The sequence below is a fragment of the Papaver somniferum genome, unplaced genomic scaffold, assembly GCF_003573695.1.
Source record: "Papaver somniferum cultivar HN1 unplaced genomic scaffold, ASM357369v1 unplaced-scaffold_21, whole genome shotgun sequence".
Lineage (NCBI taxonomy): Eukaryota > Viridiplantae > Streptophyta > Magnoliopsida > Ranunculales > Papaveraceae > Papaver > Papaver somniferum.
The window spans coordinates 2,027,650-2,171,828 of NW_020631041.1; the positions used below are offsets into that span (position 1 = coordinate 2,027,650).

A 144,179-nucleotide genomic window follows, 5' to 3' on the forward strand; every position below is an offset into this window, starting at 1 on the left:
CCAGTTCTGCAAGTAATTTAAGAACCAAGAGGAGGCATGATGAGTCAAAGAATTAGATTTTAACAGCACACACGGCCTTATGATTCATCTTTGATCTTAAAACTGTACATAAAATTGGCAGTATACGAATCAAATCTTAAGAAAGCTTAAAAAAGAACCTCAAATACTAATATTATCTGTTCAATCTAACATTTTCAACTGTGAATTCGACATAAAAGTATGCTTAGTTGGTTCTAAAAACCCTTGAGATCCCTAAACTTAATCAATTTAGGACACTATCTCAGTTATCTATTCTACGGATTCTCATAAAAACAAAAAGGAAATTGAAAGAAGAATGTTCCCATAAGTGCAAGCATATAATTCCAAAGCAGACAAGGTATTAGTCCCTAGCATGACAGCACGTGCACAACAGCAGTGAAGGAAATAAATGAAGCATCATACTTCAGTATGACTTACAAAATTGGAAATAAATTGCAGATGGGAGATCAACATGGCATCCATGAGTAACTAGTTCATCACCAAAAATGCATTCGTTCTCAGTTACTACTCTTCCCATGATCAATACCTATTTCTAGTTCAAGCATTTTGCCTAGTCAAAACCAAAGTTACAAAAATCTAATCCAGTGATATTTTATACCAAGAATCTAACAACTTTATCGTAGACCGCTTACGATGAGAAAAGGGATTAGTTTGTAGTCTACACATACCATACCCATAAGACATGTCTATATAATTGTACCATTAAAAACTACTGAGCCAACTGGCATTTGCTACCAGGAAATCTTACTGGGAAAGTAAGAAAAAAGTGTTTCATAGAAAGATAACCCTAATTCACTGAACTCGACATCCGTCCATACCAGTAAACAACATGAAACTGAAAAAATACAAAAAATAAATGACAAAATTCTAATAAACTCCCTAGATTAAAATGAATAACAACGATGTGAAATAACTGATTAACTTGAATATCAACGATGTGAGACACGTAATGTTACACAATGGAATTCAAAGTAAAATTTTCAAAAGACATTTGGCCTGAACAGTCTTGAGTCTTGAACTTGTTAAACCAGTCAAATTCCGCTAGTGATTTATCAAGAACCAAGAAGATACATAATGAAATTAAAAAGAATTGGACATTAACAGCACACACGGCTTTTTCGTTTCGAGATGATTCATTTTTTTTTGTTTATCTTAAAACTTTCAGCAAAAAATTGGCAGTATACTAATCAAAATCTTTAATAGCAATCCCCCCAAATAGGAGTACTAATTTTAGCTATTGATTATTACATTTTGAACTCCGAATTCGACCAACAAGTATGCTTAATTGATCCTAGAAACTCTTGAGATCCCTAAAATTAACCAATGTAGGGCACTAACTCCAGTTCTCTCTTCTACAGATTCTCAAAAAAACTGAAAGGAAATTAAAAGAAGAAATATGGAGATAAAGAGTTGGTTTAGCACATACCTTTTCATGATTGATGAAGACATCCTAATGAAATTACAAACCAAATCTCAAGAGCAGCAGCAGTGGCAATCGTTTTTGAGAGTAGTCTCAAGAGTAAATTAGTTTTCAAGTATTTGGGTTTGGGCTGTACGTGACACAGCAAATTTTTAGGCCCCAACAGCATCTCCAACAGTGGGTAGTAATTTTTAGGCCCCAACATCATCTCCAATCGGATGAACCATTTTTAGTAATGTTTTTCATATTTATTTTGACACCCTTCCTAATTTAAACGACCTAATGTTGGAGATGGATTTAATCTAAACGAGGATCTAAAATCCTATGTGTCAAAAGAAAATAAAACTTTCACTCTCTATTGGAGATGCTCTAAACCGAAGTTACTGAATAGTACATCCTGAATTTGGTTATGAGAACTCTTTCCGTCATTTTTTACTACCTAGCGTCATTATGTGACACGACTCTTCGTTTTTCGTGTTTGTCGTCTTCCTCGGCAATTACTCCAGCTTTTGTGGATTCATTTTTCCTAGTCATCCTTTTATAGAGGAATCAACGATGTTTTTGATTCGGCGATGAACGACAACGACGAATTGAAATTTGAGAACGAGGTAATATTGTTTTTTACTTTCCACATTATGAAGGGAAGAAGAAGAGGAGAAGAAGAGAGCTGAAAAGTAAAGAAAAGGGAATGAAATGAAATAGGTTAGGTTTTGGGTGTTTTTAATCGTCGAATGGGCGTGTCGGCAATTACACGATCGGTAGATATGATATGTTATTAATCTTCCGATTATGGCAGTAGCCCATTGTTAAACAAACTAATAATCGGTAGCCAAGTACTAATTAAATTACCGATTATATAAGGGCACTTAGGTATTCTCCGGAAATTTGGACATCCCATAACCGTGTCTATGGGTTGGGAATAAAAAAGTCGCCTTAATTCTTTCGGGGTCGCCCCTAATGACGCGAGGTTTTATTAGTCTCTTTTTTTTGGCGTTCTTTTTCTTTTTTGAAGGGAAAAGGGGTTAGAAGGCCCCAGACAACCATTATAACAATACCTAATTAAACTTGAGGTTTGAAGAAATACAAACAGTAGGTGACAATGAATCCCACCATTGTGAAACATTCTCATGAAAATCAAACTGACATAAATTATGAGAAACGAAATTTACATTTTTAACGGCATGGATAAATCAACTTCTTCAAATCTGACTCTGATATCTTGATCTTCATAACAAGGGAGTGAATGCTCCATGGAATAAATATTTATCTGATGTCTTCAACATTCAACCCTATATCAGTTTCCATTGGCGCATTGTTACAAACAAATTTTGCCTTTGCCCGTGGACAGTTGAACATAAGATGAGTAATCGACTCCCCATCTTGTATAAATTTTAAAAATGAATCCGATGATATTTGAAAGATGGCTTCTAAATTAAGATCCTGCCATTTTGGTTTATCTTCTCCTTCATTATAATTAAAGTCTCCCAAGAGAGAATAATATGCACAGAACATCGTCATAACGATCACCGCCAACATTCATGGATTTTCAAGAGGATAGAAAATCCCGTCAAGTTGAAGTGAACCGCCCCCAGTAACGGATTTGACACAATTGCAACAAATGAATAAAACTCCCTTGAGACTATAAAATAATCCTTTGAAAGCATATATAGAGTAATCTTGTTTGGATGAATAACTCGCAAGAGTTGTTAGATATACAAAAAGAAAACCAACTGGCATTAGCCCAGTTGGCCAGGGGTTGATCTCTCAACTAATAGGTTACGGGTTCAATTCTCGTGCTGATCGTGTCAAAAAAAGAAGACATACAAAAAGAAAACCTAAAGTAAATCGTTTTATACCACGGTTTGATTTATTGATACTAAACAGTAAAAATATATACATTAAATATTAAATACTGCCCAGATATTTAAGTATGAAGAAGATCTGGGAAGGAAGTCGTGGATTTCACTGAAATTGATCTAAGAATTTATTTTCTCGTACATTTGTTATTAGTCGGGTGTAGGGCAAAAACCTCGTTTAGTTGGGTGCAAAGAAAAAAAAAAATCAATTGGGACCATGACCAATTTATACCCACTCCAAAAATTATAGGAGTGTAAAAAAAATGGTGAAATTACTTTTTACCGTTCATTAATTACTATAACTAAAAATCCTATAAACCATTAACCCTATAGCCCCCAATTCAATTATATTCCTTCGCAAAAAATCAGAATTCTCTCACAACTCTCCTCTGCACTCATCTCCATTACCGATTCCAAGTGAAGAATTTTTTTGGTTCATCGTCTCATCATCGTAATCGACAATTAACTTCTTCTAAGGAAGGCTTTGAAATCCTCGATCGCATGGAAGAAGAGATAATTGTCCTCGTTATTGTGTTTCAAATGAATGGAATTGGCCCCACCTGATAATAGCCAAATATTTTCTCCCTGCTGAGTCTTTTAAGCGCCTGATTAATCCTGGTCCACGTATGTATGCTGAAAAGGATGTTCCAAACGTGATACAGGTGCACACATTACTAGTACCAAAGAAGATCGTGGTATAGTTACAGTAGTTGCAATGAGTAAAACATGTCATATAAAAGTCCTTGGAGAGGTTAAAGACACAAGTAGAGTGCATGTGCGTTGCACGTCAGCAAGCCATGGTTTCCTTTTGACACTTAGCTTCTATTTTTGCAGAAGTACTTTATAGTTTATCCTCCAGCTAATTTAGATTCTATCGATTAAAAGTATACAGAACGTTCCATTACTTCCCAAACAAAATTAATGTTGCACAATATTGCATGCAGGAAAATGTTCTGGTGTCCCAAGAAAAATGGGAACAAAATCTAGCTTTCCTAGTTCCTACAAAAACTGATATTTTGTAATAACTTTCATTTATAATATTATTAATTCATCAAATGAACTATGATTATGAGGCAGCTTCTTGTTGACATTGTGTCAACTATAGAACCTTAAACATCGTTTCATCTGCATCAAAATCATTGCTGGAAGTTTTTCCAAAAGTTTTTCGCAGGTGAAGATTGAATTAGCGCCAGCATGGAAGCGGAGTGCTTGATTGACTTGGATTTGGAGAATCGAGTGCTTGATTGACTTGGAGTTGGAGAATCAAACGCGACCCTCTGACAACCTGAAAATTGCTTTCGGCATCACAATTCAAATAGTAGTGATCACCCAAACCATATCCCATATTAACTGGTTGAAGAAACGAAAAGGTTGCAATGAGATATCGCTTTCTAAAGAGCGCACTTACACATACATATTTGTCTCTATTATTCCATAAACATATTATTGCGATTTATTTAGTTTTGGTTCACTAACCTACATATGCTCTTAAAATTTACTACAAGTTCATGAAATTTGTCATCAAAAGATGCATACCGTCGCAACTAATGGTTTTTACTGAGATGGTCTTCTTATCACATGTTATTATATTATTACATCTCTGTATAGATCAACATCAGTGCATTAGTAAAAGTTAGTGCGTAATTCTAGAAGGAAATACTTACTGTCAGATCCAAGTCGGAAAATGTGTCAACAAAGCGGTTGTGAAGAACTTAAGTCCATCATAACTGTCGGCTATAGCTTTCTCTTTCTACCTGATGGAGCTAAATTGCTTATTGTAGGTCTCGAACCAACTCCCCATATTCGAAAGCTGCTCTCTGCCTCGAGCCATATGTGACATAATCCCACAATCGAGAATTTCTTGGTGCGGTATGTATTGAACTTAAACATGGTAGTATATACTAAAGAGTAAGCACTTGAATTCAAGTTGTCCTTATTATTGTGTTTCAAATGAATTGAAATAGGCCCCACCCGATAATAGCCAAATATTTTCTCCCTGCTGATTCTTTTAAGCGTCTGATTGTTGAAGAATAAACCAAGATACTATGAAGAAGACAAAAGGAATCAACAAGTGTTGTTGATACAGTAGTATGGATCAACTATGAGAGTTGACATAATGTGGTTGGATCAACTGGTACAGTTGACACGATGTGAATGGATCAACAAGTATTGTTGATACGGTGGTCCGGTATTTAGAAGTTTACTTGGGTTGCAAGTATTACTGGTTTTAAGAGTTTGTTTACGTGAGAATTGTCTAGTAGTTTCTTTGTTAGAGTTTGATTATGTTAGGAAAGTCTTTTTGCTTGAGGGTCAAGTTTGTTAGTCATATATATAGGTTTTTGAGCCATGAGTCGAAATACATCAATTAAGAGAAGTTTGTTTGAGTTTAGTTCTGTGTTCTTTTATCAAGTCTTTGATATCAGATTTTCTACATCTGGTATTAGAGCACTGGTATCAGATTCTAGGGCTGTGGGTATGAGTTGTTGAGTTGAAGAAGATGACGAGTTTAAGTTCAATTAAGGTACCTGTGTTTGAAGGTAAAAACTTTGAACACTGGAGGTTGCAGATGGAGAATATTTTCATATACCAAGAGGTATGGGATATCGTGAAAGATGGATATGCAGAACCAGCAGAAAGAGCTGTAGTTGAAGGAGCTGCGGTAACTCTATTAACTGAAAACAGGAAAAAGAATTCTAAAGATACCTATATTCTTCATCAAGGTATTCATGAATCTCTCATGGATAGAGTTATCTACATTAAATATGTGAAAAGAGCATGGGATGGATTGACAAGCTATTACACAGGATCTGACAAGGTCAAGAAGGTTAGATTGCAAACTTTGAAAAGAAAATATGAATTATTGCAGATGGAGACACACTACACCAAATATGGGTTTTAGCAACTCATATTCGCAACAGAAATGTAGCTGTTGCAAATTTTCAGTTGCGAAGTTCTGTTGCTAAAGATTCGTAACATCTAATACCTGTTGCTAATGTCGCAATTGCTTCTTCTCAGTTGCCATTCGCAACTGATTATTTTTCACGCATGCCAGTTACCCGTGTGACAAAAAACACGTGCAAACACTTTTCTCCGGGCATGCGAATTTCACGTGTGCGTACTCCTCTTATCCTTAGAAAATATCCCTCTTCGGCTCAACCACTCGTCCTCTCTCTCACTCTCTCAGACAGGACTCTGAAGAAAAAAATTTCTCCCTCCATTGAAACCAGAGGAATCGGTTTAAATCGAGTGACGATGTTTTTCTGTTAGGGTTTGTAGTTAGGGTTTGGTAGATTAACAGTTTGGGTTTTGTATCTTTTTGATTAAATCGATTAGTGAGCTTTTGGTGTTCAGTTTCTCTTCCTCCCTTCTGCTGATACCTTCTTCCTCTCTTTCTCTCTTCTCGAATTCCATTGATGCTGGTTCTCGAAGAAGAAATCGTACTTGGGAATGAAATCGGAGGATTCACCATCAAATCGAGAGATGAAGATAAGTTTTTCTTCTTTAGTTTTTATTTTATTAAATTTTAATTTAACCTCTCAAAAGAAAAATTATTTAAGAAGAAATGATCTACTTTAATATTTTTTTCTGATTAGTAATTTAAGTTAAGATTTATATAATCTCATATTTATCTCTCTTTTGAACTTAAAATTTCGAAAATATTTCACCAAACATATTCTAGGGTTCGTAACTGAGATGTTATAGATCTCTCGATCCACTTTCTTGATTGAAAATCAATCTTTAGATTAGGAATCAGAGCATCTCAATCTCTATTACCCGTAAAAACTTTTTGAATTTATTTCACTTTCAATTTTCTACTTAATCTGAACCTTTTTTTTTTTTTTTTGTTCAGTGATTGTTATTGCTTCAAATGAAAGATTGCTTCTAGCTGTTCCTGTATTCGCAAAGAAGAATTAAGGTTTTCAACATATGATTTCCTATATCTAATTAAAATTTTCGTTGGCTGTTTCAGAATCAGTTCTATAAGGTTCCTGTAATTTCAAAGAGAAAAGGTTACTGTAATTGCTGGGTTAAACTGTTAAGCATCTCCAATGTTGTCATCAAAGCAAGATCAATATGGAGTTGGATCTGTTAGAATTAAGTTATTAAGAGCGTTGGCATTCTTAGTTATCCATGGCTTGGAGTGTTTGGGTTTTACAACAATAGCATCTGCAGATGAGGCAGAACATGGCTTAAAGATTCAAAGTTGTCCAAGGCTTAGAGCGTTGGCATTCTTCGTAAGTATATTACTTTCTTTTTATTTCTGCTTATCGAAGGTATTTAATTGACTGGTTTCGTTGGGAAAATTATGAACTGTTTTCTTAGTTTGTTTTGCTAGAATGATGACAATGTACTGCTGAATTAAATGCTGGTTATTGTTAAACTATCCTGGAGTTACTGCGAGTATTGCGTAATACTTTTAAGGTTAAATTGACATGATCAGGATTCTGTGTGGTCATCAGGTTTACCACTTACCAGCAAGTCTGTGCATCTTGTCAGTCAATGTCGTTGATTTCATACCATGATCTTGTGGGTGTTGTATACACAAAAGTGGAGACAAAGGCTATGGAAGCAGAGATTGAGGTGGTTTATGGGCCAAATGATTAAGGTGAGATGTTTACCTGCCCAGGGAAGCTTAGCGATCGTATGTATATGAACATGCAGCAGGATTTGCTAATGGAGGAGCATATCCTCCTGATCTTAGCCTCATAACTAAGGTAATAACTTATTTTACTCCCTGCTTTCATTACCTCTAATGTCGCTATTGCTATACACCAGAGTCTTAACTCATCTTACTTTCAGGCTCATTACAATGGTCAGAACTATGTGTTTTCCTTCTTACTGTCCACTGTGATCCTTCTGCTGGTGCTATGCTAATGTTATCCCTTCTTACTGAAGGATACTACTGAAAGATTCTTACTGAACGATACTACTTCTATATTCAACACTGAATATCAAGTATTTTTGAACATGTAGGGGTTCATAAGTTGGATTGCAGGATTATCACGTTAGTGAAGCATGATGTTCAGCACTATTTCTCAGGTGAATGCGTTAATACTTGGATACTGAGCCCTTTATCTCACTTCAGATTTTGGTGAGTGAGGCTGATTCCTTTCCCTCCATGCTGGTTGTTAATTGTTATATCAACTAGCTGCACAAATTTACGCTTAGAAACGAAAAAAGGACTTATCGATCTTGTAGGAGTGTGCCACAGAATTAGCTATAATTATTTTTGCTAGCTGAACTCCTGCCTGTTTGATTTCTTACGTGATAGTTCGGTCCAGGCGATCGAAGCTGTTGATGTTGCTGAGTTAGGGTTAGGTTATTTCAATATACTTTCAATGATAGGATGGAGCTTTAGCATTCTATATACTTTCAATATATTTTCCTTAACAGGTGACTATACTTCTTTAGTACCTCCTCTTATTGAGATTCTACTTGTGTAGAAGACTTTAAGGATCAATTGCGTACTTATATTATATCGTTTTTGTTTTACGTTTATTGCAGGACGTTCTAACAATGGAGACGGGCATCGTACAAAACTCACCACCTAACAAGTCTGTTCCAGAGTCCGGTCCTTGTATTAGTGAGTCAATCTGTATTAAGAAATTTGGTGATTGCATTGATACTGAGCGTATCTGTTTGAATTTCACATGCGTAGAAAATTGTGTAGTTTGTGGGTATCGAGATTTCTGCGAAGTATACTTACTCTCCATCCTTTAGGTGAGTGTACGTTATACTTGTATGCTTCCTGTGTGTTTAGAATATGATATTAGATTGCTGTCTTATGCAATTTAAATGACATGGTTAATTACTTATAATGTTTATTTGATGTTTGGGTTTTGAAAGGGGCGTAGCTTGTAATAGAACAAAGCTTTGGTGCAGCTAAAGTGATTAAAGATGGTGTCACTGTTGCTGAAGCATTGAGTCGAAGGACAGAATAACAACATTGGTGCCAGCCTTGAAAATCAAGTAGCAAATGCTACCAACAATATCGCAAAGGCCCAGGACAAGAAGTCAGTTTGTGATAGTAAAGTTGGAAAGGGAAAAAGTGAGCATGTTGACCGCAACCTTTAATAAGTTAAATTTCAAAGTTATTAGTCCTAACCCGTCTCTCCCTTCCATGACTATCATTAGGCTAAGTCCTATGGGCTAGATATCTAGCTGCTAGATTGGCCATCCACGTCAGCTAGGGCAACCTTCTAAGTCCTATGGGATGGCTAATCTAGCAGCTAGATTAGAAAACCACGTCAGCGGGACCACCATCTAGCGCTAAAAGGTTCAGCGCTGAGCGCTGTTTGGTTCAGCGTTTTAAATCTCAGCCGTTAGATAAGAAAATTTTCTCTCAGTGCTGAATGGTTCAACGTTTTGGTTACTTTTTGAGCGATGAACGGTTCAGCTTTTGAAACTAGCTGCTAGTTGAACTGCGAGCAAATGCTAGGAGAGAAAAGTAGCAGGTACAAGTGTTAACTTTTTTCCCACACTTATTTTTTGATTTGCAACATTTTTGGCCAATCTAGCAGCTCAATCTAGCCCATAGGATTTGCAACACTTTTTGGCCAATCAATCAGCTCAATCGAGGGCTTGGCTACTGCTGAAGGTGTTTCATCATATGATATGTCCAAACGTCAAGTGTAAGTAAGACAAAACACTCCAGTCTAACCTTACATATGCATTGTATATAGGATATAGATTTGAATAAAGGAGAATAAGTCAGGACTGCACTATTTCAATATGCAACCGCAAAGAGTTGAATTCAAATTTTTTGAGCCCCTGAATTCCATCTCATTCTGTTTTTTGGTGGTTTTATGGGACGCAGATTATTGCTAACTCAGAAGTATTCAAGTTGCACCTTCCAAGAATTTAGGATTACTTATGGCTTGCCAAGGATGGCATGAAAATACAGGTAAGGAATAGCTTTTGTTTTTTCGTGCTTTAAGTATACCAATAATTGACCAACTTGCTTATTATTCTGCCATCTCGAGGGAATGTTAAGTTGGCAATTGACACTTCTTCTTCCCATTCTGTAGTTGAGAATTGAGTATTAATTTCTAACTACTACGGTGATGACCACCTACAGGGATATAATAGAACTCAAGCATGGGATACGTCTTTTGTTGTTCAACCATCCTGCAGTACAGACTGGTGAAATATCATCTTCTGCTCCTGAAACACTATTGTAGTGTATCAAAACAGCTACTGATTTGGTAATACTACTCTACCTGCATGTAGTATTTATCTTAATGTTCAAACAAAGATGCTAAAAAGATTTATCTTTCTGTGTATGTACCAATCTTGTTGTTCATGGTGGATCTGATATATTTTTATGATCAACAACATAATGATTCTATTTGTCATCCAACTACAATCACTTGTTGATTATAAGAAATATTATGGTTTTACTTAGTTTGGAGTTTTGTTTGTTTTTTAGTCCCAAGTGTAAATTGAATCGAAATGTGTGTTGAATTAGAATGACGCTACTTCATTTTCTGTTTTCCAAGATTGATTGAATCATAAGAATAACAAGGGAACTGGGGTAATTGCAGGTTAAATAAAAATGGGGAAACAGATTTTGACTAGGTCAATGAAGACCGACCTTTTTTTTTATTGCATAAAATTCGCAACTAACAGTCTTCATTGACCTAGTCAAGATTTAGCAACTAACAGTAAAAATTTCGCAACTGCGACTCGAAATTCGAAATAGCTTAAAACAGTTGCGACTCGAAATTCGCAACAGCTACGTTTTCGTTGCGAAAATTCGAGTCGCCCCTTGTCGCAACAGCTGAGTGCAGTTGCGACCCAGATTCGCAACAGCGTGAGCCAGTTGCAAAACTCCATTTTTGGTGTACGGACAACTGAAACAATATCAGAGTTTTTCTCAAAGACACTGAATCTTGTCAATGAGATGAAAGCTAATGGTGATACTGTAGAGGATTCAGCCATTGTAGAAAAGATATTAAGAAGCTTGACTGAGAAGTTTGAATCAAAGTTACTGCTATAAAAGAATGCAACACAGTTGCAACCATGACTCTTAATGAGTTGTTGGGTTCATTACAAGCTTATGAACAAAGATTGTTAGAGAAAACAACAGCTGCAAAAGAAGTTGAAGAGGCACTTCAGAGTCAAGTTAGTTGGAGAAATAATCAAGGAAAATTTAATGCTGGAGGTTCTCAAGGAGGATACATTAATGGAGGAAGATCAAATAATGAGAGTTTTAGGAAGCCATTTGATAGATCAAAGATACCATGTTATAATTTTGGAGATTTTGGACACATTGCTATTGAGTGTTCAAAACCAAGAAAGACAATTGCTAATAATTATAAAAAGCAAATTTCAAAGCTAATATTGCTGAAAGTCAAGAAGAAGAAGAAAAGAAGAGCAGAAGACTGAAAACATGTTACTAGCATGTCATACAGCAGAAGAACAACCTCAACTTAAGTGGTACTTGGATATAGGTTGCAACAATCATATGTGTGGCAGAAAAGATTTGTTTAAAAGCTTGGATGAGTCTGTAAGATCCACAATGAAGTTTGGAAATAGTTCAACTATTCCAGTTATGGGAAAAGGAAGAATAGGAATTGTTCTCAAAAATGGTTCTAAAGCATACATCATGGATGTATTTTGTGTTCCAGGTTTACATCAAAACTTGTTAAGTATGGGTCAATTGTCTGAAAGAGGATATTCTATGAATATTTACAATGGTTTATGCTTCATCAGAGATAGAAAAAGAATATTAATAGCAAGGGTGAAGATGACTAATAGCAGACTATTTCCTTTGAACATTCAACATCAAAAGGAAAGATGTTACAGTAGCAGTGTTCATAATGATACTTTGTTATGGCACAAGAGAATGAGACATGTGAACTTTAACAATTTGCAAATTTTAGCAAATAAGGAGATGGTGTCAAGATTACCTTTCATTCAAATTCCAGAATCAAGATGTCAGAATTGTATCTTTGGAAAACAGCATAGACATCCAGTTCCAGTTAACAAAGCAAGAAGAGCTGAACAACAGTTGGAGATCATTCATAGTGATTTGTATGGTCCTATAGAAGTTACATCACATGGAGGTAATAACTATTTTATAACTTTCATTGATGACTTTAGTAGGAAAGCATGGGTATATTTGCTTAAACAAAAGAGTGATGCTTTTCATGCTTTTAGAAGTTTCAAAGCATATGATGAGAAACAAATTGGTAAAAACATCATGATATTAAGAACTGATAGAGGAACATAATATATTATTGTTGATAGTTTCATGGAAGAACATGGTATTCTACATCAGTTAACAACAAGATATACACCTCAACATAATGGTGTAGTTGAAAGAAAGAACAAAACCATAATGGAGATGGCAAGAACTATAAGAAGAACAAAAGATTTACCAAAGAATTTCTGGGGTTATGTAGTTGATACAGTAGTGTATTTACTTAACAGATGTCCTACAAATAGTTTGAATAACAAGACACCAGAAGAAGCATGGAGAGGAGTAAGACCAAGTGTAAGACATCTGAGAATTTTTGGGTGCATTGCATATGCACATGTGCCAAAATAATTGAGAAATAAGCTGGATGATAAGAGTGAAAAATGTATTCTTGTTGGTTACAGTTTAGTGATTAAAGGATACAAGCTATATAACCCAGAAACTAGAAAGATAGTTATAAGTAGAGATGTGATATTTGATGAAGATTCACAATGGAATTGGAATAATGGATCAACAACCAATGTTGATCCTCATAAAAATGGATCAACAAGGGATGTTGATCCATATAATATTGGATCAACAAGGAATGTTGATCCACCTGCTGTTGTTAGAACAGTTCCAATTGTAGTTGAGAAAGAAGTGCAAGCTCAAGACAATGTTGAAGAACAACATGAAGAAGCAAGAACTGAAGCAATAACACAACAAGAAAATACAAGACCAAGAAGAAAATATATCATACCTGCTAGGTTGAATGATTATGTTGTATCAAGAGATGATGAAGATAGTGATGATGAAGTAGTGACTTTTGCACTATTTGGAGATTGTGATCCTGTAGCTTATGAAGAAGCTTCTAAAGAACAAGGTTGGATTCAATCCATGAATGAAGAATTAGAGTAAATTGAGAAGAATAATACTTGGGAAATAACAACACTTCCACCAGGTAAGAAGCCTATTGGTGTTAAGTGGGTTTACAAAACAAAATACAAGTCAAATGGTGAAATAGAAAGACTGAAAGCAAGGTTAGTAGCTAAGGGCTATAGACAGAGACAAGGAGTTGATTATTCAGAAATATTTGCACCACTTGCAAGACTTGATACAGTAAGGATGATTATTGCTTTAGCTGCACAAAAGCATTGGAAGATATTTCAGATGGATGTGAAGTCAGCATTCTTGAATGAAGTATTGGAAGAAGAAGTTTATGTATAGCAACCAACTCGCTACATTATGGAGGGGAAGGAGAATGAAGTATACAATCTAAACAAAGATTTGTATGGTTTGAAACAAGCACCAAGAGCTTGGTATACAAGAATAAATTCTTATTTTCTTAAGAAAGGATTTACAAGATGTCCACATGAGCATACTCTATATTTGAAAGCTGGTACTCTTGGCAATCATATTATAGTATGTTTGTATGTGGATGGTCTCATATTTACTGGAAATAGTTCTGAGATGATTAATGAATTCAGGGAGGATATGGTGAAGGAGTTTGAAATGACAGATCTTTGTTTGATGTCATATTTTCTTGGTATTGAAGTACAACGAACTGAAAGAGGAGTTTTTATTAATCAACAAAGGTATGATGAAGGAATTTTGAAGCGTTTCAAGATGGATAATTGTAATCCAATTTTAACACCTGTATAAGAGAGACTGAAGTTGACAAAAGATGGATCAGGAGAGCTTGTGAATTCAACAGACTTTAAAGGTCTTGTTGGATGTTTAAGATATTTGAGTGCTATAAGACCTGATATCATGTATGCAGTTGGGTTGGTTAGTAGGTTTATGGAATCTCCTAGAAAATCACATTTACAAGCTGCAAAACGCATTCTGAAGTACGTAAAAGGAACAACAAGCATGGGAGTCTTTTATACTGTCTCAGAAGATCCAAAGTTGGTTGGTTTCACTAATAGTGATTGGGCTGGAGATACATCAGGTAGAAAAAGTACATCAGGTTATGGTTTTCAGTTGAGAACTGGTTTTTTCTCTTGGTCATCTAAAAAGCAACAAGTTGTTGCATTATCTACAACATAAGCTGAGTATATAGATGCTAGCAACTTTGTTACAAAGGCTGTATGGTTAAGAATGATGATGAAGTCATTGTTTCAAGAACAAACAACACCAACAACAATAGTTTGTGATAGTAAGTCGACAATTTCACTAACTAAGAATCCTGTGCTTCATGGGAGAAGTAAACACATTGATATTAAGTATCATTACATCAGAGAGACTGTCAGTAACAAGGACATAGATGTGGAGTTTGTTGAAAGTGAAGAGCAAGTGGCTGATATTTTCACCAAGTCTTTGAAGTATAATATTTTCATTTACTTGCGTGGAAAGCTTGGAATGATTAGCAAAGAGTATCTTGGTTTAAGGGAGGATGTTGAAGAATAAACCAAGATACTATGAAGAAAACAAAAGGAATCAACAAGTGTTGTTGATACAGTAGTATGGATCAACTATGAGAGTTGACAGAATGTGGTTGGATCAACTGGTACAGTTGACACGATGTGAATGGATCGACAAGTATTGTTGATACGGTGGTACGGTATTTAGAAGTTTACTTGGGTTGCAAGTATTACTGGTTTTAAGAGTTTGTTTACGTGAGAATTGTCTAGTAGTTTCTTTGTTAGAGTTTGATTATGTTACGAAAGTCTTTTTGCTTTAGGGTCAAGTTTGTTAGTCATATATACAGGTTGTTGAGCCATGAGTCGAAATACATCAATTAAGAGAAGTTTATTTGAGTTTAGTTCTGTGTTCTTTTATTAAGTCTTTGATATCAGATTTTCTACACTGATCAATCTTGGTCCACATAGGTATGCTGAAAAGGGATGTTTCAAACGTGATACAAGTGCACGAATTACTAGTACCAAAAAAGATCGTGATATAGTTACAGTAGTTGCAATGAGTAAAACAGGTCATATACAAGTCCTTGGAGAGGTTAAAGATATTAGATATGGATGGGATCGAGGTTGAAGTTGATTATTCAAGATACCATGATGATTTTGTTGCCGCACGAATATTTTTCTTTGACATAGAATCTGATGATTCATTGGCCATTAGGTTATCGCTACTCTGATGGTATGATGACTACTTTGGTGGTTCAGAATCTTAGGATGACTCAAGAGTATGACTTGCACCACACCGAACATTATAATTTTAGGAATATGTCATGGGATATCTGTGGCATTAATTTATAGGATTCTCAGGATTTCGAAATAAATTGATTGGCTATAACAAATAAGGCTGTTTCCATTTGGATTTTTGGATTGGAATCAATTTACAAGGGCTTGCACTTTGGCAGAAGCCTAACTCATATTTGTTGTGGTTTCATCATTTTCTGACTGATAACTTTAATTTCAAGATTGAACTCATATTTTGGTTTGGTTGTAGAATATATTTTAATGACTCAGTGTTATGAGTCAGATTGATTCAGTACTGACTTAGTTCATTTCACTCTAACTTTTAGGGAAAAAAATTATTTCTGTTCAAAATGATGTAAAATTCAACAAAATATAATCCCATAGAGAATATTAAACTAGTTGAATAATTTTTCATTCATCAAATTAAGTTTTTTTTTTTTTTTTTTGATTTCAAATACTTATTATAGCTAATTATGAAGTCATCAAATTAGACCTTCATGGTGATTTTTCTAAACAACAACATAAATCTAGCAGGGTAGTGCCCGGGTTGTAACCTAATGATGTGCAACAACTATTACAATCCTTCGCACTTGGGCATCTGTCTGCTTGGCGGAAGCATGAACCTTTGATTTTGTCTGTTGATATTGTTGGTGTTGCTGCTGCACCATCTTTTTTTTTTTTGATGCAAAGAGAAAGATTTTATTGCTTAATGAAATAGAAGTACTGAGTTTTCCTCTGCTTGTATTACATTAGCAATGAAATTTGGTGGTAAACCCATCCAAGACCTACTAACTTTGAAAATTCTAGAATGCTTTGCCAGGCTATCTGCTGGCTTGTTATTTTTCCTCCTAATGAATTTGCATCTCCATGTTGGATGATGCCAAAGTTTAGACCTAATCTGTAAAACAATGGATTGATTCTCCCAAGCTACCTTTTCCAAGTCTTGAGTCACTGCTTCTACCACAGCTTGCACATCAAGTTCCAAGCATCCATGCTGCAGATGTAACTCTTTTGCCCACTCTATAGCTTTCAGCAGTCCCTCGCATTCAACTTGCTCCGCATTCAGGTGTCTGTCTGCATAGGTGCATTGAGCTTGTTCAAATTGCCCTGCAAAATTTCGGAGGATTAGTCCAATGCCAGAGTGGTTCAAATCAGTTTTTTTAAAAGCTGCATCACAACATATTGAATAGAATGGACTTTCAGGTGGTATCCAATTAGTTTGAACTGGGATATTGCTTATGTCTGTCCTGTTTTCACAGACATTCATCTTTCTCATTTTCCTGCCAGTGGTCGAATTAAGCTGTGAATATTTCTTATCACTGTGATGTGGTTTGGCGTGATATTGTCAAACACATTTCGACATCTTGCCTTCCAAATCTCCTAGACCATATTTGCCATCTTAGTTGTCCAGTCTTTATCTTTTATTCATATCATCCTCAAACCAGCTTTGGATCCAATCAAAAATGGAATTATTAGCTCCTTGTACGCTTCTTCTTGCTCCAGGAATTGATAGCTGTATTTCTCTTGAGAAAGAACACTCCATCAACATATGTGCTGTACTTTCCACACCATCTGCATAACGGCACAAGCATCATTCATGCATTAGCTAATTGTCATTAGTTATATTTTATATATCTTTCACAACATTTCAAAAACACAAAAAATTCACCCTGGTGTATATTACACTTGTTTATGATTAAATTAGAGAAAAACGATATTGATTGTTAGAATATAAGATTCTTAATACCAAGTATATAAACTAACCATTAATCCTTCCTGCTGCTTCACCTGAGAAACCACCAAGAAGCATTAAACATAAGGCCAGAGCCATGACTATCGTCGTCGAGGAACTACCCATTTTCATCTTTTGCATTTTTATTTGATTGATTGATGCATTTATGATGGTTTTTCGGTAATCAAAATTTAATTAGGGTCCATGCGCTCTGGCATTAATTATTAGGATTCTCAAGATTCGAAACACGAATTAATTAGATATCTTTACCTACATGTGGTCCAAAATATGCACCTTTCTTCATGATTTTCCATATTAAACAAGTCTAAGCCTGATATATGTACCCTAAATCTAGTTTAGCTGGGAGCAATAGTTTTACGGGCGGATTCGGATGATACAGACGGATTAGGGCTTGGAACTTGTTAACCACTCCTTACATCCAATTAATATACCTGTATCTTCTTCCTTCTTTCACATCCTGACTAATTAATCTTAAGACTTTCGTAGTAGACACGGAATTAAAAACTGGTCAATATGATATTGATTCATGGAGGATCCCCATGGTTGAGATAAAGAACAAGCTCTTCTCGACTTCTCCACATTAAAAATTTAACTAATAATCAATGTAAATCTAAAACTTCACAAGTGGCTGAAGAAAAACTTACTGAGGGTTTCCCCACCGCATCCACCACCACCAATATCCAACAAATCCGGAAACCACTCAAAATAGCCGCCACCAACATTTGGAGGTGCATCGCCACCATACGGGACAACCAAGTTACGGTCATTGTTAGCATGGAGGTGTTCCTTCTGCCGTCCGTTAAGCAACAAAATCGTCCCGATGATCTAGAACCACAATGTTATTGTTATTGCTTCCATGGTGATGTTTCTTCTTTGCGGATGAACAGGAAAATAACTTACTTACACTGAAGAGCATGACTCGGTATGGTGATCACTGTTTTTGGGGTTTTGTTTTGGAGTTCTTATGGTGTCCTCTCCATGTACTTTTTAGCCATTTCTGATGGCTTTTTCTTGATATGTTTTTCCGATCAAGAAAAAAATGATTGATGCCATCAACTCATGAGTGAAACTATATATACTCTTGAAAATTGAAAAAAACTATATATAGCAGTATAGCATGCAGTTTATTCTTCTTTAATTGAATTAAGAGCAGACAAAGGTAAGTAGGTAACTTTGACGAAGAAACTTCGATATTTTGTCGCAAAGCGTGCGTATCCACTGAAAATGAACCTCTAGTTCACGCAGTAGTTGGAAAATGTCCAAGTCACATAAGGAATTGCAGTGATGACGTCGTCAAATTTCAAGGACGGACCCAAGAAATCTTAATTCTTTTTCCAGCCCGAGCTAATAGCCTTGGTCTCGCATAGCATACTGCTTAGGTCCGTCAGTGTCAAATTTTGTTTTTTCGAAACTCCTGTCCGCGCACGAGAGAAAATCTTTAAAGTGTCCCTTAGCTAACCCCGTGGCTCCCTTTAGGGTGGTGTGGCTGTCAGGGACATTACAGTTTACCACCGTCCGTTTGTTTGTTGAATATAAGACCCTTAAAAACCCTAATTAAAAACATATCAAAACCTCGAAGTCGGAACTTCGAAATTTTCTCATCCAACTCTTTACACAGCACAGCAAGTGCCATCTTTTGCTACGATGGGAAAAAGAGGCGGGGAATCATCGAGTGACGAAGACAAGATCAGTAAGTTACCAAATGAATTGATTCATTTCATACTTTCTTTCATTGACATGATTTATGCTGTTCGAACTTGTGTTTTGTCGAAACGATGGAGGTATGTCTGGATTTCTTTACCAACTTTAAACTTCGATTGTACAAAGGAATTGTATTCTGATCGGAACCCTAATGTTAATCGAAACGCTATGGTTAATGTAGTCAACAAGGTATTAAAACACCGTAATAATGAACTATACGATATTCAACGTTTTCATTTGAATAAAAATACATTTAGTAGGTGGCATGATTACTCAATTCCTCATGATAAATGGATACGTGCTGTTGTCAGTGCTAATGTTGAAGATTTGTTACCTGGGTGGGAGAAAAATGGTTGAACATCTATTTACTTGTGAATCATTGAAAAGGTTGACACTAATGGCGGAACATCGGCTGACATCGAATATTATTCCAGAGTCCAGGGACGGAGCTGTGTATTGAACAGGGGTGGCGGCCGCCTCCCCTAAAATATTGAAAATCTCCCCTAATCATTGTTAAATCCTTTAGTTTTTGGAAAAAAATCCATTGTCAGCCCCCCAAATAAATTGTAAATACTGTAAGGCCTATTTAGAGATACTCTTTTAAGTTTGTTGAGCTTTTTGCGAACACGGGGAATAGACTAGAGCTGGCAAATGGGCGGGCCGGGGCTGGCTTGTGACCAACCCGCGAGTTACGGGTTAATACAAGCCTAAGCTTGCGGGTTGAAATTCTTCACGGGTGGTCATTTCTCCAACCCGTGCCCGTCCCGGGTAAAGCTTGCGGGTTCAAGGGGGCTCACGGGTTAGCTGGTTTTTGTTGAGTCAACTCGCCAGAAATCGATTTCTGGGCTATTTCCGGCCACATTCAGGCCATGTAAAGCTCATTCCCTACAACCTAAGTACTTAACTTAACATTCATCATTTCATCTAATTCATTTGATATTTGAATTCAAAAACTCAAAATTGCAAAACTAAACTAATTTTGCATTTAAAGGATTAAAGGAACACAAATACTAGTCATTAGTAATTTAATATTTTAGTTACAGTACTTCATCAGTTCATGATGATATTTTCAACAAAGAAAAAAAACCTCCGAGACTGTAGTAATACCATTGTTTGTAATTTGTAATTTTGTATCACCAAGTGCGACAATAAAGATATTAACCACTTCCTGCACAAAATATATATTGTGTGGTTAATCAAAAAAAGTGTTAACTGTCCAAAAAAACATCTCCAATATCTTTTCTATGCAATATTTGGAGACACTGGTAAGTGATAAATAACTGTCTGTCCAAAAAACATTCTCATATTCCATGTCTATCTTTGAGTTGCTCCAACTATTCAATATGAATCTGTAATTTCAAGAAAAAATAAACCAAACAAAATAAAAGATTCGAGTCAAAAACATGGAATTTGCATAATTACCCCGCTTTATATTGAAGAAGTACGCATACTAATTAGACGCATAAGAACTTACTTCCTCCACATCCTCCACTGCCCCATCCTCCACTGCATCATGTTCAAATCCTAATACATCTTCTTCAATAATCCCATTGTTCTCATCCATATCTTCTTTTCCTACATGATTAAAAACAACCAATATTATATATAAGATTTAGACATTCAACTAAAAAAAATATTACTGATTTGCTTACCAATTCCATATTCCCAATCACGAGTTGTTACCAACGCCTCAGCATTTTCAGGTAATAAGGAACTGCGAAATCGATCAATTACCCTTCCTCCAATGCTAAATGCAGATTCTGAAGCGACAGTTGAAATAGGAATTGACAAAATATCCCCTGCCATTCTTGAAAGTACTGGAAATCGTTGTTCATGGTTCTTAAAATAGTTTAGGATGTCGAGTGGTGAATTTAGACAACCTCTGTACGACTCGCCAAGATATTCATCTAACTCTGACAAGTCAGTTAGTACATCACCACCACGTTCCTGTGTTGCAACATATTCCTGCATGAAACAACCTGAAGTGAGTGAACTATGAATATATGAGTCTTAAAAGTCTTAGAAACAAGCTAACACCATCACATACTACATCCACAGTTGACAGTAATTCAAAAGACAAACAGTATTCTACTACAAGGTTTTTAAGATGAAAAGCAATAATTCAAAAGACTAAAATCTTCGCAATATAACTGGGCACCACTAAATGAATTAGAGTTAAGTAAGCTTTAAAATTACCTGAAAAAAATCACTCCCTTCTTTGGCAGCAGAATTCCCACCATTTTGAATACCCAAATTTTGAGTTGCACAACTGTTGGAAGCTGTTGAACTTGACAAGGTGTAATACTCATTAAAAAGTGCTGTCATATTACTACGCACTTTATTAACTTCACGTTCTAATTCTCTCACCTCAGGATACAACTTGGAGTAAGTAAATTTCACAAAATTCATTTTCGATCTAAGATCTAACACAACTGCCATAGCCAATATAGGACTCAACTCCTTCCAATAACTATCAAATTTTGCTTGCATTTCTTTTACCATGTTCCTAATGAATTCAATATCATTTCTGCTTTCTTTCTTTAGTAACATCTGAACTTGACAAATTCTTTCAAAATACAGATTGGAAGTAGGATACTTACTACCAGAAAATATCTTTGTGAGATCATGAAACAACTTGAGAAACTTTGTGACTACTTCAATTTGTTCCCATTCTTCATCAGTTGGACAGTCTTCATAGTCTGAATCTACCAACTTCAAATGAGAGAAAACTGGCTTATACAGGATACAACTATCTAACATAAGATAAGTTGAATTCCACCTGTATAAAACAAATATTCAGTGAGTATATAATAAACTTTAATACAATTATCTAACTTTATAAGTTATAACAGAATAGAAGTGGATTAGTGGAATCCCACCTTGTCTTTACGTCTTGATGAATACCCATTTTTATTCCAGACATTCCTAAAGTATCAACAATGTCCAAGAACTTTTGTTTTCTTACTTGGGACTTTTTAAGGGACTTCACTGACAATCTTATCTTAAGCACGGCTGGATCAATCTTCTTAAGTCCTTCTTTACAATAAGAGCTAAGATATGAGCACAACAACGCACATGAAAGAATTTTTCATCGTTCAACAAGATCTTCTTTGCAACAAGTCTACTCTTCATAATTACAGCACATGCTCCGTTATTTGCAGCATTATCCAAGGTGATGTTGGATACCTTGTTTTCATTTCCCCAATCTTCTATCATTGCAAATAACTTAGCAGAAAGGTGTTCATCTGTTTGAGGTAGTAGAAAGGAGAAAAGTTAACAAGAATTTATATTAAAGATAAAGAAATAGAAGTAAGTGCTTTACCTGTATGAGGTGGTGGAAGGGGACAGAAATTCAGAAGCTTCTTTTGCAACACCCAATCTTGATCAAGATAGTGCGCAGTTAAGCTTATATATCCAGTAGTCATTACAGAAGTCCACATGTCTGATGTTAGACATATCCTACCTGTAAGGGTAAGTCATACATATTAGCACATCATATTAATAAATTACTCATACATAAAAGTATTAAACAAAACATATGGGTCATTAGGATTTGAAATTTTGAATCATACCTGGAGCAAGTTTCAATCTATTGCGAATAACTTCTTTTTGTGCTTTATGTTTCTTTACTACAACGGCTTTCCCAGTATTCCTTGATATTGGTTTAGCATCCTCATTTAAATAAGCACATATATCCCTAAATTCTTTCCACTCCACCAAAGCAAATGGAACATTTCTTGCAATGAGTAATGCTGAAAACAGATCCCTTAATTTCATCTGATCAACTTTGCGTACGCGAGTAGACACCTGGCCATTCTTTGCAGATAATATCATTTGCCCTACGTCCTGAGACTGACGGTTAGCTAGGGCACTTATGCCTTTTCATGGCTGAGGTTCCACCTTTTTGGCTTTCATATTTATATCATGCATTACAAGCCTTACACACTCCCTTCTTTGTTCCATCTTTATATTTAACGAGTTTAAAAAATTCCCAAACTTGGGATCTAAGTTTATGTTTCTTTCCAAGTGAAACTGGTGCAGGTGCACAACCAACAGTTGCATCCTCATTCACAGAATCTAGCATCTCAACATCATCATCCTCCTCACCGTCACTACTCATAACATCGTTATAATGGTCCTTTTCTTGTACACTTGACATCCTGGAGTGGATGGAGCCAAAAAGAATAGGTCAAAGAGTCATTCAGAAACGTGAAAAATACATTAACAAAAAGTATAAGCAAAGCAAAACATATCATTTGCAAATTACAAGTAACAAGGTACATCATACATGTAAAGAAATTCCAACAAAACTATTACAGTACATGGATTTGCAAGTAACCCAAAACAATAGCACAAAATTAGAGCTAAACACATCAGAGAGAGTGACTAATTAGAGCTAATTGAAAATCACCAAATACCAATGCTTCTGCACCCCTAATTAGCTAGTATCCAATTCAATCTAAGTGCCAGATTCAAAACTCAACAAGTTTAACATTTATTACAAACCGAAACAAGTATCATTCTTGCAAGTTGCATCTAACAAACAAATCCCCTAAATCTCTGTAAAGCATACTAATGAGTAATGATACAAATATGAAACAACATAAAAAATCCAAGCAAAAAAACCTTTTTTTTTTTTTGCGCGGAAATAACACAAACATCATGAAATTAAGAACACATGTATTCAAGAAGTGTTTTCCAATCTTCACGAATCAAAACAGTCCTAAGAACACTAAAGATTTCTCAGAATTCCTATGTAAAACCCTAGAAGAAGAAAATAAAGAGGAGAATCTGATTACCTGCCTGCCTTTAATCTTTAGATCAAAGTACCTTCCTTAGAACTTTAGATCTAACGCTTTTTCAATCTGTTGTTTTGTCCGTCAGGACTCAGGGAAGTATGAAGAAGAAGAAGAAAAAAAGAGGAAGAAGAAAGAAAAGGAATGCTGCTGCTGCGCTAGGTTTTTTTTCGCTTTTATATGAGAGGGAATTGGGAAGACACGTAACACGTTATAGTGTGTGACACGCGACCTAAATAATATATATGGATGTGGGGAATGGAATTACGGGTTTACGGGTACAACTGCGGGTTTCACAGTACGGGTCGGGTTAACCCGTTCCTTCACAAGCCGCTAATTCTCCAACCCGCGCCCGTCTTGTTTAGGAACCATCCGGGACGGATGCGGGTTTTCACGAGACGGACCGGGCCAACCCGCGGGTTTTTGGATGGTTTTCCAGCTCTAGAATAGACTATTCGTCTGCACTTTTGCGTTTGACTTTTCTTCATGGACACGTAATTGTGCTTGTTACATACGTGTTTCTTTATAGTTTATCTGTCTTATGGGGATGTATTGAATTAGGATTTATATGGATACTTAACAATCCTAAAAACTCGTATTCAATTAGGATATGTAAGGAATCATTAAATATCCATGATATTCAATTATGATTGTTTTAGATTCCACAAATATCCTAGATATTCAATTTATTTAAGATTTCTTAGGATAGTTAACGAACAAGATATATATGGATTCTTATGGATATTTGTAGGAAAAATATGTATGTTATTATCTCATATCAATCTTAACCCAAACCGCAAGAGTTCATGGATTCTTATGGACAATTTGTTTTTTATCAGAACATTCTATGTTTTTCCACCACCATCATTACAAACCACCACCACCACCACACACCACCAACCAACACCAGCACAACCATCATCGTCGACCGCCGCCGCCACCACCAACCATCACTGCCACACACCAACCACCAGCACCCACGCCCACTACCACCACCACCACCACCGACCATCACCGTCACCACTAACCATCACCGCCACCCACCACATCACACACACCAACCACCACCGCCCACCACCACCTGAACTTTTTGATTTTTTTTAAGGGAATCATATGACGATCTTGGTTTCAAATATATATACTAACTGGTAATATACTTCAATTTCTAAAATCTAAATACTTCTAGGAAAATTCATTTTCTTTTTTGATAAGAAAAGGGCTAATTAAATTGAAAAACTAACACTCATCAAAATAATGAATGTTAGGAGGTACAAAAATTTCAGTTGTTGCCAATCACAGCTTCCCAATTACAAATGAGTGTACTCAAAGAGTAGCCTTCAAAAATTTTAGTATGCAAAGACCAATTAAACGGAGTATATTTGACATTCACAATCAACTGATCTAAAGACCGACTTTTGTTGTTAAACAACCTGCAGTTCCGCTCTCTCCAGATTCACAATTCATTATAAACCAGAATCATATATCTATAAAAATCTTAAAGATTCTGTAAGAAATATTATAAATCAACTAGATTCGGGTAAAACTAATATCTAATTTTATCTAGATAAATCCTGATCCAATACACCCCCTAAGTTTATGTTAAACTTCAAACACGTATGCTTAATCCATGAGTTAAGTTTGAAATAAGTCAAACTTATTTTTGGGTCGGTGGAATTTTGGGTTTGAGATAAACCAAAACTTTGGCAGGTGATTTATTTGGTTTATTTATTCCTAAAGACTAGGAACTTAATAGCCAAGTTAAGGAAACTCTATTTTTGTAAGATAAGTTTGTGATTCCTATATAAGGAGGTTTAGGTTATTAGTTTATTCATGGAATTCTCAAAGAAATTCTTATTAGAGATGTAAGAAATTCATCCTACCTTTTGAGGTGGATGTGAGAGACCAATAATGGTGGAAGGAGTACATCATTATGGTGCTTATGGAAGAATCCTATTATTGGGGCTTGAAATCCATAGGATTTTGGGGGATTTATTGGGTCATGAAATAACAAATTCAATAACCCCTTATCCTATTATTTTGTCAATGATTAATATACCCTCAATTGAATTAGTGTTAATTAGGAAAATTACCTAAATTACCTAAATTAATTATGATTAGTATATGAATTAGGATTAATCATTTTACTAATTTTATGAAAATCAAAAAACTCTTTTTCATCAAATTTTTTTTTCTCTTTTCTTTTTTGTTTGATTAGTGGAGGATTCTGAGGATTTTTTTTAACTTTTTTGAAAATCAACCACCTTATATGGTGAAACATATCCTTAAATTACTACGAATAACCCTATATATATGGAGGATTTTGTTGATTCAAATCAGAAAGAATCCATTAAAAATCTGAGTTTTTTGTAGTTTCGGCTGGGAAAACATCAAATCCCAACCGCAACCAAGGTATTCAATATCGTTTGTATCGCCCGATATTATCGGTTTTTATCGCGTATCGGAAAAAACCTTTAAGATATCTTAAATATCATTGATACAATGATTAAACGATGAAAAAGCTCATATCCGCCGATACGAACTGATATATCAGGTTCACCGAGACACTGATTATATCATAAGGATAATTTATTAGAATAAATTATTCAGATCTATTTGAAAACATAAGCCTTTCCCATAATGATCTTCTTCTTTTGTACCCTTGAAAACCGCTTTATTAAAGAAAATTCCAACCATTTCATTTTTCTTAATGAGTTTCTTATCCTTGAAAAACTATGGTTCTTCATTGCTCATTCTCTTTTTTCTAAAAAGATTTATCAAATAAGAATTTATTATCGTTGACGCTTGTATCTTCAGCGTCCTCAATTTAGGTTAGTATCAACGACGTGGTCATCTGAAATATGAGTTGTTCTTGATTCAATGGTGAAAATTAAGGGGGAATTACTGGGAATTGATAGTGTAATGGGATTGAATTTGTATTGTGAAGCTATTGATCATGAGAATTAATCATATGACACCAAATTTTTCAGATTGAAACATTTATAAATATTTAAAATTTTAATTTAATGATGTATCACCGATAAAAACCGATGTAATCTTTTGTATAGGTGTATCGAACCCGGGCGATACGATACCGATACACGATATTAACTACTTTGGCCGCAACCGACACTTACTCGGCTGGGAAATGATGAACTTCCAGCCGAAAATACTGTATACGGCTGGCATAACATTACATCCCAGCCGCAATTCAACAATATACGGTTGGGAAAACCCAGCCGTAAGCAATCTCGTCTAGGAAAACCTTGTCGACCTATATGTTATATATTTTAATTATCAAAACCATTTACGGCTGGGACGTACGAGTCGTAAGTTCAAATGCGGCTGGGAAAATCGAGCCGGTTTTCATCCTCAACATGTGATTTTTTTTCTTCTTATTATCAGAACAAGTTACGGCTAGTTTTTCCTAGCCGTAATTGATAATTTCGACTTGGAGACCCGGACAATTGTACTACAACGGCTGGAAAAACCTAGCCGAAAGCAGACCTCTGTTTTTTTTTCCTGTGATTATCAGAATTACTTACGATGGCTAGGAAATCCTATTCGTAAACAACTAATTACGGTTGGGAAATAACATATTCCCAACTGTATACCTATTCGAAGTCTAGAAATTCTATTTTTCTACCCGTAGTATGAGATTTACGATTGGGAAAATAAGAACTCCCAGCCGTAAACAATTACAGAAACTTAACTTTTTTTACCCGAATTTAATCGAATTAGATTTCTTAGTCATTCACAAGAAAAAATAAATAATTGGTTTCCTTTATTTTTTATTTTTAGGATCATCAGTTTGATCATGATGAAATTATGATCATGATCTTCATCGTGATTTATGAATGAGAAGAGAAAAGGGAGAAGATAACAGTTTTGTGATCATCATTATCATGGTGATATCATGATCATCATATTCATCATGTTTTGTAAACAAGAAGAATGAGAAGATAGTAGTTTTAGTTTATTTGAAATCATGATCATCATTTTCATTACATTTGATGAATGGGAAGAGAAGGAGAAGGAGAAGATAATTAATTTAGTTTTTTTTAATGAATAGTGTGATTTTGATTTATTTATGCATAAGGATAAATTGGACTTTTCGTATGGATGAGGTTCCCCCTATCCATGATTTGGTTTTAACTATCATTTTAAGCACCCAAAATCTCTCTCTCCTACAGCCCCAATAATAGGATTCTTATGGAATGCTTATCAATGTTGAAAGATATGTAGTTATGGAGTATTTATATGGAGATGTTGGTAAGACATCTTGTTGAGGAGAAGATCATCTTGGGGGTGCTGGATTAGATTATTGGTGTTGAGCTGAAGGAGTGCATGGTAATCTATGTCAGGGTGTGCAGGTATGATCGTCTCGTTGTAGTAGGTAATGTTATCATGTATGGGTGAAGACACTACTTTGGATTTTATAGGGTGCTTGTGAGAGTTATTGTGTTCGGTCACGGATGTGGTGAGTCGATGGGTTGATTAGTCAATCAAGATGTGTAACTCTCAATTTTTTCTATAATGGATAAAGAGATCGTAGTCGTTTGGTGGATGTAGACAATATTCACACATTGTGCATATTGTTGAACCACGTTAAATCCGTGAGTACTTTATTTCTTGTTGTTTTGTTTATGGTTTGCATCTGTTTGGTTCTCTTTCTCTTCTTCTTATTCTAGATCGTAGTGAGGTACATGGAGCAATCCGAGAGATCAAGTGTTTCTTGTTGGTTAGTTTTTTTTCTCTAATATTAGCATGTATAGATGGCTATGAACCCCAACAATTGGTATCAGAGATTTAGGTTGGATAAAAGATTTCGAAGAGAGAAGTTTTGGGTTTTCTGGTTGGTAGTTTTGAAGACTAAGGATTTGGTTTCATCAAGTATTCAAGGATTTGGTGTTACATCTTACGAAGATGCAGAGTTTGATGTTTTCAATTATATGTGGGATTTTATTTCATCAGTTTCAGGAACGAAGCAAAGTAAAGAGTACTTCTAAAAGAATGTGATTATATTAGGTGATCTGCATTCTTTATGGTCAAGATGTATTATCTTGATGTTTGTGGTGCTTTACATTGGAAATTTGACATTGATATTTATTGGAGCGTAAACCATATGCATGGCTTCAAGTAAGTTTATTTATTCTCTATACTTCGTACCATATTCTTGTGAACTATTTGAAAAACTACGTAGATTTGTTTTCAATTAATCGGTGTTTGCTTGGCAAGACACAAAAAGGCAAGAATATCGTAGTTGGGATACAAATATTGGTTTGTTTGTTGGTGGAAGTAAAGATGTAATATCATCATGTCAAAGTATCATTATTGTTCCGAACCAAGGGAAACAATAATTTGGTTATCAATCGTCTTCAGTTGGATCATGTTGTTGTTTATCTTTAACCCGAAGTTGAAGAATGTGAAGATGAATTCATACTCGTTCTGCCTTAGTTTTTTATTACAATAAGGATTTTGGGAAATCTCGTAGTACCTTTCGTTTTGGAAGTATTTTCCGTTGGCCAAGGTTTGATATGTTTCAGAAGTGAAGAGTTTGATATTCAGTCTTAGTATCTGAAGCATGTGGCTACAAATAGTTGTAAGACATTGATCGTTGGATGAGATGTGATATTAGTCATGGTGGATCTATGGTTTCTTATTTTTTATATAAGAAGAAGTTTTTCGAGACAGTTTGTAGGCTTTGTTTTTCTGTGTTGAGTATGGCATTGTGCCGGGTAGAACAAATGTTTTCTGGAGTTTCTCTCGTACTGTTTCTGATGGAAAAGCTAGATAGTTTGTGATCTTTTGATTCTTTCCGATGACGTTCAGTCGAAGAGTTGTGTTTGGTTTTACACCATTTGAAGTCGAGCGGTGCTAGTTGAAGTGCAAGACCGTTGGGAGAAATAGGATGGTCTATTTGTGTTGTGGATACGTTCCTACTCTGGTGAAGACCCGTTGCGAGGAATTAAAAAGGTATCGCTTGGACACTTCAAGAGTTTAAAGAATAATGATATAATACTAGCTACAATATATGTGGTGGTGCGGCTACGGAAGCTAGCACATACTACTTATGAGAAAACACGGTGCGTGAATTTGAGAAGGGCTACAATTTGGGCGTGTTTTCCCAACAACCTTTTATTATCCATTGGCTATTTGATTTCCTGATGATCAGTATGAGTCTTTCTGTTGGAGAGATATACATTATAGCAATGATAATATTTAGGGGTTTTCTTGTCTGCTACAGTTATTGAAATTGATTTCAATAGTAACAAAGCCTGTAGAGATGAAGATAAAGATTTTCATTGAGAAATTTTGGTTCACCGTCAAGTTATTTTCTTTACATAGTTTAAGAAGATAAACACAACAATGTCTTGAATTTATTGGAGATTGAGGAAGTTACTAAAGGTTTCAGATTATGGCTGGGTGTGATTGGGTCTTTGTGTGAAGGACAGATTATTAGATTCTGAATATTGGCGTACGTTTTTGGAGCAAGATTGGGAAAGGGATAAGCACAAAGCAGAATGTGTGACTTTATGCATTGTTACGAGGGTAATAGTGAATTTTTCGACGTTAGTCACAGTGTTATCCGAGTCCGGCGTGTGTTGTGGTTTGACTGTCGCGAAGTTGAAGCCACATGCTTGCTATGAAAATGATAATAAACTATCTTCACAATTATATTGAATCCCGTAAAAGGACATTATTGTAAAAGCCCGTTGAGGTTGCTGAAATGGTGAGAAGTTTGGTGTGTCAGCTGTCAAAAGTCTCTGTGAAGATGGACATGTTTTCTGGTATGTATGCAGTGGTCGAAGATATGATAAGCTTTCATGTATGAGTAGAACTCAATTGGTGATATATGGTCGTAGAATCACGATCCAATCTGAGATAGGATTAGTAAAGCAAGATTCATATAAATGAGCTCAAGATTGGCACGCAGTGGAAATGATCCGTGGATTGGTTGTATTTGGTGCGCAGTTAGAGTCATGCCCAATATGCTTTGGTACATACAAGATGATTATTTTCTTGGAAGCTAACATGAAGGTTAGTTTATTATAAACTAACAAAAAGCTTCTCGTTAACTCGTTTTGGAGGACATGCTCGTGGAAAAAAGCAAGTGTGTAATCAGTTGTTTGAAGAAGCAATTGATTTGGATGGAGTTTAGAGACAAAAATGAACATTGTGGTTCTGCTAAGGTAATGCTTAGGCAGACGCTTTGAGGATACTATGGTAGTTTCGTTTGGTAATCGAGTAGTTATGGATGTCAACCATAACGGATGTGGTTCGAAACTTGGAGTTAGTGGCTCAGAATAGCGGAACATTAACTCAGGTGGAGCAAGGCCAGTCAAGATGGAGTTCTGTTCGTAGTATGGAACAAGTTCGAAGGTGGAAAATGCTCAAGGACCATAATGACTATAACTAAGTTTGAAGGTAGCATATGGAAAACAATCATGTATCATTTGATTGAGTTGGCATGCAATACACCTATAATGATGCCAATCAATGTGGAGTTGTGAACATAAAGAAGTAAGGTGTATTTTCTGAGGATGTTGCATAACGGGTGATCATATGATGGTGGCTGGTGAGATGGTCAAGACTTTTCGCCGTGGTGGAGATTTGTACAATCACTGATAGGTTAGATTGTTAAGTTTAAGTCGGTGACATTCAAGTATGGTTTTCTCTCTTCTGGTGGAGGTTCTAAGGAACAATTTAGGTGAACTACATTTCGGTTTGATTACTATTGAGGATATGTAGGCAACCAGTGATGATGCAATTGATGTTCAGAAGATGGAGGGATAACATGTTGATCGTATCATGCATAAATGCATGATCCGAGGTCGAGAATTGTTGGCTGATTTCTGGGACACGTTTGTGGAGAATTTAAGTTTATGTTAAACTCCAAACATGTAGTCTTAATCCATGAGTTAAGTTTGAAATAAGTCAAACATATTTTTGGGTCGGTGGAATTTTAGGTTTGAAACTTTGGCCGGTGATTTATTTGATTTACTTATTTCTAAAGACTAGGAACTTAATAGCCAAGTTAAGGAAACTTTATTCTCGTGGGATAAGTTTGTGACTCCTATATAAGGAGGTTTAGGCTATTAGTTTATTCATGGAATTCTCAAGGAAATTCTCATTAGAGATGTAAGAAATTCATCCCGAATTTTGGGGTGGATGTGAGAGACCAATAATGGTGGAAGGAGTACATCATTATGGTGCTTATGGAGTGCCTATCGATGTTGAAACCTATGTCATTATGGAGTATTTATATGGAGATGTTTGTAAGACATATAGTTGACTAGAATATCATCTTGGTGGTGCTGGATTAGATTATTGGTGTTAAGCTGAAGGCGTCCGTGGTAATCTATGTCCAGGTGTGCAGATAAGATCGTCTCGTTGTAGTAGATAATGTGGTAAACATTATCACGTATGAGTGAAGACACTACTTTGGATTTTATAGGGTTCTTGTGTTCGGTTACAGATGTGGTGAGTCGATGGGTTGATTAGTCAAACACGATGTGTAATTCTCAGTTGATTCTATAATGGATAAAGAGATCGTAGCCGTTTGGTGGATGTAGACAATATTCACACATTGTGTATATTGTTGAACCAAGTTAAATCCGTGAGTACTTTATTTCTTATTGCTTTGTTTATGGCTTGCATCTGTTCGGTTCTCTTTCTCGTCTTCCTATCCTAAATCGTATCGAGGTTCATGGAACAATCCGAGAGATCAAATATTTCTTGCTGGCTAGTTTGTTTTATAGATTATTAGCATGTATTGATGGCTGTGAGCCCAACACATTCTTCACATCCTGGTACAATATTCGTCCAAATTATCTAACTTTCCTTTTACTTAAAATCTCTTATCTACCACCGTTCCCCACAAAAAAGAATCAGTTTGATTAAAATAAACAACATATCTGTAGTGATTTTTGCCTTAGTATTTGTTGTATCCGAGAATCTTTTAATTTTTATTTTTGATGGGTGTTATACAAGGTTTATTCAATTGTAAATTAATCGGTAGTAAATTTTATTCAGTGCATGTAAGTTGTAACGTTGCCCTTGTGGTTTTCACCATTATCAATTTTCACACGTAGAGTGAGAGAGGGAATTCAGATATCCCGGTGATCAATGGCATATAGAGCCTTATCTGAAAGATTAGATTGACAAAGTCAGTTCCGCCAAGCTTCACTAATATAGGGAAGGCCTAGCTAATCAATGCGTTATGGCGCATCTTCGCTTTACTCAATTTCGTGTATGGCATTAAAGTCCGTAAGTAACAAGATCTCTTTTATTTTTTAATGGAATCATTTGCAAGCATTCACTGAGCCTTTACTGCTGACATAAAAAAAAACTCCCGAATAGGGGCTATCCCATTTAGGAAGTTAAAGAGGTTTTCGAATTACACATTAGAGCCTCGAAATCTCAATATTCAGTAAGATCCATCTGTACCATCAATTTCTCTTCTGATTTGTGTGTCAATTCAATATGAAGTGTTTCCGTCTTTTTAAAAAAATATGAATTAATTAATCAATCAACCGACACCCAAAAAGTTTATTTTTACGTGTACGAGGGCTTTGCTATTTACCATAAATAAGTTGGCGGTTCTTTTTTTCATCGTTGAAGACGACAACCATATCAGTTATGGAGAAGTGGGTTTCCTTTATACCACAGAGTATTTGCTCCAATTTTATAAATACACTCACTATAAAGCGACGATTCCATCAGTGTTTAAGGTGATAGCATTATTTTTCTAAACGTCTTAAGTGGATATATATATATATATATACATATAAAAGAAATTAGCACTTATTTAATGTTTAATAATATATTATGCAAGTTCATTGTGTTATTTTCCCACAAATATAATTCATATGGCTGAAACAGAAAAAGGATCGGCCGTATAGACGGTTAGAATCCAAGTGTATAATTACGTACACAATCTTCCAAATTTCTAATGCAAGTAGTTCAACATCAATTGCTTTTCTCTTTTAGAAAATTTTAAGACGTGTGTTCGTTTCTGGCAAACTCTATTAGACGCGTGCAACGAGAAGCAAAGAAGCTTATTCAACATCAAGTACATTGCCTAGAAAGAAAAAAACAAAGGAAAAGAAAACAAAAAAATCAGTAAACAAACTCTATCCAGAAAGGCGGTTGTATATATCCAAACTTCCACACCTGGAAATTCTGAGACAAATGTCTCTCCGCTAATTAGACACTGCATGTACCCATTTTGATAAACCTCATTATAAATGACCAATAGACCCAAACAAACAGAGGAAGGAAAAACCAAGCTCTGATCACTACCATGTAGCAGCTTCTTGGCATCACAACTTTTTCGCTTATTCCCCCCACTACTACTTCTAGTTTTACTTCTTTATACTTCTTCTACTTGTTTATTTTATATCGAGAGTTGATCAAAGCAGACACAACTTTCCTCCTAGCCCACCTAAGCTTCCAATCATTGGTAACTTTGCATCTACTCGGGAAACCGCCTCATCGTGTTCTTCATAAGCTATCTCAAAAATATGGCCCGATAATGCTTTTACAACTCGGTAGTATACCCACACTTGTAATTACGTCCGCTGATGCTGCAAAACAAGTCTTGAAAACTGATTTTTGTACAAGAAGAAGTTAGAAGTTATGTCGGAAATTACAGAGGCAGAGTAGACGCGCAGAAGGATCTTCACCATTTTCAGTATCTAAAGATGGTGGTTAAAGAAACATTAAGGCTACACCCATCAGTTCCATTGTATGGTACACAATAGGATTGATGGATATGACGTGAAACCGAAAACAAGAGTCCTGATAAATGCATGGGCTAGGCATATTGGGAAAAACCAAACGAATTTTATCCAGAGAGGTTCGCAGATAACTCTATGGATATTCGAGGACAACGAAATTTCGAATTCTTAGCTTTTGGTGGAGGACGAAAAGGCTGTCCCGGTATTCATATGGGACTCGTAATGGTTGAACTCGCACTCGCCAATCTACTATACTGTTTTAATTGGGAATTACCTTGTACAAGGAAGATGTAAACATGGAAGAAACCTCTGACATGGCTACTCTTATGAAATATCCTCTTCACCTTGTACCTATCAAAGTTTAACTTAATGAGAAACAGCTTTGCCTTTGTTTGTTTAGATGCAGAAGTCACTGTTGATTTTTTTACATATTTGATGATACTTCGGAGACATACGAGCTCTCCTACAGAGCTCCTAGGAAACTAGAATAGTTGAAGCAAGATTATTTCTCTAGAACTCTCTGCTAATGTCTTGCTCAAGTACAAACTGGGTACATCTTGCCTATTTGTAGGCTTCATTACCGACTCTTATATTCTCTCGAGTTTTTTTATCTACAAAACTCATTACAACCGATTTTGACTAACAACACTACAACCGGCTTTATCTGACAACACTACAGCCCTAGACTACTCTGGACACATCACACTTATCCATTTCTTTTGTATACAGAACTCTCTGGAACTTAGCTCACTCTAGTTAACTCTAGACTATTCTGACCTCAAGACTCAACTTCATTCACATTTGTCCAAGAGTAATTCTCTCACCATTCATTAAGATGCTGCTATGATCACTATTGATAAAGATTAAACGGATGCAACCCTTAAGGGAAGTTGCTGAATGCCCTGTATGTAGTTGGGACCTCTTGTTTAGCTGAATTTGGGTATGGACTGTCATTGTCACCGACAGGGTGATGGATTTGCTAGTGGTGCTCTTTCCGTAGATTTTGTACTAATTTTAAGGGTTTGAAAAAAAAAATTGTGAGATCTTAGCAAAGCAGTTAGCCTACAGTTGATTGCTGCATACTCACAAGCTTCGCCTGACAAAAACCAACAGGGACGAGCCGAGGTGGCCATGACACTCTTATTATCCCTAAGCAAAACAATTATCCCAAACCAGTGGTTTTACTGAATAACATGGGAATGAAATAACTAATTTGGTAACCTTAAATTATGCATCTCAATCATGAGAACAGCAACTTGTCTAGATCTAAAGATACATTTTCAAAGTTTGGCATAACCCAAGTGAAATGAGATCAACTCTGGTGCAAATGTACCTACTAGTTTCTCCTGCAGGAACGAAAATTACCAGCGACAGGATGTTTTCAGCTTGAGCGTGCAAATGTACCTACTACTTTTGCTCATAACAGGAGGAAAAGGACCCTACAACAGAAGGGAGCTGTCAGTAAACCTAGCTCCCTAACTTGAACACCTAAGATAGTTAACAGTAAAGCACAACAAAGCTGAACCAGCCATGATAACATTTAACGAATTCCCAAATAGACATTTGGATATTAAAATTAATTTACAGAAGAAGGCATTCTGTAAAAACGATAGAAGAAAACATCAAACCAAACTACTTAATTTCGCAAGGGAAGTCCTTGTTCACAGTGCATCTGTTGCAAGTATTGCTTGCTGACCGAGTATAACTTCTAATAACTTCTCATCTGTCTAATGTTTGTTGCAGGTTCTAGTAAAAGTTCACAGAACTTCTCACCTAATAACTTCTCACCTACTAAGTTCTAATAAAACACTATTTTGATACTTGATGAAGCTGTAGGAACTGCTCTCAGCTTAACCTTAAATTGCTCAACTTGTCTCACTCTAGATTTATTAGGCAAGTCAACTCTAGAACAAAAGAATATAACAACTTTCTCCAAAACCTTTGCATTTTTCAACAAAAAACTCAGAAGTTTTAGTTCAGCATCACATCCTTCCGCTTCTTCCAACTCGACATACTTGAGGTGAGACAGCATTCCCGGCAATGACAATCCTGTTTCCCAGTCATCTCCAACGCCCGTTAAAGTTGACTATATCCAAACAATCACAACGACGGATAGGTCAATGTTCATAGTTCAAAATAAGAAACACCTCAAATTAAGATGTTACACAAAAATAAACGTCGCCAAATGAGATAGATGAAAAATAACATAGATGTTGCATTCTAACTGTTGGAACGACATTGCAGGCCAAAAAATAAAAAAGAACTTGGTTGGATGTTACCTGCTTGGATTCAAGAAAAAGTCTAGTTATATTAGGAGAAATGCTGAGTAGGTATGCTATAGCCCGCAAGGAACCTCTTGTAAGCCACATTAGCAGCGACAAATCTTGCAAATTATAAAAGCGAAGTTGTTGGCAGCTTAATAAGTCAGGAGCTTGTGAGAGAACCTTGAAAAACAAAAAGAAAAAAATCAATTAGTATAGCCGCTACAATCTCGCTAACTATAGTAAACCAAGATTACTTAAAACAGCACTAATGAAAGTTATACAAACAATCTCATCTAACTAGTTCAGAATATAATACGACTTTTGTTAACCCTCGATATATAGATCTTTCTTCCTTACCCTAAAATGGAGACAGAAACACAGAAAGGAAATATCTTGATAACCAAGAAGCATCAACATCAATATCATAAAATCTAAGGACCTCTTGTAAGTAATGAAAGTTGGGCTGCTTAAAAGCAGCAACAACCTTGCTCTTCTATTACATTTGACTAGCCCGTAAAACATACTTAAACCACTTGTACATATATATTAAGATGCTTGACTAATAGAAGAGAGGAAGCACCCATACCTCAAGGAAACCAGGTGATAATCCCATGTCTCTCACCATCGAAACCGCTCCTAGGTATTTCAACATACGTTTAGCATACACAGCTTTCTCCTTCGAAGGAAGTTTTTCATATGTTTCTGCATTCTCATCTTGTTTTTGTGCATTGAGTCTCACCTGAAAACTTACCCCAGACAGTGGAGAAGAGATTTCTAGAGAATAATTTGGTGTCAAGAAGAAACTGCAAAAGAAGTCTTCCAGATTCGGAGCACATAACTTAATAATGTTTGTCACATTATCATTTTCCGGCAAAAGATGTTTATGCGAACAAGTGTATGAAAACTTCTTAAGGCTGAGAGAATCAACAGTAAAATTCCAATGGTTATCCATTTGTACATCAGAACCGATTGTGTTTAACGTTTCAAGAACCGGACAACTTGAAAAGAATCCTTTAGATAATTCTAGATTGGAGATTGAGAATCCATACATGGTCAGTTCTTTAAGCTGAGGTAAATTAATTGATCTTGGCAGAGTAATATCTACATATCTGGCAGGATGGAACCCTTGTATCTCCAGCTTTCTCAGTGACTCGCGATTAAGAAGACGGTGAGGAATTTCATATGCTGAATTATGCAATTGCTCGATGATTATGCTTATTTCTTGAACACCATATCTGACGGCACTAAGGCTCTATCTATGAACATTCATTATCACCGTATTATCAAATAAAGAGTCGTCCCAATCCACACTAAACTTCTGAATATCGGTTTTATCGCGGAGTGCGAATACCATATAAACAAATTCTATGAACCCCTTAGTATTCTCATTTGAAAACGAACTCCTAATGAATTTTAGAAAAGGTAAAGATTTCCAGATACGAATCCACCTTTTCGACAAAACACTAGTTTGGACTGCATACTTAGTATCAATGAAAGACAGGATGTAATGAATTAGTTCATCTGGTAACCTATTGATTCTATCTTCCCCATCAGAATATGGTGCATTCCTTGTTTCTTCCATTCTTTTAACCTAATCTGAAAATCTAAGAAAACCCCCCAAAATCCCTAAATTTGATGTTCAAAACGCTAATCTGCACTGTGAGTAGAAGAAAAATCCCTAAATTTCAATATCTCAGAGAATTATTCTTTGTAGTTGGAAAACCCAGAAGTAAAAAATGGAAAAGGAAGTACCTTTGAGTGTAGAAATTGTTGATGATGATGAGAATATCTGTTGAAGTCTTGAAACGAAAAACCTCCCCAAATTTCTAATTTTTGCTTACTTTCATAATACTAGAAGATGATGATGATATCTATTCTCTGAGAAATTGAAAACCCTAAACTCCCATGTTGATATGAATCACTATTTCAATATGAGAAAAAAGAATTCCCCCAAATCTCAAGAAATTCATGGAATTGGAATCATTGGAATGTGAAACACTTGAACCTACGGGTGTACAAAATGCACATAAGCCTGCCATGTACCGCCCGGGTCCGAAGAAGTCCATGGACGTCCGACAGCCTGTCATGGGCTTGCCCGGCCTGCCCGATAAATATAATTGGACGGACTCGGATTTTGTTCAAATATTGGAGTCCGGCCTATTAGCCCGTCCGGTAACCTAGTTACCCGGCCTACCTGATTGCCAATAGCCTGGAATAAAGTTTTCTACTAATGTGATGGATTTCTCAAGACTTTAAATTTCAAATTTGGACAATTTATTGAGATTCGAGAAAATTTTGAGTTACATTTCACAATAACGATTATGAATTGCTTGAAGAATCATTTGAACGAGTTACAAATATATCATCTTTTGTCAAGCGAAAAAGACAAACCTATATACTCTTAAATTTTTTGAATAACTTTTTGTGTCGGAGGCCTGCCTGGCCTGGCCTGTATTGTTTCACGGGGTATGGACGGACCAAGGGCATTAAATTTTTGCAATGCCCGGCCCGACATGGCCTGTTAAACTTAATGGGTAGTAAAGACTACAAGCCCGTCCGGCCAGGCATGTGCTATAATAGGGCTTGGGCTGGCCTGCCCGGCCCGATGTACACCCCTACTTGAACCTTAAAAAGATTGATGGTAAAATGGACCAAACTCATTAGTCTTGCCGAAATTTCTCTTGATGGTAACATGGACCAAACTCATTGGGCTCGCCGAAATTTCTCCGAATCCCGAGGTAAATTGGTAAGTTTGTAAGTTTTTGAATCAACCTTGACTTAAAAATTGACACATTGAGTTTAATATAGATGAGTCACGTGATTTCAATGAGATCCAGACGAGTTAGATTAAAGGAGTCAGGAAAAAAAAACCTGACGTGGGAGAGAGAACTTTGAAAAGTTCAATTTAGCATTGAGGAAAATATATGCGACTTAGTATAATTTCCACTCTCAGGTACAGTACATAGAGTTTTTTTTTTCTTTTTAAAGTTAATATATTGAAGCATAAAAATTATAGAAGGCTATTAAGTTTGTTGGCTTCCCTTATCTCAGTTTGAGAAACTGTAATATAAGAAACTTCCAAAAACTATTATCCTGAGATTGTTAATACAATGCATTTGAAACTAAAAAACTGAAATCATAAGCCAAAGTGTAGTGAATGAAAGAAGGCATATGTCTCCAATGTTGCTCGTGGTGCCCCTGATTTCTTGCTTGTTTTGCCAATTCATATGCTAACTTGTTACTACTTTTATGGTTGCTTGTGGTGCCCCTGATGTCAACCCAGAATCGGTAAATGTTCGTGCACTCTCATGGCTATTCCGGGTTGATGCTTTAATTCACGAAGAAAACCGAGAATCGGTGTATAAGACGTAGAGTGATTGTAAACATCTTTTCATAATCTTATTGTGGGTGAAAAAGTAACAGAAACTTTGGACTTTTCACCAGAGCTGAAATCGAGATATATTAATGTCTCACACCCACCGTTTCTGATTGAAAAAGTCCAAATAATTTATCCAGTTTCAAACATGATAAACTACCATGTAGTACTTGACCAACAATGAGCTTCGGAGGTGGCATAAAAAAAGTTCAACTATTACTTAATCATGCAAATCATAACATAATTATCAAAAGTAAAGGATGTATATACATAAACTAATAACTATATAACTAAGAAAATACGTAAGTAAATGATGATGGCATATTTTATTTTATCATTTATGGATTCATAATTTGTGTTTTGCTTTTTGTGGGATTCGGTAGATGTGCAGCCTTTATAACAACCGATTATGACTGTGTTATAACTAGATGAACAACACTGGTCCAGAATCCGTTAATGTTTATGTGTCATGTATACCAATTCTAGTAATGCCCTTTGGAAATGAAGAATATAACCAACATCAGTATACACTATGTATGGACATCGATCGATTTTAGGTATGCCGAGACAACATAGTTTCAAAAGACAAAGACATACAAAAATCACATGCTATATAATAGGTTTACGTCGAAAATCACATAATCCGATTCTAAAATAAGGATATAAAGGAAAACAATTATCTCTTCCAAATCAGAATCTGTTTATGTGGGCATTAACTTCAACTGATTTTGATTATTCTTCGACCAGAAAACACATCCACGGCGGTCAGTTTACGTGTTCATATAATCGACCGAATGTTATAAGAATCGGTAAACATAAACATGAACGCCGATCGATTAGGTTAAACACAATAACCTAAGATCTTTTGTAATTTTCAATCTTAAATGGATAAATCAATGACAACTATAATTAAGAGTATGAGTCGCAATTGTCGATGTTTAGTTTGATTTTTTTAGAAAAATGGATGATGAAATTTACTTTAAATAGATCGATGTTGTTGGAATCGATTGATGAATTTTAATTTTGATTTTAGTTTGTAAGAGGAATCATTTGAATAGGTTTTAGTTTAAAAAATGTTTCAAATTTAGAAGAATAAGCTTTATGATTAAATTTTAAGATAATTGATAGGGGAAAGCCGTTTTTACTAAAGGGAAAGCCGGTTTTGGCGTGGATTTAAAAAAGACTTTCCCTGTCGGTAATCTTTAAAATTCCAACGTATATCATGTACTCCCATTGCTACTCCATGTGAACCAATAACTTCTAATTATATATGAGTTATTCCTTGTTAGGAGTTGGTATATCTGTTTGTAATAGACTCTCTATTACATTTGCTCCAACTTGCGTTCTCACATCTGCAGGAGCTTAATATAACAGGGACTGTAAGTTTAGAATTTTTGAGAACACAGAGGTGAGGTCCTCCCACATTCTGTTCCATATATAATCTGTGATGATAGTGATTCTTATGATATGAAAAACCAAAATCCATGGGAAGCAGGTTTTTTACATCCTAAAGTCGATTTTCCTCCTAGTAAAAATGGTTTCAATCACCACTTTTAATAGTGAAAGTAACTTGATATTTTTTTCCCAACCTAGACACCCCTTAGTACTCAATTAGTTGAGAGAAAATTTTTGATAAACCCGCAATAGATCATATAAGCCCCAAAATAGCCAGGAATATGAACACCTTACCCATGCACCACACTGCTAGCAAGTTGCCGAGCACGGTCATATAAAAAACAATGAACAATGAACACGATTTCAACTTCAAGTACATATATCATGGCTGCTAATGCGATACCAGATTATTCAAAAGGATACCAAAACACATATGGGACAAAAACAAAATTGATATGTCCTATTTGAATTTGAGTACCCTCCCAATGATCCAAGATTACTAATAGAGGTACCAAAATCAAGATAAGACAAAACAGATTTTCATATACACTTCCACCTAACCTGGCACCCGTTAGCAGCCTTGCAATAATCCCTCACCCCATGTTGTACATATATATGCACAATCCTTGTTCTTCCACGACGACTAACACAAAACTTCACCTTTTCGAGCGGATACTGTCATACTGATATACGGTCCATAATATTCCACACACGTCAATTTTCGAGCGGATACTGTGTTCCTCAACCTATATCACATCTCTATACCAAAATTCAGCCATTGAATCGACCTACAACTCCTTCATTTTCTCGATCGAAATCTCTCCTGAACTGTGAACATGTTCCCGCCAATTTTCAGTTTTCAAATTATTGAAGAAGGTGCCCCTTATCCTGGACTGAGGTGCGAATAGCAGATGCCTTGGGGGTGACCCTTAGTAATTAGGTTACCCCTTATCCAAACTTGGGAGTCCGAATAACACGTGTCTTCCGGGTGCCAAAATCAACTTTTCGAGCCGAATTTTCTTACAATATTTATTTCCAAAAAAATACCTACAAATATATAAAATAACAAAATTAGTACAAAATCGAGTGCCAACAATATATAGTATTGAGAACAAATTGGACACAAAAATGTGTCTATCATTCAATCACCACTTTTAATAGTGAAAGTAACTTGATATTTTTTCCCCAACCTAGACACCCCTTAGTACTCAATTAGTTGAGAGAAACTTTTTGATAAACCCGCAATAAATCATATAAGCCCCAAAATAGCCAGGAATATGAACACATTACCCCTGCACCACACTGCTAGCAAGTTGCCGAGCACGGTCATATAAAAAACAATGAACACGATTTCAACTTCAAATACATATATCATGGCTGCTAATGCGATGCCAGATTATTCAAAAGGATACCAAAACACATATAAGACAAAAACAAAATTGATATGTCCTATTTGAATTTGAATACCCTCCCAATGATCCAAGATTACTAACAGAGGTACCAAAATCAAGATAAGATAAAACAGATTTTCATATACACTCCCACCTAACCTGGCACCCCGTTAGCAGCCTTGCAATAATCCCTCACACCATGTTGTACATATATATGCACAATCCTTGTTCTTCCACGACGATTAACACAAAACTTCACCTTTTCGAGCGGATACTGTCATACTGATATACGGTCCATAATATTCCACACACGTGAATTCATTTTCACATGAATTATCACAACAACGAATACTTTTCAAACACCGCCCCAAAATCATCTCATTTTCTTTCTTCCCCTATCAAATTCTACTCATCGTAATCCCAATTATCAGAAAAGACATAAACCCCATACCCCAATTTTCTGACCTAATCCACAAAACTTATCTATTCGCGGCAAATGGAATTCGTGCTAAGAGGATAACAATCTCCTACTCTCATCGGAAAATCTGAAAAATGTCTGCTGCTGCTGCTGCATCTTCTCTGTTAGGTTTACCTGAAATTTCTGTGAATTCGTTTACCAAGAACCCTAAGAAGAAGAATGGAAAGATTGGGGTTGTGAAGGTTAGGTGTTTGAGTAAAAGTACTAGCAGTGATAGTAGTATTGCGAAGAGGAATAGGTATTGTGATGTCTATAATTTGGAATTTTCATCACATTTTTCTGCACCTGTGAAGGAGAAACAGCAAAATGATAAAGATGATGAAGAGAAACAGAATTATTATGTCAATAGTGGGTATGCTATTAGGACATTGAGAGAAGAGTTTCCTCAGATTTTTTATAAAGAGCTTAATTTCGATATCTACAGGTTTGTTTTTACTTATGAATTTTAGATTTTCATTCACTTGATTTGGGATTCCATTGATTTTGTAGATTTGATGAACTAGAGTAATTTTATCATGTTATGTTTGTGTGTCCTTTTGATTGAGTTGATTTAATTGTGTATGTGAGGGTTGAAATAGCCAATGATTTAAGGTAAAACTGTTGATTCTTGGTGTGGGTATGGGTCTTATGTAGCATGTATTCCTGTTGATTTTGTGTGTTCTAAAGATTAGCATATGAAGGTTAAAAGGAATTGGAGAGTGTTGTTTAGGATAAAGTCGAGGTTATAGATGTTTCATGTGAATGAATGCAAGTTATGTATGCGGAGAAGATATAGAGTCAAAATATGGCAGCTCAGAAGTTTATGCACTGAAGTGACTTTTGCATTGTGGTTAGAACGTAACTGTTACTTGTTTGTTTGGGATGGACTGTAAGAGAAGACATGGATAGTGAAAGATTGTAACCGAACTCGTCATAGTAGATATTTCCGTAGCAACGACTTGGTTCTAAGGATTTGGTAGTTTCTTATATAGAAGTATGACTTTGAGACCATTTCTGAATAATTTGTTGGGCTGGATTGGGGACTAATTGGACTCACCTGTCAAAACTGGAGTATATGTTTTCATTAATTTTACGGATGGTTTAACTAGTTGTTTTATCAAATTTCTATATTGTAAACATATGTAGCATGAATTAAGATATTACAAACCCTGATTCATTTCTTAACATATGAAGAATTTTAGATGGGTTGCTTTCCAATATAAATATATGTCCGTGTACTTTGTCATAGTCGGCGTATCTGCCAGATTGTAGCCATCATCATTCGTCACATACACCATCGGAGGCCTTTGCCACATTTCTGAGGTTACACTTCTCATTTTTTTCTATGTTTCTGAAGACTATGCCATTCACCTGTCTACCTGGAGTAAAATATGTAGTTTTGTTCTAGGATGGTGGCTGTTTCTTTTGTGTGCCTTGAGCTCATGCGGTGCTGAAAGTTGGCCATTAACCGATATGAATAACTGGAAGTTAGTGTAAAACATTTTTGGTGAAGCCATGATACTGTTATGGCTCCAAATGATTGTCTGTTTTTCTCTTTCTCCTGCTAGCTGTCAGGTTCAGCTATGCTAACAAAGTCTTGGGTTGTTATTCAGGGATGACATTGTCTTTAGAGACCCTCTCAACACCTTTGTTGGTATCAAGAACTACAAATCAATATTCTGGGCTTTAGGGTTCTATGGCAAGATATTCTTCAAAGGTTTATGGGTTGACATCATCAATGTTTCACAACCTATTGGCATTGATAAGGTCATAATGGTTCGTTGGACTATTCATGGTATACCTCGAGTCCCATGGGAGAGCCATGGCCGATTTGATGGTACTTCAGAGTACAAGCTTGATAAGAATGGAAAGATTTATGAGCATAAAGTGGATAATATCGCCCTGACCTCACCTCCAAAGTTGTTTCGAGTACAAGCAGTGGAGGAATTGATTCAGTCACTTGGTGTCCCTTCTACCCCTAGACCCACTTATTTCGAGGCTTTATCGGCTACAGTTGCAAGTACAACGCCGTTCATTCAGAGATTTACCTGGGTGAGGTACTATTTGGCTTTCAAACTTGCTCTTAGTTGGAGATCTGCATCAGAATCTGGAGCGTGAATGGAATTGGCAGGACCTTGCAAGTATACAAACTTTTCGGTATGTACTGTTATCTGTCTCTGTAAAAACCTATATTCGATTCAACGCTTGGGATCGTTATCATCACAGCTCATCAATGTCTGAGAACTGGGCAGTCGGTATTGGTCAGATTCTCACTCATTTGATTCCAATTTTGAGTGTGAAGAGATAAACTATCTCAACTTGTTGGTAAACCTTACCTGAATAATTATGTATATTTCTGTACAGTATAATCTGAACTACTGTTTAGCATAACTCGTCATTGTTGCTCAACTGATTGTTCTGATCTTGTCTTTAGCTTTAGAATGTGTTGATATTATGGATGAGATTGTACACTGTTGTCGACTCATCCCTTGATTAAGAATACACCTTAGATCATTTCTTCTGGATCCTATGCACCTTGCAATCTGCAGATTTGTCATGTTCAAGTGATCAGGAATCTGACGGGCATCCAGATATTTCATGTTTGCCATCTTTTCCTCTTTGACATTCCAAGACTTTAGATATGAAACATGGGAAATTGGGAACCAATAATTTGTCAAAAACACTTGAACTATGATTTTAGGCATACCAAAAACTTTCAAGGCATACAAAATAGTTTTCCCATCCTAGGTGACCTTATAAGGGGTGTCTATTGGGTAGTTCAATTACTTATATATCCTTAAACCTAAAATCAAAAAATAAACTATCCTAAACATCTCTTCTTCTTCCTCCAGCTAAACCACCTTCCTTTTCTTTCATATTTTTTTTCATCACTGTAATTAGTTATCGATTCGTGAAAAATCGATCATCGGTTAAATTGAACTATATAATGGATCGTACAAAGAAAAAAGCAAACGTCAGGTGTTCTAAATCCTCTTCCAATCCATGAATTAAAGAAGAAGAACCAATTGAAGATGAAGGTGTAAAAACTACAATTGAACCGGAAATTGAATCGGAAATTCAACCATTTGAAGCTCCAAATACTGAAATGAGGATAAGAAGGTATTCCTCACAAACCCAATCTTTTATTTGTTGTTTTTTATGGATTGAATGGGTTAAATTGCTAAAAACTTAGGGTTTTTGATGGTTACAGTAGCGGGTTCGGCTGATAATTGAGTTGAGTTTTGAGCCGAACTGCTCTTGAAATTTCACCCTGAAAATGTCTATGAACAGTTCGGCTAAACCGTAAATGTCAATTTTTAGCCGAACCCCAAAATGTGTATTGAATACGTTCCAGAACAGTGTCAGATTCGGCTAATACCTTGCAAACCTTCTCGGCCGAACCTGAGAAGTGAAATTTACCCCAGGTGGTTGTCAGGTTCGGCTGACTCGATTAGATCACTTTCAAGCCGAACCTCTCTCTGTAAACACTTCGAAAATATTGATTTGCAGGCTCTAGGTTCGGCTAGCTCGTGTTGTTGAGTTATCAGCCGAACCTTCTCTTTGCACACTCAAGTTTTTTGATCTTGTTTTGGCCATAACCTTTTCGTCCGATGTCGGAATGACCTCATTCTTTTTGCGTTGTGTTTGTCTTTTCATTCTCTTGAAGTTGAAGATAAGATATAATTGATTTTAATGAGTTTAATATGGACCTTGGTATTCTCCATCATTAGACTTCACTTTCTTAACACTTTTAGTAATTTCCACTTTTTTTGTTTGGTTCATCCTATGAAAAGGCTGCACAATAGCAAACATATGTAATAAAAAGCCTAACCCCTAAATGTGTATGAATTTAAGTGTTTCATGGAACATCAGTATCATGTTCGCCTGAGGTGATTTTTTGAATATGAGCCGAACTTGGAAAAATATATAGTTCGGCTGATACGATATTTAGAGTGAGAACCGAACCTAACTCTCAGGAATAAGTTCGGCTTGTTATTAGACTTTAATATAAGCCGAGCTAGGATCTTGCAAATAGGTTGGAAGTTGGAAAATGAAGGTTCGGCGTATAATGTTAACAAATTTAGCTAGCCGAGCTGTTCATCAATTTAGTGGGTTCGGCTTTTATTTTTAAGCCGAACATAGTCCTGGTTCGCCGAACCATGATGAAAAATACAATTTTTTGATGATTTCAAGCTACAAAATGAGATTAAACATAAAATAGAAGTGTACGTGTGTGTTAGAAGCATTGGGTTCCTTTTATCTATGTATTCATCATATGGATTTGGCTCATAAAAATCATCATCATGAGTTTGAGTTTGAGTTTGTGTAAAATCATTCTCACAATCTAAGAAATCAGCCATTTCTGGATCATTGTTGTAGTTGATATGTATTTTCCTAGGGTTTTTAGATGAAGAATGACCCTCCTCATCCTCCATTGAATCAAGAAGAAATTTTTTCTCACTTTCTCCTTCTCTCCTTCTCAATAAAAAGTTTGATTTTTTTTTTCCCCAAATTTTTTCATCTAAACAAATCTTTACAATTCTGAAAATTATCTTAATCACTAATCCAGATTACTAACACTAATACGTAAAGGGTAGATTTGCCATTAAAAAGAAATTTGGTTAAGGGGATTTCTGATTTTGTTATTTCACATCCTTTTTTGTCTTTATTCAATATGGCTAATAAGATTTCAATATGCCCAAAATCATAGTCGAAACACTTATCAAAAGCAAATGAATGAGAACCTAACAAGAGCTAGGCCCATTCTGATCTTGACTTTGATTGTGAAATTCATTGGCCTTATACACCCAGAGTGTTTAGATGGATAAGTTGATTAGTGACATTCTTCATTTTATCTCATGTATATCTGACGTGTTTGCAATCAGCCTCAGTTAGGATAATGCAGTGCAGGGGGGCCAAAAGAAAAATAGTTTGTAGTCTGAAATAATGAGATGCCCCAAAATTAGTGGATTTTCAGATAAATAATGAGATGTAGCAAGTTGCAGCGGTGAATTAAAATCATTCGTTAGTCTTCCCAAGAAAACATGGAAGACCGACTGGTATTACAATTAACACCCTCCCAAGTCCCACCCTTGACTTTTCAAACAAGTCGGGACTGTGGAGTGGAAAAAGAGTTTTATAGTTATAGCGTGTTTGGACGTTAGAAGTCAAAAATAAAGATATTTTACTTCACAAAAAGTCAAACTTTTTTGCTTCTAGTTCTGAAATTATATAGCATGTCTGGATGTCAGTACTAAAGTTGTCTTTGATTTCTGGAAGCTGAAAAATAAGAAGTTAGTTTGAGTACACAGTTTCAGAAAGAATTCTGGAAGCAAAAGCGGATATATTACGTTTCTAATTTAGAGACATAAATCAAACTGCTATTACACCCAAACTAACTTCTGGTAAAAAAAAAACTACTTTTGGATGAACCAAAATTAGCAAAATGGAAAGACCATGACAGTAAAAAAAAAAACGTAAAAAAAGAAGACCGTCGCAGATTTCCACTGCATTCTGCAACATGCTTAACTAGTACAGCAAATTTTCAAGGTTTTCATTTGCAAATGGTGGGATTTTGAGATACATAATTGATGTAGCAAGTTGCAGCGGTGAATTTAAATGATTCGTTAGTTTCCCCAAGAAAAGATGGAAGACTGACTGGTATTAACACCCTCCGAACTCCCAAGTCCCTTGACTTTTCAAACAAGTGGGGTGGACCCCACATCCCAACAAGATTCTGAATATCATCATTTCCGAATAAAAAAACAAAAACCAAAACCAATATACTCTTCCACCTACAGCGAGCAATACCAATATACATACAGGAGACATCTCCGATATTTAAGCATCTCAGTTTCAGAATACAATACAATATCCAAGCTGGAAAAGTTTCTTTCACACTGTGCAAGTGCAGTACAGAGAGTCTTTACTCTGGCTGGCCTTGGATGGGGCCGGTCCGGTCCGGTCCGGTCCGAGTACACTTCCATCTAACGAGCAACGCTCCCTTTCCCCAAAAAAACTTTAATGTCTCTCTAAAAACAATTCCTTCTTTAATATCTTTCTTTCTTTCTTTTATTTGTCTTTCCTTTAACAACAATTATTCTTTGGAATTTTGTATTTCTAGGGATTTCTCTCTTTGTCACTGTAAACTATTCATTGTCTCTGCCACAGAGGAATTTTTCATTTTTGCGTTCTTCAAAATGAAGCAGCAGCAGTTTGAATTAGAAGAAGAAGAAGAAGAAGAGGAGGAAGAATTTTATGATGATGAAAATCCCAGCAAGACGTTTGATGAAGTCTCCATGGAAACTAGTAAAAGCTTCGTTAAAGCTCTGCATGTTAGTCTCTCTTTCTATCTTTCAATTTAGATCTGAGAATTGTTTCTTACTTTATCAGTGTATTTGTTATTGAGCTGGATCACACTAGCTTTTACACTTCAGTTATCGGTTAATTGAGATTAAGAAATGTTTTATGTCAACAAATTAGGCTACTAATTGTGATTTTTTTTTTTTTAATTTCATCAACTGTTTGATTATGGAATGGAAATTGTGTGTTGGATTTCATCAATTAGTGATAAATTTATTTGATTCGAGTTAAATTGAAATTTTGGAACCAAATCAGTTTTTATAGTTATTCTGAGTTTGGGAATACATTTATCAATTTGCTCAAGATTTGTGTATGTTGCTGTTTGATTCTTTATCAGGAATTGAAGAATCTAAGGCCTCAGCTGTACTCTGCGGCTGAATATTGCGAAAAGTCGTATCTCAACAGCGAGCAGAAACAGATGTAACAACACTATCCTAGTACTTTCAATCTTATTGGTCCGTGTTTCTTACATTGATTCACAGTTGCACCACCTTCTTGGTGACCTTGCTATGTGCCTGATCCCTAAAACTGTATGGCTGACAAGAAATTTCTAGATTGCTAGAGTCCACATGTCAAACATCTAGGTCTTGAATTTTTGTTATCAGTTTGTTCTGTCTTCTGATAAACCATTCTTCGCGTTTCAGGGTACTTGACAACCTGAAAGATTATGCAGTGCGAGCCCTTGTTAATGCTGTTGATCACCTTGGAACTGTTGCATACAAACTAACCGACCTCTTTGAGCAACAAACGGAAGATATCTCGACAATGGAGCTAAAAGTTTCATGTCTCAATCAAGTAAGACTTTGTTGACTCTGCTTTGAACTGTTAATCAGGAGTACTGACACATAAATCAGCGGCATAACATGGAATGTTTTTACTAGGAACTTCTTACTTGCCAAACTTACATGGACAAAGAGGGTCTAAGGCAGCAGCAGTTGTTAACATCTGTTCCAAGACATCACAAGCATTATATTTTACCAAGTAAGTTCTGGATTTCATCAACTTCTTTAGGAATGATATTGGAATCCAAAGGAGCAATTCTAACTTGTATAAATTGATTCATTCGAATTAGATTCTGTCAATAAGAAGGTGCACTTTAGTCCACAAAATATACAAATGGAAGCAAGACAAAAGCTTATTCATCAAGCAAAACCATGTGTTTATCCTTCAGGTATTACTTTTGTCAATGCATAACTCAAGTCTTTTCTTTCACCACTACTTTTAGCTAGTGTAATCTAGTGGTCTGTTTTAATTGGAACTAGGTATCCCAGCATCACAAACTCTTTCGTGGCATTTATCATCAGAAACGTCTTTCAATGGGAATCAGCAGTTGCCAACAAGGTAAGTATTATGTGTGCGCTTTGTTCAGCTCATCGTTAGCATTGGGTCAAGTATATTTTATTCACTGAATTGATGACTACTTGAACTCTCCAATTTACAAACCTTCTGACTGTTAAGAGTGCCCAGAAAATCACTCGTGGGAGCGATTTACCAACTTTCTCACTGTTTATCTCATCCATATGAATCAATGACTACTTGACTAATATGTGTGCTTTTTCAATAATAGCCTTCATTGTGTAACAAGCCAGTCTCTCTTAATAACATACCAGTCTCTTTATGTAAGCTAAATGTTTTTCAATTAATAATGCAGCAGTGAAGACACAAAAGCCTTGAGAGCAACTGCCACAGCCTTTCAACTGCTAGGTATCTTCCATTAGTATTGCTTATGGAGGTTTCTTTTCTAATTGAACTATTTGAAATGCTTCATGTGATTTATCTAACACGGGTGATAACGTTTCTTATGGTAACCTCTTTTGAATTCTAGAAAGCGTAGATGCTGTATCTGTATCAAGTTCCTCAGCTCATCAAAACCAGTCGCTTGTTGGAGATCCTACTTCGAATGTGGCCCTGCCGTCATTTGGTGTCACCCGAAGGGTAATTTCAAACTTAGCAATAGAAAAGCACTTTAAATACTTTACTCCATCAATTCGACTCTTTTTCTCTGAAAGTTAAAAATCAAAAGGCAAAACTAGCTCTTTGTAATTGGGCTTCGTTCGCCTGACCTCCTCTGTATGCAGCATATGAACTGGTCACGTGGGTTAGAAAACTGTAACCAGATTGTTTCTTAGTTATTTGATAAAGCTGTAATGTTTTGAGAATATCAATAAACCTGACAAGAACTTCCTCTTCTCATGTCTGCAGGATTCTTCAAGACATGCCTCAAAACAAGTAGGCGCACACAGATCCTTTGACAATGCTGGACGGAAGATTATACGTGCTCCAATCCGCAGCAGAAGCTTGCTGTCCGCATTCTTGGCTAAACAAAGAACCAAGGCAGGTTGTATATCGGGATAGTCCGCATAGGAACTATTTATTATTTGAGTAAATAGCTAAGAGTATTATCTTTTTGTAAAGACTGATCCCATCATATGCATGTCCTTCCCACTTAACAACTTTCATCCTGGATATCTAAAAAGTAAATTTTAACAGCAAACAGTCGTGATTGTTCAAAATGGTTTGAAAAGGCTACATATACAGGAAAACATGAAGAAAAAAAGTTTAACGTGAAAAATATTTAAAAAAAAGAAGATAAAATATAAATAATGTCAGATAGCTCACTTATTATTTTTCATTTTTTTTTCTTTTTTGTAAAATACCACGGGATATACCTATAATTTTAATTTTAGGTGCAAGTAGTATCCTTGTAAAATTCTGAACCGTCAGAATAGTCGTAATCAGAGTCATGACGTGGTTCTAAACCATCAAATGGACCTAGTTCTTCAAAATACCGGCTGCAATCGTCGGTCGACCCGGACCAATAGCCTGAGTCAAAGAATTCTCGGGCAGCATCTAAGTCATCATAGTATTTTGAGTAATCAACTTCAACCTCGATTCCATTCATATCTTTAACCGTTCTAAGGACTTGTAAATGACTTGTTTTATTCATTGCAACTACAACTACTGTAATTTTACCATTTTTTTCCCAAGCTAGTAATTCTTGAACCCGTAGCCTCTTCGAAAGTATCCTCACGAGTATCACGTTCGAACCTACGTCTGTGACCATCAATCAGGCGGTCAACATGCTGAACAGGGAGAAAATATTCAGCTACTATCGGGTAAGGCCATAACCAATCATTTGAAACACAATAGCGAGGAACACTTATCTCTTGTTCCATGCGATAGAGGATTTGAAGGCGAGCGTTTAATGCAGGTCGTAAGCAATCGCATATAATGTCTAAAGTAACTCCAGCAACATTTAGATCCAATTGAACTGCAGTAATTCCTTCGCATGAGCCTGCAACTTTCAAGTTCATGTCACCTAGCTGCTCTTCCGAACTTGACAAATCAGTCAAAATCCGGTAACGGTAACCATGCAGAGTACTTCCTTCTCTTAGTAGACCCAATGAAACGTCTGCCACATGTTTCCTTTGCGGGACACCAGCATCCATTAACGCAATACTCACTCCACAAACAGTGGCTGCAGAGGCAGAACCATCATGACATACAACTTGTGAGTTGACACGAACAACGTAAGGGAAAATATCTTCTTTAGGTAAAAGTGCAACCAGCGCATTCTCTACAAAATTGGCATCATCAGCTTCATAAATTTTGTCACTACACTTTTTCCAGTCTCCCTCAATCCTAAAGGGTCGAGTCTTGTACAAGTATCCGGGATAACGAATAGGGTTGTAATAGTTCAGATGGTCCACAAACCCAGATTGAGGTTCAGCTTCATCTGTTCCTGGTCTTGTTTGTGTCACCGTGCATGAAACTTTAGTCACGCCACACGCAGAACATGACGAACCATGTAATCCTGACATTCTAGTTGATTCACATTCTACTCGTCTAACTTCGTCAAAGCGCCTCCCATCAAGTCTTATACCATTCTCAACATTCCATCTCTGGAAAATCTTTTTCCGCAGTTTGTTGACCATATGTGAATATAGCAGCTTCGTTTTCCACTCATCGCATTCCTCTACCTCCAGTAAATTTTTTGCATCTCCACTAATTTTTGCCAAATATTCTTCACCTTTACTCTTCTGATCATACGCAGCAGAATCATGTGCAGCTTCAAATGGTGTTTCTGCCAAGCTCTCAATTTTAAGGACAGTGCTCTCCTTAAAACGCATAGATAATTTATAATCCTTCTTGCATTTCCCAGCTTTGTCAGCCAATTTAATCTGAGGGTCAATATATTTTACAGCTTCTTGATGTGCTAGCCTTAGCGCCACTTCAAGATCTTCCTCTACAACATCATTAGCTTGTACATCTACCATTAGGGTTTTATCTCGAGTACAAGCATAAATCAAGTCGATATCACAACAAGCAAGTTCAGACTTCTGTGGGTTAACCAGAAATTCTCCTTGTATCCTTCCTACTCGCACAACTCCAATCGGGCCTCCCCAAGGAATATCTGACAACATAAGAGCTGCAGATGTTGCATTTGCAGCTAATACATCTATATCTTGCTGCTCGCTGCAACATAGTACTCTTTCCATGACTTGCACATCATGGTAGAAGCCTTTAGGGAAGAGTGGCCGTACAGGTGTACGAATAATCCTAGTACCGCCGCTGCGTGCACCAAAATTATCCCTATTTCCTTGGTAATCAACAATTATGCGTGGGAATGAGTCTAGAATGTTACCACAAGGATTAAGAAGAGATTCAGTAGACAAGACTTTTGATACTTGTTCTTAACATCGATTGAAGCGTATCTCGCATCGTCAGTACAACCCCATCACCACCACCACCACCACCACCACCAGAATCATCAAATTGATTAGGTGGTGTTGTTTCAAAACTTAAACAGCAAGATCCAATCTGAAATTCTTCCTTGTATGTCTGGTATAACCTAATAGCATTTTTAGGTAGGGTTGAGAAGGAATTTGTTGCATTTCTTCTCCGACCTAGGGCAAATGCCATTGCCATTACTGACTGTGAGTGAGAACCCGATTCCCTCAAACCCCAGGATATATTACTTCCTACGCCCACGCTCAGGCCCTAGGACAGGCCCAGACAACTTTCACCCAAAATCTAAATGACAACAACCTTATTTGTCATATTTGTTTTCAAATCTTGAGAATCCTGTAAGTTAGTGCCAGAGATATCACGCATGGACTCTAATTAAATTTTGATTACCGGGAAACCATTATAAATGCATTCCTGAATCGATCATACAACAACGCAAAAGATGAAAATGGGTAGCTCCTCAATGAAGATAGTCATGGCTCTGGCCTTATGCCTGTTGCTTCTCGGTGGTTTCTCAGCTGAAGCAGCAGGAAGGATTAATGGTTAGTATATATACTTGGTATTAAGATTTTTACATTTTAGTTCCTCCCAAATCAATGCCTTTTTTTTTGTCTCTATTTGAATCGTAAACAAGTGTAATATACACCTGGGCGATTTTTTTTTTTTTTTTTGTTCTTGAAATGTTGGGAAAGATATATAATGCATGAATAATGTCTGTGCCGTCATGCAGATGGTGCAGCAGCAGCAACAACAGCAATACAATGTGTCAGCCCAGCTAGTTGCCCAAGTGCGAAGGATTGCAAAAGTTGTTGCATATCATTAGGTTACAACCCAGGCGGGGTAGTGACACATAGATGCTGTTGTCGACGAAAATAGTCATGAAGGTCTAATTAGATAACTTCATAATATGCTAATAAGTATTTGGAGTTGAGAAAGAAATAAAATTTACTTTGATGAATGAAAAATACTTCAACTTTTTTATTCGATCATATTTTGATGAATTTTACTTCATTTTGAAATCCCCCCCCCCCCCCCCCCCCTCCCCCCCCCAAAAGTTAAGAGTGAAATGATCATGATCCCTATAAAATCAGTCCGTGCCGCTTCTTCATTCTTCCATATAACTTAAATTTAATATCCAATTGATTTAAGTATTTATACTTTGATATTGTGATAATCACAGAATTTTACATTTGCAACTCCAGATCATCCGATAATAGAAGTTCATGTTATCCGATTGATTTTATTATTTACATTTCGTGTAGTTTTTTTTACTGTTTGAGAATTGTACTACTTTAACTAAGTTGATCTTGATTGTAAGAATTAATTCATTTTGGGGACGTTGGTTATTAAGCTGGATTAGAATCACGATCACAAATAAGACTTACAAGAATTAAACCTCAATTTCATTAAACTTTTCTGATAAACAATTATTGTTTTTTTCTGCATTATCTCCATCTATTGTATCTTCATTTACCCAGGGAAATAATAAACAGATTGAGAAACCCATCAAAAACTGCATCATCTTCATGTTCATCATTATCAAAATAATTTCATCATTCTGATTCTTCTTTAGTTAAGAGTCTTAAGACAATGAAAGTGGTTTTTTGTTTTTATTTTGAACGGTGACTCGGTAAATAAAGAAAATTGCTTCTCTCCCCCACGTCGGATTCCACCTATGCTTTCGCTGTTATTCAGCTGTCATTTAGCTGGTCATATAGTAGCATTTTCGCAATACAAAAGATGAAAATGGGTACGTATGTAGTTCCTCAATGAGAAGATAGTCATGACTCTCTGCCTAAGTTTATAAACTCTATTGTGGGCTCACTAAAATTCAAAACCGGTCGTGAAATAATAAATGGCGTGATCCCTTATCCTACTATTTTTAATGATAGCTAATTTACTGTTGATTAATTAGTGTTAATTATAATGATTAACTAAACTAATTATGCTTACTGCATGTGTTAAATTAATCAATTGATTAAAAGTTTGAAAATCGAAACTTATTCTTTTGATTTAGAAGAAGAAGAATGATGGTTTTGATGATTTTTTTTTTTGAAAACCTTGGAAAAGAATGACCAGACATATACTTAAATACTCCGTAAAACATCATATTCAATTTCGGATAATAAAATTTATTGATTTTTTTTTTGAGAAAGAATAAAATTTATTGATTCAAATTCGCTAAAATCCAGGAAAAAGTCTAGTGTAGGTTAGGGATGTCGAACGACACTTTTTCGGCTTAAAACTAAAGAACTTCCAGCCAAAAATACTGAATATTTTTGGGAAAACATTACATCCCAACCGAAAATAAAAGTTAGGACGGGAAAACCTAGTCGTTCCCGTTTTTTTTTTCTTTTCTTTCTGTGAACTACATACGGCTACGGAATCCTTACCGTAAACACCTACTTACGGCCAGGTTTTCCTAGTTTCCCAACCGTACCCACGCTTTACGGCTAATAATTCGGCATTTCCCATCGGTAATAAGGAAATAAGGATAGACTCTGAAAATGAGTATATAGTTGAACTCATATTTTAAAACTGATACTATACTCGATCTTAAGTATGAAGTTATACTTTTTATAAAATTGAGTATCAAGTAATACTCATTCTAAAATAGAATATGAGATCATACTCTTCTGAAATCGGGTACGAACATATATTCATTTTTAAATCGAATATAAAGTAATACTCATTTTGAAATCGAGTGAAAGTAATACTTATTGTAAATCTAAGATCGAGTATACATAAACTAGTACTCACTACTCATTCCTAGATGGGGTATAATATAATACTATGAATATTCATTCTCGAATTTTTGGCCAAAAATGAACTATTTATGGCTAGGGAAAGGTAAAATTCTAGGGTTCCAGAAACTAAAACAGAATCATACTTTGATTATCTTAACGTATAATTTAGTGGGTTTGTCGATTGTTTCGTAATAGAACTTATGGATGGAAGATTATCCGATTGTTTAGGTTTCAATTCCTTGGTTTATTAACCTCGTAAGTTTTTGTTTTTTCCTTTTTTGAGTTCATCATCGTCATCTTCATCATGACTGACGAAGGAGTATGGAAGGATAAGAAGTTTCTTTTTCCCTTGATTAAGTTAGATTAGTTGATGGAAGTAATAGGGTAATAAATATAATTCACTGAGGGTATTTTTGAACTTGTGCATATATTGGGTCCCCCATATCCACCTTTTGGCCACTGTAATTCGGTTCAGCCCCAACACCATTTGGTTATCATCCCCAATAATCGGGTTCTATGTTTATTGCTTCTCGGTGGTTTCTCACCTGAAGCGGATTAGTGGCTAGTATATATCCTGCATACTCTGGTTTTAAGAACTTTTCATCAATGGAAGTCCATTGGGTCACTTCAAAAGCTCAAGAGGAGGTAGGCAAGGATGTCAAGTTTCTTCTCTTTTGTTCAATATAACTATGAAAGGGTTTTCAAGGTATATGGATATTGTTAGAGCACTTCTCGGTCGAACTCGCAAGCGTTGCTATCTCAAGCTTGTTTCTCATTTTAGTTTCCAAAACTCTAAGGATTGCTATTCTACTTATACCTACTTCTCGTACTAGGATAAAAAGTGTAGTTGAGCTCTAGACTCCACGGCGATCATCATACAAAGACGAAGAACTACTCAAGGAATGTGGAGACTTGAACTTATCTATCACTCAAAAGTCTATCTACTCTATCTCCTATCTTGAGACAAAAGTCGTATATATTGTTATATACACTTCGATTATACACATTTTCTATTTCGAGCCGAGTTTATCTCGCTTATCTATTTCTCAAAATATGTGTTGGTAATCTTTCGCTTTGGCCAAGTTCATCTTTATAAGTGAAGAAAGTCATGTTGATTATTTTAATATCTTGAAAATCGTTTTGATGAAGAATAGTGTGTGAGTAACCTCTATTTAACATCCTCTAAGACTGTTTCAATGATTGAAATGAGAGTTTAGAATATATAACCTTGAATGGATATAAACATTGTATGTGAACTCATACTTGTGTAAGTCCAAAATCCTTGAACCAAAGTATGCCTACTTTGCTGCTCAGGATACCCATAACAGAAGTGCGCGTACCTGTACGCGTATTGTCGGAAGTTCACGTCCCGTGAATCTCTATTGGAGTTTGTGAACTGAAAACAAACTTAATCCGGGTACTTAAGTATGCGTACCTGTATGCATATTTGAGTGGGTTATTTTCTTAAAATGGTTTATTCGTGAACTTAAACTTATATAAACTAAGGAATGCATATTTGAAAACCGTGGTTATAAAGTTCATGAGTCGATTCGAGTGAATCAAAATCGGTTTTGCTTCGACTGTGTCTTGTATACTTCTATGAGATCTAAACAATTGAACAAATCTATACCTAGTTCTTTTGAGTCATTTGAACTAGTTATGGTGAAGATGAATATGGTTGATATGAAAGTGCTCATATGGATAACCATTTGATTAACTACTGTTGAACCAACTAGGTGTACACGTTTAGGTAAGGTTACACAAACCTAAATGAACGTGCATTTCATTTGTGTAAAACAAGCTAAGTTCGATCTAACGGTTGAAAGATATTATCTTGAATCTAATCAGGTTTTCATCTAACGGTGAATATTGAATGCTTTGTTATCAAGGTAACTTAGATTGCAAACCCTGATTTGGAAGACTATATATAGGAGAACTCTAGCAACTGGGAAATGTAATCCCCACACCTCCTGTGCGATACTAGTTGTATAAGCTAGAGTCGATTCTCCTTTAACCTTAGGTTTCTACCGAGACCCTGTAGGTTAACGACTTGAAGACTTCATTGGGATTATGAAGTCAGACCCAACTATTTGCTACGTAGTTGCGATCTGATCTTGCTGTTTCTATGGTATTGAGTACAATTGAAGTAATTGACTCGAGATTAATTTCTTCGACAGGCAAGATATAAAAGTAGTCACAAACACCTTCGCCTCATCGTTTGTGATTCCACAATATCTTTTTTCGCTAGTCGATTAAGATTATTGTGAGGTGATTGATAATTCTAGGCTGTTCTTCGGGAATATAAGTCAGGGTTATCAATTGGTTCCTATTCACCTTGATTTATCAAAACACGGAACAAAACTTGTAGGTATTTCTGTGGGAGACAGATTTATCTATTCCTGTAGACTTTTCTGTGTGATACAGGTTTGTTTATTAAAGTCTTCGACTTTGGGTTGTAGCAACTCTTAGTTGTAGGTGAGATCATCTAAGGGAATCAAGTGCGTAGTATCTTGCTGGGATCATAGACATAAGGAGTGCAACTTTACCTTGGATCAGTGTGAGATTGATTGGGGTTCAACTACAGTCCAGACCGAAGTTAGTTTGTAGTAGGATAGTGTCTGTAGCGGCTTAATACAGTGTGTGTTCAATTTGGACTAGGTCCCGGGTTTTTCTGCATTTGCGGTTTTCTCGTCAACAAAACTCCTGGTGTCTGTATTATTTCTTTTCCGCATTATATTTTCTTATATAATTGAAATATCTCAGGCTGTGCGTTGAATCAATAAATTGGGAAATCCGACCTTTGGTTGTTCATTGAAATTGATTGATCCTTGAATATTGGTCTTTGGTTCCGCGCAAGTTAATTTATCTTGTATTCAATTAGACTCGCAGATTTCTATTTGCTTGAGTAAGTATTGAATCGAGAAATTGAGATATAACTCTTTGATATACTTTTTTATTAAGATTGAGTCTCATTGTCTAGTTGATTCTCTTAAAAGTATATTGGAGTTAGTCCATACATATTGCTAAGCGAATTATTGGGGTGAGGTTGTTGTACCCCAACTTTTTCAGATATGGTAGCTGATTTAGGCCTTTTCAGTGGCGTCTCTGTTTTTCCTTCAAGCATTGTTATGATCACTTACACTATGCAGATGACACAATCTTTTTCATTGATCACAACGAAGAAGAGCTTCACAACCTTTTTTCAGCTCTACATTGTTTTGAATACATTGCTGGTCTCAAAAATACATCAAAGACAAGACTCATTGCAATTGGAGATGTGCCAGAACTTAATTCATGGGCAACTGAATTTGGGTGCGCTAACGACTCTCTACGTTATTTGTATCTTGGTATGCCACTTGGTGCCAAGGAAAACTCAAAGCACATTTGGGATGTAATCATTGAGAAGTTTGAGGCAAGACTTTCAACTTGGAGGAGATGTAATCTTTCTAAAGGTGGTAAGCTCACTTTGCTCAAATGTATTTTATCCTCCCTTCCAATTTACTACTTCTCTTTATTCAAAGTACTAGTTTTTGTGCTAAAAATCCTGAATAAGAAAATGAGGAATTTTTTTATGGGAGCATGATTCTGGGTCAAAGACATCTCATTTAGTTTTATGGGGTTTGATTTTAGCTCCAATTTCTAGAGGTGGTTTAGGTGTTTGTAATTTAAAAATTATGAATCTTACCATGCTAGCTAAATGGTGTCGGAGGGTTGGTGTTGAAAATATCAGATTATGGCACAAGATCATTACTGACAAGTATGGTTTGAATTATTCAGTTTGGATTCCTGAAAAAGTAAAAACACCTTATGGAGTTTATTGTTGGAGGACAATTGCGGATACCAATGATTTAGTTTCAACTAATTCAAATTTTATTATTCACTCTGGCAAGCAGATATCATTCTGGAATCATCTTTGGATTGGAAATACTTCTTTATCATTCTGGAATGATCTTATGAAGTAACAACATAAGCGTAGAATTTAACATTCACCACACCAATTTATTAACAATCATATGAGTGGTAATACATCTCCAACAATTTCAAAAACAAACAAAAAAAAGAACAACGAATAATAATAGTACTGGTGGTCACTAGACTTTGTTCGCCTGCCTCCTTTATTCGAATCATATGAGCTGTTCATTTAATTTGGATTAAAAAACTGCAACCAGTCTCTTAGTTACCTGTCAATTTCCATTACATACTCTTGAGTCATCGTAAGATTCTGAACCACCAGAACGGTCATTATAGTATCTTGATTAATCAACTTCAACCTCAATCCCATCCATATCTTTAAGCTTTTCAAGAACTATTAAATGACTTGTTTTACTCTCTGCAACTAATGTAATTATACCGCGATCTTCTTCGGAACTAGTAATTCGTGCACCTGTATCCCGTTCGAAACATCCCTTTTCAGAATACCTACCTGGACCAGGATTGATCAGGCGCTTAAAAGACTCAGCAGGGAGAAAATATTTAGCTACTATCGGGTATGGCCAATACCACTCATTTGAAACACAATAACGAGGAAAACTTATCTTCTTTTCCATGCGATCGAGGATTTGAAGGCGAGCCTTTAATGCAGGTCCCAAGCACTCGCATATAATGTCTAAAGGAACTCCAGCAACGTTTAGATCCAATTTAACTGCAGTAATTCCTTCATTTGAGCCTGCAAATTTCAAGTTCATGTTTCCTAGCTGCTCTTCCAAATTTGATATATCTGTCAGAATCCGGTAACCATGGTCAGTAGACTCGGTACTTCCAAAGGTAACTTCCCTTACTAGACCCATTGAAACGCCTGCCACCTGTTTCCCTTACTTGTGAGTTGACACATACAACGTAAGGGAACAAAACTTCTTTAGGTAAAAGTGGAAGCAAAGCATTCTCTACAAAACTACCATCCTCAGCTTCACAGCTATTGTGACCGCACTTTTTCCAGTCTCCAACAATCCTAAATGGCCGAGTCTTGTACAAATATCTGGGGTAACTAATAATCATGTCAAAGTATCTCCCTTTGGAAAAGTGCACATACTTGTCATCCACAAACTCAGCTTGAGGTTCAGCTTCATCCGTTTCTGGTATTGTTTGTGTCACGGTGCACGAAACCTGAGTCGCTCCACACGCAAAAAATGACGAACCTTGTAATCCTGGTGACATTCTACAATCTACTTGTCTAACTTCGCCAAAGCGCCTCCCATCGAGTCTAATACCTTTTTCAACATTCCAACTATGGAAAATCTTTTTCCGCAGTTTGTCGACTATATGTGAACGTAGCAGCTTTATTTTCTCTTCATCCCATTCTTCTGACTCGAGCACTTTTTTTTGCATCTCCAGTAATTTTTTCCAGATATTCTTCACCTTTAGTCTTCTCACATGCAGTAGAATCATGTGCAGCTTCAAATGCTGCTTCTGCCAAGCTTTCAAGTTTATTGACAGTGCTATCCTTAACTAGCATTGACAATCTGTAATCCTTCTTACATTTCCCAGCCTGTTTAGCCAATTTAATTTGAGGGACAATATATTTTACAGCTTCTTTATGTGATAGCTTTAGCGCGGCTTCAAGATCTTTCTCTGTAATCTCCTGAGCTTGTACATCTACCATTAGAGTTTTATCTCGAGTGCATGCATAAATCAAGTCGATATCTGCAAAACCAAGTTCCAAATTTACAGGATTAACAAAAACTTGTCCATTTATCCTTCTTGCTCGCACGACTCCGATTGGACCACCCCAAGGAATATCTGACAACATAAGAGCTGCAGATGTTGCATTTGCAGCTATCACATCTACATCATGTTGTTCGCTGCAACTTAGTACTCTTGCATTTATTTGCACATCATGATAGAAGCCTGAAGGAAATAGAGGCCGTATAGGTGAACGAATAATACGAGTACCGGCATCCCCAGTTCCTGCACCAAAAATATCCTTCAAAGGACGCTGCTTTCCTTGGTAATCAACAATTACCCGTGGAAATGAGTCTAGAATGGCTCCAGAAAGATTAAGAAGAGAAGCAGTAGACAAGACTTTTGATACGTGTTCTCCACTTACGATCGATGGTTGCATTTCTGGCATCGTCATTAAAACCCCAGCATCGCCACCAGCATTTTTAGCACCAGAATCATCAAATTGATTAGGTGGTGTTGTTTCAAAACTAAAACAGCAAGGACCGATCTCAAATTGTTCATTGTATGTCTGGTATAACCTGATAGCATTTTTAGGTAAGGCTGAAAAGTATTGGGGATTCGATCTTCTTCTTCCACCTAGGGCTAATGACATTGCCATGATTGTGAGTTTGGGACTGACCCTTGACTCAAGTCAAAGAAGTGTTGAAAAGTGTTGAACACCTAACCCTAGAATATACGATATTGAGCCTGCGTCCACAGCCAGGCCCAACCCAAGTTAAATTTAAGCTGCTTTGGAGTATATTATAATTTAAGCTGCTTTGGAGTATATATGAAAAATCAAAAGTTGGTGAGAGAAATCTCTCGAAAGAGTTCAATATAAAAGAAGTGATCAGGGAAGTTAAACTTATGGTATAGGTTTAACTTTAAATGATTTTACGGGGGATTGCACAGGTTATGTCTTTGTAGAAGCTCTAGTTAGCTTCAGGTTATGTGTTTTTTTTTTCTTATTAAAAAAAAAAGGGAATTTCTAGATTTAATACTATGAACCTTGAAATTTTACAAAATTGCGTTGTTGGTTAAACTTCAACATAGAAGTCACTAACAAGCTGGTTAAGACAAAGATTAGGAAATTGATGTAATTCTAAGGGAATTAGAAGTCATCTAGTTCTAAGAAAAGAAAGACATGTAATAAGGTAATAGGACTAGGAAAAAGAATTCATAGTTCTCTATATATATGATCAACAAAGTTGTGATTGATCATATGAGAAAGATTAGAGCTTGTGTTTAGTTTTGAGAGATTTTCTAAACATCAATAAAGAGAGTTGTCTTTATATAAGCTAAGTCTTGCAGTTGCCATTAATTAGTATCAGAGCTTGTTTCTGAGCCATGGAAAGCGAAACCACCATTGTGGGTGCAAAACATTTCACGCCACCATCAATACAAGTTCCAATCCTCAACGCCACAAACTACACAGTATGGGCCATGAGAATGAAGGTACTGATGAAAATCTACAAGGTGCGGGATATAATTGAACCAGGAACAGATGATGCAGATAAGAACAACATCTCTATAGGTTTACTCTTTCAAGCAATACCAGAATGTCTTGTTCTACAAGTTGGTGAACAGGAAACTTCAAAGAAAATTTGGGATGCAATAAAGGCACGTAATCTCGGAGCTGATCGAGTTAAAGAAGCCCGTATGCAAACCTTAATGTCTGAATTTGAAAGAGTGAAGATGAAAGACACTGATACTATTGATAGCTTTGCAGGAAAGCTATCAGAGATAGCCTCAAAAGCTGCATCACTTGGACAAACTATTGAAGAGAACAAGCTTGTAAAGAAGTTTCTCAATAGTTTACCAAGATCCAAGTATATTCATATCATAGCTTCTCTCGAACAAGTCTTAGATTTAAAGAAGACTAGCTATGAAGATATAATTGGAATATTGAAAGCATATGAAGAAAGAATCCTTGATTAAGAAAACAATGGAGAAACTCAAGGAAAACTCTTGTACACAAACTCTTACCAACAAAAATCTGCGACAAGAGGAAGAGGTCGTGGAAGAGGTGGTAGAGTAAACAGAGGCCGAGAAAGGGGAGGAAGGTTTAACTCACAAGATAGAACAACAAGTCAAAATGATCAAAACCAAGGGAAAGAAAATAAAGATAGATCAAACATTATTTGTTACAGATGTGATAAACCAGGACACTTCTCCTCTGTATGCCCTGAAAGAATACAAAAGATGGAAGAAACAAACAAGAATGAAACAAGGGAAGCAGATACAGCTCTTTTCATGCACGAAGTTGTATTCTTAAACGAAGGGAAACTAATACCAAAGAACTACGAATCAAAGGATGGAGAAGAAGGAATCTGGTATTTAGATAATGGATCCAGCAATCACATGACTGGTAAGAGACACTACTTTTCTGAACTCAATGAGAAAATCAAAGGACAAGTGAAGTTTGGGGATGAATCTTCTGTAGAAATTGAAGGGAAAGGATCAATTTTATTTCAGAGCAAGACCGGAGAACAGAAGCTTGTCACAAACATCTACTTCATCCCAAACTTACAAAGCAACATTCTAAGTTTAGGACAAGCTACAGAAGTTGGATGTGATGTTAGAATGCGACAAGATTATCTAACAGTTCATGACCCAAGTGGAAGACTTTTAGTTAGAGTCTCACGCTCATAGAATAGACTCTACAAGATAAGTCTCATGATTGGAAGGCCATTGTGTCTGAATATGAGACTGGAAGATCAGACATGGAAGTGGCACACAAGGTTAGGACACATAAGTTTCAGAACCTTAAAAACTATGTCTCAGAACAAGATGGTTCGAGGACTACCACAGATAAATGATGAAGCAAAAATCTGTAAATCATGTTTAGTTGGGAAACAAACTCGTCAAGGTTTTCCAAAAGCAACAACATTCAGAGCCTCAAAGCCATTAGAGCTTCTTCATGCTGATTTATGTGGTCCTATTACACCACAAACCCTTGCAAATAACACATACATATTTGTTATTATAGATGACTTCTCAAGATATATGTGGTCTAGTCTTATGGAAGAAAAGAGCGAAGCATTTGACAGATTCAAAGCTTTCAGAAATCTGATAGAAAAAGAGTTAAAAGAGGAGGTCAAAATGCTTAGAGCTGATAGATGAGGAGAGTTCACTTCCTTAGAGTTCAACAAGTTCTGTGAGTCAAATGGAATCAAAAGGCAACTCACAACACCATATACACCACAACAAAACGGAGTGGTGGAGAGGAGAAAAATGACTCTAATGGAGATGACAAGAAGTTCTTTAAAGGCTATGCAGGTACCTAATTATCTATGGGGAGAAGCTGTACGACACTCCACATACCTAATAAACAGGATACCTACGAAATCTCTGAAAGACATGACTCCATATGAAAGTTTGCGAAAGAGAAAACCAAACATAGATCATTTAAGAGTGTTTGGTTGCAAAGCATACGCAAAAGTTGATTCTGCAACTATTAAGAAACTGGATGATCGACCTCAGACTCTTGTGCATATAGGAATTGAGCCTAGATACAAAGCTTACAGATTATTCAATCCAACAACGAAAAGAGTGATAGTGAGTCGAGATGTGGTATTCGATGAAAAAGCAAACTGGAACTGGAAAGAAACTAATGATGGACCAAGTAGGGATCCAGAAATGTTTCACATGAGATGGGGTCAAGTAATTGATGAAGGCGAAGGACCCATAATCATCAATACCAATGGAAACAATGATGTTAATCAAGAAGAAGAAGAGAATAATGAAAACACTGAGAATAACGAAGAAGTAGAAGAAGAAGAAGAAGAAGAGGAGATCGATGAAATAACTCAACCCATTCCACTACGAAAATCAACAAGACAGACTCAAAAGCCACAGTATCTGGAGGATTATGTTCTTCAAGCTGCAGAAGAATGTGAAATTATGCTACTTTCTGTTAATGATGAACCAAGGAATTTTCAGGAAGGAAATGTCTCGACTAAATGGACACAAGCATGTAGAGAAGAAATTATTTCAATCAACAGAAACAAGACTTGGTTTCTAGTTGATAATCCAGGTGGGGTAAAAGTGATTGGTCTTAAGTGGATCTTCAAAATAAAACGGAATGATGATGGTACTGTCAATAAATACAAAGCAAGGCTTGTAGCTAAAGGATATGTACAAGAATCAGGCATAAATTTTGATGAAGTTTTTGCACCAGTTGCTAGAATTGAAACAATACGCTTATTAATTGCAGAAGCAGCATCAAACTCATGGGAAATTCACCACTTAGACGTTAAGACAGCATTGTTACATGGTGAATTGCGAGAAGATGTGTATGTTGAACAACCAGAAGGTTTTGAAGTAAAAGGACAAGAGCATAAGGTTTATAAGTTATCAAAAGCTCTATATGGTCTAAGACAAGCTCCTCGAGCCTGGAATACAAAGTTAGATCAAATCTTAAGAGAAATCATATTTGTTAAGTGCTCTAAAGAAACATCAGTATACAGAAGAGAAGAAAAGGGAACGCTTCTTGTGATTGCAGTCTATGTAGATGATCTATTTTTGACTGGAAACTCCCTTAAGGTGATCAATGAGTTCAAGAGAGAAATGTCAAGTTTGAGATGTCAGACCTCGGAAAACTCACTTATTACCTTGGCATAGAAGTCCATCAAGGAGTAGATGAGATTCAGATTAAACAAGAAGCTTATGCAAGGAGAATTCTGAAAGAAGCAGGACTTGAAACTTGTAATCCAACTAAGATACCAATGGAGTTTGGACTTAAAATTTCAAAGGCACAAGAAGAAGCTGAGATTGATCCAACGAGTTATAGAAGAAATGTTGGATGCCTTAGATACTTGTTACACACAAGACCAGACTTGGCTTTCTCTGTGGGAGTAGCAAGCCGTTATATGCAGAGTCCACGCAAGTCTCATGGTGATGTAATAAAGCAGATATTGAGATATCTAAGAGGAACAATCAGCTATGGATTGAAGTATGGTAGAGGAGGATCAAAAGGAATTGTTGGGTATAGTGACAGCAGTCATAATATTGACCAAGATGATGAAAAAGGTACAACTGGTCATATATTTTATCTAGGAGAAGCACCTATTACATGGTGCTCACAGAAACAAGACACAGTAGCTCTGTCATCATGCGAAGCTGAGTTCATGGCCGCCACAGAAGCAGCTAAACAATCAATATGGCTTCAAGAATTGTTGGGTGAAATCAAAGGAAGAGAACCTGAAAAAGTTCTCATCAAGATTGATAATAAGTCTGAAATTGCACACACTAAAAATCCAGTGTTTCATGGGAAGACGAAACACATTCAAAAAAGGTATCATTTCATACGAGAATGCATCGAGAAGGAGGTCATTAACATTGAACACATACCAGTAACTGAGCAGAAAGCAGATACATTGACAAAGGCATTAGCTCGGATCAAGTTTGAAGAAATGAGACAATTGATTGAAGTACAAGATATGTCACGGGTAAGGTTGAAGCTTAACGGGGAGAATGTTGGTTAAACTTCAACATAGAAGTCACTAACAAGCTGGTTAGGACAAGATTAGGAAATTGATGTAATCCTAAGGGAATTAGAAGTCATCTAGTTCTAAGAAAAGGAAAGACATGTAATAAGGTAATAGGACTAGGAAAAGGAATTCATAGTTCTATATATATATGATCACCAAAGTTGTGGTTGATCATATGAGCAAGATTAGAGCTTGTGTTTAGTTTTGAGAGATTTTCTAAACATCAACAAAGAGAGTTGTCTTTATATAAGCTAAGTTTCATCTTGAAGTTGCCATTATGCGTATCAAGTGGATGGAGAAGGAAGGGAAATTTGTTTGCATGATAAGACGAAATCAACTGCAAAGTGGTCTAATTTGGCTCATGTTATGGAGGATATCCAGGTTTGTTCGATATTCACTCTCATCTCCAGTGTCTCTTTCTGCTTCAGGTATCATTAATAAGGGTCAGTGATTAGTGTGTTTGAAGCAGTCATGAACTAATTTTGAACCCAAACTATATTAGACTATACACTACAAGAAAACCTGGTTTAAGAGACCAAAATCCCAGCAAGACCCCATAATTTTAGTCACTTTAAGGGTTTAAGCATCCAAAGTTGCAACTGCCATAAAGTTTGGCGGCTACAAACCTGTGTCATCTAATATCTAGCCACGACCGAATGTGTTTGCTCGCTACATCACTCTTTCAAGTCATCTATAGCAGCTTGAAAAGTGCTCAGGTAGCTATTCACTTTGAGGCACCGACTCCTAGCAACTAAAAAATGAATCGGTTGGTACAACCTCTCTGAGCAACCAAGTTTAAGCGGCCACCACAAGTTCAAAAGAGAAGTCAGTTTTGGAAGTAGGCATTTGAAACCGATCATGATCTCATTTTAGTTTCTTATTGGTTAGATTAGCGTCATACATATCGTGGTTGTTATCTTAGTTTACTATTAGGGGTGCACAATGGCCTGTCGGTCCGGTTTTTAGGCAAAACCATTGACCAAACCGTATACACCTCGGTTTTCAATTTCAAAGCTGCCACCGAACTGTTGATGGATCGGTTGCGTTTGAAACCGATTCCAGTCCGCTAGGTCATTTTTCTGGCTACTATTGTTTTAACTGGTTCCAAACGAGGAAAAACAAACAAACAAAAGAAACCAAAAAACTATACTACAACATGAAATGGATCTCGGAGCTTTACCGAAACCTTGAAAATCTAAAATTATATCGATAATTTCTTTTGTCAAAAAATCTGTGGAACTTGGTCAATTATGCCGATTAACGCATCAGTTCTCATCTCGGTGGAAAATAGAAATCAGCTTGGCCAAGGTGAAATTTTTGGTCCCGGATACGTTAAGCGAACTAAATGAATATCTGAGTTGACTTAATAGTCAACCATATAAACCCATGGAATCCAAGAAAAATCGAGTAACTATTGAATAAAATTGATTGATAACGGGTGAAATTCGTTTCAAATTAATAGGCAATAATACAATTATACCCATGGAATCCAAGGAAAATCGCGTGGAGCGAGCGATGTTGGATAAGGTTAATATATAACATGTGAAATTGACTAAACAGTATGGACATGCGGCTAAAATGATCAATAACATGAGAAGACGACGTAATCCAAGAGAAAGTGAGTGAGGTCGACCGACAAAACTGTTGGTATTGAAACCGGCGTTGTATCCATACCCGGTTCATAGTTTGTATCTCGTTAGACTACATTTGAAGTATGAATCGACACTGAGATTCATATTTATCGATTTCGATGATGTATTCTTCTATGTTTGAAGTCAGAACCCCGCCGAAGCTTCTTGGTTCATAGTTTGTATGCCGTTATACCATATTTTAAGTTCGGATAGACACCGAGCTTTATATTTATCGATTTTGATGATATATCATGCTAAGTTTGAAGTCAGAACCCTCCCGAAGCTTCGTGCTTCATAGTTTGTATGCCGTTATACCACATTTGAAGTCAGAATCCTGCCGGAGCTTCTTGGTTCATAGTTTTTATGCTTCTTGAGTCTACCAGTGTGAACTAAAGCTACTTCATGACCTGTTTGACTAGTCAAAATTACTTCATGACCTATGTGACTAATCGAAATTCAAACCGGAAGCACAAAGAGAAAGCACAAAAGCACAAAGAGAAAGCACAAAGAAAACACACTTTCTTATTTTTTCTATTTCATTCCCATATATGTTTGGAATTTTTTTTATAATTGAAGGTCGATAATAATATCTTAAATTTATTGATATATTTTTTGGATTTTTTTCATATGGAAAGTTGATAATAAAACCGAATACACGAGTTTGAACTAGCACAAAGAGAAACACACAAGCTTCTCAATCCGTATGAGCGTCCTAAAACGAATCTACACCGTCGCTTAATTTATGCAATCCGTATCAACATCCTAAAGAAAATCTTAATTTATGCAATCCGTTTAGGATTCATTCTGTGCATCTACAGGGTTTGGATTTTTGTGGATGGGTATGAAACTCTAATTCTCTGTCTATATTCTCACCAATTCAATACTATACGTTTAAGAAGATGAAGGAGCTACGCAAAGAAGAACGAGCGTTGGCTAATGACTGAGTACTCATTGTTATAGAGTTTACCAGTGTGAACTAAAGCTACTTCATGACCTATATGACTTGTCAAAATTACTTCATGACCAATGCGAATAGTCGAAATTCAAACCGTATGCACAAAGAGAAAGCACAAAAGCACAAAGAAACATACCAATTATCGAATTCATTTTTCATTTTCCCAATTCATTCTTATACATTTTTTGGATTTTTTTATACCAAAATGTCGATAACAATGTGCTAAATTTATTAATATTTTTCATGGATTTTTTTTATGTCGAAGGTTGATAATTAAACCGAAAACATGAGTTCGTATTAACACAAAGAGAAAGCACAAAGAAAACACACTTGCCTTGATCCGTATGACACTCTTTACTTAAATCTATAAGGTCCAAATATTTTCACAATCCGTATGACCCCATCCTACCACATCTTATCCGTTCAAATTCTTTTAGATAAAACGATTTTTTTTCTCTCACTTATCTTCATTCACTTCTCTCGTCTCTCATCTTCCCCTCCCTCAGAAAAAAAAACCTTAACCCAAGTTTCGTTAGCTTCAATTGCTTCGAATCTTCATCACAAAACTCGATTCTTCCATCTCTATATTTCAGTAAAAAATCATCTCTAATCTTCCCCGAAGACTCTCAATTTCATCTTCTACATATTCCTTTGAACAATTCCACGAAACCTTAATTCACTGATTTCCCAAATCCCTGATTCTCTTTTCGATTTCATACTGAATCCTCACAAACCCTAGCTTTATTTCTAGTGGAAACCCTTAATTTCATCACAGATTTCTCTATTTTACTTCATCTTGAACTCATCCCCAAAACCCTAATTTATATCATCGGATTTACATGTTCTTCTGGTTCTGCATCAAATCACGTACTCGTATTAACACCACCTCTAATAGACACACCTAGATCATTCCCTACCTCTCTTAATCTAAAAAGATATCTATTTCATATTCTGACAATGTTTATGCTGCTACTGATCGAGAAAAGAGGGAAGAACTGATCTCGTTGATGTTGTAGAAGATGAATCTGTAATAGAATTAGGGAATTGATGTCTGTAAGATTTCAAGAAACAAGGGTTTGAGGTGAACTTGAGATGAAGTGAAGATTTAAGGGTTTGATGTCTGTTTTGTTGATGTAGATTACGTTGAGGGGTGCAACAAAATCAAAAGATTAAGGGTTTGATGTCTGTTTTGTTGATGTAGATTACATTGAGATGAAGTGAAGATTTAAGTGAAATTGATGTCTGTTTTTTCGATATAGATTACGTTGAGGGGTGCAACAAAATCATACTTAAGAACAGTGGAAAACTCTTACATTGACAGCTCTGACGAGGTTTTCTCCTTTTGATTTGGTTGATTTTGATTATAGAAATTTAATTTTTGATTTCTAATTTTTGTACTGATTCTGTAATTGTTGGTGTAAACAGGGGAACCAAGTGGAGGAGGATATAAAGAAGGGGATTGAGAAGAAGAAGGTGGAAAAGAGGGCAGAAGAAAATGGAAGATGAATTACAGAGGAGTTGAAGAACAAGTAGAAGTTGGTTCGTTTTCTAATAATTGTTTCTTAATCGAATTAGAGTTGAATAACATGCTCCCAAAGGATTTTCTAAGTATCTTGTCTTTTGATTTTGTTTAATTTTGGGCTTAATTTTACTGTACTCAATTGATTTTCCTTTTTAGGTCTGTTTAGGTTATGTATTTCAAGAGACTTTGGGTATGGAATTTTTGTACTGAAGTAATAATTTCTGATGGATAAAGATGCATCGATCAATCATATCTCTTTGTAGGATGCAGTTAATTGAAGGCGAAATGAACCAAGAAATAATTTCTTATGATGAAGGATGCTTCCCCGATGATGAAATGATGTTAATCCCGGTAATTTGGATTCTTTGCACTTGGTAGGCCATGTAAGCTCTTTACCAAATTAGTAAACTTTTGTGCTATAATCTCGTTAAACGAACCTAAAGCATTAACATTGTGTTTAATTTCTTTCAGGAGAATGAGCAGAGTGCCCTCTTTGCTACGATGGTTTTGCAGTTCTGCTACAAAGAGAATTATTACTGCAAAAGACCATTCTTCAGTTCAGCTTAACATTGGTCATATTGATGACAGTGGTATCTATACTAGACATTTATCCACTTTTTCCCTTAGTGGTTTCGTTCGTTGCCCAGGAAATTGTTGTCATTGTGCTGTTAATTCTAATTGAGTTTATCTTTATTAGGATTTGCGCTAGCTAGTTATGGAGAACTTTTAAAGGTGCATTGTGAGGTTTGATGACTTTATAGATGAGAATCCATTATCTCCTGATTATAATTATGTGAATCACTTCCTTCATGCTACATCCTAATCCCTCACGGTGATTTTGATTCCTTCCATGATGTTATTAGAGTATGAGTACTCCATCAAGATCCCAATGATGAATGATCAGAGAGGAACTTAAACACAAGAATGATGGAAGTATGAATCTCTTATCATGAGCTTGGTGCTACAAAGTCGAAGGAGTGTTCATCTTTTATTTAAAAATTAAGGAAATTGTAATCATCATTTTTTAAAGAAATGATTGGTTAGTGTTTTTGATCTTTTTGTTCGTGTAAAGATTTTCTTTTTTTTAAGAAATGATGTAAATTGATCTATGTGATATAATAAAACTTGATTCAGTTTTTAATTTGGTTCATAATTTGTGTTAGTATCAATTTTAATTGTAAGTTTCATTTTAATTTCAATTTGGGATTTATCTAAATCGAAATCGGCTAGATAATTCCGGGAAAAAAGTTTGGTAGCTCAAAAATGTAAGCAACCAAACTTCAGGTTCACTTGTTCTAATATGGTTGGTCTATCTATGAAGCGATCAGTGTTTCACTTGTTGTATTTTGGTTGGTCTAGCTTTAAAGCGATCATTATTTTGCTTGTTGTATTTTGGTTGGTCTAGCTTTAAAGCGATCATTATTTTGTTTGCTCTAGGAAGGTCTGTCTAGCCACGAAGCAATTAATAAAAAAGACGTTATATGATAGTTGCTTGATTACTAAAGCGATTGCCTAGCTGCTCTAGACTTGTAGAAATCTCACCTTTTGCAACTCGAGAGCGAGAGCCAAATTAAGTGCTTTAAAGGTTAGAGCGATTCAATATGGGCTTTTCCAACCAAAAATGCCTGGTCCCTTAATTCAACTTTTCTTGTAGTGATACTTCCCGTGTGAAGAATTGGTTACCATTGAGTAGTTTTATTAAATCTCCAGCTGCTTTATCTTAACAACAAACAATCACACCAAAGCATACCACAACACAATGGAAACGCACTTTTCTATAACTGACAACTATGCCAGACTCGTCTATAATCATACAGGATATTACGTTTTGGTGACTCATCATAGTAGTCTAGGAGTTCACGGTCGGCATCTCTGGCGGCATCAGAATCATCATAGTCTGATAAATCATCAGAGTCATCTCGGAATTCTGCTGGGGCATCAGTACGATCATAGTCGGCTTCGTCTTGGAATTCTCGGGTGGCATCAGGATCATCGTAGTATGTCGAGTAATCAAGTTCAACCTCCATCCCATCCATATCTTTAACCTTTTCAAGAACTCTTAAATGACTTGTTTTGCTCTTTGCAACCACTGCAATCATACCGTCTTGTTCTTGTTCTTCGGTGCATGTAATTCGTGAACCTGTTTCATGTCCAAACCTAACCAGATCGATATCACATTCGTACAACCCGCATCTGCATACATCACACGATCAACAGGCTGTGCAGGGATAAAATACTTGGCTACTATTGGGTATGGCCATAACCATTCATTTGAAGCACAATAACGAGGAACAATTATCTCTTCTTCCATGCGATCGAGGATTTGAAGACGAGCCTTTGATGCAGGTCCTAAGCACTCACATAAAATGTCTAGAGAAACTCCAGCAACATTTAGATCCAATTGAACTGCAGTAATTCCTTCCCACGAGCCTGCAACTTTCAAGTTCATGTCCCCTAAGTGCTCTTCCTAACTTGACAAATCAGTCAAAACCGGTAAGCATGCACAGTACTTCCAGAGTGAACTTCCCTTACTAGACCCATTGAAACGCCTGCCACCTGTTTCCTTAGCGGGACACCAGCGTCCATTAATGCAATGCTCACTCCACAAACAGAGGCCGTAGAGGCAGAACCATCATGACGTACAACTTGTGAGTTGCAACGAACAACATAAGGGAAAGTATCTTCTTTAGGTAAAACTGCAACAAAAGCATTCTCCATAAAACTGCCATCCTCATCTTCATTACCGCTGTTTCCGCAATTTTTCCAGTCTCCATCAATCCTAAAGGGTCGAGTCTTGTATAAGTATCTGGGGTAACTAATAATCATGTCACAGGATCTTCTGTTAGAAAAGTGCCTATACTTAGCATCCACAAACTCAGCATGAGGTTCAGCTTCATCCGTTTCTGGTATTGTTTGTGTCACGGTGCACGAAACCTGAGTCGCCCCACACAAAAAAAATGACGAACCTTGTAGTCCTGACGAGACTCGACTGTATTTACAATCTACTCGTCTAACTTCGTCAAAGTGCCTCCCATCAATTCTAATACCATTTTCAACATTCCATCTATGGAAAATCTTTTTCCGCAGTTTGTCCACCATATATGGATGTAGCGGCTCTATTTTTTCTATATCATGGCTCTCCTCTACCTCTAGTACTTTATTTGCATCTCCAATAATTTTTGCCAAATATTCTGCACCTTTAGTCTTTTCACATGCAGCAGAATCAGGAAAGAAAACAGCTTCAAATGGTGCTTCTGCCAAGCTATCGAATTTCTGGACAGTGCTATCCTTAACCAGCATTGATAATTTGTAATCTTTCTTACATTTCCCAGCTTGTTTAGCCAATTTAATCTGAGGGTCAATATATTTGGCAGCTTCTTGATGTGCTAGGTTTAGCGCCGCTGCAAGATCTTCTTCTGACACCTCCTGAGCTTGCACATCTACCATTAGCGCCTTATCTCGAGTACAAGCATAAATCAAGTCGATATCAGAACATGCAAGTTCAGACTTCACGGGGTTAACAACAAATTCTCCTTGTATTCTTCCTACTCGCACAACTCCAATCGGGCCACCCCAAGGAATGTCTGACAACATAAGAGCTGCAGATGTTGCATTTGCAGCTAATACATCTATATCATGATGTTCGCTGCAACATAGTACTCTTGCATTTACTTGCACATTATGGTAGAAGCCTGAAGGAAAGAGTGGTCGTATAGGTGTACGAATAATACGAGTACCGCTGCCGCCCCTTCGTGGACCATGAATATCCTGACAAGGATGCTACTTTCCTTGGTAATCAACTGTTATGCGTGGAGAAGAGTCTAGAATATTACCACAAGGATTAAGAAGTGAAGCAGTAGACAAGATCTTTGATACTTGTTCTCCTGCGTTCATTCTTAACGTAGATGGTTGCATATCTCGCATTGTCATTACAACCCCAGCACCAGCACCAGAACCATCAAATTCATTAGGTGGTGTTGTTTCAAAACTAAAACAGCAAGATCCAATCTGAAATTCTTCTTTGTATGTCTGGTATAACCTAATAGCATTTTTGGGTATGTTTGGAAAGTATTGGAGATTTGCTGCATTTCTTCTCCCGCATAGGGTTAATGACAATGCCATGACTGTGAATGAGAACGAGGAACAGAAATTGGTCAAACAATTGCTAGAATTAGGGGTGTGCAGAAAAATCGAAACCGCGGTTTTCACCCGAAACCGTCCGTAAAATTGCGGGTGAAAATCAATCCACAAGAGTCTATGGGTCGGACACGGTTGACTTTTCAAATCCGTAAGGTTTAGCGGTTTGGTTGCGGTTGGACTTTGAAATCCGCGGATTCACCCGCACCCGTAAAAATTGAGTTTTAGATTTTAGATTAGGTTAGATATCTCTAATTTAATTTACTAGGAATAAGAGGTTCGTCCTCTTCAGAGAACATTTCAAGATCTGCATAATCTTCTTGAAGAAACTGAAGGTTTTGAAACTTCTCGATGCTTTTATGTGATCCACTCCGTGCGTTGTGAGAACTACTGGAAAAAGAAGTAGTGCCCTCCTCTTGATACTGAATATAAACACAAAACAAGGTAGCAGTTAATTATCCGCCAAAGATGGTCTAATGTGGACAAGAATCCTGCTAAAGCACTAATCCAGGAAATTTATCCTGTTGTTTGTCAATTCATAGAGGAAATTAAATTCGTTTTCAAAAAAAAGGTGCTACATCAAATGATTAAAGATCACTAAACTTCTCTGTTGCAGTGTTAATTAAGATTACTACCTAATAAGTTTATATTATACTCATAATGTTGTGCATCAAAACTTTGGCATTTGCTTCATTGTTATTAATTTATTATCATGGGAGTGAGACAGTGAGTTAACATAAATAGAGAGATCAATTACCCATACGAAGGGATTTTCACAGATAGGCAGACTCTTTTTTTAAAAAAAAAACAGAATTCTCTAAATCCACGATTAATCCGCATCCGGTCAGCATCACCCGCTAATCCGTGGATGTCAAATCCGCGGGTGATTGGGCCGGTTACGGTTCAATTTTCCAAATCCGCAACTTTGACGGTTTAATTGCGGGTGACTCCCAATCCGCAACCGTCCGTCCGTTGCACATCCCTGACTAGAAGACTTATCATATTGGGCCCAGCGCAGGCTCAGGCTTATGCCCAGATCCATGACAAGAATACATGATCCTGCAAAAATGAGATAGATGAGAAGAAAACATGGAAGTTGTCATTGAAATATTCTGAAACTTGAAACCACAACAAAAAAAACTCTCCATGGAATTGTTGGTCGGGAAAGAACTTATAAAAAGGTGATAATTCGCACGTACCTTTGAGGTTCCAAATTTCCAAAAACGACATTTTGGACTTTTGGCAATGGTATTATAACTTTTCTATCTTTCACAGTAAATTTTTCGCAACGGTTTTAGGTCAAACAAGGTCTCATTCACTCTAGTTTCCTACAACAAACATATTGCTGATAGTTGACAGTGTAACAATAAGTCCAGTTAACTGAGCCAAGTACGTGGGTGCACTCGTACGGGACACTCGAAAATGTGTTATCGACTGTTTATTGTATACCATTGAGTCTAGTTAAATGTAATGTTGACCGTTGACTGCATATCATTTCAGGGATGTAAAAGGCACGTCTATGGTCATCTTTTACCCTTTTTTGTTATAGTATCTGTTTTTGAATTTTTGTGTTCTTTGAGGTGTTATCCGGAATTTACCTTTTTTCAAGTCCCTTTATGGTAAAAGTCTCCTCTCCATGGGAAGGTAATGCAGACTAGCTAGTGTGCATTAATATTGGCTTATTCAGCGCCATCTGCCTGAAGGTTCAACTTTCCTAAAACAATTCAAGAGTGGTCTATTTTTAGGCCTGTCTATGGATACCGATTTTCCGTTAGCCGATACCGATAATCCGTTAGCCGTTACCGCTATCGTCCGACATAGCGGTAAACGGATATCCGATACCGATAAGTTGACGGATAATCCCTTCTTAACGTAACGGTAGTGGAACCGTACATTTCCGTTAGGTTTAGTTCCGTTATCCGCTAACGTGCGTATTGCACGTGTAAATTTTTTCTCTTGTGTTGTGTTTGTGTATCGTCGAAAATGGAGATGGAGTCATGGAGATGTCTTTTTCTTTTCAAAAAACATGATTTTTTCTTTTGCTAGAAGCCTAGAACATCTGAATATTTGTATGTCTGTTTTTGTGTATGTGTGACATGGATTTAGAACCTGTTTTGTTGGATTTAATAGTTGATATGTGTTTTTAGCCTATTTTCTGTTTGTACCGGATGGTAACGGATAAATATCCGGTATCCGATAAATCCAACGTAATGGCAACATTTTTGATTTTCCTATTTCCGTCGGAATTTAACAGATAACGGATATCCGCTAATTTTTAATGGCAAGGGCAGCGAAAGAGACAGTATCCGTTACGTTAACATCCATTGACAGCCCTATCTATTTTGATGATTAAACGAGATGTCAAATCCGGCTAGTTCAAGACTTCAAGATATATCATGTGAATAATGTCATTAAAATTCGTCCCTCGAGACCATTTTAATAGTCATCTAAAATCTGCCACTGTCTCAAAATTAACCATGCGGCCTAAAATCTATTCTGTGAAATGCATGCACCGTGCTCTACCATTAATAGCATTAAGTATTTTGATATCTTCGGGATCATGAAAATCTTAAGATTTCAAGATTTTTGAATTAATAATCTTTCGGGTCATACTTATCTATTTCCTCTCCATGGGAAGGTTATGCAGACTAGCCTGCATTGGCTTATTCAGAGCCATCTAACTGAAAGTTCAATTTTCGTGAAACAGTTTAAGAGTGGTCTATTTTGATGATTGGACGAGCCATCAATTCCACTAGTCGAGGAAGACTACTAATGTCATTAAAATTCGGCCCCCGAGACTATTTTGATAGTCATTTAAAATTTTCCATTATCTCAAAATTAATCATGCAGTCTAAAATCTATTCTGTGAAATGCATACACCGTGCTCTACCATTAATAGCATTAAGTATTTTGATATCTTCCGGATCTTGAAAGTCTTAAGACTTCAACATTTTTGAATTAATAATATTTTTGGTCATACTTATTTATTTAGCTAGATTTTCACTTTTTTTTTTAAAGTCTCCTTGTGGTAAAAATCTCCTCCCCATGGGAAGGTTATGCAGACTAGCCTGCATTAGCTTATTCAAAGCCATTTTCCTAAAGGTTCAACTTTCCTAAAACAACTCAAGAGTGCTCTATTTTGATGATTAAACCAGCCGTTAATCCGGTTAGTTCAAGACTTCAAGATATATCACGTGACTAATGCCATTAAAATTCGTCCCTCGAGACCATTTTAATAGTCATCTAAAATCTGTCACTGTCTCAAAATTAACCATGTGGCCTAAAATCTATTCTGTGAGTTGCATACACCGTGCTCTTCCATTAATAGCATTAAGTATTTTGATATCTTCTGGATCCTGAAAATCTTAAGAATTCAAGATTTTTGAATTAATAACCTTTTTGATCATACTTATTTATTTTGGAATTTTGTGTTCGTTGAGGTGTTAGCTAGAATTTCACTTTTTTTTTTAAGGTCCCTTTGTGGAAAAAATCTCCTCTCTGTGGGAAGGTTATGCAGACTAGCTTGCATTGGCTTATTCAGAGCCATCTGCTCGAAAGTTCAACTTTCGTAGGACAACTCAAGAGTGGTCTATTTTGATGATTGAACGAGCCATCAATCCTGCTAGTTCAAGACTTCAAGATATATCATGTGACTAATGTCATTAACCATGTGGTCTAAAATTTGTTCTTTGAATTGCATATACGTGTTCTACAATTAATAGCATTAAGTATTTTGATACCTTCCGGATCCCGAAAATCTTAAGACTTCAAGATTTTTGAATTATTAGTCTTTTTGATCATATATTTATTTATTTTGGAAATTATGTGTTCGCTGAGGTGTTAGCTAGAATTTCACTTTTTTTTCTTAAAGTCCCATTGTGGCAAAAAATCTACCTACCATTGTGAATGGATCTTAATCAATAGACCATCTCCACAATTCACCAAGTAAATATCTTTGAAGCATTATACCATTTACCAACTACCGAGGACATGTGCTTTTTTACCATGCTAAATTGGGGCCAGTAGATAGATGACAAAAAAGATTACTAAAAATCACTTCACACCACCCCTTATCAAAATAAATACCAAACTACTTATTTCACTCCTGATTAATTAGCACTAATTAATCGTATCAGGGGTTAATTTTATTTTGGATGTGAGATTAACTAATGTTACAGAGTTCATCAAAACATCAACATTTTGATTTTTTCTTTCGTAAACAGTACTAAGAATCGTTTTACGTTCATTAACTTGTAAACCGATTCTAATTGGTGTTTTCAAATAAACAGAGGACATCTATAATCGGTTAACGTTGACATGTTTATAATCCGATTTTGTAAATCGGATTTTACTTATGACATATATAAACTGATTGTTTCCTTTTCATTACCAATTTTCATTCATTCCATTATTACTGTAGGATGCATTTAGCACATGCATCAAGTCTTTAAACCCCTAAGCGACCCTAGTGGACGAGTTATAGTCTCGTGAGGGTTTACATAGATGTCTACCCACAAAACCTATACAAAAACTTCTAAAGCCATCAATCTTCCTCCTCCGAAGACGATACCGCATCCAAGTAGTCTGGGTTATCCTACGGGATTCTTTCTGTCAAGAAGTGATAGCTTGCATCAAATGCGAATGCTTTCCTCTTTTCCTCCAATTAGCGCGTTTTCACGACTTCGTGCTACAAAAACACAAAAACAAACTTACATTTGTTAATGGTGTTTTATTGGAAGATAAAACAACATGGGTTACGTAAAAAAAACCACAAAATGACTTACAAATTCTGCAATCGACAAGGTGAAGGGGCGAGTGTTAGAAATCCGAGGTTGGAGAGCTAAAAAAGCAAGTATCGCATTTTCGATGACTAAGTGCCTATTATGGACTTGTTGGACATTTCTTGCATTAGGATTCCCATGCTCTTGCCTAAATGTGTTGTGTACTTTAGCCCAAAAGGTTGTTGAATCCTCCCTTTAGAAGGATTGATGTCTAAGTCGATTTTCCGCATACCATGCTTTCGTGATTGCCAAATCTTCCTCGGAGTCGAATGATGCCATTTCTTGTATGCATATGTATGAAATGAGTAGTTGTGGAGTATATGGAGTGAGGGGGAATAAAATGATCAATTTTGAGGCAAATGGGGTCCAAGGGTGAGGTATCTATTTATAGAGAAAGTCCCAAACGACTATTTTTTTGAAAAACGTGAAATAATTTGAAATAATCGGTCATTTAGAAGGACTGTAAAACCCGATTGTATTTATATTCCACAGGGAATCGTTCTTTCTTGCGGCCAATGTCAACCGATTAAAGACATTTTAAATTTTGAATTTTCACCGGCACCAATCGGTTTATATATTTCCATATGTGATCCGATTCTAGCTTGGCTCAATAACATCCAGGAAGAATGGCTTGCACAATCGTCTTATGTTGACGTATCGAGTAAACTGATTGTTGGCATGTCAGGCTAGAATCAATTTAAACATTAAGTACATTAAGTTCAACACAAGATCATCCAAAATAAAAACATCAACCACACAACTATCATACAAAATACAAACATCAACCATCCCAAAAGACTTAAAACAACCACAAGTCTTAGCATCAGGAGCACCTGCAGCACCACCAGCGGAAGCATCATCAAGAGCAGCAACTTCTGCATCATCCATGCCCATATATTCAACTGTTTCTTCAAACATACCTTCCAATTCTTGGTGGGAATTCCTCCCAGCTGAAATAATGTTTCTCTTCATCCTGGCGAACGTCATGACCTCAACAAGCTCTTCAAGTGAAAGCATATATATCAATCAGTGCAAAAGCTTGTTCAAGACGGGTCTCAACTTCGAAAGCAAACTTAATAGGCTTCTCACTGGAACTCTTTCTGGTTTCCTCAGAATATCCTCCAAGGTTAACTCTCGATTGTAAAATGGTAAGTGTACGAAGTCCATTCTACACAAAATATAAACAAAAATCAAATAAGAAATTGGTACATATAGAAACATAAGTAATCTGATTCTGGAGAGGCTACAAGAATCGGGTTATGTGGTACATGTATAAAACCCGATTGTGGAGAGGAAGATGAAAAGATTATATTAATCGAATTATACATATTACATATCTAAACCGATTCTGGTGATGAATTTTCATATTTCTTTTCCAAGCCAGAATCGGTTGATGTTAATCATAATGTAAAACGATTATTGTGCATGCTCTTCATGGTCTAGAACAAAATCCAGAATCGGTTTATTCGGTAGGTCAATAAAAACCGATTCTGGGTGTAATCAGAGTTTTAATTTCTCAAAAACGAAGATTTAAACATGTAAATCAATAAGATAAGCAGAATCATAGAATGGGTTGATGGAGATTTACCTTCTTCTTGGTTGGATCGAAGATTCGTTGGAGAAGAAGATGAAAATTAGCGTTTTGAGAATTTGGAAAGATTAGGATGGAAATAGAAAGTTTTTTTGTTTTTCGATTTACTGAAAATAGAAAGATTAGAATTTATATGAAAGAGTTTTAGGAATTAATGTAGAGGTAAATTAGTATTTTTTAGAAGTTTGGGTGCCTATAATAATTTGGTGGTGTGGGAAGAAAAATTTTTGAGGCCCCAATTAAGTATTATAGGCCCCAATTTAGCCACTCTTTTTTAAGGCTATATTTTACAAGGCCCTCTGGGCGCCTCGCGTAGGCGCTAAAGGCGCATTGGCATCAGGCAGAACGCCTTAACTCCCTAATTTTCCTTTGGTTTACACCACAGCGACGCCTTAATCGAGCGACCAATTCGTCCTTTCATAAGTTTAGCCATCTTTTAATAATGTTATCTCTTATAATTATGTTTTTTTTTACGTACACGGTAGTACGGTGCACTGTGTATTTCATTCTCCTTTTGGGAAAAATGTACAATAAAATCTTTTAGATAACAATTGAATGAGTAAACCGGCAACCCCATTTTTGTCAATTTTCGTTCTCCCTTTGAGAATAATACATTTGTGATTAATTGTTAACAGTAGAGACTGCCAAATCTTGTTAATAATATAGAGACAACGAAATCCTCATAGATTTAGGTCAAGTGTAAGAATAAGCATAAAAAAACAGAAATATCAAAAGAAGTATCAAAAACCAAAACCGAAATAGGAAGAAAAGAACAAGTTCATGGAAGTTGACAAGATGAACAATTTCAATAGTTCAAACTTAAAATTGACAATCCCATTCCAATAACAGATCCGTTTAGTTTTCAATGAAATATTGTGAGACTTAAGACCTCACCAAAAGAACTCTGTTCAGACAATGTCTTATATTTAGAGCAAGCTGAAGACTCATCGACTTTCGCAAAACAACTCTCTTTCCAGCGGCTGAAGCCCAAGTGAGAACGAAATATTTTGCATTGTCGGCACAATTCTTCATCTGTCTTGAAAATATAATGTTTTTCCTTTCACTCCATATGATCCAAATTATCGCTGCAGCATAAGATCCCTGACTACTTTCCTCGAATGAGTAAGATGATTGTTCTTCCAACTATGTGCTAAGCCATCATTGATTCTGGGAAAACCCAAGATCAATTCTCTATAGGTGTTAATGCAGACCAAATCATCTTTGCAATCTTACTATGAAATATCAGAGAAAGAAAATTGTATAGAAAAAGGTTTTATTGATATAAAAAAGATGTTCAAGATGCACACAATAGTTTTTCAAACAGTATTAAAATACATGATAAGAATACTAAAATCAATGACGAACATTGACCTTGACAAATTTCAATAATACTGAGACTAACCAACACTTAAGCATTGACTGACCAAGACTTAACCATTGACTACTATTCCTAATACCACCCAACAAGTTTATACTAGTAGACACAGTATAAAACTTGAAAACACGATCTTAAGACACTGTATTAACTAAAGCTAATCTAGTAAAGGGAGAACTAATAACATCTTCTGCAACAACACCAAATGAAGACCGACAATGTTCAACATCTTCAGTTGTAACAGTGATTCCCAGAAGTTGATGAAGTAAAGAAGAAAATGTTGGAAAACACAACCCTTTGGTGAAGAGATCAGACAGTTGATGTTGAAAAGCAATATGTTGAACATTAAAAAACCATCCAAGACCAAATCTCTTACAACATGATACCGCACCTCCATGTGTTTTTACCTGGCATGAAACACAGCTAAGAAAATTGCTGAAGTAGTGTCACAATATACTGTAAAAGGATAAGTAACTGGAACATGTAATTCTTTGAACAAATTAGACAACCATTCCAATTCAGAAGCAGTAACTGACAAGCATTTGTATTCTGCCTCAGCTGATGACCTTGAGACAGTAGGTTTTTTCTTACTAGACCAAGAAATTAAGGATTTCCCCATGAAAACTGTATATCCTGAAGTTGATCTTCTTGTATCAGAATCAGTAAATGCTGTAATGCAGGATATGTCACCTTTTCTTAAAATAATTCCTAAGCCAATAGAACCTTTCAAATATCTGAGAATACTTTTGACTAACAAAAAATGCACATATGTTGGAGAATGCATAAACTGTGATACATAATTTACTTTAAAAGAAATATCAGGTCTTGTCATTGTCAAGTATTGTACACTTCCCACTAAAGTCCTATATTCAACAACATTTTCAAGTAGAGTTCCATCATGAATAAAAGCCCTGGATTCTTTTACTACGGGAGTATTAACTGGTTTACATTCTAACATGTCTATTTTAGTGAGTAATTCCAATACATACTTTTTATGTGTTAAGATCAAGGAATAATTTGTTTTAGATACTTCAATCCCCAAAAAATAACTCAGATCACCTAATTGCTTCATGGAAAACTCAACACATAAAGAAGTAACTAATTTATTCATAAGAGCTGCATCATTACCAGTCAAAATGATATCATCCACATAAAGAAGTATTATCATCACAGAACAATTTGAAGTGTATATGAACATAAAATAATCACAAATAGACCTGACAAAACCAATCTTGACCAAGAAACTACTAAGTCTATCAAACCAGGCTCTTGGGGCCTGTTTTAAGCCGTATAAACTCTTCATCAATTTACACACATAATCTGGATGAACAGGATCAATGAAACCTTGTGGTTGATCCATATAAACTTCTTCATTCAAGAAACCATGTAAGAAAGCATTTGATACATCCAACTGCGTTATGCTCTAATTATGAGAAATATCCAATACGAAAACTACTCTTACTGTTGTAAATTTGACTACATGACTAAATGTTTCAGTGTAGTCAACTCCATCTTGTTGATTTTAACCTAAAGCCACTAATCTAGACTTAAATCTATCAATAGTACCATGCATCTTCTTTCAATTTAGTTATATACACCCATTTGCATCTTAGAATATTCATATATGGCTCAAGCTTAACTAGATCCCAATATCATTATCCTTCAAAGGTTGATGTTCTTATTTAATTGAAACCTGCCACTTTGGATTTTTCACAGCAATTCTAAATGTTTTTGGCTCAGGGGGAATATCCGACAAAGAAGTAAAAACACAAGGAATTGGATGTTTGATTGAAGCATGCATAACATGATCAGAATAAAGTTTTGGTTTTGAAATACCTTTCATTGATCTTGTAATGATAGTAATTGAAGTATCAGTAGGAATTTCAGTAGATGAGGAAGTGTTATCAGTGGATAATTCAGTTATAACATGAGATGAAGTGGGAATAAATGTATATGTTGAAAAATTGTTTGAATAATAAAATTCAGTTTCTAAGAAAACAACATTTCTTGAAATATGAAGTTTCCTAAGAATTGAATCATAACACTTAAATCCTTTAGGTAAAGAGCTTTAACCTAGAAAAATACATCTGATAGATTTAGGGGAGAGTTTATCTTTTCTAGACTGACCCAAAAATTGATAACAAACAGTACCAAACACTCTTAGAAAAGCATAATAAGGAGCAGTTTTGTAAAGAACTTCAAAAGGAGATTTATTTTTAAGTACAAGAGTTGGAATTCTATTTATGAGATAAGTTTCAGTTAAAAAAGCATCAAACAAGAAGTGTTTTGGACAAGATGCATTAAAAGGAATAGTGTTAACCATTTCAGTAATGTGCATGTGCTTTCTCTCTGCAAGGCCATTGTGTTCTAGAGTTTTAAAACAAGAAACTCTAAGATTAATACCATTTGTAGCAAGATAATAGCCTAAGGGACCTTCAATGAGTTCACTAGCCCCATCTGTTTGAAAAGATTGAAGTTTGGTGGAGAATAAATTTTCAGTTAAACTTTTGAAATGAACAAAACATTTTAAAATATCAGATTTCAGTTCCATTGGGTAAATCCAATGAAACCTACTAATGTCATCTATAAAAAGAATATAATATCTATATCCTTGTAAAGATAGGACATGGAAAGGTCCCCATTCATCATGATGAATAAAGGACAAAGGAACAGATGCATGACATAAAGAAGTAGAAAAAGGAAGCCTTTTACTTTAACCAAATGACATGGATGACACAGATTTAAGGACTTGGAAGAATCTAAAATGATATGTTTAGAAAAATTAAGTTGATGAATAATTTTAGATGAAGGATGACCAAGTCTACTATGCCATAATTCAGAAGAAGCATGTAAAGAAGAAAAAGCTTGATGAAAATGAGAAGAAGAATTTGGATAAAGATTATTTACTATTCTCCCCTTAGCCAAAAGAACATCAGATGATAAATCTCTAGTTTCTTAACCCCTTGGATCTAGGATAAAATAAAAATTGTTATCTATTGTAAACTGTCCAACTGAAAACAGATTATGTTTCATATCTGGCACATGTAAGATGTTTTGCAACTTAAAACTGGCAGTAGAAACTTTCAAAGTAGAGTTACCAGACTGAGCTATTTGTAGAGACTTACCATTGCCAATAACAACTCCATTTTTTCCTTTATAAGAAGAAGTATTCTGAAGTAGAGAAGGATCACCGGTCATGTGGGCAGAAGCACCTGAATCAGAAAGCCATTGTGTTGATGAAAATGGATCATCATTAACTGGGAGAGTATTCATATGTAGACCAGTAAATTCCTAATAAGTATTGTTTTGTATAGTATTATTTCCTTGATTTGAAGACTCAGTAACACCAACAAAGCTAGAAAATGGAGGAGGATGATATCGAAAATGACATCTGCTTAATGTCCTTTCTTTTAACAGATTTGACATTCAACTTGAGAAAAATCCCATTGACCTCTTCTAGTATCACCATTATCACAGATGTTTTATTATTTACTGATGTACCAGTTCTAGCATCACCATTTCCAAAACTAGCAGGTCTATTTCCATTGGATTTATTATTAACATATGACCCAATTTTCTTCTTAGTACCAGGATTAGAAGTATAACTTGAACTAGCACCATCTCTACCGTAAAAAGCAGTTTGATGTTGAGTATCAAAAACAACATTACTGTCCTGTGCTTGATCAAGAAGCTATCGTTCATGTAATTAATCTTGCCTTTAATTCTCCAAAAGTGTAAGGAACATCTCTATTATGTGCAGATATCACAAAATTATCATACTCCCTGCCTAAACCATTAAACATATGCATTAACAAGTCTGAGTTACTAACTTTTTCACCAATAGCAGCAATGCCTTTGATCTTTTGTAGATACACTGAGACTTTCAAATTACCCTTTCTAATCCCATATAACTGATACCTTAGCATATTCTTACGAGACATATATTGTGTTTTAAATAAACTTTCAAGAAATTCCCAAATCTCTCTAGCAGTAGTTAATCCTAAGACATCACCAGAAAAAGTAGCTTTTAAATAACTTACAACAAAACGATCCATTCTTCTCCATTGAACCCACTTTGGGTTTAAACTAAGAACCCCATTAATCAAAATTCTTTCCCGAGGTTCTTGTAAATCACCATTAACATGACCATAAAGATCAATTGTTATTAATACTGACTCAAATTGATCACGCTATAAAAGAAAGTTTGAAGAATCTAGCTTGAGTAAAACAAAATTTGAAATATTTGTGAAAGGTAAAGAAAAATTCACAGTATTACCAGTATCAGGAATTTCTGCAGCGGAAGACATTGTTGTATGATTATCAGGGTTGATGTTATTAGAAGTATTCTTGTTACACCTTGTGTAGACTAGCATAACACCAATTCACAAAGCAGAATGAAAATTTGATGAAGAAATAACCAAGATTAGGTTGAACAAAGTGGATGAAATAATTGATTGAAAATTGATGAAGAATCAATCAGAAAAGATATTGAAAAATGTGTTGTTGATTCTGAGAAGATGTATGTAAAAAAAATTGGGATTGGATCAGAACTTACCTGATACCATGTGAAATATGAGAACAAGAAAATTGTATAGAGAAAAGTTTTATTGATATTACAAAAGATGTTCAAAATGCAGACAATAGTTTTTCAGACAATATTAATACCGTATAAGAGTACTAAAATCAATGCAGAACATTGACCTTGACAAAGGTCAATAAGACTGAGACTAACCAAGACTTAACCATTGACTGACCAAGACTTAACCATTGACTACTATTCCTAGTGCTTACAATGTAATAAAACAACTCAAGAAAGGTCTACTTTAGTGACAATTGAGCCAGCAGTGATCATGACATGTTTTTAACATTTTGGCCCTCTAGGCCATTTTGTTTGTGATGGAAAGTTTGCCATTATGACTCAAAAGCCTCCCCATGATCAAAAATCTGCTTCGTTACTTCAGAAGTTATCTCAAGATCTACCATTACTCTTGTGGACTGCATATCCCGCTCAAACAAATCGTATGCTAAGTGATTAAAAAGCATTTGAAATCTGGCAGATACTAAAAATCTTAAAAGTTAATGCGAAGCACATCAAGTGGGAACCTTACTATAAATATCTGCATGCACCAATATACTATAGAGTACTAGCAGTAGAATCAAAACCCAAAATGTCAAGAATGAAGATGTCTAGGTTCACTTTGGTGGCCGCTCTGAGTTTATGCTTGCTTCTTCTGGGTATTTTGTACCCTGCCGAGGCAATTGCAAGACCAATTACTGGTTAGTATATAAACAACCAAATAATATTGTTTACTTTGAACCTTAATTGTGAATAATAATACTAGCGATTGATTACCTAATGGATGGACGATGCGTGCACGATTATGCAGATAATGCAGGAGCAGTACCCAATTTCGTATCACTTCAATGTATAGGTCGTCCTTGCCGTAATGATCAAGAGAGTAGTAATATATGCATATCGTCAGGTTATAGTGGAGGCGTTTGTCGGTCAGCAGTTGCTGCATCACACGGCGAGGAGCAGGTTGATGTTAATCGAGGAAAAGTCCAAAGTTACATGCAATCTTGCTGTTGGTAGAAACAGAGCCCGGCCAAGCTTACAGGGTTAAGAGTCACTCTCTGGGTTGATGACTCACGTTATCTTTGTTGCACTGTCCCATTTTTTTTTTTGTTGCACTGTCCCAAATAAATACATTAATAAACGATCTAATCAACCTTTTATTTTTGTTGTTATTATTTTGAAACGAAAATTATGTCCTCCCCTCTTTCGCTACTTGTGATTCTGTTATGGAATTCTCCTACCCGCGATGCTACATTGGTAAATTTTTTACCTCCGCGAAAATGTTCATCATGTGATCTCGCCAATGTATCTTACATGGAGGCGTGCGTGTCTGACGGTTAGACGTGAGCCCAACACGGCCACCTAACAATTTTAGGCGCATCTATGCTACTTAGGCTCACATAGCTATCTGTTCCGAGAGAAATCACGGGATTTCCCTAGGTCAACCTAAAATCATCCCACAAGTTTGTCTTGCTCCGTAAAAGCCACTTCTTCATCTTGACAACACTGGGTAAAACCCTAATTAACGCACCAGCAGCAATTCTAATCTTCGAAGCAAGGTATTTATATTTGAATCATATGTCCTAAACCCTAATTTCAGGGAATTTGCAGAACGGTGATGGAAGTAAATCATTATGTTGTTCTAGGGTTACCATCAGGTAAAGAAGGTGCAAAATTAACTGATGCAGAAATTAATAAAGCTCATAGAACAAAAGCCCTAGAATTACATCCAGATAAACGTCCTGATGATCCTAATGCAACTAGTGATTTTCTTCAACTTCAATCATCGTACGAAATTCTTAAAGATGAAAAAAAACGTAAAGAGTTCAATAATAAACGCCACATCAGTAATCAAAACGTGATTCAAGAAAACGCAAACGGATGGATGATCTTGATAAGCGAGAACATGCTTCTTCTGCTCTAGCTCGAGAAAAAAGTGACACTAGTTCATACGATAAGAAGATGAAAGAAAGTAAGGATAAAATTATCTCGATGCTTAACTCCAAATCTGCCAACACTTTTTCGAAGTTTAAAACTACGTATGAAGCGAAGAATAAAACGGATGCACAGAGTGCCATAAATTTGGATTATAGTAAAACCTTCAAGGTTGAATGCTTTGTAAACCACATCAACCAGAGGACGGGTTTCTAATAACTGAACTTTCTTATGGACATTACTAGGTTCAGGAAAACGTGTATGAAGATAATCTTGTAAAATGGTTGAGGCACATATGTCAAGTCCCAAATGAGGGACCTTTCTAAGAGTTAAAGCACATGGAGAATGATAATCATGGCGTCGTTGCCGGAGGACGAATCCGGGTCACCCGCGTGACAGGCGGGAATACTTACCACATGGGAGAAACTTTTTAGTTGCAATAAATAAACTCCAGATCCTAAAAATTTATGCTTATTAAGGATAACACTAACCAATCTAAGTGGATGGAAGCATCTTGGTTGTAGGAGTTGAGGAACCAATCTGATTAGATGGCAACATATAAAGAGTCTATTCATAAAAGCACACAGCTCAAGTGTTAAAAATAACATGGTAGTCTCACCATATCTCGTTGAGTCCTTTTCACTTCTGTTTTTATTTTGTTTTCTTTTTAAAATATGTTTCTCTAAGTGATTAGGTGGGGATCACGAATCAAGTTGTTACCACTGCTAGGGTGAATTAGAGTGATTGAGGTACAAAAAAAAATGAAAAAGATGAAAAAGAAAAACAATTATTATGAAAAAAAGAAAGATAAATTGAGACCAGACCACCAGACCAACCAGAATAAATTCAGTAAAGTCGACCACTGATACCCTTGTATATGCCAGTTGTGTTGACCTAGAGTTAGGATTATCGACCACCGGTTCCCTTGTATATGCCAGTTGTGTTGATATTAGTCCAGACCAATATCTCGGCCCATTAAGATAGGTTCTTTTTGGCAGTGGCCTTCAGACATATATGGGAAACACCGTTCACCTTAGTCAACATCAAAACCATCTATATTTTTCTCTACATCCATCTTCTTAATCTATCCATGTGATTGGTTGACTCCGGATATTGATGTCCATAGTGCGACTATATGAGTAGAGCTCTATCACTTATATATGAATTTTAGTATGCTTGAGTGCAAACTCATGTACAACAATTGGAATTTCGCATCAGGGTACTTCTTCCCGTAGTCAATAAGTATTCCAACCAAGGAGATTCTTTAGTGCCTTCCAAGGTTCAGCGTAGATACCTAGGATCTGGAGTAAAGGTTTTGTGGGTATATCTCTGGTAAGACTTTCCGAGAATATAACTCAGCCACTAGGGTCACCTAAGCGTTTAAAGTCTTATTGCACATGCTAAGTGCAATCGACGATGCTTGCGATGGTGAATTAGGATTTTATTTTGTAGATTTGATTTGCTCGAAAACTAGCAAATAATAAGTTTGGGTGTATTTGATAGACACATTTTTGTGTCTATTTTGATCTCAGTTATGTATATTTCCGTGGAGTATTGCAACTAACAATAAATAAACTCCAGAGCCTAAAAATTTGTGCTTATTAAGGATAGCACTAAGCAATCTAAGTGGATGGAAGCATCTTGGTTGTAGGAGTTGAGGAACCAATCTGATTAGATGGCAACATATAAAGAGTCTATTCATAAAAGCACAAAGCTCAGGTGTTAGAAATAACATGGTAGTCTCACCATATCTCGTTGAGTCCTTTTCACTTCTGTTTTTATTTTGTTTTCTTTTTAAAATATGTTTCTCTAAGTGATTAGGTGGGGCTCACGAATCAAGTTGTTAACACTGCTAAGGTGAATTAGAGTGATTGAGATACAAGAAAAAAAAATGAAAATGAAAAATATGAAAAAGAAAAAGAATTATTATGAAAAAAACAAGATAAATTGAGACCAGACCACCAGACCAACCAGAATAAATTCAGTAAAGTCGAGCACTGGTACCCTTGTATATGCCAGTTATGTTGACCTAGAGTTAGGATTATCGACCACTGGTTCCCTTGTATATGCCAGTTGTGTTGATATTAGTCAAGACCAGTATCTCAGTCCATTAAGATAGGTTCTTTTTGGCAGTGGCCTTCAGACAGATATGGAACACCATTCACCTTAGTCAACATCAAAACCATCTATGTTTTTCTCTACATCCATCTTCTTAATCTATCCATGTGATTGGTTGACTCCGGATATTGATGTCCATAGTGCGACTATATGACTAGAGATCTGTCACTTATATATGAATTTTAGTATGCTTGAGTGCAAAATCGTGTACAACAATTGGAATTTCGCATCAGTGTACTTCTTCCCGTAGTGAATAAGTATGCCAACCAAGGAGATTCTTTAGTGCCTTACAAGATTCAGCGTAGATACCTAGGGTATGGAGTAAAGGTTTTGTCGGTATATCTCTGGTAAGCCCTCCCGAGACTATAACTCGGCCACTAGGACCACCTAGGGGTTTAAAGGCTTGTTGCACATGCTAAGTGCAATCGACGATGCCTGCGACGGTGAGTTAGGATTTTATTTTTTAGATTTAATTTGCTCGAAGACTAGCAAATAATAAGTTTGGGTGTATTTGATAGACACATTTTTGTGTCTATTTTGATCTCAGTTATGTATATTGCCGGGGAGTATTGCAACTTTTTAGTTGCAATAAATAAACTCCAGAGCCTAGAAATTTATGCTTATTAAGGATATAACTAACCAATCTAAGTGACTGGAAGCATCTTGGTTGTAGGAGTTGAGGAACCAATCTTATTAGATGGCAACATCTAAAAAGTCCATTCATAAAAGCACAGAGCTCAGGTGTTAGAAATAACATGGTAGTCTCACCATATCTCGTTGAGTCCTTTTCACTTTTGTTTTTATTTTGTTTTCTTTTTAAAATATGTTTCTATAAGTGTGTGGCTCACGAATCAAGTTGTTACCATTGCTAGGGTGAATTAGAGTGACTGAGATAAAAAAAAATGAAAATGAAAAATGAAAATGATGACAAAGAAAAAGAATTATTGTGAAAAAAAAAAGAAAATAAAATAAATTGAGACTAGACCACCAGACCAATCGGAATAAATTCAGTAAAGTCGACCACTGGTACCTTGTATATGCCAGTTGTGTTGACCTAGAGTTAGGATTATCGATCACTGGTTCCCTTGTATATGCCAGTTGTGTTGATATTAGTCCAGACCAGTATCTCAGTCCATTATGATAGGTTCGTTTTGGCAATGGCCTTCAGACAGATATGGGAAACAGCGTTCACCTTAGTCAACATCAAAACCATCTATGTTTTTCTCTACATCCATCTTCTTAATCTATTCATGTGATTGGTTGACTTAAAAGGTAATGAGCAACATTTGGTAGAGAAGATCCTAGGATGAAATCAATTGAATGCTGAAGATCTCTTAATGGAGATAAAGAAGTTGGCAATTTATCAGGAAATAAAACCTTGTACTGACGAAGTAATGGTTGTACTCCTTTTGGAATGTACACTTCAGGCTTACGGACTTCATGAGAATTTAGCGTTTGAGTATATTCTTGACAATAAAAGCCACTAATGCACTGGTTTTACCATCACCGTGTTCTGTATAAACTGCTGCAGATTTGGAAGGAATCAAAATCTTCTTTTTTCCATCCTTATAGAAGGTATAAGTGTTCTCAAAACACTTATGAACTGCACGTATATCATATTTCCATGGTCTTCCAAGAAGTAAATGTGTTGCAGTCATATTGATCACATCGCATAAGACTTCATCTTCATATCCAATGAATGCAAACTTAACAAGACACTGATGTGTTATTTCTTGAGATGAGGAGCTATTTACCCATCCAACAAAATATGGATGAGGATGTGGAGTCACAAGTAAGCCCAAATTCTTAACCACATCAGCTGCAATGTAGTTATCCATACTTCCATTATCGATAATTAAATCAACTACTTTTCCTCCAAGTGAACATTTAATTCTGAAAATACTGTTACGTTGTGAGTAAGAAGGTTGAGATAGCAGTAGTGGTCTAATCATTCCCACATAATGATCTCCAGTCACTTCACCAATTTCATGTTCTTCTATACTCTCATCATCCTCAGATTCTTCTAGCTCGCATCTACTGCCATCAACCAAACCATGGTACTTGTTTAACTCCTTGAGTATTCTGAACCAATCCATGAAACCTTCGACATTCAGCAGATGTATGCCCAGGTAGATGGCATTTGTTACACTTTTCTCCCCTAAACTTAGCATAAGGGTTTTGTGGCTTAGTTAAAGGTGGAAAAGATGTCTGATCCTTAAGGGGAAATCGAATGTTTTGATTGTAGCTTGGACGAGAATTAATGGGTGTTGTCTGTATGGATTGAATTTCAACAGGATTTGGAAGGATGGGTGAGCCATTCTTAGGTAAAGGATGTTGAGAATTAGTAAAATTTGGCGAACTATATTGTTTCCTAGAAACATATTACGTACTGTCCTCCTTATTGTATGAATTCTCATGAAAATCATTAACTGAAGAATAAGGTTTGAAATTACCTTGGAACCGACTATACTACTTAGTTGAAGTCTATTGAGAACGAAAAACAAGATGCTCTACCTTGATGGATTTTCTTCCATGGTATAAACAGATTGGGTCATTCCTTTTTGAATTACTCGGTTCAACCCTCCTATGAACCTAGCTATGAGTTGATCTCTACTTCCATTAATTTCATTACGAGCAATAAGATTTTAAAACTAGGAGACATATTCTTCCACTAATCTTGCGCCTTGTTGGCAAGTTTGTAGTTTAACAAATATTGGTTGCCTATAATCTCGAGGGAGAAATCTATTTCTTAAAAGATCACTCATTCGTTGCCATGTACGTATTGGTTGTTTTCCGCAGTTTCTGCGATCTTCACTAAGTTTAGTCCACCAAGCAGCAACTCCTCCTTTTAGCATGTAGATTTATTCTCAGCATCTGAGTCTTCTTTATTATCCAATTTCAATTTCGCTAGTTTTGAATCTTCTGATCTAACAGTTCAAACTTTTTATCGGATGACTCTGTTGCTTTTGTAAACTCATCTTTGGTAACGTAGTCTCCCATTGAAAACTAAACTGTATTAGACTTAAAAGTTAGGGTTTGAGTTGCGTAAGCGTTTTAAGGATCGGGTTTTTGATAAGGATCTAAATCCTATGTATGTGGTACCAACTATTGTAGAACTTGTTGAGATGAATACAACACGGAGGTTGTAGGGGATACGAAGGAAGAAAAGGATGCGAAGCAGACGAATATTCTTGAGCAGGTTTTAAAGAAAAGAAAGAAAGGATAGGTTCACTGTAAAAGAGTTTTTTTCATAAAATTTGATAATAATAAGATGTGTCTAACAGGCGTGAATCAAGAGTCTAAAAATAGTAAAAGACTAAAAGAAGAAATAACAAAGACTAAAAACAAGAAACACTTAACTTGATACGCAAGTTGAGAAGGTTCTAGAAAGAATGTAAAGATGTTCTACATCAACTAGTATTTTGTTTTTCATGCTTTTGGTACGTTATAATGTCTAAGGTAAAGATTTGATATAATCGCCTGATCGAATTTTATTTGCATCCCAACTTCCCGTTGCATCTCAACCAAGTGCACAACTCTAGTCTTTGTCACAAATTTTATTGAACTTATTTTTCATCTTAACTTTTCAGACTGCACATTGATGGACAGGTGATTCTTTCATTATCCCATTTGCACCGAATTGGATTTAGACACCTCTAGTGGATGCGATGTACCTCTATGGCCAAAACTGAGGCGTTCTGCAACATATATTTGACATGCGTCTTTCTTTTTTTCTTTTTGTTTTTTTGATCGAGTTTTTATTGCATGTCTGAGCAGGGATAAGGTCGTTCTGTTAGATGAAGAAGAGTAGATTGAAACTACAATAGACCGCAATAACACCAGGATGCCGAGAATGACCTATTTACAGGATTTTAATGTCAGAGTGGAGGCAAGAGGAATAACTATGGAGAAAGACCATTTTATGATATAATCAATATTCGTTCTGCAATTTCTTATGTGTTTAAGGAAAATCCCACCTTGAAGTAGATAAGAGACAATCTATCATATACTTCTTTATATGCACAATGGTGTTATCCTTCTCATGGCTGTGATGGCCTAAGTGGTGTCATCCTATTTTCAGAGATAAGACTTATAATTGCACTATAATGTTCATCAGAAAATTTAGATAGACAAAACTTCGGGAATCTGGGAGACAATTCTTTTAATTGCACTATAATGTAATGTGGGTCACTATAATATGTCCATCAATTGGTCTTCCGTCTTGCAATACTTGAGTTCTATCTCACCATCTTAAACCGCTTCTGAGTGAAGTGATACTTGAGTTTGATGTGTCTTTCTCTACAATGCCCAACCAAATTTTCTGACATATCTATTGCCGAGTTATTGTCACAAAAAAGTTCGGTGCATTATTGTTTCTCTTGGATGTCTTCCATGATTCTTTTTCACTATCACAATAACAACCTAATTTGACATCCAAATTGTTAAAATACATGATTCCAAAATTGATTATTCCTTAAATATACCTTAATAACCTCTTTGCTGCGCCAAGATGTAGATGACTAGGTGAACTCATGAATCTAGAAAACACACTTGAAGCAAACATAATATCGGGTCTTGTATGTGTAATATACAACAATTTTCCAATAAGACCTCTATAATAAGTCTCATAAACTTTTCTTCCTCCATCATCTTTCTTGAATTTCTCTCATTCACTACAATTGGTGTTGATGTGCGTTTACAACCAAGCATACCAAATTTCTTCAACATGCTTTTCAGAATACTTGCTTTGAGAAATGAACAGTACTCCGTCTTCACTTTGTTGAACTTCCATACCAATGAAGTACTTGAGAAAACCCATGTCACTCATCTCATATTTCATCAACATTTCTCTCTTAAATTTTTCAATGATATGAATATCATTAACCGTAAAAATAAGATCATCAACATATAAAGAAACGATAAGAATAGATGTACATTCTTTTTTCACATATAATGTAGGCTCACTCATGCTTTTGTTGAAGTTTTTCCTTTTGAATTATCCATGTATCTCACAATACCAAGCTCTTGGTGCTTGCTTGAGGCAATACAAAGATTTCTTTAACTTGTATACCTTGCATTCTTATCCTTCAATCACAAACCTTGTGGTTGTTCCACATATACCTCTTCTTGGAGTTCTCCATTCAAAAATGCAGATTTGACATGAAGTTGATAAAGTAACCAACCTCTTTGAGAAGCCATAGCAATCACGACTCTAATGGTGTCAAGACGAGCAAGCGGTGCAAAAATCTCATTGTAGCCGATGATGGGTTGTTTAAAGTATCTCTTTGGTACGTACCAACCTTACTTGGTGTTGCTAATTTCTCTCATGTATCTTTGTCATTTATGACAACAACTTCTTCTTCCATAGCTTTTATCCATACAGGTTCTTTCGATGCTTCTTAATAAAAATTCGGTTCAACCGTACAATAGTTACATCTTTCATACACTTCACTCAACCTATAAATCTTCTTTGGTGCCTATGGTGGTGATGTTGATGCACTACAATTGATGCGGGAGAGCTCAAACATTACATACGGAAGGAGGTTACCGAGGACAGATCCAAACGAACCAAGCCAGTCCAACTTCCGGAAGAAAACCGAACAATCAACACCATCTCGTGTTCCGCAGCCATAGGACCCTCGCTCACAACACAGATTGGAAAAAGGTTACGGAAGCAATTCGAAGATCGCTGCGAGTTATATAAGGTTGATGGGATAACAGTGGACGAACATGAAAAATGGATGGAATTACCCGTCATCTTCGATGCCGAGGATATCGAAGAAGATATGGAAGACCATAACGATCCCTTGGTCCTGACATTACCAATAGCGGGGTGTAACCTCAAAAAAATCCTCATAGACGGGGGAAGCTCTGTGAATGTCCTATTCTATGACGCATTCAAACGGATGAAGCTCCATGATGAACAGTTGATGACCTCTTATCACACCATCTACGGATTCAATGGAGCGGCCACGAAGCCTTTGGGAGACATTGTGTTACAGGTTAACGCAGGGCCCATAAAACTGGATACCCGATTCAGTGTGGTGGATACCCCTTCCCCCTACAACGCCATTATTGGACGACAGTGGGTACACAAGCTCAAAGGAGTGGCGGCAACATACCACCAGTACCTAAGATTTCCAACACCTGAGGGAATTATGGAGATCAAGGGAGATCGAATCGCTACACGAGAATGCCAGGCCACTCAGGATCATATCAACAACGAGCAAGAAGAACAGCGAAAAATCCGAAGAGTAAGAAATCAAGAAACCACGCAAGAGAAAGCCGTAGAACTATTCCTTAAGGAAACCACAGGAAAAGGCTTGATGATACAGGGTAATGTCCGAGGCTCGGAAACAAGCACCTCAACAATCAACAAAGAGCAGAAACACGCCAAATAGCAATTAAAGAGCGCCCCAGTCCTCGGAAACCCAAGGCCTATGTTCACACCCGTGGAACCCACTAAGGAAATCAACATAGGAACGGAAGAAGACCCAAAGAGGGTCAAAATCGGGACCATCATGGGCGAAGGGAGAGAACATTCCTTAACCAAATTACTTAAGGAATATGCGGATGTGTTCGCCTGGAAGTTAGGAGATATGCCAGGGATCGACCCAAAAGTAATCCAACATGAACTACGCATCAAACAGGGCACACCCCCGTTCAGGCAGAAAATACGAAAAGTGGCTCCAGAATATCATGAGGCGGTAGAAACAGAACTTCGGAAGCTACTAGACGCAGGATTTATCAAGGAAGTCAAGTATCCTACCTGGATATCCAACATGGTCATTGTTCCTAAGAAAAATGGAGGGGTTAGAATATGCATCGACTTTACTAATCTCAACAAGGCGTGTCCAAAGGACAGCTATCCCCTGCCGAGCATAGATCAACTGGTTGAAGCAGTTGAAGGGTACGAGGAGCTGTCGTTTATGGACGGATACTCTGGTTACAACCAAGTAGCCCTGGCAGAAGAAGATCAGCAACACACAGCATTCTATACACCACATGGCCTTTATTGCTATACCAGAATGCCTTTCGGGCTCCGAAACGCAGGGGCAACATACCAAAGGATGGTCGATGCTATCTTCAAACCATGGATTGGAGGAACCCTAGAAGTCTACGTGGACGACATGCTCGTCAAAAGCAAGCTGCGTAAAAATCACCACCAGGACCTGAGGAATATTTTCAATGCAATGAGACAACATCACATGAAAGTAAATCCGGAGAAATGTACTTTCGGTGTCACCTCAGGGAAGTTCCTCGGTTATCTGGTGACGAAAAGGGGCATCGAGGTAGACCCAGCTAAGATTCAAGCCATAGTAGAGATGCCGTCACCAAAGAATCTAAAGGAAGTGCAGAAGCTCAATGGGTCCATAGCAGCGTTGGGCAGATTTATTGCACGGTCTTCGGACAAGTGCAAACATTTCTTCAATATTCTTAAGAAAGGGAGCAGGTTCGAATGGACCGCCGATTGCGAGGAAGCATTCCAAAAGATCAAAGAACATCTAGCTTCGATCCCTATCCTGCAGAAACCTGACCCTGATGAAGTTTTGGCACTGTACATAGCAGCAACGGAGGACGCAGTCAGCGCGGTATTAGTCAAAACCAATACAAAGATAGAACAGCCTATCTATTACGTCAGCAAGACACTCAATCCCGCGGAAAGAAATTATACTAAGATTGAACAACTCATCCTCGCACTGGTATGGGCTACCCAAAAACTGAGAACCTACTTCCTAACTCACTTCGTCAGGGTACCATGCAGAGCACCATTGGAAGCAGTCCTCAAAAGCACAGGAAAAGTGGGCCGAATAGCCAAATGGAACACCCATCTGGACCAATTCAACATCATTCATGAAATTCAACATTCTCAGAAGTCCCAAGTTCTGGCAGATTTCTTAGCAGACCTCCCTCTAGACAACGACGAAGAGATCAAGGGAATACCAGAAGCCGAGGAAGCAATCAAGGATCCAATGGATATCCTCGAACCTGCGAGTCATAGACAATGGGAAGTCTTCGTCGACGGATCTAAAAATAAGGAAGGGGCAGGAATAGGTATTGTCATCATCACCCCAACTGGAGAAAGGATCATACAGGCACTTAGATTGGAATTCAAAGAGCATACCAATAACATTGTTGAATACGAAGCTGTCATACATGCCCTACGTATAATAATAGAGATGGGGGTAACCGATGTAAGGCTGACAAGTGATTCGCAGCTGGTCATACGGCAAATCGCGCTCGAATATAATGTGTACGATGACACCCTTTCAGCTTACATGGCATTGGTCCAAACATTGGCTTCACAAATCCCGAACATTAAGTTCCGGCACTTATGCAGAAGGGACCTCAGGCATGCGGATGCCCTAGCATACATATCATCCATGTTGAGGGATAAAAATGCCGAAGGTATTAAAATAGCAAGGGTATACGAGCCTTCGATTGCATCTCAATTCTCCTTCGCTACCAATCAAGATACGATGGAAGAAGATATTGAAGACCAAGTAGGAGAAGACATCCATAACGACTTTGATGAAGAAGACATCTTGTCAAAAGCAAATCAAGACGAAGATTTCAGCAATGAAGATGACTGGAGGGTGACAATACATGCCTTCCTCGACAAAGGAAGCCTACCTGCGGATCGGAAGCAAGCTAGAAAGACGCTCTCCAAAGTGGGAAGATACGATCTTCGGGACGGGGTCCTATATAGAAAATCTTTCCTCGGACCATTACTACGCTGCTTATCCCGAAAAGAAGGGCATCGAATTCTAAAGGATATCCATTATGGTGACGCAGGGAATCATAGCGGTATGAGATCACTAGCTGACAAGGCAAAAACGCAAGGATATTACTGGCCGACCATGATACAAGATGCTGCGAGGATGTCCCGACGATGCGAAGAATGTCAGCGCTTCGCGAAAAAAATCCACGCGCCGGCAACATTGCTAAACTCTGTCGATAGCCCGTGGCCATTTGCAAAATGGGGAGTAGACATCGTCGGGCCTTTCATCGAAGGATCCAGGAAGAGACGATTTTTGATAGTAGCCACGGACTACTTCAGTAAATGGGTGGAGGCTAAGGCCTTGGCCAGGATCAGAGACGCGGATGTGTTCACTTTCATATTCCAGAACATCATTTGCAGATTTGGTATACCTGCTGAAATTGTGTCTGATAACGGCAAGCAATTACAGGGAAAAAATATAGACATGCTCTTCGACACCTTTAAAATAAGAAAGAACAAGTCCACCCCCTTATACCCTCAAAGCAACGGACAAGCGGAAGCTACCAACAAGACCCTCGCCCTTATACTCAAAAAACAATTAGACGAGCATAAGGGAAGATGGTGCGAACAACTGCACAATGTCTTGTGGGCATACAGGACAACACGAAGGTCCGCTACCGGGAATCCCCGTTTCTTCTTACTTATGGAGCTGAAGCAGTCATACCTACAGAAATCCTCATGCCAACCACGAAGACTGAAGCCTGGGAGAAAAACCTAACAACAGATATGATGTTAGAAAGGTTGGACGACTTGGAGGGAAGAAGGGAAGTAGCATTGCAAAAGATGGAAAATTATCAACGAAGACTAGCAAGGGAGTACAACAAAAAGGTAAAGCTACGAAATTTTGTAGAGGGACAGTATGTGTTGAGAACAATCCCACGATATCAGCAAGAAAAGAAATGGGGAAAGTTAGCACCTACATGGGGAGGACCGTTTATGATCCACGACATTGCGGGTAATGGTTCTTACTACCTTCGTAATCTAAAAGGTGAGGTCCTCCGGCATCCTTGGAATGCTAAATGGCTCAAACCATACTTCCCATAGAAGCAACGCAGATTTGAATCTGCTGGGAATATACCAGAAGAAGAAAGGAGCCTCCCCGCCCAACATGTTTCTATCTCTGGAAGAGGAATTGCAGACCTCAACTTATCAATTAAACAAGCTTTCAAATTATCAAGTCTGTGGAATCTACCTACAATATTGGGGAAAGTAGTTAATCTACAATCTCTCAGGGCTCCCCCATCAGTGTCCATAAGTGTAGGACCAGGGGGAAGGCACCCAGCAGAAAGAGATACCCAACCAATCTTAAGGCAACGGGTCGACGGAATGGGTGCGTACATATTTTACGCCCCATATCCTAGAACGTTGCCCCGGCCCCCACCGTCTGGGAATCCTCTGGCCCAGGATTTGCCAGCGGGGTGACAGGTCTCAAGACGATCACGAAGGTACCTTCCTTTCGTATCGCACTCAAAAACACTTAACTTTTGTTTTGATTTTTCACAAACTTAAAATACAAAAACATTGTAGGTATATCAAGAAGAGATTCATTTCATAAAGGGTGATTACAAGAAGTGAACGGCCAAAGCCAAGGATACACAATCAAAAAACATTCCTTTTACATCGTTACAAAAAGCACAATTATGCCGCGGACCCTACAGAACGCTGCCATCTCTACCTAGGTGGCGGTCCCGTCATCCGGATTCTTCCAGACTTGATGGGACGCTCCCACCAGAAGAGGGGCCCGAGGAGCTGGGCAATGCAGCAGGAACGGGACGACGAGGGTAGTTCTTCACGAGACCATGTTCATTCCTTAGGCCAAGCTCTATCCTCTCCAGCATCTTGTTCGTCTCCTCAGCCAATTGACAACGAGCCTTATGTTTAATAACTGTTGTCCGCTGTTGGGCTTGGGATAATAACGAGGATAGCCGATTCACTTCTCTGGAAGCAGCACCAACGGCCTCCTCGCGGGTGGCTGCTAAATTCTTGAAGTGATTGGTTTGTTCCTTTGCTGTGCTAAGGAAGATTGAGCCTTTTCAAGTTCTTCATTTGTGACGCGAAGCGTTCCTCGAGCCCTGAAAAAGACAACACCACGGAGTTAGCGTAGAAAACAAACAAGATCACACTCGATGAATTGGGATTATACCTTCGACACAAGCCGAAGCCTCTTCATATTCATTAACAACCGCATCTCGCGCTTCATCAAGATGATCATATTCCGCGGATAATTTCTTATAGTCTAGTTGAAGGTTGGTGAGAGTAAATTGACAGGCATCTAATTCTACCTGCTTCATCGAGTCCATATGACGAAGGTGGTCGACCTCTTTATTTATCTCTGAGACCCCTTTGCTGAGTCTATACATGCACACTTCAAGATTCCTCTCAGACTCAGCAAGACGGGCTACATCGGCACGAGACGCGGAAAGAGCATTGCTGAGAGCATAGACTTCAGCACGAGCATCATCTCGTTCCCTGGCAAGACCAAGCATATTATCTTGGACCCCTGAAAGAGGAATGGACCGCGCCGTCTGTAATTCTTCTTCCAATAGCTGAATCCTAGATTCCAACAAGGAAGTACGCTCGCGGGCTTCCCGCAGATTATCACTGGTCCACAGCAGTGTGCCATAAATAAAGCACGATCATGGTTGTACAGATTTTGCATGTCGACCATCTGAACATGCCGCGCGCGCCATACTTCAGCCCGAGCATCCCATTTCCTAGCCTCACTCTTAATCTTCTCAACCAAATCTCTAATACGAGATTTTTGCCGAGCTCTTTCGTTTCGAAGCCATACCAGCTCGGGGATGCCACCCACTGGACATAGGGTGGGGGAGACTCAGACAGAACAACTAAGAAAAAGAATGACGAACGGCGAAGGAAAAGAACCAAACCTGTGAAAGTGGAAACTTGGCTACGAGTTTGCTCTAACTCAGCGCGCACTGCAATAAGTTCTGAACGAAGATCAGCCTCTGCTTCACCCAGTCTTTCTTTCTCCTTAAGGCTTTTCTTCAGCTCTTCTATTTCCACCTCCGCCGCAGATAATTCCTTTTCCCGATGACGAAGCTTAGCCTCGAGCTTCAGAGATTTTGCTTTAAAGAACTGATATAGCACGTGGTTGCAATGCTCGCTCCTCATCATCTACACATCAAAATGACAAAACATTATTCAACCGAAGCGTCCTATTCTCACGAACAAGAATGTACGAAAATTTACCTCCAGCACACGCTGTTGCGGGAAGCCATATTGATACCCGTCGGCAATAGCCATCATATCGGCAACAGAAGTAGGAGGCTCCGGCACGAGGGTAGCTTCGGGAACGGTCAACCTTGTTCCCCAGGCTTCAGACACCTGCGCCTTCGAAGACATCTCCATCATACGACGGGTATACGCGGTTGATTCCTTTTCCCCAACAACCACAGGAGCAGGATGAGAGACAAACAGAAGATTCTTCTCCTTAAACCAACTCATGATGGCATCCTCACCCTCAGACATCGGCGACTGGGGAAGACTATCGGCGGGCGCGTCAACAACAGATTTTCCTTTGACCGACTCGACCCCCTCAGCATGAACGTTGGCATGTTCTCCCGCGCCTACATGCACAGCAGGCTCCTCCGCACCAACACCTTCTACAGCAGCATCACCATTACCATCACCACCAAGAACATCCCAATGTCATTAGGGGAAAGTAAAGAGAAGTCCTCGGGAAAATCGAGGGCTTCGTCAAAGAACTCCCCCGTGGAATACATCCGATCGAAAGAAAATTCTTGAGAAGGGAGGGTATCCATGACATCACCAGCAGGGACGGAAACATCCTCGATGACAACATCATCCGCCACTACACCCTTGTTCCTTCCTCCACCGGGGGACCAGCGAAGACCTCTTCTTCGGCATTGATAGGGGAGGTACCAGTACGTTCCTCCCCATCTGTAATCTCGTCCTCGGCAAACTCTTCGTTCACAGGACTAGTAACTTCTTCTTGGGCCTCAACCTCCCACCACCATAGTAGAAGACTGCTTCGGCCTAATCTTTGTCTTCTTCAATACCTGAAACCGACACCACAAAGGAATTTCTTCCCGTCCGATGGAAGTTATAAAAACGAAACACAACTAGAATCTGCGTACCTGAGCAGCTGAGATATTCTTCGATGGGAGTATAGCACCGGAACCATCCTCCTCGTCTCCCTCTACGACATCCAGGGCATAAGGAAAATTCATGCCCGCAAAGTTCAGACGCCAGGGGCAGAAATCTCCATAGCGAGCGGGAGGAGATTCGCGCGGCTTACTATTCTCGGTTGGCCGCCATCCGCGGGAACCGGGAATCCAACCGTAAGCCCACGGACCTACTATCTCAATGACAGTGGCGTGCCACTCGTAGTCATGATCACGCTTGATCCTTTCTCGCGCGGGGAAGAGTTTCCGACGATTGGACGCCTCCGTGCCAGGAACATACTTCAGCTTGGCATCGCTGACCTCATTTAACAGACGAATCTCGCCTCGAGGAGCAGGAAGATTCCGAAGGCTGACACTCCACGGCTTGCGATTCCTGCTATTGACGTAATCACCGAAGGAGTTATTAAAATTCTCAGGAGTGTACCATTCCTTCTCCAAGGGATTGGGGACGTAGCAGTCATCGACGTTTCCCCCTTACTCCGCAGATAGCATTCCTTCAGGGCGCGGAGATAATTCCCCGATAATTGGGATACGGAACGGCTATGAGTATTTGTGGAAGAACCCTCACGACTAGCGAGCACGTCGTAGTAGAAGGAATCACCCGATTTGTACAACGGCAGCATCAGACCAGCCTCGAAGGCCCCAACCGTCGTTAACAAGTGAAATTCATCGAATTCGTACTTAGAGATCAGCTCATACGTAATATCATCCTCGGGGGCATAAAACGAACCCCGAAGGCTTGGAGCTCATGCTTCTCCTTGAATATTTCAAGATCGATATGCTTGAAGGTTACTTTTCTCCTGCTAACAGAAACACTGCGTATCAAGGGAGCAGCCTCTTCCTCCTCGGCGGGGCCGGATGAACTAACAAACGCTTCAGACGCTTTTCTCTTCACGGGGGGATTCTTTGAAGATCCAGCCGCAGGAGCTACGCCCTTTGTATTCTTCCCTTTCAAAGTTGGAGAAGACCGTGGATGATGCTCGGGCACTAACGAACGTAAAGGAGGAACGTCAAAAGCAACAGCGCGGGGAGGAGCCTGCGTACTCCGAGTCTCTTCACGAGGACGCACCATTGAGTGATTAAAGACTCTCCGTGAGCCAGACGGAATTATCGGAGGAATCTCTTCCCGAGAAGACGAGGCTCTCGCTCCGGAAGACACTCGACTCCGACGAACATCATCTTGAGACTCTCGACGCTGAGGAGATCTCGACAACCTAGAATCAGGAGTCTCATAGGTAGGCCGCGGACGGTCAGACATGGCTGCGGAAAGAATAAAATCAAGAACAGGTTACACACAATAACCAAAAATCAAAAAACACATTCATAGCAATACAACCACGACAACATAGCAACCCTAAAATTAGGATACAATCTCAATACTCCACCCTCGAAGTAATGGCTGCCTTAATTTAAGATGAAGAACAGGGGCAAACTAGTATGCAAGCATCAGAAAGAGTTCTTCATCACAAACAAGGAACAACAATAGCAGAAAATTCACAATCAACACGGCATAAAACAGTGAAATCAAGAAAAGAAAAACTCACCGGCAAAAACAGCAAGTAGAAGAAACGAACAGGGGAAGATCCCAGGTGCAATAAAGACTGACAGAAGATAAGATCACAGGTGCAATGAAGACTGACAAAGAATTTAAGGTCACAGGTTTAATGAAGGCAGGTAGGAAACTTAAAGGAAGAATGAACTGAGAGAGTGTTTAGGAAGAATGAAATTAAATTTCCTCTCCATCCTTAAAATACCCGAAAGAAAAGAGGAAATTAAGGGAGAAATAGGAAAACGTGCCCGTTACATAAGCAGTTAATGCACGAATAAAAGACGTGCCCAAGTATCTAGGAGAAGTTATTAGGAGTGAGAAGGATATGCGACGATAGTTTTTCTTCAAGGCACCCCTTAATCAATTAAGCCTGAAGAAAAGGGGCAAATTGTGTACACATATATCTCACTATCGGACACGTGGACACAGAAAGGTACGTGGAAAGCATGCAAGCCAAGACATCAAAACACGATGCGTCGCGAAGCACCAAATAAACCCCAAGGAGTTGCTTTATCTCATCCCCAGAAGAGGAGCTAAGATCAACGGTGGGGAGAAAGTCAGCTGACACGGACTGACAGGGGCAGAAGACACTTGTCTGACACGAGCAGACCCCTCAACCACCCGCATTAAACACTCTGAGCAGTGCACGTGTCGACCGACCTGTGGAACGAGCGAAGATGCCTCCGCGGGATCTAGGGGGAAACGCAGACCTCTGCGTGATGGACACAAGACACTAGAAGATAAGGTTCCAACGGTCTTCAGAGATGGGTCCCACATTCCTACCTTATAAATACCCAATCTCCACAAAGGGGGAGGGGGATCGAAAAAAGATCAGAGGAGAGAGAGAGAAAGAGAGAGAGAATAGCAAAGGTAAGGAATCCCATAGTGGAGAGAAATATGTAAACCCCAAGTCATTCAAACTATTCGTGTAACCGTGAATAATATAGCAGAACAACAAAACCCGTGGACGTAGGCCTTAGTGCTGAACCACGTAAACCTTGGTCTTATTTACATTTCAGCACTTTGCATTTATTTAGTTCCGCATGCATTTGCTTATATATGTTGTTTTCCTTTTATATTTGTACCCCATGCATAATCGCTACGCATGGGGAAGTTGGAGGAGGCCATGATAAACCCGTGGGTTTTGAGCCAATGAACCCACATCCGGGTATCATCATCGTAATCTCTTTAGACTTTAACAATTGATTGCGGGCATTCGGACAACCGCGTAGTTCGTGTGTCCACAATGGGATTGAAAAATAAACATGAACATTGATTTTACAAATGTATATAAAATGAGTAATAAACGAACATCATGAAGGGATGAATGATCAGCATAGATCAGGAGCAGTTAGTTCATGGAATGTGTACACAAATACATATCCATCAAATCAATCATCTCAAACTCGAGCAGGAGTAATAAATCCGGATTTAGGGAAAATTAGTCCTACTTTGGTGGTGGGTAGTGGTGGTACCATCATTTGTGGCAACAATAATATCAACGAAAATCTCTAAACATTTGATGAGACAAACCCTTGCATCATCTCGTTGTTGTTTAGGTTTAGCTAAAGAAGCTGCACAGTCATTAGATTTGGAGCACAAACATTCCATAATTGTTAAAATGCTATAAACATATAAGTTTGAGCCAGGATGAATCCAGCTTCATTTTAGCTATTTTTTTGCTATCAATTTCACCCATACTAATTTTTACTCGTCAATTAGAACCATGTTTTAAAAATATTTGGACAATTGACCCAATTTCCGTTTCAAAAATGGGAAACTAAACAAAAGACCATCCAATGGTAGTACTGCTTGTAAGTCGGAAGAACTGAGTTGAGTTGTCAACATCACAAGAATAACCGGAATGCTCCATTATCTGTAACATAAATTGTCTTCAGAGAACCTGCCACTTGAAAAAAAAATCAATTGGTTTTTTGCTTTACATGCACCGATTTTGAGAATATTTTTATCTGAAGATTGTACCCATCCAATTCAGGGATGAAGCATTTTGGATTCAAATGGCATGTTGAACACAATAGTAGACTTGTTATAGATTTTCCTCCCATGGGACATTCAATAGGAGATGGGTTATAGTTTCGTCATGCTGCTTGCAAAAAGTGCATCATCTGTCACAAACTATTGTTCAACATGTTTATATTCTGAGGAAGTTGACTGCAATGCAGTTGTGTAATCCTTTTCTTTAGTAATAATCATTGATGCACTAAGGTTTTCTCCCGGGAAACTCATGAATAGACGAGGAAGAGGGACTTTCCTCTCTTAACAACTTCCTTTGTCTTAAAAGAAATACACCTACAAGAAGAGGAGGCGCCTAAGCGCAAACCAGAGTTAAAGCAGAAGCAAACAGAAGCACGGAGAAAGTGCAACAACTAGGCCAGACACCTAAACGTCCCAAAAGCTAACAGCAAACCTAAAAGGGCCCTGCTGTCTTGTTTTCTTAGCAGGAGTTCTCTTACCTCGACCAAGCTTTTCATTGCAAGAGATCGCAGGATCATGAAAATCGAAACAGCGACTTAATTATGGCAAATTGATCTTATCTTAGAGTAATAATATCTTGAGAATCCTATATGCTAATAAATGCCATAGATCACGCATTAAATTTTGATTACCGAAAACTCATTATAAATATGCATTCTTCCTCGGTCAATCAAGCAACAATGCAAAAGATGAAAATGGGAAGTTCCTCAATGAAACTAGTCGTGTGGCTTTGATTCTATCTTTGTTGCTTCTCGGTGGTTTCTCAGCTGAAGCAGCAGGGAGGTTTAATGGTTAGTATGTATAAGTAATTCAGATCGATAAAATATGATCAATAGCGATCGATTATTTATTCTTTGACACTATGCAGGTGATGCAGCAGCAGCAACACTAGGAGTAATAGCAGACAAAGAAAGAAAATGCGTCTACCAAGACAAAAGATGTGAAAGTACTCAAGAATGTGATAGCCGTTGCAAATCACTAGGTTATCCTCGTGGTGTATGTTTTATCGCTGTAGAATATTGTTGTTGTCGTCCAAAGAAGTAGCCATGAATCACGTCAGGAGCTAATTTAATTATCAAAGAATAAAAACATTGATCCCTATATATATCCAAATAAATGATTTTAAGTAGTTTATTAATATCGAAAAATTTTAGCAATAAAGAAGAGAACATAGCAATGATAATAGACTTCCAGCGACATCTACTCAATGGCAATGCCTTTTTGCACCCAATTCAAGATATGATACATGTTAAACGTACTAGATTAAATGTGTTGAACTATGAGAGGTAAACCGTTTGTTGGTCTAAGAGAAAGCATGATAGCAGGAGAATGGTTGTAACTTGGGGAAAGAGTAAATGAAAACCTAGTGAGTAATAAAATCAAAACGATTTTGTACTCCATAATAGTTAAGTTTCTTCCAATGCACATTCTTCCACCAAAACCAAATGGCAGATACCCCATTTTGTGTTTGCATCCTCCATGTAGAGTATCATCTTTAAACCTCTCTGGTTTGAACTCATTCACATCATTCCCCCACAAATCCGAGTCGTGATTCATTCCTACCAAATCGACCCATATGTTTGTTCCGTTCGGAATTATGAGTTCACCAACTTGAATATCTTCTCTTGCTTGTCTCTGGACATTTGGTGCTGCTGAATATAACCGCAGGACCTCATTCATCACCCATCCCATCTGTACACATGCATATTCAAGATACTTAATATATTAATTTGCTATCGTCCACGGCCAAATTAAATAAATAGAAATACGAAGATTAGTATACCTTCTTAAGTTTACTGATATTTGTGAGATCATTTAGAAGCAATTTCCCTTCTCCAATGACTTGTTTGATTTCTTCTCTAAGATGATTTTGCCATTCTGGATGCAAAGCTAGTAAGAACAAAGTCCATGTGAGTGACAAAGCTGTTGTCTCGTGGCCACTAAAAAACAAAGTCTTGCATTCATCAACTAACTCCTCAAGACTTAGTTTCTTATTTTTACTATCATCTTGGAACATAATACCTAGAAAATCTTGTCCCTGATCATCATTACAACCTATAGATTCCTTTCTTGATTGTACGATGGATACAAGAATCTCATCTATTTCTTGTCCTAGTTTTTTTGCTTCTTGTGTTTGCTTTTGGTATATGAACTTGCTAAATGGTACACCTACTAATCTGGTCGACTTGAATAGCGCTAATTGCATTGCTCTTAACTTCTCAAATACTTTCCTTCCATTATCGTCATTAACAATATTACTACCGAAGCTTGTCCTCGCAATTATCTCCGCGGTCATTTTTGTTATATCGTTTTCAACATCTATTTCGTGCTTATTGTTGTTGGAGTCCAATATGTTGCTCCACTGATCTAACATGATATTTGCAGAATCCACCATTGTATTCGCCATGGCCTGGAAGTATACATTAAGTAGAGATTATAATTAATCAAGACACAAAATGACATTTGCAATATATAGGCCTAGGTGCAGAAGGTTGTGTCCACATGGATTCCCTGCCACCCTAGGCCCTCAAGGACATACTACTTTAGTATTTAATCGAAAGAGACAAAGGTACATGTGCTATAAAAATATAGGAAAGAGGATCGGAAGATTCCCCCATAATATATACTGCAGGTGGGTAGGTACCTTTAAGTTGGATGGTGAGAATGCAGGTGTAATGATGTGTCTATGGTGAACCCAATCTTCACCTTCAACCATAAGAAGTCCATGATTACCAAACATGGGTTTCCTATCCTCTTTGAATACTTTTGGCTTTCCCCAACTTTTACCCATGACTCCCGAAGACATCTGTTTGATGAATTCAGGGTCTGATACGTACAAAAATGGCTCTGTACCTAACCAATAGATGAACACCTTTCCTGAAAACAAAATTTGTACTTGTTAACATCATTTCGAACAGATCTCACTGTTGTATAGTAATATTGTTTTTTTGCTGATAATTCTAATGACCCGAGTTTGAAAATTGTCAGATACAAAATCTTTATGGAAAGAGAAAAAAAAAACACATTTTGAAAAGAAATGGCTCTTACCATACAATCTACTCCATTGAGAAAAGTAAGGAAACACTATGGGGTGAATATCATTGGTGATTTCAAGAGATTGACGATGATTGTCAGAAGGTAACACTTTGCTTTTCTTATGGGCGACCTTCTTTCTCATGTCGGAAATGTTCCCAAGCGGGAAACATGGCGGAGGGCCTTTGAACCCATTCCTCTTGAGCTTTCGATAAGCTAGAACTGGTGAAATCCAACATGAATAGATTATTATTACTACTGAACAAAGAATCAAGAGGCCAACAGCTGAGACCACTCCTTGAACTACAATTGAAAGTTTGTATAAATCAGCAAAATCCATCGCTCTCTCTCTCTAAAACAATTGCTAAGTCAAAAATCTAGTATATGAAGAATTTAGAGATGGATGATCTCTATATCTATCTATCTATATAGATATATATATACATATATATACACGCAGATATGGTTGGTTAGACCTTTCACCTACTGTATCATATATCTTGGAATAAAATATGTACTTCTTTATGTCGCATTCAGTGGGAACTTGACCAGCTGACCAGAAAGGTACGTAACAAGCTCTTAGTAACTCCTTTTTAAATGTATTTATATTTCATTGCCTAACTACCTTGGACGGTAACAATAATAAATCCAAGTTTGATCGCGGATGTAGCAGAGCTGAAAATGTCTGTATTTTTATTTAGCCAGCGATGTATAGACAAGGAAATAATATTCAAGAAAGCTGGATTGTACTATGACATTATACAAAAGATGTTATTTGGTCTGTTGTAGGCCGGGGAAGCGCTTTTGTATTCCGTTACCTTTTGTATGGGTTTTCCTCGTTTTCCACTGCCTTACCTTGATAGGTGGCGTTGAGGTTACAAATCTAGAATCCCATGGAATTTGTTATCTTTCGCATAGAAGAGGAAGGCCCTAGTCACCTTCGTTGTTACCACATCTTCAATGTGCACTATATGCCCAGCTCAACAAGAAGCTACACCACACCAAACAATATCACATACCCAACCAGCCAACCTTGTTTAGATTCTCAATTATTAAAACAAAATTATTGTAATTAATGACATACATTTTAACAAAAATAAATAAATTATGTAACTGTCTTTAATCATGTTGTATGTTTTACAGAAATGCTATTGTATAATTGATTTTATGTTTGGGTAATCAAATTCTGAAAGACAGAGCCCGATAAGCTAATGCCCGCCATTTTTGAACAGAAATTGCCCCCTTTATCTTGCAGTTGGACTGAATTACTGAACCGAGTCATTGAATCGATTTGATTAAAACACTGAGTCATCGGTCATCCTCAACTAACAAATCAAAATGAATTATTATTATTATTTTATTTTATTCCGGTCATCCTCAACTAACTAATTATTTATTCCCAATCAAATCCGTCAAAAAAATAAAAATGTACTTTTTGAGGTCGCTGTTTTGCCGGTGTGAACTAGACCCGCTGACAGTCACTTTTCACTCCCACCGCCTACCTTAATTTATAGGGACACTAATTTATACCTTGGACGGCAGCAATAGAAATTTCAAGTGTGGTCGCGGATGAAGCTATCTCTGATAATGTGTGTTGCCTTTTGCCATATTAAGTACAGACAGTGCCCTAATATTCAACAAACCGGCATTCTTGAAAACCTAAAGAGGAATAGTCAAATAGATTTGTTGAAAATGTATTTATTGGTCTTTGTTGTTAGGTTCTTAGGGGTGTTCCGTTTGGTTACTGATCAAAAAAAAAAAAAAAAGTTTGGTCTAGTATGTGTTCTTCGTTTCTTACGTTCGCTAAAAGTCTAACATTTTTATTGACTTGAAAGGACCATTAGGAAAAATATCACCAGAAGTGGCTAGAGTACGTCCGTCAAAAGAATAGCAGCAAGCAGAAAGTCATGGACTGTTAACAACTGCGTCCCAGCTATGAACAAGGGTAAGCAAAATAAAGCCATGCAATAATGGATAAGCTGAACAATTTACATTTGACAAAGTAGATTTGTCAGGGACAGCACATTTTTTCAGATTGTATAGACCCAGCAGCTAATGCTTGGGATCACCGACTGCAGATTTTTTCAGATTCTATAGACCCAGCAGCTAATGCTTGGGATCACCTTAATTAAATGCAGAAAAGAATGGTCCAAGGCTATTTGTATGGCCAGGATCTTAATAATTGAAGAACGGGTATGCCGTACGCGTATGAGTGCATCTTAGGGCAAAACAACTACACTTCACATGCATCAATTCAACCACCACTTGCACCAACTTCAGCATTATCTGGAAATTTTCCCTCTGAAGATTTTTCTTGTGCAGAACCATAGAGCAAGGCCTTCACATAATCAACATTACTCATCTCCAATGTGTGCCATGGAGACAATTCCAAACAACTTTTCCTATGGTAGATCCATTAAAACAAGGTCAATCCTTGTTTAAATCTAGAAGGTTGGTGAAAGCTGGCAGTTGAATGTTGTCTTAAGTAAGATTTAAAAATGAAAAGTTATGAAAACGCTAGTAGAGCGTAGCGCTATTTCTAGAAGGTTGGTCAAGCGTAGCGATCCACTATCTTAGTAGAGCGTAAAGCGCTGTTGAGAAGAGTTATGAAAACGCTATTTCGCCGAATATGTAAATGAATAGGTACTGATGAATTTATAAGAAAAATGCAATTATTTATTTATTTATTCACCATAAGTGGTGGATAATCACAATTCACTAGTCAACCATATGGCCAAGGGAACCTAATTTGCACTTGAGACGGCTGTTACCTGCAAATAGCTACACATGTCATTCTATAATTTTGGTCAAGACGCACCTAGTGCGGCAAAAATTGTGGTTATACCACTCATACACCCTGTCTGTCTGGTTTATATGTAGATGTGATTCATGCTTCTTTGTTATCTAGCTGCATAATCATGGTCAGTTTTTTTTCGTATTCCATTCATGTTTGATGATGATAAGGAATGACATAAACGGAAAATGGATCATTTTTCCAAATATTTTTAAAACATGGTTTTAATGGAGTAAAATTTAGGATGAGTGAAATGGACACCAAAAATATAGTAAGAATAAAACTGGATTCATCTTGGCTTAAACTTCAAAAATAGCGAGGATGAAAGTGGATGCATCCTGATGTAAATTAAAAATAAGAAAAAATATTTGAAAATGGATAGGATGAAACTGTTTACACCATGACTTTTTTTACATTCTCGTCCATTTAAACAGTATCAAATTTTACATGTCTTTGGGTTAATTGACCAATTTTGTGTAACAGAAAAAGCACGTAAAACAAGGAGAAACGTTTCAGGGGTTCGGAAACACCTTACTGGGCTTGAAAGTCAAACTATTTTCTTCAATGCAAAACCAATTAATGATGTGGATGTATCGGTGTGCATTTTGGTTTTGAAGCGCGAAAAAGCATGCACCCAATGTAATAGACTCAGGGAAGAAGGAGGAGAAGAAAAATGGTGAAAAATTAGTTAAAAAAGAAATAGAAACGTATAGAAATGGCTATTTCTTGTGCCTGCACTGTTTGTTTAAGTTTTTAGGGTTTAAAAAGTGATTTGGAAACTATTTTGATCCTAGTCTGTCGAGTTACTCGTGACTCAGTAAGACTGACTCGGTCCGAGTGACGGTTATAACTCGGCGAGTAAAAAGAGTATACCCTGCTCGGCCGAATTTTTGAGAATCGTATCTATCAAAGACCGATACTCTGGTTACTCGCGAGTAACTCGGCTGACTCGGCCGAGGCGTATTATATTGCATGCACAAAAACGTTTTTTAAAACACTGGTCTCGAAAACAAAAATACATCCAAATTTTCTTGGAGTAGATACAATCCCATAGGAGATGGTTGCCGGTTTCGTTCACCATGGTACGAAGAGGGAAAAGAGAACACATAGGATTACCTGTGAAAGCAACAAGAACGCAATTCTTCTTTTGAAGATTATCGATTGTTGGCAGCTTACTTTGCACCAATTTCCAAAGAAAAAGTCTCACTTTAAGAGGCCATAGCTTTGACCAGATTACCTTGCGAGGAAACTCAGCTAACATGGGTGATCTTTTTATTTAAGTGCGACTCAAGTTGCATCAGATGGACAACCCGAGGGAAACAAACTAGAAATTTTGGATCAAAAAAAATAGAAAAAGGTAAATGCGTCTGTATATACCGAGATGTATAGAATTACAAAGATAGGAGATCACCAGTCAGAATTCGTTAGGGATATTATTACCAAAATAAGAGACAAAGCATTTAGAATTCAAATCAACAGTCAGAAAGTATAATATAATCTTTAATGAAAATATAATTTGCGAGGAAACATTTACGAAATAAAGAAGGTTACGAAGTATCGGAAGCGAGGTCAATAAAGGGTATAGCGAAGAATGTAAACAATTAGTATTAGCGAGAATAAAACGATGGAGCGAAGAGAAGTAATATCCAGCGATAGGCCTGTCAATGGAAAAATATCCGTCGGATATTTAGAAATCCAATATCCGACAGGTTAAGCACTACCGGAGATTCAATATCCGATAATATCCTATAGGATATCAAAATCAGATATCGATTCCGATAGGTTAAGCTATCGGATATCGGATATTTATCCAATAATATCCGATTCTAACAAACAAAAAAACTATAATCTGTAAAACATGTGCAGAGGTGAAATTTAAGTAACTAATTTCTATTTCTCATACATGCCATCCAAATTGTCTTCAAAAACAGTCTTAAAACATTACTCCTAAGTAGTTATGTCTCTAAGTAAGTCTCTTACACACACATACATGAAAAGAAACACAAGCAAATGCTATAGAAAATAAGAAACTTTGAAACACGAAGTATGATAAGTATCTGTCACTCTCCTCTCCAGTCTCTGACTCTCTTCGTCTTCGATTTCCAAATTTTCCATATCTGCATTATAGTCAACATTCAGATAAGATACACAACTACATAAGTAGTAAGAATAGGAACTAAGAAGAAAATAACATATGAAACGATGCACTGAGTTTAAGCAAAAACAAAGCGCTCAAAAAAGTTACCTTCACAATTGAAATCTGGCAACCAATCGCTTAGGCACAACAATGCTTTAACAAGCTCTGGATCTAATGAAGCTTTGTGTGTTGTAAGCACTCTACCACCTGCACTGAACATTGATTCGGATGCCACACTGGTGACTGAGATAGCCAAGACATCTCTTGCCATCTTTGCATGAGTTGGGTACTTAGGTGCATTTAGCTTCCACCAACTCAAGATTTCAAACAAATACTCATCTTTTGGTGAGCCTTTGCTAAGCATTGGTTCTTCTAAATACTTGTCCAACTCAGATTTCTGCACCTCAAATTCAATGTTCTCCATCATAAACTCAGCATATTCAAGATCACGTACTTCATCTGGATTGTCTGAATCCATCATACTTGAGCTACAAACAGAGCTGCGAGCGCCAAAATAGTGTTCATCTGCATTTGAGTTTTGTGAATCATACGCATTGAAAAGAGCTGTCAATTTTGTTCTGAATTTGTTATATTGCACTGCGTAGCCAGTTCCATACAACTTCTTATAACGAAACTCTACCCATCTTTCCTTGTATCTAGGATCTAACACAACTCCGATGCCCATAACCAAATTACTTTCAAGCCAATATGCGTCGAACTTTTCCCTCATATTCAACCCCATTTCTCTGATATACTCATAATCACTGTCTTCCCATTGTTTGATGCACTTGCTAACTTCATAGACCCAATTGTAGTACAGATTTGCAGTTGGATACTTCATCCCTGCAAACCTGGTTGAAACATCACTAAACACCTCTAAACATGCACAAATAACTACCCCTTGTTGCCACTCGTCTTCAGTTGGTATACAACAGAATTCTGGATCAAGAAAGCTAATCTTTCAAACCCTTTTTTCAACTCAATAGCATTCTTAAGCATAAGAAAAACTGAGTTCCATCGAGTGTCCATGTCTAGACTAACTGCCTTTCCATACAACCTACATTGTGACAGTGCCATTTCAAACCCCTCTTTCCTAGCTTGTGAGGATTTAACATACTTAACACAATCTCTAATTGATTGCACAAACTCAGCAAGAACTTTCATACCATCCAAGGAAACCAAATGAAGAATGTGGTTGGGACACTTCATGTGAAACAATTCCCCATCAAGAACTAGATAATCCTTACCCTTTAGCCACCTAATCAAATTTCTCATCATAACACCATTGGAAGCAACATGATAAACAGTTAAAGAAAGGAATTTCCTATCTATGTTCCATTCAAGGGTGCAAGTTTTGATACATTCTGCGAGAACATCTCCTGTGTGTGGTGATGGAACTACAATATAAGTTAATGTTTTCTTCACCAAGTTCCATTCATCATCTATGTAGTGGCATGTTACACAACAATACCCATCTTTAGTATGCTTAGTAGTCCACATATCAGTTGTAAGACTACATCTAGATGTCAAATTAGTGAATACTACTTGCAATTCTTGTTTCTGTTCATGAAAAAACTTCATCAAATCAATTCTGGTTGTGTTTCTAGACATGATCTTAGCAGCAGGGTTCAAAGACTTGCAAAACATTCTAAAGTAAAAATGTTGAGCCATGTTCAGAGGGTAATCATACTTATCAATCATTTTAATCATGTATTCCCTAGAAACTGCAGGATCATACTGCCAATTAGCTAATTTTAAAGATTTGTTACCTGTTGTTTTCAGTGAAGTAGAAATCTTTTGTTGTGTAGCCTTGTTCTGTGGTCTCTTATGGAAAATCTTTAGACGATTCTGTAATCTTTTAGTACCACTGACACTATCAGCATCAACTACCTTCTTGCAATGATGGCATGTACCTAGTACAAAAGCTTCCCTCACATGTGTTTTCTTGTTGTATCTTACTTTACAATCCCATTCAAATGCATCCCACACTAGTGACCTTGTTGATCTAAGCTTTTTCTTCAGCGCAATTATCAGTGGATCCTCACCAGCTTCTCCGTCTTCATCATCTGTTTGAGAGCCTGCGATGTTATCATCAGCTGGGTTCTCTTCTGGTTCTGGTAATCTCCTAGTGTCACTAGTACCCGGTGTTGAGCCAATTTCTGAAGCTTGAACACTTTGTTATTGTGAACCATCCCTAGAAATGACAGCATTTGATTGAGATTGAGGCAAAGGGGTTGACTTTGAGGTTGCAACTTTCTTGCCCTTGGCTGGTTTTTTAAACATTTTCGCAATCGCCTATATTAAAATTAAACACAGAGTAAGTTACCAAAGAAATGAAAAAATCATTCATAACTATCAACAGTAAATACTAAAAAGCATTCGTAACTATCAACAGTGCAATCGCCTATATTAAAATTGATGATATCATATTCAGGATTATGTTGTTACACATCATAACTGAAATTCAACTAATATAGTAAACAAGGATGTAAATTAAGATGCATTATCAGAGAATCAGAAACATAATTCCAAGAGAATAATTATGATACCTGATAGAGTAGAAACCTTCTTCAGAGCCTTTTGCTTGTCTTTGTTGTCAAAATTAACTTATGTTTAACACCAAAAAGATAGAAATCAGATTCTTCACATAAAGAAAGTAAAACAGAAACTGCAAGTGCAAACACATCTCAAAAATAGATCAATTAAATCAAACCCTAAACTAATAACTATCAATATTGAGTTATTCTTCAACCTCAATGCGTCATATTCTTATTTAAGTTAAACCCATCTCAAATCTTTCTCTAATTTCATCCATACATGTAAGTCATATGAAACACTAATTTTTGATTGCAAGACAGAAACCCTATTTTCATGTCAATCGATGAATCGAACACAAAAATTGAACAAAGAAAATAGAAGAGAATCAGTACCTGATTGAGCAGGTGAGTGATTGATCGAGAGAGGCATAGACAGAATGGAGACTCGAGAGGCGACTGAGAAAAAACGGTGAGAATCTGAGAAGAGAAAAAAAAAATGAAAAAACGAAATGACTTCCCGAGTCCTCGACTAGTGGAGTCAAATAAGGATATGGGAAAATTACAAGTACGTCCTTAACATATCGGATATCTAATCAAACGGATATAGCCTAATCCGGTTCCGATATGTTAAGGAAGAAATATCTGATAACATATTATATCCGGTATCCGATATCCGATAAAACAGATAAAATCCTATAGGATCTCGAATAATCAAAAACGGATTCCGGATATCGACAGATATTAACAGGCCTATCCAGGGAAGATAAATTGTTGAATAAGAAATATGGGCAGATGTACAGACAAGCTGTCGGGGTTATCACCGATATACATGTAATTTTGGTAATGAATATTGGAGTTGCGAAGTAAAAAGGAAGTCACATGAATTGTGCGACTTTTAGAGAAGTAAAAGATGAGCCGTATTCAACTATAATAACTAGTTGTATCAACCTAATTCATATTTATCATAACAAGTTCAAATGACTCAAATGAAACTAGTTAGAGAGTTTCCAATTGTTTATATTCTCATAGAAGTATACAAGACATATTTGAAGCAAAGTCGATTGTGATTCACTTGAATCATTTCATGAACATTATAGCAACGGTTTGCAAAAGGTTGCATTCCTTAATTTATAAATGTATTAGATCATGAGAAAACTGATTTTAGAACATCATCTACTCAAGTATGCAAACAGGTATGTATAATTAAGTAGTCGGACTAAGTTTGGGTTTCGCCAGGATGCGAACAGGTACGCATACTAGTACCCTTCCAAACTCCAGCAGAAATTCACGGAACCTGCACTAGTGGAAAATGAGTTTTTTAAGTCTGCTTAAGATTTATAATTGTAGGAATTACCAATAGGTACTATTATGGTAGTCTTAGTTAATGGCAGGTCCACCCACTAAAGCCCAGTAACCAGAGGTCCATAATAAAAAAAAAGAAGAGGAAATTAGACCAAATTTTTTATCCCCTGGTCCGGTACACGTGCGGGATGTCGTAATCCACTTTTAAAAATACCCAAACTACCCATTCCCTGATAGTACATATATATTTATTTAAAAAAAAATCATCATTTTTTCCAAATATGAGTTCCGTCTCCTCCTCTTTTCTACTTCTGCTCAATTTTTGGTCCTTCTTTTGGATTACGAGCTCGAGTTTTTTTGAAGATCTCTTTGAAGATTTAAAGGTATGTTATGTAATATCTCTTTTTGCTGTTCTTGTTTGTTTTTTTTCAACTGAATCTGTGAAGATCGGGTCGTTTTGATTACGTTTTCACTTTATTGTTTCGTGTTTTTTTTTTGTTTTTTGCGTTTATTTTTGTTTTGGTTTGTTTTTTATGAATCTTGATCGTAATTATTCAATTTTTTGGTTAGATTATGATGTTTTTAACATATTTGAACTTTCGATTTGATTATCTTGTTGTTTTCGCTTCTTTATTTATCAAAATCGTGCTTGTTTGTTGTTTCAGGGGTATTATCCAACAGTACATTTGTTGCATACTGATACAAATTGCTTTTGATTCTGTTTTGTTCTTAGTTTTATCACTTGTTGTTGTTTGATTCATAAGTATATATCTTCGATACTGAAATAAGACTCTCTCGATTATGTTATTTTGATAGATTCTTTACATACAATTATTTTTTAGTTCATGAATCAGCAGTACATATGTGGCATACTGATACAAACTGTTTTTTTTTGGGTCTAATCGTTCTGGTGTTTGATTAAGATTTTGATCTCCATGTTTGATTTCTTGATTATTTACTAGATGTAGAAGAATAATCACGTTTTTGGTTCATTTCGTTATTAGATTTGATCATACTAGTTCCATTTTGTTGTTTTTAGATTTGTTTTTTTGTATGAAACAACAGTACGTATATCCTGTATTGACAGAAACCTAGCTTATTTTGAATGAAGAAGAAGAAGAAGATGCATCGTTATGACTTACAACAAGAAAATTTGTTGTGTTTCCATGTATGTTTTCTTATCATCTTCTTTCATTATTTTTTTCGTTTTTCTTCTATTGATTGTATTATGAAGATGAAATCGATTTTCATGACGTTTTTATGTTTTCAGGTTTGTTACAGTTTGTTTTTGTGTATGAATTGACAGTACATATTTGGTGTACTAATATAAAATTCTTATGATTTACGAGGAGAATATTTGTTTTCTGTTTCCAGATATGCTTTCTAATCATCTTGTTTGATTATTTTGTTCGGTTTTTCTTCTTTTGATTTGTTTTTTTGATTGTATTCTGATAATCAAATCGATTTGATTGACGCTTTTATGGTTTTTAGGTTTGTTACAGTTGTTTTTCGTGTATGAATTGACAGTACATATATGGCGTACTGATACAAAACTCTTCTAATTTTGTTTTATTTGAAGTTTTTCCAATTTTTTTGGTTCGATCCATGAGTATGTATGTATAATACTGATAGGAAGTGTTATTTGCTGTGTTTTTGCTCCTCTTTTAGTCTTACCCTTCAGTACTTATGTGAAATACTGTAATATGTCTTTCGATTCTCTTATTTTTCATAGATCTGTCACATGTTGTTGTCATACTGTTGATTTGTATTTCATGAATCTTCAGTACATATATCGCATACTGATAGGAAGTGCTCCTTGTTATGTTTGATTCAGTACGTATATGAAATACTAAAATAGATGCTCTTTGTTACGTTTGATTCAGTACTGGAATTGGATATGGAGATGATGGAGCTGCAGTTCAGAACTTATTGCAAGAAATAACAAATTTTGAATGATAGGAACAAGAGTTGTTGTTGGTTCAGATTTGCAAGCTTTTGAAATTGGTGTGGTCTTGATGAAGTTACAAATTGGTTGTGATGTGTATTTGAAAGAAGGTGTGCTGCAAATGGATTTGGAGAAACATAGAAGGTTGGGTTGCTGATGTAAACTGAAGATACAGATGAGATAGAGGAGGAATTGTAGGTGGTGATTACTGTGAACAAAATCAGTGGATGAGATGTTCGTCTCAATGGGTTTATGAAGATGATAGTGCTTTTTAAACAGGGAAGAAGAACAAGTCTGTGTTGCAGCTGAATTGAAATGACAATGGTGTTGATGTAGCTGTTGCAGTTGTGGTTTAAGCTAAGAAGATTGTGATGCAGCAAGATAGAAGATTACTGAGAAGATGGAGCTGAAGGAAGTGGTGAATGGTTGACTGCAGAGGTGCTGGTGCTGCAATAAAGTAAAGTGAATTGAGGAGTACTCAGATTCCTAAGTAGTGTAGAAAATATGTACTCAAATTTGTAAACAGTGTAGCAGTTATGTATTCAAATCTATGGTCCTTTATATGTTTTAATTAAATTTGGACCTCCAGATAAATAAAATCCCGATTTGATAGAAGTATGTTATCTCACACGTACTTAAACAGTGGGGTATATTAGTCATTTCCATGTTTTCAAATAACTTTGGACCTTAGAATAAGATTAAAATCTAGTTAGACCCTGCTATAAATAACCTTATGCGCTTAGGACCAAACAAGAAATTTTCCTTTATAATTAAGACTTCCCCGGGCTTTTTAAATGTTGGGCTTCCCAAGATTGTCCTTTTTCACCGAAAAGCAAATCTAGCCTTCATAGCAGTCTTAATACATGGGGGCAGTTTAGAAATGTAGATACTTCCACGTGGACCTACACTAAGACTGTTGGGGGGACTTGTTCTTATGGTCCCACTTCATTTATAAAATTGTTTCTATGAGTTTCTACAAACAAATCCTATCTACATTGTTTCTACCGGTCTGCCTCTTCCATCACTTCTCTCTTTCTCACAGCCTCAGTTCTCTCTCAGTTTCCTAATGAAACCCCTCTCTCACATATCGAATTTCTATCTCAATCTCAGAAATCGAAGATTATTCATAATCCCATCTCAAATTCAATCGAACCTCAATCTCACAAATCGAAGCTTATTCATAACCCCATCTCAAAATCAAAACTCGTGAATCAGCAGAAATAAAAAGCAAACACTTTTTATTGTAACCCAAAAATCTAGTTTGATTAATGGTAAGAATAAGATATTGAACTAGAGATCACTGAACTAATTTTTAACTTTGATTTAGTTTTTACATGGGATTGTCATTATTTGATTATATTAGATTTGATTCGTATTATTTAATTCGATCTGAAGATATAGATCCATCATCGACGACATCATGTACTCTTATTGCTGCTATTTCTGGTGGTGATGAAGACCCAAGAAGAAGATCTCCTCAGGTATAATTGTATAAACCTCATTGTTGTTACAATTTTTTATTTTTTTTTATTTTCTCATGTTTTCTTCATTCTACAAATTGTGGTACTGTAATGAAGGAGTTTTACGACACGGGTTTTCCGCAAAGCCGAAACATCAACTTAGGTGGTTACTCACAAACCCAAATATGTTGATATCTTTGTTTGTCTTCAAATCCTAAAATAAAACCAGATTTTTAGTAAATTTTTGAAATTGAAACAGAACCTTACCTTTGTTTTTGTTGTTTTTTTAATGTTTGATAGCCATTGAGCTCTGAACAAGCACTTCATTTAAACATAGAGGAACAAGCAGAGTTCAACAATCACTTCATTGAGTCCTCATGCGATGTGTTTGCAGGCAAAGATTGGCTTTAAAACGGGTTGGAAACAATCAGCAGAGGACATCTCTGGACCAAGACAATCCTTGCACTTTACCTGCTCGATAAAAGTTCAACGGGGAGAATTTTAGATCATCTTAACTTTCCATTCACCATCAACACTTCATTCACATCATCTATACCGTAGGACAAAAGCTTCGTGGTAATCTCTATTTGTACTAAATTTTTATACCTAATGTAGAGTCGTTGTATTTACTAATTCATTACTTTCTTTTGAATGTAGGATTAACCAAATTCATACTACTCATTCCTGGGAATTCCTATTCCACAGTATGACCAACTGACGAATCTAAAGATGATCATTGGCATCCTAGATTCTGGTAAATATGGAGCTGAATTGCCAGCTTATTGGATTGTAGCATATACTTCCTGAACTGGGTCATCTTAATAATGTATGGCTGTTAATATACTTATTAGATCTTGTGTAGATTGTCTTGCATACTGTTACTTGTCATTTTGAGATCATGTGTGGATTGTAATCATGTCCTGAATGAAGTTGTTGGAAAATAATTTGGTTAAATTCATCTAGTGGCCTCGTAGTAGTGATGGTTTGTGTGTTTTCTTAGAATTTATTAGGTTAATTGTTTCAGTGGTTTCAAGTTTTATTTAACAATGTTTCACCTGATTCACACAAGACTTGTCTGTGCTTCATAGTACTCTGTTTATCATCACTTGTTTGGTTGTAATTTCCAAAACCATGAGTTTCCATTAAGGTAATCCAGTCTTACAACTTACAAGTGTCAAGTGTATATCGATCTTATCAGTAAAATAAGTGTTGGTGTCTGCCGTTAAATCCAATTTCACTGGCGAAAGTGAAACAATTGAGAGGGACATGCGTCTAAAGGTTGCTCTGTACATTGCATAGGCATTACAGTATTGTAGTACCAAAGGGAATGAATTGCATGACCTGAATGCTTTTTGGGTTTTCTTTGACGAGGTTTTGTTGCTACCTTACTGGTTCTGTTAGATATTTCTTGTGTGTTTTTTCTCTTGAGCTTGCTCTTATAATGTTTCTGGTACATGACAACGGATATCTTCATACTTGAGATGGAGTTTGAGCCATTCTCCACTAGTGGGTCTGTTATGTCATGCGACTTGTTCCTACATTAGTGGGTTTGTGGTGAAGACCAATGAGATCTTCATACATGAGCAGGAGTTTGAGCCATTCTCTGCTAGTGGGTCTGTTGTGCGGCTTATACCTACTCTTGTTTGTATACTAGCGGTAAAAATTCTTGAATCGACAACATGGATTATGCTTTTGTGAGCCTTTGGTAGATGATTGTTGTGTTTGCTTATTGAATTTATTGCTTTGCTTTGCATCATTTACTCTCTGCAAAAACATGTTGTCCCTGTGTGCGGACACTTCCATTATTTAATCTCTCATTTTTATAAGCATATCTTGTCTGGCTTGTGCGTGTGTTTGGCTGGTATGTTTTACTTGTTTATGACTCGGAAGGTATTCGATCTGTGGTATTATATTGGTATGTCATATAGGCTACAATTGTATCCTTATGTGACCAAACTGACCGTCTAGTTAAACTTGATCATGATAACCTCCTAGTTGAATCCCTAGGCAGTTGATATCTTCTCACTTGAATGTATCACTCATGTGTCTTTTGGGACAGGATATAGTATACGATGTTGATTTCAGATCTGCTGTGCGGTATGGTAACTACTTCATGCTTCACAACTTTAAGGTACAACAATATGAGTGATTCCTGTAATGAATTTTTTTTTCTATGTACATGGAGAGCTGAACACATGGTCCTCTTCATGTTATCAGGAAACAAGCTAAAACCAAGGATTGCAGCCTGTCATTCAGGTATATATTTTCTTTACAAGTTAATGAGCACCATTCTCTGATTGTTGCTTGCAGCTGCTCCTTGATTTTTTTTGTCATCACCAGTTTAAGTTAATGAGCACCATACTCTTTTTTTGTCATGAAGAGAACACATGGTCCTCTTCATGTTATCAGGAAACAAGCTAAAACCAAGGATTGCAGCCTGTCATTCAGGTATATATCTTCTTTACAAGTTAATGAGCACCATTCTCTGATTGTTGCTTGCAGCTGCTCCTTGATTTTTTTTGTCATCACCAGTTTAAGTTAATGAGCACCATACTCTTTTTTTTTTTTTTTATCATCATCATCTCTTAAAGAATTTCTTGTTTGTGAGAACCAGTCGTACTTTGCTTTCAGAACTTTGTTTTTAAACTTCTAATGCCCGAATTAATTTTGCCACAGGTATACTATTTCCATCAGTTGGCAGAGCAGTTCATCTTTTTGTGGTTTTAGTATATTTTTATTATTTGTAGGTTGGTTTCCACCTATTGTAAGAAAATAAATCTGTAAGAACTTAAATTGGTGTGAATTCAGTAGTTGTGCAGAGCGTTTTGGGGTTTTGACCTAAGTGTCAGCTCAAACCACATGTGAATTCAATTAATATGGTACAAAAAAATTTGAATTGAATGGTAAATGTTTTGATTAGTATATGAAATGAGTTTTTAATTTGAATTTAAAGAGTTTCTAATCTTCAGTCAGAAATCAGTCAGGGGATTTCGATGAATCAGATTTTCTGAAATAGGTTCAGTCAAAATACCAGTTAGACTGCGATTCAGATGAATCAGCTTTTTTGAAATTATTCAGACCCATATCACTGTAGATTAGCTTTTATAGTTTTTAATATTGAATATAATGAACGTCTATTTGTGTTAGCCCTTAGAGTAATTCTGCTGAAGTGAGTCGTAATTTAAAAATTAAATGAATCCCAGAAGCAGTCGTTTCTAGTTCTGGCAGACTTATTTTTTTGATTTTCCACTAGTGCTGAACTTCCGTCAGTACGCGTACGGGTACGCATACCATGGTTCAGGGATTTGGAATTTACACATATGTGAATATACACACTATGTTTATATTCGTTCATGGTTATATATTCTAAACCCGCATTTCAATTATTGAAACATTCTTAGAAGACGATGATAGCTATCTCACACAAACTATTAACTTCGAAGCAATTTTTAAGTGATCGAATGATCAATACGAAATATTCTGAGTCTTCACCAAATGATTGTCTCACACAAATCGTGTAAGATGTTACAAGGCGATTTTTCAATGATTATCTTTTGATTTGCATCAAGAATAAAAGATGAACTTGGTTAAAGTTAAAGCTTACCAACACATAATTCGAGAAATAGATAAGCGACATAAACTCGAATCTAAATATCAGATGTGTATGATTGAAGTCTATATAGCAATACGACCTTTGTCTCAAATAGGATATAGAGTTGATAGACTTTTGAGTGATATATGAGTTCAAGTCTCCACATACCTTTTGTTGATGAAGTTCTACAAGTTCCCTTGAGTAGGTCTTTGTCTTCATTTGATGAACGCTATGGAGTCTAAAGATCAACTACACTTACTATCATAATCCGAGACATAGCTGTAAGTAAACTAGAAATCAAGACTTATAGTTTTGGAAACTAAACTTGACAAACAAGATTGAGATAGCAACACTTGCGAGTTCGACCGAACAATGCTCTAACAACTACTTACTGGTTTATGCTGATAGATAGTTCACCTAATGCTAAGTAAGTAGGTACATTCCAACCTTCCATTATCAAATGACAACCAGACTCACGAGGTATGATTATAACTAATATGTCATTCATATTGGTTCATAAGTGTACTTGAACCCTATGTACCCTTAATAAATAAACCAAACCATGCATGGCTTCAATATCAAGTTAGGCTTGGATGTATTCACCTAAGTTTCATAATGTAACTCTTCATTCTGAAAAGTTAGCTAATGATATGTTTCGGTCTAAACAAAGTGTAGTGGTTTGATAGGTCTTTGGTTTTCGAGTGTTTAGTCTGTTACGTAGTATGTCAGAAGGTGTCAGTCCAATTAACCCATTCGCAAAGGTCTTTCATGTCCGTTTTTCCTCCGAAAAACTTCTCCCAGTAATACCCTCAACAGAGTGTACTCTTTAATGATCGTCGAGGTTTCCACCAAAATACAGTATGCCCTCCAAAGATCCAACACACTTGATAATGTCATCGTCCTCGCTATCGTGAGGGAAAACATTTTTAAACCTAGGTATACTTAAGTAATTATGTGTAGCTAGTTATTTAACATACTCCTTCCGTCCCACTATTAGATGACCTAGTTCAAGTTTGTAGAATTCTTAATACAAAGAACAGAAAAGAGTATTTTAAGTATATTGTACAATGTAATTATACCCTTATGGATAGTAACTAGTAAAATTTATGCTTGATTTTTCTCTCAAATTACATCATGGATGTTGAGAAACTTTGTACCATTGAAAAGCATTTTAAAACACCTACATAACGGATGTAGACATGTCTATAAAATTATGTATATCTTCTATACAAAAAATAATCAATTAAAAGAATAATTTTAGATTTATCTTCTTGTTTAGTGATATAAGTCATCTATTAAATCTAAAAATAAATAGGCCAACGAATATCATTCACTGTCCAAGTGATTCTTGCTGTTTAAGATTCTTGCCGGTTAAGAGGATAATTAGTTAGAAAATCAGACGTTTACCTACGGGCTCTGTAATTAAGATGGGCAGTAGATATTCTGGCGACTTAAAGCCATGGGTTATAACCATATACAAGACCACATTAGATTACTTGTTCATCCATTCTGTTCCATTTTTGGATTGCTTATTGGATGCATGGAAAATGATTCTCATGGATTGGGTCCCCCGACACCTGATGTTTTGATACGATACAGTAATTTCAAGCATTGGCACTTAATGTCACTTCACCGGAGGACTACGGATGAAAAATAAACGACCCCTGCGCAAGAGCACTAGACAGACACCCAAAGTTGTGCCTCGGAGTTTGGTCACACTAACATAAGTGAGTTCTGGTACGTATCAGCTAAGCCACTGTGAATGGGAAGTTGAGACGGTGATGCACATCCAGTTGTAGCAGTACATATCAAGGCAAAAATCAAAATTATCACATTATTCGTGACAATTTTTTTAAAATGTAGAAACAAATGAACGCGCAATTGGGGATATGAATTACTTCTCCCAACCAAAGGTTGTTAATGAAGTGTTTTGGGAATGTCTGCTAAGGATTGTTTTAAAATACTAAAACACACTTTAATTAATTAAAAAACCTTATGAAAAGACTGTTATACCCTTACCACAAAATAAAAATCAAAAACTTAAAATCAAAAACCAAATCATTTATTCTCATTTTTCCCACATCAGTTCCGACACTTAGGGTTAGGGTTTGAATTTATTTTTTTCATCTTCCTCTCCTCTTCTTCCTCGTTCTTCACTCTACGATTAATAGTTTGAAAAAAAAATTCTTCGTTGATTAAAACCCACCAATAACAATGCCTGCACAACGGAAAAAAGTTTTCCAATCGAAATCAAAATTGATTGCTGAACAAAAACAACAAAAGAAGCTTGCTTTGAAAACTCAAGAGCAAGAACACGAAGAACAAGAGGCTTCAGACGATCAAGTACTCTCAAAGATGGCTTCTAGAATTGTTTAATTAGTGTTTCAATCGATTTATATCATTAGGTTTAGGTCAAAATCGCAAACCCTAACTCAAATAATTGAGATTCATCAACTCCCGGCATAGAGATTCGTATGAATTCCACGCCGGTACCTGGTAACGGCACTTGTTTTAGGATGAAGACCATACTGGTACTTGGTTATGACAGCTAAATTAGTATGAATTCGATGTCGTTACCATGATTTTGAATTTCCTGAAACTGAATCTGCAGTACCGGCATGTAAGTTAGGTTGAAGACCATGCCGGTACCAAGTAACGGCACAAATTTGAATTTAACAGTGAATGCCGATACTCAGTAACGACATGTATTAGAATTTTTCGATGTTGCCGACACTAGGCTTATAACATCCAGGAGACCCTAGGATTTTGGTATTGGTACCGGTGGTTTTTTCAGTTTAGCCTCTACGCCGGTACCATGTAGCGGCACTCATATGGATTTAACAATGCATGCCGACAATGATGTTTAGTATCCAGTAACATCTAAGTCTAGTACCGGCATGCTCGACAGCTACCATAGAATGACGGTACTCTGTCCCGGTATGTTAAAACTTTAATTTGGTATGCCGTTACAGGGTCCCGGCATAGTATCTTTGTTTTGTTAACGGATGCCGGTACTGATGGTTCTATGCAAATGTAGCGTATGTATGCCGACATTAGAAATGAAAGTTAGTTTTCTTATATTTATTTCGTTATTCTTTCGATACAGGGCCAAAGCTAAACCTAAATCAACGCAAGCTAACAAAGGAAAAGCTAAAGATGCTGGCAATAAGAAAAGAAGGAAGGACGGTCTTACTACTCCTCAGTCTCTGCCTCCTAGAGGGAAAGACCAAGGTCGCACAAAGTGTTTGGGTGCTGATACAAGTGGTAATGTTTGGAAGAGTGGTGGTGATCGTAGTACACTCGTAATCCACTATTAGGTAATTTATAACAAAGAGGTTTGTAATGCTTATCTTTTAAATCATATAATACATGGGTCAAAAGTATTATAACAATAATTAAGTGTGATACAAATTTTTGAGTGTCACAGTATTTAGGATTATCCTTTTTGATTAATTATATGACACTCTTTATCCATGAAGACTTGCGTGTAGTGGATGTCATACATCCAAAATAACTAATTCCACCCCTAAATCATCTATGTGAAAATTAGACCCCACCACTCTAACACTTTATGTCTTTTTCTCTCACATATTTTCATAAATCACACTTTGAAGATATTTAAGAAAAAATTCCGAAAATTTTAAAAAACAAATATCAAAAATAATATCATAAATAAGGCAAGTCTGGGTCCAAAAGCATAGCTTAGTGGTATCCCATCAACTTCAGTAAGGAGAAAGTCAGGGGTTCAATCCCCGCTGCCGTAAAGATTTGTAGTAGATTAGTTGTATAGTGGGTTTAGCAGTGTTGGGTCTGATAGTGGAACCAGTCCAACTGACTGGATTCGGAAAAAAACCTGGGTCCGACTTTCACATATTCAAAAAAAAGAAAGAAAAAGCAAGTTACTCTCTTCTAACTACATGCTACTTACACCGAACTAATTTCAATAATACCTAAAAAGAAATATTTCTCACCCATTCTCCAAAGTCAACTTCTGTTAGAGAGAAGCCATTTTTTTTCTTTGAAAATGATTAGTACACCGAAGCACCGCAACTTGTACCGTGTGAATGGGTGGTGGGACCCACTCATGCCCCACTCCACATCCCAATGTTGAGAAACATTGCCGGGACCGTCCGATCCCCTTGCGGTACATTTCACGGTACACTCGTTCCGTGAGTATATCACTGCTGTTTTTTCTTTGAAGGTTCTTAGAGAAAAACCCTTACACATAATCTTCTACCCGCCATCATTAACTACCTTCCTTCCTGAATCCGATTGATAAAGAAATTTCTAAGTTTTAGATTTCAAAATCAGTAATTTTTATGTTGGTTTATCTTTTTTAAATTGTTCGTCTGGCGATTTCATAGTGAAGATGGATATCAGAGAATATCATCAACGAAGGAGGTCTTAACTCGCTAGTGAGATTGTGTTCGTCGCGAGTGGTGGTAAGATTTCTAATCTTCTTGTTCTTTAATTGGGTACTTCAGTATTTGATTTGAAGCTAGGTTTTAAAAATTAGGGATGAAAAAAATCAAAGTGATTTAAAGTTTGGGGTTTCTGGTTAATAATTAGAAGAATGCATGATTAGTGTAGGATTAAATTACATTTTCTGTTGCACTTATTTATCAAATTTTTTTCCAACTGATCCAACAATATCAAATGCCAATAAACCCTTGTTTCTACCAGTCTAAAATGATGGTTTAAGCAAAAGAGGATATGATGAGATTCTTTTGCTCTATTTTTGCCATTGTTTTTTATTTTGAACCAAATAAGATTGATTTTGATGTAACAAAAAATACAGAACGTTTAAGTTTGCATTGTTTAATGGCTTGAAAAACTTAGTTAAAAGGCGACTGATGGTGGCGGCTAAGCAATAGTCTGGTAACACTGTTTTAGATGACCTCCAGGAGGGTTTTAAGTTGGATATTCAAATTTCAGTAGGTTGTATGTTTCTGGTCTAACCCACTTCTCATACACCAGCTTATACTCCAATATGTCTCCTACTAATAAGGAAGTGATTAGTCAATGCTTAATTAGGTGTATTCACCTAGAGTTTAAACAGAGTAAAGGCGTAAAGGTAATTAGTAAGAAATTACCCATAAGGTTAAGTTCTTAATTTAAAAAAGTTTGAACTTAGGTCCAAAATTAAGTTTTCCCCTTCGCTTTTGTGTTTGTTCTTGGAAATGAGACTAGTTCGAGATGTCGACATTTATGACAAAAACTAAAACCTTGAAACGCTTTGTGGAGTTTAATAGTCGCATTCTTGATGTATTCCCTCACAAGAACACCTTAGTTTCATTGAAAGAATTAGGGGAAAAAGATGCAAAACTAGTGGAGACGGATGAATTGGCAGTGAGCAGTCACAAGAGGATTCGGAACCTCAAGTAACATTTGTGTGAACCTAAATGCTGATATTATGATTGCTAGTAATATATTGAGACTACTGATATTTTGTCTTAATATCATTTGTGCGAACCCAACTTTATGGGATCGTTTTCTTACTTTCTTATTTTAAGCTAGCTATATCTAGTGTCTTGGTACTGCAATAATGCATAGTGGTTTGAACTTTGTAATTCAGTGCCGCATATTTCTTTGTCTTCCCCACAAAGTCAGTTTAAGATTTGCTTTTGAGAATACTGCAGGTATTTTCTTTAATTCTAAAATTTTTGTTGCTCATCAATTTGTCTCATAATTGCTTCAAGTCAGTTTAAGATTTGGGTTTCTTTTCTAGCCACACGTGTTCTTGATGCGGCATTAAAACTTGTTCCTTGTACAAAGCTTGTATTTCGGTTATCTAGCATCTCCTATCTATAATCTGCCAAGAAGTAGTTTAGCGAAATTGATACGAATATTTCATGAAAAGGGGTTGGACCTTGCATTAGTATGCTCTTACCGTAGTGATCATGGACTAGGCAGATAATTAGTTGATACGGTTTAGGATTTGCAATAGCTTAAGGTATTTTGCTTTTCCAGTAAAGATCACTGAGATCGATACCATACTAATCTAGACATAACATTTAGTGAATTTGTCATTGTGTGAATTAAGTTCATTGGGCATCAGTAAATTCATGAAGTAGATGACATTTGCATATTTTTTTTTGTTGCAACCTGAACTATATCGTTTGAGTTAACTATTGATCGTATTGCAGATATATATTTGTGTTGCCGATGTTTATTCTCTGCATTGTAACTTAAGAAAATGGATACTCGTATTAGAACTGTGCAGATACTAATTTGGGTGAAAACTTCCACCTGGATGACTCAGCTAAAACGACGCATACCATTAGGGTCATGTAAGGCTCTAGAGTGGGCTTCCCTGTTATTAGCACACCGAGAAGTCATTTCTAGAAGTTAGTCCAAGTATGTCATAACCAAAGCACTAGACAACTTTAAATAAAACGCTAGACTGAGGTGGATGTTTATCTCCAACCATTGTTATATGAACGTAAATGTTAATAATCTTCTTAACCATTGGTTGAAAATACTTTGAAAAGCAGGATTATTAATGCTAATGTCTATGGGTTTTTCAAAAACAAGCGTATTGTGATGTATGACACCTTGATTCAACAGGTTTGAGGCCACCTAACACCTAATTTATGCATGATTGATCAATGATTCCGGTGTATCAGAAAATAAACACATCTATACCGGCATATCAGAAAATAAACACATCTCTTGTTTGGAGATATAGTCAGATTGTCAACTTCTGTTCTATAAACTTGGCCTTTGGCAAAGCTTCTGATTTTCAGTTAAGGCTTGCATACTCTGTGTTCGTACGGGTGACGTAGTTTACGTCTTGTAAGGACTTTTTGGTACCCAAGCAGGCTGCTCTCGTTTTAAGAGCAAGTCTTATGGTGGAATTCATCCATCTTCCATCTTATACGTCACCTCAGCATTTGGAACTGTGGATGGAAGCGCAAGTGTAATGGTGGAATAGTAGAAACGCTATTCTTAATGGAGCTAAAAAAAAGCAATTAAGAATGGAGTTAAAAAAACACAATTAAAAATGGAGCTTTTTTTTTAGCCGTTAGATTTCAACAACTCATTTTAAATCTACGGATAAAAAAACGCAATTAAGAATAGAGCTTTTTTTTCAGCCGTTCGATTTCAACAACTCATTTTAAATCTACGGATAAAAAAAAACGCAATTCTTAATTGCGTCTTTTTAGTTCCATTCTTAATTACGTTTAACGCTATTCTTATTGACGTTCAGATGGATTCCACGAAACTATGAAACCTTGCTTGCATTTTCTGTGGAAGACCCCAACTTGGAAGCCACTAGCTTGACATTCCTTGATTTTTCCACACTTGAAATAGTTTGGATTCCACCATAAGACTTTCTCTAACAGAGTGGACTCACTTTGCTCCATCTCCATGATATTTATTAGTCTAGATGCATTAGGTTAGTTGATAATGACGGACCTCACTTTATGTAGTATTATTGTATTAGGGTGGAGCTACATGCAGGCTTCCCCTTGCTCAAGCCACCCCCAAAGCCCACAAAACGTAATTTTTTGGAACCCTGATTTTGGGCATACCAAAATCTTTCTAGGCATACAAAACAATAGTCCCATCTTGAGTGATCTTATAAGGGGTACCCTATGGGTAGTTCTTACTTATATACCCTTAATACAAAAATCTAAAATCAGTTTTCTAAAAGATCAAAATCAGTTTCCCTTACCATCTCTTCTTCCTCCTCCTCCTCTAGCCGAACTCTTCCCCCTCCTACGAAAAAAAAATTCATCATCGTGATTAATTGTCGATTCGTAAAAATTTGATCGTCGATTAAACTCAACCACATAATGACTCGTACATAGAAAAGCAGGGACTAGGCAAACCAAATCGTCTTCTAATCCATCAATTGAAGAAGAAGAACCAATTGAAGATGAAGGTGTAGAAACTGAAAATCAACCACCAATTGAACCAGAAATTGAACCAACTGCATCTCCAACTCCGGAAATGAGGATAAGAAAGCAAGTTTTACAAACCCAATCTCCTATTTGTTGTTTTTCATCGATTAAATGACGGTTACAGTGTTGGGTTCAGCTCAAAATTGAGTTGCGTTTTAGCTGAACTGTTCTTCACCAAATCTTCCTGTAAGTGTATATGAACAGTTCGGCATGAAATTTCAAGCCGAACCTAGTCACAGATAAAGATGCATAGGGGTTCGGCGTATTCGATAATCATAATATGTGCCGAACCTAGCACATTAACGAGGTTCGGCTATTACGATATTCTCAATATGTGCCGAACCAATAACAATATTTTAACCCAAAAAATAACAAATTGATGTTCGGCTCATACGATTTTCGAAATATAAGCCGAACCGGTAATTATTTTTTTCCGACCTATTCAGGATGTTGTTCGGCTTACTATGAAACTTTCATATAAGCCGAACTAGTGTCTAGCAAACAGTTCGGCACATGCAGTAAACAGATTCAGTAAGCCGAACCGTTCAACAATTGGTAGATTCGGCTCATAGATGTGAGACGAACATCAACCTGTTTCGCCGAACCATGATTCAGAAAACCTAACTTTTGATAATTGAGAGCTATAGAAGTGAGATTAAATATAGGATATAAGTGTACCTGTGTATTAGAAGCATTGGGTTCCTCATCAATGTCTTCATCATCAGGATTTGGCTCATAAAAATCATCATCTTGAGTTTGTGTAAACAATTCATCCTCAAATTTTTCATCTAAACAACTCTTATAATTCTGAAAATTATTTTAATCACTAAACAAAATATTTAATCACTAATCAAGGTTATTAACACTAATACGTAAAGGGCAAATTTGCCATTAAAAAAATTTTGGGTTAAGGGGTTATCTGATTTTGCTATTTCACAACCTTTTTTGTCTTCATTCAGTATGCCTTGGAAGATTTTGGTATGCCCAAAATTATAGTTCATTTTTTGACTACCTAATTTTTTTGGGCCAAAATTTAATGTACTATTTTAGGCTTAAGCCCGGGGTAAAATGGTGGGCCAAGCCCGGGGTAGCTAACATTTCCAGTTCCGCCAGTATTAGGTTAGTTAAACTTTATTAAATTTGTTAAAGATGATATTTTTTACTTTCCATCCACCTGTTTGTATGTTGTAATTAGTTACTTTATATATCTTCATCATTATATACAGAGGCTGGTTTCTAATTTTCAGTATGTCGGTAAAAGTGGATAAATCTTGGATGTTTGAATCAGATAGATTCGGTAAAGTATATAGAGACGGGGTGAAGTTTTTCATTCAGTATGCATCTACAAATGGTTTTTGAAAAACAAATTGGGCTGCCCATGTGTTAAATGTGAAAATAGGCATCTTAGGAGTATTGGGTTAATGGAGGAACATTTGTACAAGAACGGTATTGACCAGATTAGTGAGGGCTAGATTAGGAATAAATACAAAAAAAACACTCACTAATCATTTATCAAAATTATATAGATTTTTATTAATTATTATTAATCACTAAACCTGATTAGTGAAGGCTAGATTAGGAATAAAAAAATAATTACATAAAGGGACACCCATATTTGATATTTGGATTCCTATTTCGTCATCTAGCTATATCCCCAATTAATTTTTATATCCCCAAACAAATCTCATTTATTTTCTTCGTCCATTACTCATCGATAACCTAACATCGGTTAACTAGTCAATTTCCTCACCAAATAACATTAATTAACTGGTCAAATATGGATTAAAATAAATTAATGCTCAATTAATCCGCCAAAATCCATAACCAGTATCAAACCCCACACTTATTCGGGTTTAAATGCTGATGGCCCATCCTTTTTCTAAGAAACTCTTGTTAGCCTTAGAAGTTAGAACTCAATTTTCGTCCAGCGTGATATTTCATTCAATAACTAATGGACGGATGATGCTCGTGCCATGCATTTGAAGATGCATAGCAACAAGAAGGAAAAACAAGATGAGAGCCAGCCACAAGAATCAACGGGTTGTTAATGATAGACCAAAAAGTTGCAGTGTTGAGTTTAGCTTAAATAGCTGACATGCTGAATGATCATAATCTACTCAAATTCGGAAACTAGGCTATATATGTACACATGCACAAATCAAGCAGTGTACATAAAAAGAAGTATGAAAAAAATGATAAATGAGGAGACTACTTGTATCATGTATCCAGCACTATCATTTTTAACTATTCAGACTACTCTATCTTCCCTTTCTCGAGAAATCTGATCTTCATCTCCATCTTCAATTGCAGCAATCATGGGGCACTTATTATTAATTTTCTTCCTCTTTATTTCATGTCTTGTTTCAGATTTTTCAGTCATAGGAAAACCATTATCAGCTGTTTCATCAAGACCAGAGAATGTGATGAATGATTTATATGATGAATCTCGCCTCAATATCAAACATGGGAAAGTCTTTACAAAAAGAAGACATCTATATGGTACGTAGTAAAAGTGGTTGTTACTCTGCTACCTATTGATTTCTATGCATTTATTTATCTTTTTGATTTTGTGATTGTGATTTACATGCTGATATACACTTTCCCATTATACAAAAAAAAAAAAAAAAAAAAAAAATCTGATAAATATGTAACTATTACACTATTATAGCTCTAGTTGTTTATATATGTTTTAGCTTCTTAAATCTAAGGGTTTAAATTAAATTTAAATGTTTGACGTAAGGGAACTCAAATCTAATATGAGTGCCTAATCTTCGAAGCTAATTATCTTCTCTTCACTTGGGCGTTGAAATTCATCATTTAGAAATTGTTAACTATGAGTAGTAACTATCTATTTTAAACCTCCTTGAGGTTTATGTCTTCCGTTTCATTTTATTTTATTTGAGCTTGTCTCATTCGGGTGGCATCATGGCAACTCAGGATGAGAATCTGATTGGTAAAGTACTTTTACATATATTAAACTTCCCAAGCTTTTTAAACGTTTTGGTCGTAATGATAGATTTGTAGTTTTGTTTTATATTTTCAGTGATCTGTATCCCCGAGGTTTGCTTGAACACCATCGATCCTCAATCTAGCTTGTTTAAGTTTTCCGGTCCTCAATATTCAATTTAGCAAGTGAACTGATACTTTAGCTATAGAATTTATGACAGTGTTAGCATCTCTTGGTGCATAGGTACATAAAAAATTGGCAAACTACTTAACAAAGTCAAAGTACCTTAAATTAAGTTGTTTGTTGTCCGTTTTACTACATTTCTCCTTCTATTTTACTGCATGATTAATGATACATTGTCTATTATATTTTGTTAAGTTACCGTAACTGAGGCACTTTTTGTGCTGACAATGCAGATGGTGAAGATGCAGAAACAAAAAAAGTAGGGTATCACTGTCACTACAAAGGTACATGCATCGATGATGGAGATTGTTACGACCAATGCACAAGTCACGCCAGGGGTTTATGTAAACTGGAAACGTCTCCGCCTATAAATAACGCTGATAGTGATTATACTTTACCAGGTATATGCTGCTGTGTGTAACCTGGAAAGTTCAACGGACTTGACTCTTGTTATCTTCAATGGAGTAATGAATAATAACATACTTTTTTTTTATGTCTTGAAAATGATAATTTTCGTTGGAGTTGGTAGCTTTTAGATGTATCTGACAGGGCCGAAAACTTATTCATATTGTATATAGTTTTAACACCAATAAAAAGCCCCCTTCCCTGAATATGGACGGTTACCCTACAATTCTAGAATAGAATCAATCCAAGTTCACAAATAAAGATCAAGTTGGAAAAAGGAGCCTTTCTCGTGACTATCTAATGATACCAGCAGCTCATGGTGTATTCGAAGGAACGTAATGCTTGCATTTTCAGTTGGAAAGCTTAATCTATTGCTTATCTTGTCAACCGTTTTTAACAATTACAATCTGTTAGGTCTAATATTCTTGCCTACTACGGACCCCACACCGACATATCGATACTGTCTTACATGAACCGAAATCTCAAACTTCTCTATATACTAATGTAATTGGCTAGGTTGAACCGAAATTTCAAATTTCTCGACATATGTAATTGGGTAGTTTACGACATATGTTATTTCGACATTACCGAACATACACAAAAAATGATAACCATGGTTTACTATTTCACTTGATCAATCTCCGATATGCACAATAGCCTAGCGCAACAAGAAACTACACAAGCGCAAGTAAGGATAACCATGGTTTATTTCACTTAATCCTAGTAGGGAATACACCCCTGTTAATTCCCCTGCGGTGAAAGTTTTACTTCTACATTTCCACACACAAAATTTACTACTATATAATAAATGAAATGCAGATATGGGCCTGCATTTAGATTCTCAAACTCATGTATCTCCATAACTAGAAAATGAACTTTTCTTGGTGTTAGTGGCCGTGCTTGGATGAAGAAACAAGAATCATGCATGTTCATATGCTCTCACTACACCAAATTCTGAGATTAGTAACAGAAATTCGTAATGGCTTATTAGCCGTTACAAAATTTCCGTTACAAGAGACCGTTACGAAAGAGTTGTAACAAGCAGAATCCGTTCGAAATTTTCGTTTTTTCGTAACAACGCAAGCCGTTACGAATTTTTTTTAGGCGTGCGAGTCACACGCTTGGTCACAGTAGGCTCGTAACACTTAGAGTTAGCTGTGCGAGTCACATGCGCGACAGTTTTTTTTCACCCCACCCCAATCACTTGGAGGATGTTTCTCCCCTTATCTAAACAAATATCTCTACCCTCCATTTTATTTCTCGAGATGCATCTTAAAGACTCAGACATAATACCCTTGATTTTATTCCCTTTACATCTTTCATCTCCATCTCTTTTTCTCCGCCTCATCGTCCTAACCCTCATCCTCTCTGTTGCTCTTTTAAAATCTCTCAACCAAAACACAGATTAATAGAGAGGACTATTATTCGATTCACTTTCCTGTTCTCTTCTTGATTTCTCGTTGTAGATCGATCTTTTTGTTCTTCAAACCCGGAAAAGATCTATTTTCATTCTCAACTCCCATCTGATTTCTGTTTTTTTCTTCTATGTGATTTGAGAAGGCAAGATTAAGGTTTTGTGATCGAGAGCAGAAGGGATTAATCAAAGAATAGTTGTTGGTAATAATATTGATTTCAGTGGTGGATTCAAAATCAGCAGAAAAGGTAACCTGAAGCTTTAATTAGGGTTTTTTTAGTTTGATAATTGATTGATTCGTATATGCCTGTAAGTGTGTGCTTAAGAGTTGATTATCTGTAGATCTAGTAGTGATTTTATATTCCTGGATGGTAAAAGAAATGATTTGTAGATTGGATTTTGATGTGTGCTGCTTTTAACATAAACCCTAGATTTGTTTTCTAGATTGGGTTGAATAGGTTTTCATCTGTGCTGTAATGATGTTCAGATTCTATAATTATTTATGTGGCTAAGTATGTATGCATTGATTTCTTAGCTGAGAAAGGGTTGTATAGCATAAATATCTCTTTGGGTTTGCTGATATCTATTTACGATTATTGCCTGGTTTTGGTTTGGCTGTATGGAATTGTAACTGAAATCATCTTTTGATCTTGTTCATTTTTCTTTTTGTGTTCACGAGAATTTGCACTTAATATTCTCATTTGATTTCTGATGTAATTTCTTATATCTTTGGTTGGATGTTATCTGATTGTATTGCGTCATTATAATGAATGTAGAGGGAAAGAACAATTACAGAGCCAAAATCCGTCTTATTAACCATGACAAGAACTAGTACGTCCGCTTCACCAACAAATACATTATTTGCTCAGATCATAGATGTTACTATTACCGGTGATCTGGTAATGTGTGGGTGCTACAGTTGGAACTATTATTTAGCTTGAGTAGACTAGCTAAGGCTGTCTGTAGGTTCATTATAATGTTATTTCCTCTTATGTAGAGTATCTGAATTTGGATTGTTAGACTTAAAGTTTTGTTTGATGTCTGTAGGAGCTTTGGTCAGTTTCAGCATGTGAGTGCAGTTATAGATAGAGATACAACTATTGTCCATGTGAGTTTGTCAAGTAGGCATCTCAACTTTCTTTTGTGAATAATATCCTACTGTTTTGACAGTCGAGAACTCAAGAGGGTTCTTACTCAAATCGTATGTATTACAGAAACATTGATGATGTAGACAAGACTATGGATGAGATTAATGAGCAGGCTGAGAACATGAAGCAGATTCAGGAAGTGTTGTCAAACCCCATTGGAGCAGCTGCCGACTTTGATGAGGTGACCTTTTGCATTTTATTTGTATTTATTCATCGATGATATGAATTCATGACATGGAGTGTTGGTTTGATCTAATAGTATATGAATATAGTTACTTCTGTTTTGATGGCAGTTTACCAAATAGGTTGTCAAGAGTTATTGCTAATGTGATTGTTTGGCTTTACAGATGCCAAGCATTTGATTGGTAGGAGATTCAGTGACACCACACTCCAGTGTGATATCAAGCACTGGCCATTCAAGGTTCTATCTGGTCCAGCAGCTGAGGAAATTTCATCCATGGTCTTGATTAAGATGCGCGAGATTGTTGAAGCATACCTTGGTTCTACAGTTAAGAACGTTGGTGTTACAGTCCCTTCCTACTTTGGTATCACATTCATATGATGTTGACTATCATTTGACACATGTATATACTCCTGGTTGCCAACCGTTTGGATTAAGTTTTCTTTGTGTCGTTATTGTCTTATGAATTTGGTTTCTTATTTATTCTACTTTTTGACTTTTTTTTTTCAGATTTGTGATGGAGGGGGAAGTGAAGTCACACCATTTGCAGGTATATTAATGTTTCCTACTATCCAATAAGAAGATACATTTTAATTTCCAACTCTACTTAAGGACCCTTGTTGGTCACTAGCAAATTCTATATGGATGGCTCTTGAGCTCTACCCACATCTATCATTCCTGAGTTTTCTTTTTTATTTATGCATATTTGCACCTGTGATCTAATTCTCCCAGACCATTAATTAGCTCTCTTAAGTTAATTTGGATTATACTTCTTCAGCTACCTACGTAAATAACTTGTCAACTTTTGTCTTTTCAGATAGAAAAAACAAGAAATTAAAGTGGAGGTCTGAATACAAACAGAAGAAATCTATTTGCGTAAGTCACTGCTTATACTTCATTTACTTTCTTTAGTGGCATTTACACTGGTTTGCATCTCTAGGAATGACATTGGCATCTTTATTTTTTCCTACGGACGAAGTGAAAGTGGCTTCCAGTCCCCACGTTTTCATGGGTTTATTTGAATAGTTCCAATTCATTTTCCTTGTAGATCGGATGCTGGTGGTTGCTTGCCTTGCAGAAGGTGCTCACAACCAGGACCTTGTTCAGGTGCATAACTCACAAGTGTTGCAGATTTGAGAGACAAACAAGACGCAAGAGAAGTTAAATACTGCTATATGAGTTCTACGTCTGTTAGTTTACTTGTATAGTTATATGCTATCTATTTAAATTTCTAAACAGATATTGTATTCTCTCAAACATATGAATTATTCCAAGTATTAAAATGCTTGAATGAATACAAAAGAGTGTTTAGGAGTTCTCTTAAAGTTCTAAGTCAATGACTTATTGAAGATGTCATAGAATTTGGTTGGGTGAATGATAAAATAGAACAAGTTTTGTTGATGTTATTATAGAATCTGGTCAGATTGAATGAAAGATTTATACAGGTATGTTTTGTTTGAATTCCGGCATATTTTCCGGCTGAAAATAAACTGCCGGTCACTAACTAATTTTGACCAGGTCAATATTGACGGGCAGTAAATTTTTT

At 36.6% G+C, this 144,179-nt stretch overlaps 10 protein-coding genes and 4 long non-coding RNA genes across 23 annotated transcripts in view; 8 read left to right on the forward strand and 6 right to left on the reverse strand.

Moving 5' to 3' along the window:
- LOC113340245 (bet1-like SNARE 1-1) overlaps positions 1-1,589 on the reverse strand; it is a 3,799-nt gene extending 2,210 nt beyond the window's left edge. Inside the window, exon 1 of one of the 2 annotated variants that reach the window (XM_026585454.1) lies at positions 1,466-1,589. In XM_026585454.1, coding sequence (XP_026441239.1) covers positions 1,466-1,488 — 23 coding nt within the window. In that variant the 5' untranslated portion in view covers positions 1,489-1,589. The remainder of the gene's footprint in view (positions 1-1,465) is intronic. The other variant, XM_026585455.1, reaches the window with a different exon arrangement.
- Positions 1,590-6,498: 4,909 nt separating this feature from the next.
- LOC113339764 lies at positions 6,499-10,745 on the forward strand. 7 transcript variants are annotated; one of them, XR_003355118.1, is made up of 10 exons: positions 6,499-7,550; positions 7,776-8,030; positions 8,290-8,407; positions 8,588-8,709; positions 8,821-8,870; positions 8,975-9,036; positions 9,163-9,364; positions 9,451-9,947; positions 10,133-10,219; positions 10,394-10,745. It is a non-coding gene; the product is annotated as an uncharacterized LOC113339764 (long non-coding RNA). The 7 variants fall into 7 exon arrangements; XR_003355119.1 differs by having other exon boundaries at positions 9,834-9,947; XR_003355120.1 differs by having other exon boundaries at positions 9,837-9,947.
- Positions 10,746-16,360: 5,615 nt separating this feature from the next.
- LOC113340146 lies at positions 16,361-17,511 on the reverse strand. The gene is made up of 2 exons (XM_026585350.1): positions 17,419-17,511; positions 16,361-17,226 (listed from the first exon to the last, which is right to left on the reverse strand). Exon 2 carries the CDS (start codon positions 16,928-16,930, stop codon positions 16,361-16,363), a length of 570 nt encoding a protein of 189 aa, XP_026441135.1. The 5' UTR covers positions 16,931-17,226; positions 17,419-17,511.
- An 18,653-nt stretch (positions 17,512-36,164) lies between these two features.
- Positions 36,165-38,881, reverse strand: LOC113339865. Of its 2 annotated transcripts, XM_026585087.1 has the most exons (4): positions 38,660-38,881; positions 37,494-38,564; positions 36,923-37,087; positions 36,165-36,729 (listed from the first exon to the last, which is right to left on the reverse strand). In XM_026585087.1, exons 2-4 carry the CDS (start codon positions 37,956-37,958, stop codon positions 36,442-36,444), a joined length of 918 nt encoding a protein of 305 aa, XP_026440872.1. In that variant the 5' UTR covers positions 37,959-38,564; positions 38,660-38,881; the 3' UTR covers positions 36,165-36,441. The 2 variants fall into 2 exon arrangements, with proteins under 2 accessions (XP_026440872.1, XP_026440871.1); XM_026585086.1 differs by having other exon boundaries at positions 37,494-38,881.
- A 4,468-nt stretch (positions 38,882-43,349) lies between these two features.
- Positions 43,350-45,935, forward strand: LOC113340244. Its single transcript, XM_026585452.1, has 2 exons — positions 43,350-43,971; positions 45,140-45,935. Exons 1-2 carry the CDS (start codon positions 43,622-43,624, stop codon positions 45,642-45,644), a joined length of 855 nt encoding a protein of 284 aa, XP_026441237.1. The 5' UTR covers positions 43,350-43,621; the 3' UTR covers positions 45,645-45,935.
- A 3,445-nt stretch (positions 45,936-49,380) lies between these two features.
- LOC113339381 (protein ABIL1-like) lies at positions 49,381-52,402 on the forward strand. 2 transcript variants are annotated; one of them, XM_026584670.1, is made up of 9 exons: positions 49,381-49,861; positions 50,227-50,309; positions 50,534-50,684; positions 50,771-50,870; positions 50,962-51,060; positions 51,152-51,230; positions 51,544-51,593; positions 51,715-51,824; positions 52,092-52,402. In XM_026584670.1, exons 1-9 carry the CDS (start codon positions 49,472-49,474, stop codon positions 52,242-52,244), a joined length of 1,215 nt encoding a protein of 404 aa, XP_026440455.1. In that variant the 5' UTR covers positions 49,381-49,471; the 3' UTR covers positions 52,245-52,402. The 2 variants fall into 2 exon arrangements, with proteins under 2 accessions (XP_026440455.1, XP_026440454.1); XM_026584669.1 differs by having other exon boundaries at positions 49,388-49,861; positions 51,541-51,593.
- Positions 52,403-52,858: 456 nt separating this feature from the next.
- Positions 52,859-54,818, reverse strand: LOC113340148 (polyribonucleotide nucleotidyltransferase 2, mitochondrial-like). Its single transcript, XM_026585351.1, has 2 exons — positions 54,578-54,818; positions 52,859-54,522 (listed from the first exon to the last, which is right to left on the reverse strand). Exons 1-2 carry the CDS (start codon positions 54,816-54,818, stop codon positions 52,859-52,861), a joined length of 1,905 nt encoding a protein of 634 aa, XP_026441136.1.
- A 256-nt stretch (positions 54,819-55,074) lies between these two features.
- Positions 55,075-55,603, forward strand: LOC113339895. Its single transcript, XR_003355179.1, has 2 exons — positions 55,075-55,180; positions 55,369-55,603. It is a non-coding gene; the product is annotated as an uncharacterized LOC113339895 (long non-coding RNA).
- A 16,562-nt stretch (positions 55,604-72,165) lies between these two features.
- Positions 72,166-72,634, forward strand: LOC113339935. The gene is made up of 3 exons (XR_003355191.1): positions 72,166-72,296; positions 72,381-72,452; positions 72,547-72,634. It is a non-coding gene; the product is annotated as an uncharacterized LOC113339935 (long non-coding RNA).
- A 2,493-nt stretch (positions 72,635-75,127) lies between these two features.
- Positions 75,128-82,548, reverse strand: LOC113340149 (polyribonucleotide nucleotidyltransferase 2, mitochondrial-like). Its single transcript, XM_026585353.1, has 4 exons — positions 82,342-82,548; positions 77,046-77,202; positions 76,520-76,767; positions 75,128-76,411 (listed from the first exon to the last, which is right to left on the reverse strand). The coding sequence occupies exons 1-4, from the start codon at positions 82,546-82,548 to the stop codon at positions 75,128-75,130; spliced, it is 1,896 nt and encodes a 631-aa protein (XP_026441138.1).
- Positions 82,549-89,683: 7,135 nt separating this feature from the next.
- On the forward strand, positions 89,684-90,288 carry LOC113339817. The gene is made up of 2 exons (XM_026585038.1): positions 89,684-89,804; positions 89,915-90,288. Exons 1-2 carry the CDS (start codon positions 89,696-89,698, stop codon positions 90,118-90,120), a joined length of 315 nt encoding a protein of 104 aa, XP_026440823.1. The 5' UTR covers positions 89,684-89,695; the 3' UTR covers positions 90,121-90,288.
- A 433-nt stretch (positions 90,289-90,721) lies between these two features.
- Positions 90,722-91,027, forward strand: LOC113340150 (dnaJ homolog subfamily B member 11-like). Its single transcript, XM_026585354.1, has one exon. The coding sequence runs from the start codon at positions 90,722-90,724 to the stop codon at positions 91,025-91,027; it is 306 nt and encodes a 101-aa protein (XP_026441139.1).
- A 19,494-nt stretch (positions 91,028-110,521) lies between these two features.
- Positions 110,522-113,021, reverse strand: LOC113340151 (cytokinin hydroxylase-like). The gene is made up of 4 exons (XM_026585355.1): positions 112,697-113,021; positions 112,293-112,525; positions 111,432-112,058; positions 110,522-111,340 (listed from the first exon to the last, which is right to left on the reverse strand). Exons 1-4 carry the CDS (start codon positions 113,019-113,021, stop codon positions 110,912-110,914), a joined length of 1,614 nt encoding a protein of 537 aa, XP_026441140.1. The 3' UTR covers positions 110,522-110,911.
- A 25,265-nt stretch (positions 113,022-138,286) lies between these two features.
- Positions 138,287-139,978, forward strand: LOC113339358. The gene is made up of 2 exons (XR_003355049.1): positions 138,287-138,854; positions 139,719-139,978. It is a non-coding gene; the product is annotated as an uncharacterized LOC113339358 (long non-coding RNA).
- The last annotated feature ends 4,201 nt before the right edge of the window (positions 139,979-144,179 follow it).

Coding starts and splice junctions, on each gene's coding strand:
- LOC113340146 (XM_026585350.1), bottom strand. CDS start 16,930: ATGAGAAAGATGAATGTCTGTGAAAACAGGACAGACATAAGCAATATC.
- LOC113339865 (XM_026585087.1), bottom strand. CDS start 37,958: ATGTATGGATTCTCAATCTCCAATCTAGAATTATCTAAAGGATTCTTT. Junction 37,088..37,493: donor TATCACCTGGTTTCCTTGAG/GTATGGGTGCTT, acceptor TTGTTTTTCAAG/GTTCTCTCACAAGCTCCTGA. Junction 36,730..36,922: donor TTTTTCTTGAATCCAAGCAG/GTAACATCCAAC, acceptor GTTTGGATATAG/TCAACTTTAACGGGCGTTGG.
- LOC113340244 (XM_026585452.1), top strand. CDS start 43,622: ATGTCTGCTGCTGCTGCTGCATCTTCTCTGTTAGGTTTACCTGAAATT. Junction 43,972..45,139: donor CTTAATTTCGATATCTACAG/GTTTGTTTTTAC, acceptor GTTGTTATTCAG/GGATGACATTGTCTTTAGAG.
- LOC113339381 (XM_026584669.1), top strand. CDS start 49,472: ATGGGGCCGGTCCGGTCCGGTCCGGTCCGAGTACACTTCCATCTAACG. Junction 49,862..50,226: donor GCTTCGTTAAAGCTCTGCAT/GTTAGTCTCTCT, acceptor ATTCTTTATCAG/GAATTGAAGAATCTAAGGCC. Junction 51,061..51,151: donor ACCATGTGTTTATCCTTCAG/GTATTACTTTTG, acceptor AATTGGAACTAG/GTATCCCAGCATCACAAACT.
- LOC113340148 (XM_026585351.1), bottom strand. CDS start 54,818: ATGGCAATGGCATTTGCCCTAGGTCGGAGAAGAAATGCAACAAATTCC. Junction 54,523..54,577: donor TCAATCGATGTTAAGAACAA/GTATCAAAAGTC, acceptor GTAACATTCTAG/ACTCATTCCCACGCATAATT.
- LOC113340149 (XM_026585353.1), bottom strand. CDS start 82,548: ATGACGTTCGCCAGGATGAAGAGAAACATTATTTCAGCTGGGAGGAAT. Junction 77,203..82,341: donor AGTCTTTTGGGATGGTTGAT/GTTTGTATTTTG, acceptor GTTTATATTCAG/TATCAAGAGGAGGGCACTAC. Junction 76,412..76,519: donor GAATGAACGCAGGAGAACAA/GTATCAAAGATC, acceptor CATCCTTGTCAG/GATATTCATGGTCCACGAAG.
- LOC113339817 (XM_026585038.1), top strand. CDS start 89,696: ATGTCAAGAATGAAGATGTCTAGGTTCACTTTGGTGGCCGCTCTGAGT. Junction 89,805..89,914: donor AATTGCAAGACCAATTACTG/GTTAGTATATAA, acceptor ACGATTATGCAG/ATAATGCAGGAGCAGTACCC.
- LOC113340150 (XM_026585354.1), top strand. CDS start 90,722: ATGGAAGTAAATCATTATGTTGTTCTAGGGTTACCATCAGGTAAAGAA.
- LOC113340151 (XM_026585355.1), bottom strand. CDS start 113,021: ATGGATTTTGCTGATTTATACAAACTTTCAATTGTAGTTCAAGGAGTG. Junction 112,059..112,292: donor TCTCACCATCCAACTTAAAG/GTACCTACCCAC, acceptor GTATACTTCCAG/GCCATGGCGAATACAATGGT. Junction 111,341..111,431: donor ATATCAGTAAACTTAAGAAG/GTATACTAATCT, acceptor GCATGTGTACAG/ATGGGATGGGTGATGAATGA.